This window comes from Phocoena sinus, chromosome 18 (genome assembly GCF_008692025.1).
Source record: "Phocoena sinus isolate mPhoSin1 chromosome 18, mPhoSin1.pri, whole genome shotgun sequence".
Lineage (NCBI taxonomy): Eukaryota > Metazoa > Chordata > Mammalia > Artiodactyla > Phocoenidae > Phocoena > Phocoena sinus.
This window is the reverse complement of record NC_045780.1, coordinates 79,731,215-79,875,393: the sequence shown is the minus strand read 5'-3', so window position 1 is coordinate 79,875,393 and position 144,179 is coordinate 79,731,215. Positions and strand designations below refer to the sequence as shown.

Genomic DNA, 144,179 nt, shown 5'->3' with positions numbered 1-144,179 from the left:
TTCATTTAGGGGTTATGTGCTGGTTCCTTGGGCAAAACACACTGAGCATTTTGTGTGAAGTGGCAAATGTGAGTACTTTTTACCATTATTGCAACTTTTCTGTACATTTAAAATTACTGGAAAGTAAATTACTTTTCTAGACAACCATGTCAGTATCATGCCAGAAAATCAGATAAGACAGACATCAAATTTTGTTATAGAGGCCAAGACTTACCCAGACCACGTTCAACCAAAGTTGTGATACTTATTTCCCTTGTAGGAGTCCACATGGTATTAAGAGGCACCGTGGGAAGAGTATATTAGTAGCTACCACCTCTTGGGTCCTGTGGATTACCTGGGGTGCAGTAGAAACTGTGAGATTTTGGTATTGCAATTTTTCACATTACTTCAAAAATATGTTAAAAAATAAATTCAGTAAAGTTGCAAAATACGGAATCAATATACACAAATCAGTTTTGTTTCCATACACTAATAATGAACCACCAGCAAGAAAAATTCAGAAAACAATCCCATTTACAATTCCATCAAAAAGAACGAACTATTTAGCAATAAATTTAACCAAGGACATGAAAGACCTATACTCAGAAAACTATAAAGCATTGATAAAGAAACTGAAGAAACAATAGAAAACAATATTCCATGCTCACGCATCAGAAAAATTACTATTATTAAAATGTTTGGGAGAGAGGGAAGATGGCGGAAGAGTAAGACGCGGAGATCACCTTCCTCCCCACAGATACACCAGAAATACATCTACACGTGGAACAACTCCTACAGAACACCTACTGAACGCTGGCAGAAGACCTCAGACCTCCCAAAAGGCAAGAAAGTCCCCATGTACCTGGGTAGGGCAAATGCAAAAAGAATAAACAGAGACTAAAGAATAGGGACGGGACCTGCACCAGTGGGAGGGAGCCGTGAAGGAGGAAAGGTTTCCACACACTAGAAGCCCCTTCGCAGGTGGAGACTGCGGGGGGACGGAGGGGGAAAGCTTCGGGGCCGCAGAGGAGAGCACGGCAACAGGGGTGCAGAGGGCAAAGCAGAGAGATTCCCGCACAGAGGATCGGCACCGACTGGCAGTCACCAGCCCGAGAGGCATGTATGCTCCCCCACCGGGTCGGGCAGGGCTGGGAGCCGTGGCTCAGGCTTCAGTCTGAGCGCCGGGAGAGGACTGGGATTGGCGGCGGGAACACAGCCTGCAGGGAGTTAGTGCACCACGGCTAGCCGGGAGGGAGTCCGGGGAAAAGTCTGGACCTGCCGAAGAGGCAAGAGACTTTTTCTTACCTCTTTGTTACCTGGTGCGCGAGGAGAGGGGATTAAGAGTGCTGCTTAAAGGAGCTCCAGAGACAGGCGCGAGCCGCGGCTAACAGCACGGACCCCAGAGACGGGCAGGAGACACTAAGGCTGCTGCTGCCGCCACCAAGAAGCCTGTGTGCGAGCACAGGTCACTATCCACACCCCCCTTACAGTGAGCCTGTGCAGCCCACCACTGCCAGGGTCCCAGGATCCAGGGACAACTTCCCCGGGAGAACACACAGCGTGCCTCAGGCTGGTGCAACGTCACAGCGGCGCAACGTCACAAAGGCCTCTGCTGCCACAGGCCCGCCCTGCACTCAGGGCCCCTCCCACCCCCCCCACCCCCCACCCCCCACCCCGGCCTGAGTGAGCCACAGCCCCCGAATCAGTGGCTCCATTAACCCTGTCCTGTCTGAGCAGGAAAAGACGCCCTCCAGCGACCAACACGCAGAGGCGGGGCCATATCCAAAGCTGAGCCCCAGGAGCTGTGCGAACAAAGAAAGGGAAATCTCTCCCAGCAGCCTCAGAAGCAGCGGATTAAAGCTCCACGATCAACTTGATGTTCCCTGCATCTGTGGAATACATGAATAGACAGCGAATCATCCCAAATTGAGGAGGTGGACATTGAGAGAAAGATTTATGATTTTTTCCCCTCTTCCACTTTTTGTGAGTGTGTATGTGTATGCTTCTGTATGAGATTCTGTCTGTATAGCTTTGCTTCCACCATTTGTCCTATGGTCCTATCCGTCGTTTTTTGTTTGTTTGTATTTTCTACTTTTTAAAACATTTTTTCTTAATAATTATTTTTTATTTTAATAACTTTATTTTATTTTACCTTACTTTATTTTATTTTCTATTGTCCTATTTCTTTCTTTCTTTCTTTCTTTCTTTCTTTCTTTCTTTCTTTCTTTCTACTTTCTCTCCCTTTTATTCTGAGCCATGTGGATGAAAGGCTCTTGATGCTGCAGCTAGGAGTCAGTGCTGTGCCTCTGAGGTGGGAGAGCCAACTTCAGGACACTGGTCCACAAGAGACCTCCCAGCTCCACGTAATATCAAACGGCAAAAACCTCCCAGAGATCTCCATCTCAACACCAACACCCAGCTTCACTCAACAACCAGCAAGCTACAGTGCTGGACACCATATGCCAAACAACTAGCAAGACAGGAACACAACCCCACACATTAGCAGAGAGGCTGCCTAAAATCATAATAAGTCCACAGACACCCCAAAACACACCACCAGACGTGGACCTGCCCACCAGAAAGACAAGATCCAGCCTCATCCACCAGAACACAGGCACTAGTCCCCTCCACCAGGAAGCCTACACAACCCACTGGACCAACTTTAGCCACTGGGGACAGACACCAAAAACAACGGGAACTACGAACCTGCAGGCTGCAAAGAGGAGACCCCAAACACAGTAAGATAAGCAAAATGAGAAGACAGAAAAACACACAGCAGATGAAGGAGCAAGAATAAAAACCCACCAGACCTAAAAAATGAAGAGGAAATAGGCAGTCTACCCGAAAAAGAATTCAGAATAATGATAGTAAAGATGATCCAAAATCTTGGAAATAGAATAGACAAAATGCAAGAAACATTTATCAAGGACCTAGAAGAACTAAAGATGAAACAAACAACAATGAACAACACAATAAATGAAATTAAAAATACTCTAGAAGGGATCAATAGAAGAATAACTGAGGCAGAAGAACGGATAAGTGACCTGGAAGATAAAATAGTGGAAATAACTACTGCAGAGCAGAATAAAGAAAAAAGAATGAAAAGAACTGAGGACAGTCTCAGAGACCGCTGAGACAACATTAAACACACCAACATTCGAATTATAGGGGTCCCAGAAGAAGAAGAAGAGAAAAAGAAAGGGACTGAGAAAATATTTGAAGATATAATATATATATTATATAATATATAATATTATATAATATATATAATATATATAATATATTATATATTATATAATATAATATATATAATATATAATATATATAATATATATATTATAGTTGAAAACTTCCCTAATATAGGAAAGGAAATAGTTAATCAAGTCCAGGAAGCACAGAGAGTCCCATACAGTCCAAATACCATATGCTAACACATATATATGGAATCTAAGAAAAAAGAAAAAAAAGGTCATGAAGAACCTAGGGGTAAGACAGGAATAAAGACACAGACCTACGAGAGAATGGACTTGAGGATATGGGGAGGGGGAAGGGTAAGCTGTGACAAAGTGAGAGAGTGGCATGGATATATATACACGACCAAACGTAAAATAGCCAGCTAGTGGGAAGCAACCGCATAGCACAGGGAGATCAGCTCGGTGCTCTGTGACCACCTAGAGGGGTGGGATAGAGAAGGTGGGAGGGAGGGAGACGCAAGAGGGAAGAGATATGGAAACACATGTATATATATAACTGATTCACTTTGTTATAAAGCAGAAACTAACACACCATTGTAAAGCAATTATACTCCAACAAAGATGTAAAAAAAATGTTTATTCTACCTATAGCCATCAACAAACAGTGCCAGGAAAACTAGACACCAGACTCCAAAGAACGACACCGGTCACCATCTACACTGCACAGAAAACTAACTAGAAGCGCTCAGTATTCCACATTGAACCCTTTCTCTGCTGAGTGCCCTGAAGATGCGCCCCACCCGCCCAGCAGTCAGCTGCACAGGAAGATTCTCCACACTTGCTCATGTTTTCCTCTTCTGCAGTCTCCTCACCAGTGGTTCCTGAGAAAACCCAGCTCCTGTCAGGGTGAACAAGGCCTCATGGTCCAGAAACCTAAGCCCTGACAGGAGACAAAGCTCCTGTCTGCTTGTCACAGAGCAAAGTCTGTGGGCAGGGTGCACCTGTGCCCCCAGGGTCAGACAGGTGGGTTTGGCGCCCCCTGTGGGACGTGAGAAAAGTGCCGGGAGTGCCGCACTCACAAACCCAGAGGCCTCATCCGGAAGGCAGTTCTGATGTATATACTAAGTTTGGAAATCCAAACTGAAATGGAGCCAAGTAGCTCACTGTATCTTCTCAAAAGATGCTTAAGGAGCAATTAATTACAAACCATATGTAATGAAATGAATGTATACACAAACTTTACAACTTAAACCAAAATTCACTCAAAATTGCCCATAGACAAATTTAAATTACCAAACTATAAAAATCCTAGGAAAAAAAAGATAATCTACGTGACTTTGGGTCTGGTGACCTTACTCAGAAAACCGGAAGACAAACCACAAACTGTAAGAAACTATTTCCAAAACACATATCTGATAAAGGATTTGTACTCAAATTATGCCAACAATGCCGTTAAAATTTGGTAAAGATTGAAACACACACCTGGCCCAAGAAGATAAACAGGCAGTAAATAAGCATACAAGAATAAACTCAAGATGCTGGTGGAATGCATGTACAACCAACTTTGGAAGACACTTTGGCAGTTTTCTCCAAATCTAAAAAGTCTCACCTTAGGATCCAAGAAGTGTACCTCTTGTATTTAGACAACTGCTTTGAAAAACTGTGTTCAAACCAAAACTAGCATCAAGTAATGCATAGCAGCTCTATTCATAATGGCTAAAAACTTAAAGATATCAGGATGCCCTTCTGTAGATGAATTCATAAGCAAATTAGGGCACATACATGTCAAAGGGAGCAGAATACACCACCCCAAAATATGCCCATTTGACAGAAGGATTATTTTGGACTGATTAATTTAAGAAACAGCAGACCCAGGAGAATCTTTCAAAACCAAGCAGAAAATGCTCTTTTAGGAGGTAAATTTACATTTATTAAGGATATCTCCATTTGTAAGGGTATGTCCCTCTCTGGACCAGGAACTGAATGATGACTAAATATCAAGAAAAGCTTGTTGGGACTTCCCTGCTGGTCCAGTGGTTAAGACTCCATGCTCCCAATGCAGGGGACCAGGGTTCAATCACTGGTCAGGGAACTAGATCCCGCATGCTGCAATTAAGAGCCCGCATGCTGCAACTAAAGATTCCACAGGCCGCAACCAAGACCCGGCGCAGCCAAATAAATAAATGTTTTTTTAAAAAAAAAAAGCTTGTCAATGAAATAGGCCTTGATGTAAATCTGTGTAACAACCATACCCTTGTTTACTGGGCTTTGACTAATAACATCCCTTAAATGGCTGCCTCCATTCCCTAACATCTTTCTCTTATTCTCAGCAGAAGATAGCACTTAAGGTAACGGCTTGGGCCATTTCAGGGAGTGACTCAGTTTTCCTGGGTATCTTTCAAGTATACAGGAGGTACGCATGGTATATATTAAACTTCTGATTGTTTTCTCCAGTTCACCTCTTTTTCATTACAAGGGAGATCTCAATAAAGAACATAGAAGTGTAGAGGGAAAATTATTTTTCCTCTCATATACATGCAGTGCAATAGTATTCAGAGATATAAAGGAATGGATCATCAACCCATGCAAAAAAAAAATAGATGCATCTAACACTTACATTGCTAAGTGAAAGAATCCAGTCTGAAGTGCTACACAGTGTATGACCTCCTTTATATAACATTCTAGAAAAGGCAAAACTGACAATGGTAAACAGTTTACGGAATATGTGGTTGAAATAGTCCATATAATACTTCAGTGGTGAATACCTGTCACTATGCATTTGGCTACACCCACAGATGTTTATAACCCAACAAGTAATTTACAATCTATTCAAACTTAGCTACCTAGGATATGGGAGTGTCAAAGACTGGAATACAGAAGGTAACAAAGAATCTAACTGATTCAGAAATGTATGAAAAAACTCACTGTTGGTAGTGGGACAAATGGGCTGACCTAAATTAACTTTGGAAATGTACAGAATCTGTAGGCCAAAGACAAAATGTGCCATACATACACAGTGGACTCTATGTTCTTTCCCATGAGGGGTAGCAGCTAACAGTACTGAAACTACGATATCAGTCATCGAATGGAACAAGCACTGAATTTCATAAATGACAAATGGTGGAAGCCAGGTTTCTTACCACTGGAGTTGGATGTTACAGTCAAACAAAGGGAGAAGGTTACAATATCCATGTCATAACAGATCCGGTTGGAGATATCAGTATAAACTCTCTTTAGCCTACACATAGTTCCACAAGGAAATCTTTATAATTATGTGTATATGCACAGGCTGGGATACATGCATGTATTTCTATGTACTGTTAGCGGAGCATATTTAACTCCCACATGTAAGTTTTTAATACCATTCTCTAATAAAAGAAACAAGGGCTCTTTGAAGAAAGGGCTGCTGCTAGGACTGAGACAGTAAATATATGAAGCAGGATAATCTTAAAATATCAGAAGGTAAAGAAGCACCAAAAATTTTAAAAACCCACAAAAGAAAATTATGTAAAATGAAAACAGGAGCAAATGGAAGAAGCTCTCAACAGCCAAAGCAAGAATTAACTAAGCAGTCTAATAATGTAGTGCTGGATTATAACCAAAAGTTTACCCTAATTATTCATGTGTCCAAACTGGTAAAAATAAATTACATAGTTTTTGATGAATGGTGTTAAACAGAAATCTCCTATGCAGAAAGCTTCTAAACAATGTATATAGCCACTCAGCTGTCCACCAAGGATGTGAAGCTCACCCCTCTCTCCTCAAGTGTGGCTTCTGCATTATGACTGCCTCCTATATAAGACACACAGGATGGACATGGGAAAAAATTAACCTCACTGTGGGAAAACTTGACAAACATTATCTCAGCTAGGTGACCAAAATGAAGAATATAAGGGAGGAGTTCCCTTAAGAGCCTGTCCTCTTGATATATAGTGAAGAGGAAGCACTTCACATCTGTGGTCTGTTTTTCAAAGCCAAGTCTAACCACGACAAAACCACCAAGCAAATCCCAGCGCCCGGCAGTCTATACAATACCTGAGCAGCCCTCCTCCACGCTGTCAAGGTCATGGAAACAAGGAGAGTCTGAGCAACTGTCAGAGCCCAGAAGAGACTAAACAGACATGATGACCCCATGTCCTCTGAGACCCTGGAACAAGGAAAGGTATAACAAAGGGAACGTGAATAGGGACTTCAGTTAATAGTAAAGGATCAGTATTTGTTCATTATTTGTCATGATTCTGTAGAAAATTAGACAGGAAAAATTAAACATCAAATAAGAGAAACCTACTGTAACAAACTGGAAATCTAGAGGAAAAGGGGGATTTCTTTGTAAAAACACATTACCCAAATGGACCCTAAATTAAGGAAAACACAAAAAGGCCAATTAACCACTGAGGAACCTCTTCCCCTACTGCCTATCCTATCACTGTTCCAGGCTTTCCCTCTCTCGGGACAGGGAAGGAGCAGGGACAGAGCTGTTTGGCAGCTCCCCTAGTATATGACCCCACCCAGTGTCTTCACCTCCCCCAGCCACGCCTACCCAGTGAGGACACCTGAGGAAGGGTCAGGGATTATTGACTCAGATGTATCAACCAGGACTTTTTCTTTTCCCAGCGACCGGACACACTTACGGAAGTAAAATTAATTAGTATTTATTGTAAGAGTAGAAATACTTTAATACTTGCAAGTGGAAAGTTGAAGAATGGGTTTGGACCTGGCAGGTCCAGGGGCTCACACTGTCTCAGGGCGACCTTGCTTCTCTCCAAACCTTTGTCCCGCTCAGTGCCTTTGGGGGACCCCATTCACAGGCACAGGCTCTCTCACTGCACTTGGGCCAACAGCAGTTCTAGGCTGACAACCACTCACCATCCATTTTCCGAGAAAGAGTTTCTCCTTTTCTTGGACTCCAAGAAAGTCATGGTTTTAAATGCCTTTGGTCTGCCTTGGGTTGCATTCTTATCCTTGACCCATCACCAGAAGATGGAAAATGGGACTGGCTAGATGTGGGTTGTAAACCTATCCTCGGGCTGGGTGGAACATGGGGGTCATCGTTCTGCAACTGTTTGGACTGGAAGCAGGTGAGATGTAATTCCCAAAGGAAAACTGAGGCACTTGGGCCTGAGAACAGATGCTGGCTGGGAGAAAGCAACAGATTCTATGTCAATGACAGCTCACTGCACAGCACAGAATCTGACACAAATGGAAGAAAGGGGTTCACTTAGGGTCAGGGGCTGCAGCTACTCATCCAGGGCTCTTACTGTCCCTCCCAAGACTGCAAGTTCTTTCACTTGCTGAAAAGTCAGGATCATTGGTGGTGGTAAACTCAAGTCTCTTTCCTTGGGCATCAGGTCCTCACATCTCAGAGGCTGGCCCAGAACAGCCCATTTGCCCTCAGAAGACACACAGACCTCATTCCTGCCCCTGAGAGGTGGGAGCCCTTGAGCTATGCCATCTCCCTGGCCATATTAATTGCCCATCCCTGAAAAACAATACTGCTCCTTTTCCAGTTTCTTCTCTCTCCTTTACTGAGAGGAAGAAACCAAATGCTAGGGTGCTAAGGAAACTCTTGTGCAATGAAGTAACGGGAGGCTCAAGAATTATTCCATGCCATGGAACCCATAATCGGCAGGCTTTCCAGAGCCCACATGGATGCATATGGCTCTCCAAGACAATGGCAGTGTCAGTGTAAACCTCACACTGGGAGGTCCAGTTGCTCCCATATCTTTGATTCTTAATGTATATGCATGTCAAAAGTTTCTAACGACTGAAAGGCCAAAGGATTGCAGGGCCATGGTCTGCTGTATGGGTGTTGTGTCAGGGCCACACTCCAATGTCTAGAGGATTATTACCTCTCTTGGCAGCCTATGAGGCCGTGAGCGGGAGGCCTTTTTCTCAGCCACATGCATGTTGGTAGTTGAAACTTCTCAAAGGAATGTCTACACTGCCCAGGTAGCTCTTGAATTGCCCGGCATCATGGTCAGCTCCGTAACTGTACATGAGGGCCTGACAGTGCCCGGGCTGGACTGAGCCAGAGGACCACAGATGCCTGCCTGGATAGTCAGAGGTCGAGGGCTGTCCGGCCTGAGACTTGATCATCTATTCATGCCCACTCAGATGGGACAAAGGATGCCTCCAGTGCCAGGAGGGCTCCACCAGCCCTCAAGAAGGCAGCATCTGGGGGCTGGCAGGTCACTGCACCCAGTCCTGTATAAATCCACACATGTCCACTGAGTGCCCTCCTGTCTGGGATCTGCTGGAACCTGGGGCTGCCCAGGCAGAGTAGGGCCAGCATCACCCTTCCCAGGTAGGAGGGAAGAAGGAAACCATGCATGACTTCTGACACCCTCTCCAATCCTTGACAGAGGTTGAGCTAGATAAGAAACAGTCCGAGACAAGAACAGACATTTCATTCTTCCCTCAGAGCCCAGGACTGGGGGAAGGGAGGCCAGAAGAACAGTTACTGACCTCAGTTCCCTGACTCCTGTTTGACCCTGGGCAAGTCCTATCCATTCTGGAGGCTTCAGAGAGAAGGAGAGGGGAGGGCAATGAGGGCCAATTGTGCTTAAACCTAACTCTAACCTTTACCCTAAGAACCCTAACCTCTCACCGTAACCCCCTAACAACCCTAGCCCCAGACCCCTAGACCCTCGCCACTGACCCCTAAACTCTAATCCCTGACCCTTTAACCACAACCCTCTACCATGACTCTCCAACAATGACCCATAACCCTAAACCGTGACCCCGGAACCCTCACACTCACTCAGCCCCAGGCCTAAAGCCTAGCCTAGTAGGTACCGAGAAAGGACTCTATGAACTCTCAAATAAACCAAGGAATTAAATCTTCCCGACCACGAATTTAGCAATGGTTTCTTAGATTTGACAGTAAAGCATAAGAAAGGAAATTTAAAAATAGATACACTGGATTTCCTCAAAATTACAAACCTTTGTGTATCAAAAGAGGCTATCCAGAAAGTAAAAAGTCCACAGAATGGAAGACAATATTGGCACATTATATATCTGATAAGACTCTTTACCTAGAATATACCCAGGACTTTTACAACTCATCAACAAAAAGACAAACAATACAATTTTTTGAAACAGACAAATGGCTTGCATGGACTGCTCTCCAGGCAAGACATACAAATGGTCAACAAGGACATGAAAAGATGTCAAACGTCAGGAGTCATGATGAAAATGCAAATTAAGGCCACAGTGTGATGCCCCTTCACACACACTAGAATAAAAATAAATTTTTAAATATGTAAATAAAAATAACAAATGTTGGCAACAATGCAGAGAAATTGGAACCCTTAAAAGTTACTTGTGGAGATGTACAATGGTGCAGTCTATGTGTACAAACCTTTAGCATTTACTCAAAAATATAAAATATAATTACCATGTGGTTCAACAACTCCACTCCTAGATATATACCAAAACAATGGAAAACAGGCGTTCAAACAAAAACTTGTACACCAGTTATTCATAGCAGCACTGTTCACAATAGCCCAGGGTAGGAAAGATTTAAATGTCCATCAGCAGGTAAACGGATAAGCAAAGTAAGGTAGATCCATAAGCTGCATTATTCTGTCATATAAAGGAATAAAGTAAAATTATACAGCTGCTGTGGAAAACTGTATGGTGGCTCCTCAAAGACATGGAAAATGTATGATTCCTTGATTCCACTCCAGGGTGTACACCCAGAATATTAGAAAGCAAGGACTGGAACAGATATCTGTACCCCACATTCACAGCAACACTATTCACAATAGCCAAAAGGTGGAAGCAACACAACACATCCTTCAACAGATGAATGGATAAGTACAGCGTAGTATATACGCAATGGAATACGATTCAACCTTTAAAACTAAGGTAATTCTCACACATGCTACAATGTGGATGAACCTTGAAGTCATTATGCTAAGTGAAACCAGCCAGACACAAAAAGGACAAACGTTCTATGATTCCACTAGTATGAGGTATGCAGATAAGTCAAATCCAAAGACAAAGTGGAATAAGGTTGCCAGGGGTTGAGGGGAGTTCGTGTTTAATGGCTATGGTTTCACATGCGGAAAATAAAGTTCTGGAGGTGGACGGTGAGGATATTTTTACAACAATGTGAATGTACTTAAGGCCATAGAACTGGATACTTACGAATGGTTTAAATGGGGCTCTCCCCATTGCACAGTGGTTAAGAATCCGCCTGCCAACTGCAGGGGACACGGGTTCAAGCACTGGTCCTGGAAGATTCTGCATGCCGCAGAGCAACTAAGCTCACGAGCCACAGCTACTGAGCCCTCGTGCCACAACTACTGAAACCCGTGCGCCTAGAGCCCGTGCTCCGTAACGAGAGAAGCCACCGCAATGAGAAGCCTGCACACGGCAATGAAGAGTAGCCCCCGCTGGCCGCAACTAGAGAAAGCCTGCGTGCAGCAGCAAAGACCCGACAGCCAAAAAATAGAAAATAAAATAAGTTTTTAAAAAAGCTTTTAAAAAATGGTTTAAATGGTAAATGTTATGTGTCTTTAACCACAATGGAAAAAATGAATGAAATAATGATCAATGCTACAATGCAGATAAACACTGAAAACATCCCAAGTGAAAGAAGCCACACAGAAAACCACCCAGATCATGCTCATCTTGTACACTTTCAATCCAGCAAGGTTGTTAAAGTGAGGAAAAGCCCCAGTGATGGTTCCAAGAAGAGAAAACTGGATTCGAATAGAAAAATACATTTCCACAAGGCTGGGGCAGCTGGTGAAAGTTGAAGCGGGTCTGTGGATAGGATTATAATGTGGAAACCTTAATTATTCCTCACTTTGGGGTTATGTGCTGGTTCCCTGGGAGAGTGGCCCTCCCACTCTCACAGGGTAAAACAAACTGGAGTATTTTGTGAATGTGGAAAACTTTATACTGCTACTTAAAGTTTTTTATACACTTGAAATTTACTAGAAAATAAAGTACTTATCAAAACAACCATGTCATACCACGCCAGAAATACAGACATCAAACTCTGTTATAGAGGCCAAGCCCTACCCAGATCCAGTTCACCCACAGTGGTGATGCTAATCACCCTTGTAGGAGTCCACATACTACAAGAGGCACCATGGAAAGATTATATTGGGAGCCACTATGTCTTGGGTGCTGTGGATGACCTGGATGTAGATGAAACAGTGAGATTTCTGAATTCTAGTTTTCCACATTCAACCACCAAAAAACTGTTACAACTAAAAAATGAATTCAGTAAAGCTGCAGGATACAAAAAAAAAAAAAGAAAAATCAATGCACAAAAATCATTTGTGATTCTATACACTGATAATGAACCATCAGAAAAATAATTTTTAAAAAAATCCCGGGCTTCCCTGGTGGCGCAGTGGTTGAGAGTCCGCCTGCCGATGCAGGGGACACAGGTTTGTGCCCCGGTCCGGGAAGATCCCGTATGCCGCGGAGCGGCTGAGCCCGTGAGCCATGGTCGCTGAGCCTGCGCGTCTGGAGCCTGTGCTCCGCAGCGGGAGAGGCCACAACAGTGAGAGGCCCGTGTACCGCAAAAAAAAAAAAAAAAAGAAAAGAAAGAGAATAAAAAATAAAGAAAGAAAACTACCCCAATATAACTTATAAATACGAATGTAAAAATCTATCACAAAATAATAGCAACATGAAACCAACAGAACTTTAAATGGATAATGCCATGAGCAAGTATCTCTACACCAGAAGTTTCAGGTTGCTCAACATATTAAAAGTAAGCAATGTATTAAAGCACAATAATGGTGTGAAGTAAAAACACATAATCATATCAATTAATGCAAAAAAACTACAGTGAAAATCCAGTGTTATTTCATGATAAACACTCAAGAAAGCAGGACTAAAAGGTGGTTTGTTCAATATGGAAAAGAGTGGTACAAAAAGCCACAGCAAACATCATGCTCAATGCTGAAGACTGAAAGGTTTACTCCTGAAATCAGGAGCAAGGCCAGGAAGCTGGCCTCCATCACCGTTACTCAGTAGTGTACTGGAAGTTCTACCCAGACTCTTGAGGAAAAAATGAAAGGCATCTGTGGGTGAATGGAAAAATTAAAACTGTGTCTCTTCACAGAACATAGGTCACATCATCTTATATATAAAACTACCTAAAATCAGCAAAGAAATTATTTGAGCTAATCAACTAATTAAGCAAAGTTATAGAACAAAATATCAATTCATGAAAATCTGTCTTATATGTATACGCTAGCAAAAAATAATCTGAAAAAGAATTTATGAACACAATTCCGTTTTAAATAATGTCAACATCAATATTTAGGAGTATATTTAATCAAGGTACAAGACTTGTTTTATGTATGTAAAGTTGTATGTTTGAAATTACTGGAAAGTAAATTACTTTTCAAAACATCATGTATGTCAATAGCACGCCAGAAAAGCAGAGAAAACATCAAGCTTCCATAGAGCAGCCAAGCTTTACCCAGATCCAGTTCACCCAAAGTCCACACGTCATTTAGAGGCACTGGGGGAAGGTTATATTAGGAGCCACTGTCCTCCGTGTTGTGGACGACCTGGATACGGTAGAAACAGTGGGATTTTGGAATTCCAATTTTCCACTGCATTCCACAAAAAAGCTATTAGAACTAATAAATGAATTCAGTAAAGTTGCAAACTCAATACACAGAAATCAGTTGCATTTCTAAACACTAATAATGAACCATCAGAAAGAGAAAGAAGGCAACCCTATTTACAACTGCATCAAAAAGAACAAAATACCTGGGAATAAAGTTAACCAAGGATGTGAAAGACCTGCACACTGAAAACTTTAAGACATTGATGGAGAAATTGAAAAACACACCAATAAATGGAAAGACATCCTGTTCTCAGGGAACGGAACAATTAATATTGTTAAAATACCCATTCTACCCAAAGCAATGGACACAGCGAATGCAATCCCTCCCAAAATTCCACGGTATTTTCCCCCAAAATAGAGCGAATCCTCCTAGTATCTGTGTGGAGCCACAAATAGCCAAAGCGACCCTGAGAAAAGAGAACGGGCTGGAGGCATCTCCCTCCCTGACTTCACACTACATCACGAAACTACAGTCCCCAAAACAGCGCGGAACTGGCGCAAAACAGGCGCAGGGACCAGAGGAACAGGACGGAGAGCCCAGAATTCAGCCCACACGGGCGGGGTCAGTTAATTCATGACAAAGGGACCGAGGACACACCACGGAGCACGACACTCCCCACAATAAATGGAGCTGGGAAAACTGGACACCCCATAACTCATGCTGGCTACCCTGCACACAAACCTGACCAAAAGCCCAGCTTTGCACACCGAGCCCTTCCTCAGTCACATGAAGACGGACCCCCTCGGCCGTCAGTCGCCCCCAGGAAGCTTCTCCCCACTTTTCCTCACTGTCTCCTCACCTTTCCCTCAGGCATCACCTGGGTCCTCAGGAAACCTGTTCCCTAGTCAGCGTGGACGCAGCCCCACTTTGTCCTGAAGCCGAAACCCCAGCGAGTCCTAAGGAGACGGAGACCGAGCTCCTGTCAGCAGAGACGCTGAGCCGGGCGTCCCACCCGAAGCCCCCGCCCTCGCGCCTGAGGAGGAAAAAACTCCTCTCAGCTGCGCTCACAATCAAGTTCGCGGGGAACGAGCATGCGCTGTGGGTCAGAGAGGGGAGCTTGGCGCCACCATGTGGTCAATGCAGGAAGTGCAGGCCGCGCCTCCCTCACAGGTCACTGGAGACAGCGCCCCCTACTGACAGAACTGCTGAATCCATTAAACTGGAAATTCAAACTGAAGTGGAGTCTCTGTCCCAAAAGTTTTCTAAAATCAGTTAAGGAACAATTAATTGGAAACCATTTGGAATGAAATGAATGTAGATGCAAACATTACAACTTATACCAAATTCACTCAAAGTTATTCAGAGGCAAATTTTATTTTATTTTATAATTTATTTTTGCCTGTGTTGGGTCTTCATCACTGCATGTGGGCTTTCTCTACTTGCGTCGAGCGGGGCTACTCTTCGTTGAGGTGTACGGGCTTCTCATTGAGGTGGCTTCTCTTGTTGGGGAGCATGGGCTCTAGGCGCGCAGGCTTCAGTAGTTGTGTCACACAGGCTTAGTTGCTCTGCGGCATGTGATCTTCCCGGACCAGGGCTCGTGCCCAGGTCCCCGGCATTGGCAGGCGGACTCTTAACCACTGCGCCGCTAGGGAAGTCCCCACAGACAAATTTTAAATACAAAACTATTCAAAATTATAGAATAAAATTGACATGAGCTTGGATTTGCCCATGTAAATCATGAGCTTTGGAGTTTTAACACACAACACAAAAAGGCAATCTAAAAATGAAAACAAGGAATAACATGGACTTAATTAAAGATTTGTACTCTGTGAATGACCTTACTCAGAAAATCAAAAGACAAGTCACAAACCAGGAGAAAAATATTTGCAAACACATATCTAATAAAGGTTTTGTCTCAAAACACAAATAACTCTAACACAAACAACCCAATTAAAATAGGGAAAGATCTGAATGGACACCTGGCCAAAGAAGATACACAGACAGTACACAAAACTATGCCCAGGACTAGGGGGCAGAAAAACAATGGTCCAGGTCAACTCCCTGAGCCATTTGTGACTGTGGACTAGTCCTGTCCTTCATGGAGGTCTCAGAGACATGGAGAGAGAGGAAGGGGAAGAGGGTTAGTTATACTTAAACCTAACTCTAACCCTGACCATTCCGGCCACTTTCATTTGACATGGTCTAAGAAGTCATAGTCATAGTAATTATATTTTTTTAAATAAAAATAAAAGGAATCTCATGGCAGAAGAAAAAGTAAAACTGTCACTGTTTGTTGATAACATGGTACTCTATACAGAAAATCTTGAAGATGACACCTAACTCCAAATAGAACTCATCAGAAAACACAGTTAAGTTGCAGCATACAAAATTAATCTACAGAAATCGGTCGCCTTCCTATACACTCACAACAAAATGTCAGAATGAGAAATTAAGAAAACAACCCCATGGGGCTTCCCTGGTGGTGCAGTGGTTGAGAGTCCGCCTGCCGATGCAGGGGACACGGGTTCGTGCCCCGGTCCGGGAAGATCCCACATGCTGCGGAGCGGCTAGGCCCGTGAGCCATGGCCGCTGAGCCTGCGCGTCCGGAGCCTGTGCTCCGCAACGGGAGAGGCCACAACGGTGAGAGGCCCGCGTACTGCAAAAAAAAAGAAAAGAAAACAACCCCATGGACAATGACATTAACAAAGATAAAATACCTAGGAATACATCTAACTGAGGAGGTGAAAGACCTAGACTCAAAAAACTGGAAGACATTGATGAAAGAAATTGAAGATGATACAAACAAATGGAAAGACATACCATGCTCATGGATTAGAAGAATTCGTATTGTTAAAATGATTCCACACCCCAAGGCTATCTAGAGTTTTGATGCCATTTCTAGCAAAATACCAATGGAATTTTTAGGAGAACTAGAACAAAGACATGAAGCCATAAAATTCCTAGAAGAAAACCGAGGCAGTACACTCTTTTGTGTGTGTGTGTGTGTGTGTGCGTGTGTGTGTGGTACGCGGGCCCCTCACCGCTGCGGCCTCCCCCGCCGCGGGGCACAGGCTCTGGACGCGCAGGCCCAGCAGCCATGGCTCACGGGCCCAGCCGCTCCGCAGCACGTGGGATCCTCCCGGACCTGGGCACGAACCCGTGTCCTCTGCATCGGCAGGTGGGCTCCCAACCACTGCACCACCAGGGAAGCCCGGCAGTATACTCTTTGACAACCGTCTTAGCAATATTTTTTGGACATGTCTCCTCAAGCAAGGGAAACAAAGGCAAAATAAAGCAATGCGACTCCATCCAACTGAAAAGTTTTTCAACGGCAAAGGAAACCATCCACAAAACTAAAAGGCAGCCTACTGAATGTGAGAAATATTTACAAACAATATGTCTGGTAAGTGGTTCATACACAAAATAGACCAAGAACTCACTCACACAAGTTAGCCTCCAAAAAACCAAAAACCCAAATAAAAAATTGGCAGAAGACCAAACATGTTTGCAAAGAATATATACAGTTGACCAAAAGACACATGAAAAGATGGTCAACATCACTGCATCATCAGGGGAATGCACATCCATACCACAATGAGATTATCACCTCACACCTGAAAGAATGGCTATCATCTAAAAGACAACAAATAACAAGTATTGCTCAGGATGTGGAGAAAAGGGAACCCTCATGCACTTTTGTTGGGAATGTTCATTGGTACAACCACTATGGAAAACAGTATGGAGTTTCCTCAAGAAATTAAAAATAGACCTACCATATGATGCAGGAATTACACTTGGGGGTATCTTTCTGAAGGAAACCAAAACACAAATTCAAAAAGATATATGCACCCTTATGTTCATGACAGCTTTATTGCCAATAGTCAAGATGTGGAAGCCACCAAAGTGTCCATCAATAGACAATTGGATAAAGAAGTTTTCATATATATGTATGAAACCTGGACACACACACACACACACACACACACACACACACACACACACACACTGGAATATTACTCAGCCATAAAAAAGAATGAAATCACATGTCAATATGAATGGACCTAGAGGGCATTATGCCAAGTGACATGTAGCAGACAGAGAAAGACAATTACCTTACGATATCACTTATATGTAGAATCTACAAAACAAAACAAATGAACAAACACAACAAAACAGAAATGGACTCATAGATGCCAAGAATACACTGGTGGCTGCCAGATGGGAGGGAGTGGAGGGATGAGTGCAATAGTTGAGAAAGATTGAGAAGTTCCAAATTCCAGTTATAAAACAAATGTCCTGGTGTGATTTACAGCATAGGGAATAGTGTCCATAATACTGCAATAACATTGTATGGTGACAAATTGTAACTAGACTTATCTTGGTGATCATTTTGTAGAGTATAAAAATATCAAGTCACTATGTTGTGTTCCAGAAAACTAATATATAATATTGCCTGTCAAGTATACCCCAATTTTAAAAAAGAAGAAAAAATACTATCTTAAAAAGAGGAGGGGGGACTTCCCTGGTGGCGCAGTGGATAAGACTCTGCACTCCCAATGCAGGGGGCCGGGGTTTGATCCCTGGTCAGGGAACTAGAACCCACATACAGGCCACAACTAAGAGTTCGCATGCCACAACTAAGAAGCTCACCTGCTGCAACTAAGGAGTCCACGTGCTGCAACTAAGGAGCCCGCCTGCTGCAACTAAGACCCGATGCAACCAAATATATAAGTAAATATTTTTTTTAAAAAAAAGAGGGACTTCCCTGGTGGTCCAGTGTTTAAGACTCCATGCTCACAATGCAGGGGGTCTGGGTTCGATCCCTGGTCAGGGAACTAGAGCCCACATGCAGTAACTAAAAGATCCACATGCCACAGCTAAGACCTGGTGTGGCCAAATAAATAAATAAATATTTTTTAAAGTGTTGGGGAATTCCCTGGTGGTCCAGTGGTTAGGACTCTGTGCTTTCACTGCTGAGGGCGCAGGTTCAATCCCTGGTCAGGGAACTAAGATCCGGCAAGCTGCACGCTGCAGGCAAAAAAAATTTTTTTAATTAAAAGTGTGTAAAAATGAGTGTAGTGAGATAAAGAGTGGGCGTCAGATGAAACTTTGAAAGGATGCTGATTGAAAGGCCAAGTGCCTCCTGAAGTTTGACTCTCAAGTAGCCCAGGCAAACTGAGGACTTGAAGAGGAGGAGTCATGTGATGCTACTGGAATGTTCATTTGTTTCTTTGTTTAAATGGGGTTTATTATTTTTTTAAAGAAGTTTTGAGTTCGCAGCAAAATTGGGCAGAGTACAGAGAGGTGCCACATGCCCCAGCTCTGCTGTTACTGCTCTCTCCAACCACCCCCTCCCCGCCACCCACACAGGTGCTCAGAGTTTCCCTCTCCCCAACCATCCTATCAACATTCTGTGTGTTGGTCACTATCGCTGAATCTACATGGACACATCATGGTCACCAGAGTTCAGAGTTTACACTAGGGTTCACTCCTGGTGTTGTACATTCTATGGGCTTTGACAAATGTATCTTGCCATGAATGTATCACAATGAATAGTTTCACTGCCTTAAAAGTCCTCTGTGCTTGAGCTATTTATCATACCCCACCCCTTAACCCCGCCACAAACCCCTAGCAACCCACCCTTTCTGTGGTTTGCCTTTTCCCAAATGTCATAGGTAGTTGGTACCCTAAGATATGGCACCTTTCCAGATTGGCTTCTTTCAGTGAGTGACATGCAGTTAAGGTGCCCCACCTGTCACCCCGTGGCTCCCTCTCTCTCTCTCTCATTTTTCTTTTCAGTGCGAAGAACATTCTGCTGCGTGGATGGAGCCCCGTCTATCTGTCCATTCACCTCCCGAAGGACATCTTGGTTGCTTCCAAGTTCTGGCAGTTATGAATAAAGCTGCCGTAAACGTCCAGAAGCAAGTTTCTGCGTAGATGGAAGCATTCGACTCGTTTAGGTCCATCAGTACCAAGGAGTTTGAGGGCTGGATCGTGGAGGAAGAATGCGTTTCATTTTGAAAGACACAGCCCACGTTCACAGAGCTTCTGAAGATGGTCGCTGAGAGCATGTCAGCATGCTGAGGAGTTAAGCCAAGGAAGGAGGTAGAATTCAAAGATGCCGGCAGGGAAGATGTGGCCGAGACCGAACCTGACCTCCACCCTCTTAGAGCTGACGGCTGGTCCTGAGAATTAAATGGGCATGAAACAGACTCACAGGAGGGAACCATACACATTTATTTCCCACAAGTTTTACCTGATCCAGGGCGCCCTCCTAAGGAAATGAAGAAAGACCCAGAGAAGTGGCAAAACCTAAACTCTTTTCTGTTGGGTTTGAACACAGAGAGGCGATTGTGGAAAAGGACCTACACTATGTGGGGAGGCTAAGGAGGTTGAGAATTATGTTGAACAAGGTCTGTTTGCACAGAATTCTCTCACTCTCCACTCTCTGCCCTTGACGATCGCAATGTCACTCTCCTTCCAGCAGAGGGAAGGCGTCTTCCTGGGGGTGGGGCGGGGGGGGGGACATTTTATCTTCTGCTTCCAGGAAGAAAGAGGAGAAGGCTCAGAACGCCCTTCTGCACCTGCTGTATTGGTGGCGGGGGGTTGGGGGGGAGTTGTTTTTGCTTTGTTTTTTGAAGTGTCCGTAGCTCAAGACAATATTCTCGTTTCCTTTACATCTAAGTCCTTTACCTTGGGTTAGGCTTCTGACAAGAGGAGGGACACATGTTTCTGACATGACGGGCTAGGCAGGCAAGGAGGGATAAGATGGGTGCGGGCCTGTGCCTGTTCTCTCCTCATGTGTTGGGAAGATGATTCTGCTCTTGCCAAATGGGATCTAACTTCTCCATGAATGATCTAGCAAGATATCAGCTGAAAAGAGGAAGAGTAAAGGTCAGTAAAATATGGAGAAGATCGCTGATAGATGCTGGGGTCTCCTGAGCAGTGATTTCATCAGAGGCACATGCACATCCCTGGTCTCTGAACCACCATGTTTAAGGCCGATTTGGTGTGTAGGCCATTTTCAATGTACGGTGGTACCATCAGGCCACTTTGGGGTACTGTCTCCGGCTCACCTGAATGGTGCCGTCGTGCCCACATAAGACGGGGCTCACCCGGGGTTGGCATGGTGCCAGAGAAAGGGAGACAGCGGTATGTCATTGAGCTTCAGGTATTTCTAACAGAGTGGCTCTCTGGAGAGGTTGAGGTAGAAGGAGGCCAGCTGGATGTCTGTCTGCTTGTTTGTTGGGTATTAGGGGGGAGGGGCGTGTGCTGTTTATTTTCTGGATGAGGCGAAAGAACTCTTCAAATGCAGGTGTTTGTACAAGGGGTCTGGCAGGATGGGAGGGTGGGGCTCGGTCCATGTGCCAAGATATCTAGAGAATCTATAGTGGCTCAGACTCAGGCCTTTTCTCATAAACAGGCAGGGAGAGGAGTTGGCTTTGTCATCACAAAGCTAATTGGCACCACAGTAGTCACGATAGAAGGTTCCCAGAATGAATTGATTTGCAGGAGCCAACACACACAAACTGGAAAAGCATTCCTCATAACCAAGGCCAGAGAATACCTGTGGTCCAAAAACCTCTTGAAAATCAATGTTCTAAAAAGAGGGCAAACACATGCAATTCCACTGAGAGGCCATGCATATGGCCAGTGTATGTGAGAGGTGCTCAGCCTCTCAGATGAGGACACATGCAAGCATAAGCACTGTGGAGACAGCTTTGGTCACCATCACACTGGCAGGTTTCTAGTCTGGTGACCGCCAGCCCAGGGGACAAAGTGAGGAAGAAGAGGCCCCAGCAGATCCCCTAGAGGGACGAGTGACCAGACACTCCTCTCTGGGAGAACCGTGTGCAGGACCCATCAAAGTCCCACAGGTGCGACCCTTTACTAGCAGTGCTGATTCTTAGAGTCGATCCCACTACAATCCCTGCACCATTTTTCAAAGATGTCATTTCAAGGATACTCGTCACAGCACTGGCTGAAACAGAAGGTGATCGGAAACAACAGTAATGTTCATGGAGAGGGGGTGGGATCCATCAGTCCTGGTCCACACGGATGAATGGATGCTGTGCAGCTGGGAAAGTGGTTGCAGGGTCTCTACCTGATGACAGGGGAGAGTTCAGGGTTTATATGTGGGATGCATGTAAACCAACCATCTGCACCCAGGATCCCATCTGTAAGATTGCATATATGTGAAATCAACATAGATGTAAATGAATCTGCTTGTGTGTGAGAGAGAGAGAGACAGAGATAGAGACAGAAGGAGAGACAGAGCCTGAGAGAGAGGCACCAAGCCATTCATGACAGTCACCTCTGGGGGTGGGATTTGCAAAGCTCTTCTCTTCTCCCTTAGGTGATATTTCAATTTTTATAATGTATTACTTTAATAATTTTACAAAGACTAAAATCGTATGTCGTGTGATACATTTGTATTCATCTATGGAGTAACTAAAGTACATTATTTCTTTTTTATTTTTAAAAGATTTATTACAAGGACAATAAATATTTATGACAATAATGAATTCTAAAGGAATTAAGAATTAAGTAAATAACAAAGGCTTTTGGTGACTCAGTTCCAGGCCAGCTAGGTGGCAGTACACGGCAGGGTTGGGGCAAGTTTCTCCAGGAGGTTGTGTATGTTCTGAATCAGCATTCAGTAGAAGTGAGGAAAAAGGTGGATAAGACTTGTACAGTGATCTGATGACATTGAGAAAATGCAAAAAGACTTGTACACTGAAAACAATAGCTTGTTAAAAAAAAATAAGATAAAATTCTAAATTTCTGGAAAATAATCCCATAGTCAGGGGTCAGAAGGCTTAATTCTGTTAAGGTGGAACTACTCCATGAATAGATCTAAAGAGTCAAAAAATTGCTACCAAAATCCCAGGTTATGTTTTGCAGAAATTGACAACCAATCTAAAATTCATGTGAAAAATGCAAGGGGCTCAAAACAGATCAAGGAATCTTGAAAAAGAAGAAAAAGTTGGAGGTATGGAGAGTCAGGTGGAACCCCACGATTGGTATAAAGACAATTAACCCTGAATATACTTGACATTCAACAGATACAGAAAAAAAGCCTTCTGGGAGTTCCCCTTATCTGAATAAAAGCAGAAACTTTTGAGAAATGACCACGGCCATAAATTCCTTCTTCAGGGTGGCTTCTATTCCCGGGAGAGAGACCAAAATAAATCTACCATAAATCCCTTCTGTGAGGTGTTTTATGACCCTGAAGAAGATACAGAGAACACTCACGCATAGACAGATAAACATGATCACAAACTTTCTTATAACCCGCTGTTTTCCAAAGAACTCGTTAGTCTCTCCTGAAGAAACCCATCTGTTCTTCCCATAGAAGCCAATTCTCCCCTCTCCCTTTCCCCTATAAAGTGAGGTTTACAATCCTTTAACTCTCATCATTAACACGCTAGTTACTTTTTTGATTGGTTCCTGTGTGCCTAGAAATAAACCTTTCCTCTGTTCATCTACTCTTTATTTCTTTGGCTGTCTTTGGGAGAGACTCTGGATCATGGGGGCTGCTCTCTTTTCACCTTCTTTAGTGACACCTTTTTGTCCATGGTTAAGCTATAAAAAGGCTTATTGGTTTTGAGCCACATATGGAATAGGTATACCTTTGGAGACCTCCTGGAAGGAAATAAAAGTTCGATACTGCCAGGAGAATTTACTGGTTTTCCTGGCCAAATACATAATGAGACAATATTTGCAATGATATTTTTTTTGAGTCTCACCCTAAGACAAACATCCTATGGAACACTCTCCATTTTGAAAATTCCTGGCTAGATGATGACTTGTCATTGGAGACCCAGCTCAGAGGTCACCTCCTCTATGAAGCCCTTCATGATCCCCACCCCCCCCTACAGCCCAGTAGTGACCAACTTAATCACTACTTGAGGAGTGGGATCCGTGTGTCATGCCTGAGCTGACACTGGACGAAGTGGAAACGCAGGATGTGGAGGACGAGACGCGGCTCAGGGCTGGGTCTCGGGCACAGGAAGGGGAGATGGAGAGAAAGGGGGAAGCAGAGGTGCCAGGGCCTGGGTCACGGCAGGAGGAGGGGAGCCCAGGGGTTCCCAGGGTCCCTCCTGTCACTTCCTGTATGCAAATCCTTCCACTTTTGCCAAAGATGGGATCATGCCATTCAGTAGCTCTCACCTACCAGTTTCTGCCAGAAAAGCAAGGAAGAGTTGGCCCAAAAAAGGGGCTGATCATTTTACATTCAATTGTATAAATTAGGCTGCTGTAAGTTGTAGCACTTTGGAGCGGAAGCCCATCAAAACCTTCCCAGATCAGTGCCTGCAGCGTTTCTCCCTCCAGCCAAACCTCCTTGTGGATGGAGACCACAAAGCTCCTTCATCCTCTTAAAGAATCCGCATAGAGAGCCTGGGAGGGTGGCAGACACATTAAAGTTTTCTCCACTTTTTTTTTCTCCATTAAAGCTGAGTGTGTTGAGGCAACCAGGTCCCAGCCCTCCTGCCGTCTTGTGCTCACCAGGACAAAATGCCATCTCTCCAACTATGTCAGCGGGTTACTATTGCCAAAGATTGCTTTTCTTTATTTCTCTTGTGCAGTGCTGTCTCTATTTGATCCACCCAAACCTAAAGCACAGATTTTTAAAATCATCCATAGTGAAAGAGGGATTCCACATTTTGCTCTGTACATGTTTGCACCGTTTGAATTTTTATAATGAGAATATATGTGTTGATTGAGGACTTCAAAACAGACAAATAAGTGAAGCAGGGAGAGGCAGGTGGGAATGGGTTGCCCCTGGACAATCTGGTGCTAGGTCTCCTGGGTCTGTCCGCATTCACATCATCTTGATGCTTCAAGGGGGCTGATGCAAGCCGTAATATTTCTGATACTTTTTCAAGAGAAATTATCTCTGACTTGAATTCAAATATTACAGGCATGTTCAGGCCATGTAGAACAGAATGCCCAAGCTGTAATCAAGACCTGATTTTAAGTTGTCTTGTCAGCACTATAAAGAAGATTTCAGGGGACTTCCCTGGTGGTCCAGTGGTTAAGAATCCACCTTCCAATGAAGGGGATGCAGGTTCAATCCCTGGTCAGGGAACTAAGATCCCACATGCCACGGGGCACCTAAGCCCACGTGCTCTAGAGCCCGCACACCACAACTAGAGAGAAGCCCATGAACCACAACAAAGAGGCCATGCGCTGCAACGAAACATCCCATGTGCTGCAACTAAGACCCGACACAGACAAATAAATTCTTTAAATAAATTCAAACTTGTTTAGAGCAGCAAGGTTTATTTCATATTAAAAACTTTCAGCTAAATACATCCTAGGAGTCACTCCAGCTTCAGGTGCCCCCATGAGGTCAGCTGAGGCCTCTGTGGGTCCCATATCACAGCGCAATTTCTCCCTCCGCCCAACCCTGCCTCCTTCTCATCCCTTCCCTTCCACAGGTGTTGATACAAGACCTCTGCCTGTAAATATCCTGCATGTTCACCTTTGAGTTAGTGAGACCATGCCCAGTAGGACTAACAGAAGCTGGCACCGTAACAGAAATCCTTGAGTGTGTCTCACAGAGCAGCAGATAAGGGAACAGCTTGTTAGAAGCTCCTCTGCGTGTAACTTGCCTTTACTGATTAAGGCTGCTGCCCAGTGGCAGCAAGCCAAACCCCGAGACGCTGAGGTTTGCAGCAGAGAAAGGGTTTATTCACGAGGCAGGCAAGTGAGGAGACGGGAAAACATTGGGCCAAATACCAAACTTTCACTCCACCATACAAAACACTGTTCAGTGTTCATTCAGTAAAGGTAACCCTAAAACTTCTTTTAGCTCTCTATAAGATGCTACCTATTCCTTCATCAAACATATGGGCAGGTTCAAATTCCTTAAATTTTTATTGTCCCCTCTATGCAGGACCAACCACTGTGAAAACTATTTTGAGTATTTTTGCATCAATACCCATGAGGGATATTAGTTAGTAGTTTTCTTTTTTTTCATAGTACCTTTTTCTGGCTTTGGTAACAAGGTTATGATGGTCTAAAACCGTGAGTTAGAAGTGTTCCCTCCTCTTCAATTTTTAGGAAAAACATGACAAGAATGAGTATTAGTTTTTCTTTAAATGTTTGGTAGAATTCATCAGTGAAGCCATGGCTTTTTGTGTGTGTGGAGATTTTTTTATTACTTATTCAATCTCCTTACTACTTATGGGTCTATTCAGATTTTCTATTTCTTTGTGATTTAGTCTTGACAGGTTTTGTGTTTCTAGGAACTTGTTCATTTCTTCTAGGTTATCCAATCTATTGGTGTACAATTGTTCATAGCGTTCTCTTACAATCCTTATTTCTGTAGAACCAGTAGTAATGTCTCCACTTTCATTTCTGACTTTAGTAACTTGGTGTTCTCTTTTTTTCTTACTCCCATCCAGCTATAGCTTTGTCAATCTTGTTGATCTTTTTGAAAAACCAACTTATGGTTTCATTGTTTTTTTCCTATTGTTTTTCTGTTCTCTATTTCATTTATCTCTGCTTTAATCTTTATTATTTCCTTCCTTCTGCTGGCTTTGTGTTTAGCTTGTTTTCCTTTTCCAGTTCCATAACTTGTGAAGTTAGGCTGTTGATTTGAGATCTTTTTTTTTTTACCACAAACATTATAACTATAAACTTCATCCCTTTGTGGTCAGAGAAGACACTTTTTAAATCTATTGAAACTTAATTTGTGGGCTCACATATGATCTATCCTGGAAAATGTCCCCTGTGCACTTGAGAAGAGTGTACGTTCTCTTGTTTTGGGCTGGAGGGTTCTGTGTCTGTCTGCTGGCGCTAGTTGGTTTATTAAGTCCTCGATTCCCTTGCTCTTCTTCTGTCTGGTTGTTTGACCGATCATTGTGACTGGGGTACCGAAATTTCCAACTATTACTGTAAAACTATTTCTCCCCTCATTCAGTCAGTTTTCACTTCATATATTTTGACGACCTGTCATTAGGGACATAAACGTGTATAACTGTTATGTTAAACCTTTTATTAAGCCTGTGTTAGAACTTTTATTCACATGTAATGTCCCACACTAAATCTCTCCCAGACTGAACCAAGAGGGGGTTGGACCCTGCTCTGTGCCCAAGTGCAGCCTGAGCCCTGCTTTAACAGCCCCCTCCTGAAGGATCCCCATCGCCAGAATTCACATCCTACTACAGCATCAGTCCCTGGAGGCCAAAGTTGTCTCAGACCAACCTATGGGGTGCAACTCAGATTTGGCCACCACCTCGGGGATGCGAGTCAATGTCCTTCCATTTGCTTCGAGCCACTGCTGGCTTCCACCTGTGGCATTAGCCACGCAGGCCCCAGCCTTCCAAGGCCAAGCTCACTCACACTGGGAGCAAGCGACCTCAGAGTTCCAGGCGCACCCATCAACCAAGAGCACATCAGCAGAGAGCAGATTTTTCACGTGTAAATAGGCTTTCTCCATTTTGTCTGCTGAGTCTAGGAAAGTGGTAAATAGGCAAGAGGTTCCTTTGTCCTCAAAACTAACTTGGAGGGTGCTAATCATATTTTGCTGTGTCAAGCTTCTAATGGGAGCAGTCAAATAACTATACCGAGGAAAAAAGCATGTAAATTTAACCTGTGAATTCCATGAGTACAGGTCACTAGGTGGGATTAGGAAACGAAGATCTTGGGCTCTCCTCATGACTCCAGCAACAAGTATTTGTGTTTCCTTGAACATTTTTCTCCCCTTCAACCCTGAGGTAACATCTGAGGGTTATTTTCATGAAGAGTGTTAATAGCACTGGTTAAAGTCTTGTTACAAACGGGCACACAGGGCTCATGAAAGCCTTCCAAAAACAGGCATCATACATCCTTATTTCCAATCTTTATATTGGGAAAAGCCCAGTAACCACATCAAAACTAGGAATGCACTTGATTCTCATGTTTATATTCTTATTTAATTTGTGCTGTTTAAAAAATTGTCCAAAACTTGGAACTAAGGCAAAAGAGTGATTTCACAGCTTTCTCTGTCATGTCTGACTGGGTAAGGATTATTGAGTGTTTGATCTATTATCTCTTTTTGATTTGGACCCACACACATGAAGTTGTATGCTAACATGTAGATTTTTGTATAGTAGAGCTGTGAATGATTTCTGTCCGACAGGAAAGACAAACTCAAAGGTTACAGGTTTACTGCCCTGTATTTAACCACTTTTGTATCTAACTAGCATTCTTTCTTCTATGGCTATATATTCTCAGTCTTATGAATTCTCTTTGAATGAGCTTTATTCTTCTCTTATTCCCTTGAGTTAATAAATCTCTGATATGTGTTCACTTTATATTTGTGTGAGAGTCATGTTTTTAACCTTTGAAAGTATACTGACATTCACCAAAGTTGTACTCCTCATTAAAATACTAACATCATTTTAGTTAACGTTATTTTGCATTATTATAAATTAAGTAGGGAGAGTTATCTGTCTTGTTTTTATTACTCTTAAAGTGGATAAGTTAATTGTATTCGATCTATATTATAATCTGGGCTGCTTTTATTATTTCTCTTACAGGAAGCATTCCTTAATTTATGTCTCAGTCATTTTTATAATTCGTCACATGTATATTAATGCACTAGTTTGAACTGAACAACTGTCTTTTTTTCTGACAGAAAAGTCAGTCTGATTTTGACCACTTCATTTGACAACGTACACAGGGTTTGGGTTTGCAATCGTGATTCTGTGTAGGTTTTGAGTATGTGCAGAGGCTCAATGTCATTATCCTTTATGCACATATGACAAATGACAAAGCCCAATGCCATTTTGGTTGTGTGTTGGGTCCTCATCCCCAGAACTGTTGTCACTTCTTGCTGCAATTTTAGTTCACCTGCCTCCACCAATTCATTCCCTTCTTCAAGTTTGGCACATGGAATCTAGTGTAAGTTGAGAAAACACCCAGATTAGTTATTAAAAAGTATGTGTTAAGTAGGAGCCTTAAACTAGATTGTGTTTGAAAGCCTGTAAGTCCTCATTTCAGTGGGTTGTGTAAGAGTTATTTCTGCTTTCTTTGCATACTTTCAAGTTTAGGGCACTATTCTGAGAAGCTTTAAAATACCAAAATTTCAATAATTGGGAGCTCCGTTTGTGTTATTCATCTTGAAGTATTTATATATTCTAGAGCTACAATAGCTTTGTTTACATTTCAATTCCAAAAAATGGCAGGTTTTTTGGTGTTTTGTTATTTTTTGTTGTTGTCTATTCATAAAGAAAACATCAATGAAAAAGACGCAGAGTTACTGCCCCAGCACAATCTAGATATTGGCTTCCAGAAGTTGCCCTATGCTAGAGGCTTGTGCAGAGTTCAGCTGGAATAATCAACTCATTCTAACACAGGAGAAGAAAACAAAGTAAAGAACTTGTTCAAACTACAGCCTGCAGCCACAACGAGCCTTGTTTCTAAAGGTGAATTTCGTAACAGAAGGTAAAAAGGCCCCAGAGGCTTCTTAAAGGAAAGGAATCCAGAACTCCGGCACTCCAGCAGTGCCCTCACACGCCACAGTTGCCTCTAGATGGAAGGGACTCCTTTCTGCAGATGGACTAAAGGAACAGGTACACGTCTACACATTGATATTTCACTGACACATCACTCCAACTGATCTTCACCAATGGCAGAAATAATAAACTGATATCTTGCTAACAGTCTCTGGGCTCTAACCAGTTCTTTAACTGGAAATTGTATGATACGGATGACAAATTAAACTACCTTTCAGGAGGTGGCCTCACAAGTAACAATAAAAGACTGCAACAACAATACAGGGTTGCAAGTTATTTTGGTAACGCTGACGTAACAGCAACACTTACAATAAAATTAATAAAGACTTTTAAAATAGATTTAAAATAAGAAAATCAGCACTCCATCTATTCCCAAGCTGAATTTCACAACATAGCTTCATATTCAAGATAACAATCTCAAAAGTTCTTAAAATATAAAACTTGATCTTCAAAGAAAAGATCTCATTTCTACCTTTAAAATTTACAGCTTTAAACGTGTTTTTATTTGCATTTTTATTATTAAAGCTTTAGATTTTTTTGTTTATTGGACATTTATGTTCTTCTTTTCTAAATAATCTGTGTCCTTTGCCTGTATTTCTAGTGGCATTTCAACTTTTATTTTTTGACACAGAACTTTTTCATAAGTTAAGAGACAAGAGTTCGTTTCAGGGTTGGGCCTTGGGGGATGGGAAACGTTTGCCTAGGTGAAGACGAATGGTGTTCATTTATTTGTGGTCCCGTCACCCATTCCCCCTCCCTCTCCCCTCCCAGAAGTGAGTTTACAGTGTACCTGGGCAGGTTCTCTTCAGCCCTGGCGGTGCCTCCATCCAGGAGTCCACGCAGCTCAGGTAAAAGATAACTGAAAATTGTAAAGCCTTTAATTTTGTGGAAGGTCTTCTTTTAAAGTTATTAAATCTAGGGCTTCCCTGGTGGTGCTGTGGTTAAGAATCCGCCTGCCAGTGCAGGGGACACAGGTTCGAGCCCTGGTCCTGGAAGATCCCACATGCCGCGGAGCAACTAAGCCCGTGCGCCACAACGACTGAGCCTGCACCTTAGAGCCCATGCTCCGCAACAAGAGAAGCCAACGCAATGAGAAGCCCGCTCGCCCCAACTAGAGAAAGCCCGCGCGCAGCAACAAAGACCCAACACAGCCAAAATTAAATAACTAAATTAAAACCAGTCAAAAGTATGGATCATTTTGCTGCAAAAACCTGAAAATTTCCTAGAAAGCACCCCAGTTACTATTTAAAGTTAGACTATTTCCAGGAATTAAAAGAATGCAAGGTTTTAAATTTGGCGTGAAAGTGAGCATAAAACAAAAAACATAGGCATAGACCAGAGGTGCCTGCAAGTGAGGTAGTGGATGCCGTTGGCTCCCACAGGGAACCTGGCGGCCAGCCGTTTTCCTCCCTACGCAGCACCGTCTCGGCGGGGCACTTAAGTGCTCCGGAGCTGTTAACTTTAAAGAACCCGGCCAAAGACAGAAACAAATCCCAAACTCAGAGCGGCCGGGTGGTCCCAGGCCGCGGCTCGGACCCGCGACCCGGCGGGAAGTACAGGTACGGCCACCCTGCCTGCCCTCACCGTCCACCGCAGCAGAGACAGTCCCTGAAGCCCGCCTGCTCACTGTAACTTCTGGGGCGGAGCCGGGGCGGGCGCGTCCGGGGGGCGGAGTGGGAGCACGCGTCACTTCCGGGGGCGGGGCGGGCCGCTCAACAGACCAGCGCTCTCTCCACAAAGCGGCGCTCCGCGACCAGCGATCTGATTGGTCTTCGCGGGAGGGCGCGCGGCGCCAAACTCGCTTCCCGTCAGCCCCCTCCGGCCCATTCTGTGGCCGCGCACACGTTCGCGCGCCCGGAGCTCGCGCCTGCGCCTCGTCGCCATTCGGGAGGCCGCCGCGCCGCAGGGCCTCGCGGAGCCACCTCGGACCGCGAGCCCGGCCTCCCGCAGTCCTTCCCCGCCTGGACGCCGCCCGCGGCCCACCGGTGAGAAGCGGGGCGGGCAGGGAGGGGCGTCGTCTAGGCCGCAGTCCCGAGGAAGCCTGGGGCGGCCGCCGAGGAGGGGCCCGGCCGCTGGCGCCGGCGGAAGGACCCCTCCCCCCAGAGCCGCGGGCGGGGTAAGGCTGCCGGCACTAGGGGTGGGAGGCCCTGCGTCATCCCGTGGAGGCACGAAATGTTTTGTTTAAAACCGCGCTGGGAAGGCGGGACCCGGCCCCGCGAGGGTCCGGTCCTGGAGGCAGTTTTCTCTGCCGCCCTCGGCTGCGTGGGCTTTGTCATCAGTGCTGTTCAGAAGTCGACGGGGTAACCCACGGAGGGGGAGAAATGTGGTGTGCATCTGATAACCCAGCAACAAAAAGCTGTGTAAAATTGGGCAGAGGGCTTGAGTGGGGGTCTCTCCCGGGAAGATGTGCAGATCGCCAGGCAGCACATCAAAGGATGCTCTTAGCCGGCAGAGTTACGGAAAGGGAATCCAGAACGAGATGCCGCTTCACACCCAGAGTGTTGGTTTGGACGTGGAGAAATTGGAACACTCCTGCACTGGTGGCTGGGAATTAAAATGGAGCGGCCATCAGCTGTGGAAAAATGGTTCAGTGGTTCCTCAAAAGTGTCAACATGGAGTTGCCCATGGTCCAGCACTTCCCCTCCTAGGTGTGAACTCCAAAGAATTGAAAGCAGGGACCCAGGTACTTGGACACCAGTGTTCAGAGCAGCCTTCTTCGAAGCAGCCAAAAGGCGGTGACTCTAAATGACCATCAGCAGGTGAACGGGAAAAAGTTGGAATGCTGCTTATCCTTAAAAAAGAATAAAATTATGATACATGATTCAGTTTAGACGTGCTAAGTGAAATAAGCCAGACACAAAAGAGCAAGTGTTGTATGATTTGACTCAAAGAGGGTATTGTTGAACGGGTATAGAGTTTCTGCTTTAGTAACAGTAACATGTTATTTGTTTATCGGTTGTAACAAATCTACCGCACTAATATAGGGTGTTAGTAATATGACAGAGGATGTGCAGGGGAGGAAAGGAGGTATATGAGAGCAGAGAACTTTCCGTTCAGTTTTTCTTTAAACCTAAAACGTCTCTAAAGTTTAATAATTTTTAAAAAATCAGCAAGGATGAAGAGCCGTGCTACTGTGTATATATTAATAGAGCAAATTAGCTATAGACGTGCTCTGCATATTGAGGTACATGGGAGAGCTGTGCGTCAAAATGTTTTAAAAGACCAACGGTGCTAGATGTTACGAAAGAAACTGGATGGGAAATGGAAATAGGCGTGATACCATATGGTAGAACTTCTCTGAAAAATACAGGATGGTGGACTGGCAAAACACTCGTGATTAAAACTTATGTTTTTTAGACACAATATGTGGTCTGTAGAGGTGAAATGTAGGATGAGAGATTTTTATTAACCTGCACAATGTAGAGTTACTTTCATAATTAGGCTAAGGAACTCTGAAACTTAGGGGGGAAAAATGCTATAATCTGGAAGCTGGAAGTAATCTCAGTTTCTAGCCTCTACCCAGCAGCTGAATTCTGAACTCAATTCTGCAACATCCCCATGGGGAAGACATCATTATTGTTACAGCAGAGATCCAGAGTGAGGAAATCAGGGTCTTCTGTTGCTTTCTTTGACCTAACTGTTGTGATCTTTAACAAGTCACTTCTCTCCCTCAGCATCACTTTTCTCAATTATAAAATGATGCGGTTGGACTTAAGTCCTCTGAGGACCCTTCTGGTCCTGTACTAATCATTGACTCCCAGTTATGGAGGGCTCCTGCCTGATAGCGCAGCTCACTCTACTCCATGATTGAGTGCTTGGAAAACTTTATGTTGAGCTGAAATCTCTTTTCCTGCTGGCTTCCGCTTGTTTTTGGACAGCTTGTGTATTATCCATAATTCTTCCTCTTTTGAAGTTAAGTGTCGGTGCTCACAAATGACATGTTTTTAAAGACTTCCTACCATTCTGTTTGCTTTCTTTTGCATCTTCCCACTGTTTGGACTCGAGATCTTAAAGTGTCCTTCCTGCCCAGAGCTGGAGACAGTGATCCACTGGGATACTCTGCCCAGTGCAGTTCACTATAGTCCTATGTTTTGTAATTGATATTTGGATTCTAAATGTTTGATAAATTTCATCTGTCTGATTTGGGCCCATTTACTGGCTTTTCAGGATCTTACTAAATTCCAGTGTATTAGGTTGGTCAAGATATTTGAGGAAGAACCTGGATAGATAGCAGAACATGGTCTGCTATGGTCCTTCATCAGACGCAGACTGCCTAACCTTGAGCAAGTTATTAATGTCTGGGTTTGAGTTTCCTCAACTATAAGAAGTTCTAATTGACAGAATAGCCTGTAGTCACGGCAGGAGTCTTCTGAGTGCTTGTCATGTTAGCTGAAGTTAAATGATGGGTTTGAGAAGGGTTTGGTTGGGTGAGGGTCAGGCATTAATTCCATAGAGGATCATTAAAATAAAATTCAACAAGGATGGCGTCGTGGATAGTATCTACTATAGTCTTTGGTGTCGTTTCATTAAAGTTAGTGTCCAGGCCTTGGATTGGACCCCTCTTGCTATTGGAAGGGGCAGGGTAGTGAGGGAAATCGGCAGAATTCTGTTACAGAGGGCACAAATTTTCACAGAGAAGTAATCTGGATTCCCCTTCCCTTGTGTTTCTCAGGTCCAGCTGCTCATCTTGTCCTTCGTGTACTACACACTGTCTTCTGTGGTTTAGTCGAAAAGCCATGTAGACTTGCCTACCCTTTGAAGGCCACTTTTAAGACTTCTAGTAAGACAGTTGGTAAGTCTACTAGGGGAAAAGCATGTTGGTCTGTATTTCTTCCCCATTCTAAAAGTACTTGTCCTGGATTTATATTGTAAATTAAATATACAATATTTAATAACAGTATTGTACCAGCATTGCTTTGCATGTATTGTTGTGTGCTTTTAACATTTCTTTCTAACGTTTAAGAGAATATTTTATGATGAGTATGTTTTTGAAAAGTGCTTGGAGTTCTTGAGGGAAAACTATAAAAGCATACACACCCATATATATAATGATGCATGAACGTGTGCTAAATACGTTAGTTACAGAATCTGTTTTAGCAGTTGTTGGATACCCATGCTAAGAAGAGCATACCAGATGGAGCTGGTGGGGAATAGAATAGAGCCCAGAATAGCATCATACACAAAACTTAGTAATTGCTAAATAGAACATTACATGTCATTGGTTACATGTGTAATCAATGTTGAGATGACTGAACTATCCATTGGGGGTCAAATATAGGCTGGATCACAGAGGATTAAAGATACAAATGTAAGAAAAGAATGAAATTGTCATAGGGAAAATATTGAGTGATTAAAAAATAATGGAATGGAAGGCATAACTTAAAACAGTCATAAGGGAAGCACTTTTAAGTTTTTAATTTTTATGTAAACCAATTGTATGTAGCAAAAAAAAAAAATCGTAAAGTCGAGACAAATAATAAAGTGAGAAGATAGTTTCCATAAAAGGACTGACTTCTTTCACATACAAAGACTATTTACAAATAATTAGGAAAAATGGGCAAAGCACATCCTAGAAAAAGAAATACACATGGCTGGGCTTCCCTGGTGGCACAGTGGTTGAGAGTCCGCCTGCCAACGCAGGGGACATGGGTTCGTGCCCTGGTCTGGGAAGATCCCACATGCCGCAGAGCGGCTGGGCCCGTGAGCCATGGCCGTTGAGCCTGCGTATCCAGAGCCTGTGCTCTGCAACAGGAGAGGCCACAGCAGTGAGAGGCCCGTGTACCGGAAAAAAAAAAAAAAAAAAGAAATACACGTGGCTAATAAACAAGGGGAAATATTCAGTCTTTGTCATTAAACTACATTAAAACACTAGTGAGATATCAGTTTTCACCTAAGAAGTAGAAAGGATTCGAAGTTTAATGATACTCTGATGCTGAGGGAGCTGGGGAATTAGTCTTCACATCAACACTCTTGGTTGGTGTGTAATAGTACAACAACTTTTTGAGAGTTTGGTAAAATGTCAATTTCAATTGCAAATAGCCTTTGAACCAGGTAATCCATTTCTAGGAATTTCCCTTTCAGAAATACTCTCACATTCAAAGGAAATTCAGTGCTTACTCTGTATGTAAAAATATCCTAGAAAATGCCTTCTAATTCAACAGAATTCCTGAAACCTGTATCTGCCCTTATATAGAAACACAGAAACCTGGCCCAGTTGTTTCCAGAATCACCAAAACATGTACCTCTCACTTCCCTGGAGTCTGGTCCTGTTGTTTCTCCTGAGCCACAGACACCTTCTCTTCCTTAAATGAGAGCTCGTTGCATAAAAATATGCTTAATATCTCATTTGTGTAGAATGTGTAAACATAGACATTCTCTTTGGTGACACATAAGTACAGTGGCTACCCCTGGGGAGTGATACTATGTGAGTACCTTGTACTGCGTGAATGAGTATGTTTTTAACTGTGAGCTTCTGTTACTTTTACCACCTTAATAAGGCTAGCTTAAAAGTTTAAAAGTCTTGTTTTCTGGCAAGCAAGTTGCCTCAAGTGTGTCCTCCATCTGAATTGCCGTCTGTGGCACACTTCATCGCATCATTCAGGATCTCTGCTTGAGTGCCCTCCTGTGCTGCCCTCCACATTCTTACCTCCCCAATTGATATAAGCACCATATTGCAAGACACGCCTTTAAACCCAAGCGCCTGGAAAAGCATGGGGCACAAAATAATTAATTTATTAAATGAATGGATAAAGTATATTAGGATGTATAAAACATTACAAGATATGTTGACTTTTTTTTAAAGCTGTCTTTTCATGTTAGATTTAGTTTAACAAGTGCTTTCTGAAATGGACCTAAAGTTTCTTGCTCTGCCTTAATAGCCTAGCTTTAGCTTTGATATTTACTCAGCTTTGCGTACTGACAGCTTATTGATTCGTGGTTTTAGAGTCAAAGTGTAAGGCACATGCAATAGATAATTCTGGAGTGAAGCTTGGGTCCCTGATAGTCCTGTAACCTGGGTAAGTCATTTCTTTGAACATTAATTTCTTCATCTGTAAAGGAAAGTAATATTTGAGTCATATTGTTAGGAGTGTTAAATGAGATGATGTATGTAAAAATAGCAGAGTTCCTGGGACTCAGTTTAAAATTATTATTTTTCCCATCTCTTCAAAATCTTTATAGAGATATTATCTAATAAATACATGTGCCATTCTAGACTTATGCAAGTATAGAATGGACTAGAAACAGCATTTTATTCAAAAATGTTCTCTGAAAATCATTTATTTCTGCTTTATTGCAGCACTGTTTTTAAAGAATATAGTCGTGTATGTTAGAAAAATGGAAGTATTCCAGGAACTTCGTAAGCCATCGGCACGTTTGGAGTGTGACCACTGCAATTTCAGAGGCACGGATTATGAAAATGTACAAATCCACATGGGTACCATCCATCCAGAATTTTGTGATGAAATGGATGCTGGTGGGTTAGGTAAAATGATATTTTACCAGAAAAGTGCAAAGCTATTTCACTGCCATAAATGCTTTTTCACCAGCAAGATGTACTCTAATGTATACTATCACATCACATCCAAACATTCAGCCCCAGAGAAATGGAATGAGAAACCAAAAAATCAGTTAAACAAAGAAGCAGATCCTGTGAAAAGCCCTTCTGTTCCTGAACACCAGAAAATGGCCTCTAATTCAGCAGAACTCCTGAAACCTATACCTGCCCTTTCCATAGAAACACAGAAATTTGGCCCAGTTATGTCTCCAGAATCACCAAAACCTACTCCTCTTACTTCCCTGGACTCTCAGAAACCTGGCCCTGTTGTTTCTCCTGAGCCACAGACACCTTCTCTTCCTTCTCCCGAGCCTCCGAAACCTGCCCCTGTTTCTTCTCCTGAACTTCCAAAACCAGTCCCTCTTGTTTCTGAATCTCAGAAACCAGTCCCTGTTCCTTCTCCAGAACCACAGAAACTTGCTCCCGTATCTCCTGAGCCAGTAAAGGCAACTCTTACTAATCCCAAACCCCAGAAACACTCTCATTTCCCAGAAACATTGGGGCCACCTTCAGCCTCATCTCCAGAGTCACCAGTTCTGGCTGCCTCCCCTGAACCTTGGGGACCATCCCCAACAGCGTCTCCAGAGTCTCGGAAGCCGGTCCGGACTGTCTCCCCTGAGCCAAGGAAGCTGTCCCCATCGGAGTCTCCTGAACCTTGGAAGCCATTCCCTGCTGTGTCCCCAGAGCCTCGGAGACCAGCCCCAGCTGTGTCACCTGGTTCTTGGAAGCCAGGGCCACCTGGGTCCCCCAGGTCTTGGAAGTCCAGTCCGTCAGCATCATCAGGACCTTGGAAGCCAGCTAAACCTGCTCCATCTGTGTCTCCTGGACCTTGGAAACCAATTCCTTCCATATCACCTGGACCTTGGAAACCAACTCCATCCATGTCCCCTGCGTCCTGGAAGTCTTCATCAGTCTCACCTGGTTCCTGGAAATCTCCCCCCGCATCTCCTGAGTCATGGAAGTCTGGCCCACCAGAACTCCGAAAGACAGCGCCCACCTTGTCACCTGAACATTGGAAGACAGTTCCTCCAGTGTCTCCTGAGCTCCGTAAATCAGGACGTCCCTTGTCTCCTGAGCTTCGCAAACCAGGCCCATCACTGTCCCCAGAGATCCGTAGTCCAGCGGGATCTCCAGAGCTCAGAAAACCCTCAGGGTCTCCAGAGCTTTGGAAGCTTTCCCCTGATCAGCGGAAAACTTCTCCTGCTTCACTTGATTTTTCTGAGTCCCAGAAAAGTTCCCGTGGTGGTTCCCCTGATCTCTGGAAGTCTTCCTTTTTTATTGAACCTCAGAAACCTGTCTTCCCTGAGACCCGGAAACCAGGTCCTTCTGGGCCATCTGAGTCCCCTAAAGCTTCCTCTGATATCTGGAAGCCTGTTCTCTCTATTGATACTGAGCCTAGAAAACCTGCCCTGTTTTCCGAGCCTACCAAAACAGCCTCTCGTGCTTCTCCTGAACCACGAAAACGTGCTCTCTTTCCAGAGGCCCGGAAACATGCCCTTTTCCCCGAACTTCCCAAAGCTGCTGTCTTCTCAGAATCTCAGAAGGCAGTTGAGCTTGGTGATGAACTACAGGCAGGTGCCATAGACGATCAAAAGTGTGATGTTTTGGTTCAGGAAGAACTACTAGCTACACCTAAGAAACTCTTAGAAGACACTTTATTTCCTTCCTCAAAGAAGCTCAAGAAAGACAACCAAGAGAACTCGGATGCTGAGCTTAGTAGCAGTGAGTACATAAAAGCAGATCTGGATGCGATAGATAGTAAGGGCCAGGAGTCGAGCAGTGATCAAGAGCAGGTTGACGTGGAATCGATTGATTTCAGTAAAGAGAACAAAATAGACATGACTAGTCCAGAGCAGCCCAAGAATGTACTGCAGTTTACCGAAGAAAAAGAGGCTTTTATCTCTGAAGAAGAGATTGCAAAATACATGAAGCGTGGAAAAGGAAAGTATTACTGCAAAATCTGTTGCTGTCGTGCTATGAAAAAAGGTGCTGTTTTGCATCATTTGGTTAACAAGCATAATGTCCACAGTCCCTACAAATGCACAATTTGTGGAAAGGCTTTCCTTTTGGAATCTCTCCTTAAAAATCATGTAGCAGCTCATGGGCAAAGTTTACTTAAATGTCCACGTTGTAATTTTGAGTCAAATTTTCCGAGAGGCTTTAAGAAACATTTAACTCATTGTCAAAGCCGGCATAATGAAGAGGCAAATAAAAAGCTAATGGAAGCCCTGGAACCTCCACTGGAGGAGCAGCAAATTTGATTTTTAAATACAGTGTGGATATTTGCTCTACAGAGTTGTCTATTGAACCCATTGTTGAAAGTATAGTTAAATAGCCTAGTTGGATCAGTAGATGTTGACATGTATGGTGTACTGTGTCTCAGTAGTGTTACAAAGCATAAGCGTTTGGTTATTTTTTTCTTGATCTTTGTTTATGTGGTTGTCGTGTAAGTCAGTAAATTCATATTGTATATTCCAGATGGGTGAAATTAATTTCAGTATATTTGAATAATATGAAGAGGTAGGCATTCCATTTAACAATCAAGAGCAAGTTGTACTCAATTTAAAACATCTAGTTAAAGTGTATCTTTTTGTGCAACTAATTTCAGACATTGGAAATTATTCGTTAGAATGTTTAAGAATTAGGCATGAAAATTTTGAGAAATTTTGTTCTCAAGTATTTTCACATCATAAAAATTATTTTAAAGTTTCTATTTGGTCATATAAAGTTATTTATAAATCTTGAACCCCTTCTAGGTGTTTATTAACTTTTATATTATGGAAGATTGGAGTCTCAGGGTTGCTGATTTTCTGCTAAAAGAGGGGAAATTGAGTCCGTTTAAAAAATAGTTTGCAGCCTTCTCCTGTAGGAAACTGAGAAACATGAGTGCGATTTTAGGCCTTGTCTTTAGTTGTTTCCTTTGGAGTCTTCCATTCTGGACCTTACCCCAAGATCTGGCCCTTCACTTCCCCGTGAGCTCAAACCAACAGATGATCCTTATTTGCCAAATGTGTCAGGGTTGCACCTCCTACTCCTGGGCCTTCCGCACCATCTGTCGGGGCTTCAGACCAGGGTAAGGAGCAGAAATGAAAGTCTTCCCGATTCACAACAAAAAATTTTATAAATAGACGTTACTGTTTAAGAGTACATCAGTTTTGTGTTTTTCACAGTTGTTACTGTAAATACCTTGTGCCTGTTAATGGATTATTTTATTCTAAAATATTTTGTCAAATGTGTATCAATCAAATTAAAAACAAAGGCTTTCATGTTAGCAACATATTCATGTGTGTTTTCTTTTGTGTAACTTTCATTGTATGATACCAAATTCCATTATTCTTTCCTATTTCCACTTGTTTTTAGCATACTAATTTTCATACCTGGAGCAGCATTTTCTAAGCTCGGTTTTCTCAGAGTTCTGTGGTCAGGTAGGTTAAGGGAAACACTGTACAGTCATCCCTTGGTGTCCACAGGGAGTCAGTTCCAGGACCCCCTGCAGATTGCATATAACCTACGCATGTCCTCCCATATGCTTTAAATCATCTCCAGATTACTCATAGCGCCTGATACAATGTAAATGCTATATAAATAGTCGCCAGCAAGTTCAAGTTTTGCTTTTTGGAACTTTCTGGAAATCGTTTTCTGATATTTCTGATCTGTGATTGGTTGAATCCACGAATGTGGAAACCAAGGATACAGAGGCCTGGCTACATTAGGCTCTCTATGAAAATTCTCATTAATCCACATTAGCCCATTAAAGGTCATTTAATCTCAGTGGTGGTCAGTCCTGAGTGCTTCATTTAAACAATGGGAAGCATTTAGTGCCATAAGGACTCTGATACATAGCCGGGGTTGAGATACTGGCTTTTATCAAGGTGTTCCCAGACACTTGAACAAGGAGCGCTTTATTCATGGCATCCAAATGCATATGCCAATTGGGAAGACAATGTTTAGATAATACTGGGAAGATCTTACAAGCTTCAGACCTGTCACTTGTTTGGAGAGCACAGTCTGGCAGGCAAGGTACTGGTTGATGGGATTGTTGGTTTATACTGGGCACCTTGACAACAAGCTTCCAGTTCTGGAGTTTGCTTCTAGGCATGATGCCAGCAAGTAGGAGAGGTAAGATATCCTGGCTATATCCGTCTTGTATACTGACTTGATTAAAATTATGGGTAGAACAACGGGCCTCCAGTGCCCAGACCCCTTTTGAAGCCTGCAGTCAAATCAACCATGCTTGAGCATATGTAACAACATGCAACAGATTCTTAGGACTTCACACTTTTTGGTGCAGACTTCTCACAGAGTCCTTCCTATATCTTTGCTCAAGGGGGAGCTAACTAGATCGTACGACTTGCCATCTCACGGTGGTTTTTTTTTTTTTTTTTTTTTTTTGCCGTACGTGGGCCTCTCACTGCTGTGGCCTCTCCCACTGCGGAGCACGGGCTCCGGGCACGCAGGCTCAGCGGCCATGGCTCGCTCCGTGGCATGTGAGATCTTCCCGGACCGGGGAACGAACCCGTGTCCCCTGCATCGGCAGGCGGACTCTCAACCACTGTGCCACCAGGGAAGCCCTGATGGTGGTTTTTTAATAATATTTTTATAAGATAGAGGGTATTAACGCTAGGGTAAGCAGCAGTGATGCATGTGTAGTCTGGGCATTAAGGCCTTAATTTTAGACCAAAGCACGATGTTCTCGGCTCACCTCAGTTGTGGCTTCCCACTTTTTTCTCCTTTTACCTCTAAGGTCAAGGGTTAGTTAGCTGTGCCCTTACTTTAGAACCTGTTTACGTTCTTTTTAATCGTTGGTAACTTTGCCTTCTATACAATAGCATCCCTCACTAATCAATATGACCCACTCTGTATCTTTTCATTTTCTTATTTACCTATGAAATTACAACTTTCTAATGACTCCCCAGTGATTTTACATAACATGAAAGGGAATAAAAATTACCGTACCATTTTTACACAACGTTCATGGCCTTGATGCCATTATGTTCTAGGGAGCCAATGTCGTTTTCATTAATTTGACTCTGAGTACGTGAATTGTAATGTGTCTGTGTAGCAGGTGCTGCTTTTGTTTTTAATATTGGTGTAGATTCCATAGCTTTGTCTTGGATGAAGACAGACTGATGCTTAATCAAATCTGATCTGCAAGCATCACAAAATGAAGGGTGCCTCTTTAAGATGAATTACACCCTTAGACTAAAAAAAAAAAAACCGGAAATTGTCTCCTTTCTCAATCTAGCTCTTTCTGTTCACATGTAATTTTGATCAGTCACTTCCTGTTGCTGCTATACATTGCAGGAAATTTTGTGGCTGGAAACAATGCAGATCTGTTAAAGTTACGAAGTTCACTGGGCTGAAGTCAAGGTGAGAGCAGGGCCGCATTCTTTCCTGGAGGCTCTAAAAGGAAACTCATCCCCTTCACTTTTCCAGCTTCTAGAGGCCACCTGCACTGTCCGCATGATCCCCTTCCTGCATCTGTGAGCACTTAGCATCTCTGAGCCTGCTTCTGTTATCACATGTTCCTCTGACTCTTTCCCTCGTACACTTAAGGACCATGTTATTACATTGGGCCCCTAGATAATCTAGGATGATCTGTATCTTATTAAAGTCAGCTAATTAGCAACCTTAAATCTCTGACATAAAGACTACCACACTCACAGATTCTGGCAATCTTGTACTTTGGGGGTCATTCTGCCTTCCACACCTGGGCTTGAAAATTGGGGTTTTGATTCCTCTGCTTAGCCTATAGCAAGCCAGGTTGGGTTTCTTTGGCAACATGTCTGTTGCTACCGCCTCACTGGTCTAGGCCCTCATCGTTGGTGCAGTAGACTGCTCCATAGTCTGGGGCCTCCAGTATCAACCCCAGCCCACCCTTTACACACCAAAATAAGGTCTCAATACTGATTGTGTGTTGCATTCTTTATACGAAATTACCCCTTAAGGTACAGTTACTTAAGGCCTTCCATTGGCAAACCACACCTTACTCAATAACCTTCTCAGCCCACCGCATAATACTTGGTCAGTTCTTCCTATTAAAGTCCTACCCCTAGTAAGCCTGGCACGGTTCTCTCCACCTTCATTGCAAGTCTACTATTGCAAGACTACTTTTTTCATTTTATGAATTGAGAAAAAAAAACCTATAGGACTGATTTGGACCTAATTTAGCGTTAATGCAACACGGGAATGCTATTTGTTGTTACAAATACCCCACACCGGATGCTACATTCAACCCTAAAACTGAAAATGCTGTTGGAATAAAATATGACATTTCAACCCCTTTGATCCTGATCAACTACCAGCTTAGCTGGATTGAGCATACTTTGAATTAACTTTGCTTCTAACACCCACTGATCTCTTGTAAATGTTTGCCATGGGCCACACGGAGGATTAGATGAAGTGGATGGGAAGCCTACTAAATTCTTACTAGATTTGTATAAACGGAAGAGTTCTAGGTCAAGTGAACAAAATTCCAACTTGAATCATAAAAACAGTCATGGCCCCTCAGTCATTTCCCGGACTTGAGCCAGTTTACAGACCTTGAATGAAGGGGAGGCTGGGTCCCCTTGAGCAAGGATCCCAGTACACTGCCAAAAATGTATACCGTTAACCTTTTTCCCAGCCTTGCCCAAAGGTACAGATGGCCATTTACCAGGGTGGCTGCACTGGGCAAAAGGAACTAATCAGACCCTTCAGGAATGCCTGGACACTGGTTCTGAACTGACACTGATTCCAGGAGACACCAAGCATAACTGTGGCCCTCCAGTCAGAGTAGGGGCTTATGGAGGTCAGATAATCAATGGAGTTTCAGCTCAGGTTCATCTCACAGTGGGTCCAGTATCCTCAAACCATCCTGTGGTCATTTCTCCAGTCCTAGGATGCATAATTAACAGTAGACATACTCAGGAACTGGCGGTATCCCCACGTTGGTTCCCTGACCTGTGAGGTGAGGGCTATTATTGTTGGAAAGGCCAGTAGGAAGCCTCTAAAATTGCCTCAACCTAGGAAGCATGTAAATCCAAAGCAATCGGGCAGAAAGGATTCTGGGAAGATGGTGGAGTAGGAAGCCCAAGGAATCTGTCTCCCCACCTAGACAGCAACTGTACTGGCGGAATTCATCTGATATAACTATTTTGGAACTCTGGAGTCTGTTGAAGGCTTGCAACTTCCAGGGGAAGAACTGGACAGTAAATTGTGGTTAATTTTGGTCAATTTTGGCTTTTCACAGAGTAGCAGCTACTTGTTCCCTACCCACAGCCATGCAAGCATCTTGCACACAACTTGCAGGAGCTAGTGTGGGTGAGAAGGTCCCCGTCTTGCAAATACCGAGCATCTGTGCTTTGATTTCTAGTTGCTGCTTTTGCTCACAGAGGTGCAGACAAAGAGGCAGGCAGCCATTCCTTCTGTAAATACTTCCACCTCTAGCTGAAGTGACTTTCAGGTGATTTAAAGGGCCAGCACCCACCCCCACCCGCTGCCCCTGACACACTTCATTTTTTGCTTTTCTCCTTTTGGGAGCCAGACGTTAAATACTACTGCATATACAGGGAAAATTAGAAAGTGACTGCACCTGCCCAAGGGAAGGCTCAGAAGAGACATAAAAAAAGACATTATTTGCACTTCAGGCTGATCCTTGGCACAGAGACAGCCTACAACAGTAAAACAAATAAGTACATAAATAATAAACATGGCAAACCCTGGGGAAGGGGAAGAATCTGATTTCCAGAGTTACACATTATTATATTCAAACGTCCAGTGTTCAAGAACAACAACAAAATCACAAGGCATACAAAGAAAAAGGAAAGTATGGCCTGTTCAAAGGGAAAAAACTCAACAGACTCTGTACCTAAAAAAGATGTAATGGCAGACATACTAGACAAAGACTTTAAAACCACAGTCTTAAAGATGCTCAAAGAACTAAGGAAGATGGGGAGAAAGTCAAGAAACTGGTGTGTGAACAAAATGTGAATATCCATAAAGAGATAGAAAACCTAAAAAGGTACCAAAAAGAAATTATGGAGCTGAAAAGTACAACTGAAATAAAATTTCACTAGAGGGATTCAAGGCAGACTAGAGCAGGAGGAAGAAGGAATCAGTGAATTGAAGACAGATCAATGGAAGTCATTGAGGCTGAGGAACAGAATGAAAAATGATCAGAGAGAAGTGAGCAGAGCCTAAGGGACTTGTGGGACATGATCAAGTTGACCAACACAAGCATTGAGGGGGAAGAGAGAAAGGGCAGCAAGAATATCTGAAGAGATAATCGCTGAAAACTCCCCAAATCTGATGAAATACATGACCATAAACCTCCAAGAAGCTCAACAAACTCCAAGTGAGATGAACTCAAAGAGAACCACACTGAGACATTATAATCAAACTTTGAAAAGATAAAGAGCAAATCTTGGAAGCAGTAAAAGAGGAGAGATTCATCACCTGCAAGGGATCCTCCATAAGATTATCTGAAGATTTATTATCAGAAGTTTTGAAGGCCAGAAGACACTGGGTTGATATATTCTCTGTGCTAAAAGAAAACTACTGTCAACCAAGAATCCTGTATTCAGCAGAACTGTCCTTCAATCGTGAAGGAGAAATGAAGACATTCCCAGTTAAGCAAAAGCTGAGGGAGTTTGTGGCCACTACACCTGCCCTGCAAGAAATGCGCAGGGAGTGTTGCGGGTGAAATGAAAGGACACTAGACAGCACCTTGAAGCCGTGTAGAGAAATAAAAATCTTAGTAAAGGTCAAATAGGGCAATTATGAAGCTAGTATTTTTATGACATTGGTTTGTAACTGTACTTTTTGTTTTCTGCATAATTTAAGAGACTAATACACTTAAGGAAAAAAGTATTAGTGTAAAACTAGTATTAATGTATATTACTGTAACTTTGTAACTCCAAATTTTGTTTCCTGCATAATTTAGGAGACTAGTGCATTTAAAAGAATTATTAGTTTATGTTTGGGGCACACGATGTATAAAGATGTAATCTTGTGACATCAATAGCCTAAAGGGCTGGGGATAGAGCTGTAAAGGAGCAGAGTTTTTGTGTTATTGAAGTTAAGCTGCTGTAAATTCAAATTAGAGGAATAATTTCAGGATGTAAATCCTCATGGTACCACAAAGAAAATTGCTATAGAATATAAACAAAAGCAAATTAAGAAGGAATTTAAACATTTCATTACAGAAAAAGTCAACTAAATTCAAAAGAAGACAGAAATGCAGGAAATGAGGGACAAAAATATAAACAAACATTGTATATGCTCTACGTGCTATAGGGCATAGAGAAAACAAATAGCGCAATGTCTCACCTAGTGAATGCGGCAGATGCTTTCCACGTCAGCAAGAAAGAACTGGATGGCCAATCACGAGTCCCCTCATAGGAGGGACCAGCAGGGCGAACCTGGCCCCCAGAATCCTTTGCTCTTTCTCTGCTGCCAGGCAGAACTGGCTCTGCTGAATGGCCACCTAAGGGTCACACAGCCAACCAGGGCGAGGCAGGTGCAACTGACAGGATCAACTGATTCCCCGGCGCCTGGCACATGGTAGGCGCTTAACAAATACTAATTGAATAAATGAACGAATAGGTTTTTCACACACCTGCAGATGAAAGGTTACCAGGAGCCTGACACTGGTCTGCTGAGTTCTTTTATGCATGGCCAACGAATCGTCACAGTGCAAAGCCAACCTCTTCCAAACGGTCTTCTTTGCACCAATGAAGGGAGTGGCAGAGGGTACTTTTTGATTCAAGCAGGCTACCCCAAGTGGGAAGGTCACCTCCTCTTGCTGGTGAAAAAAAATAAATAAGGAGCAGCATAGAAACCGACCTGGCCTCGGACACTGTGCTTGTGGAGCTGCAGAAGGAGCCCATGACTTCTCTCCTGCCCAGCGTTCTGTATGAGGCTGGAAGCCGAGCTCCCACTCCAAGCAAGGACTTCCACCACCCGGCCACCACCAAAACTGAGGTAAGGCACCAGTAAAGCTAAGGAGCTGCCTTCCTGGATGTTACAGCTTCAATGCTTGCCAAGCACACGCTTCCTCTCATGCTGGGAATAAAGGGCACACTCTCTGAGACCTTGAGCTATGAAGTCAGACAAACCTATGTTTGAACCTGCCTCCACCACTCTGTGTGTGTGTGTGTGTGTGTGTGTGTGTGTGTGTGTGTGTGTGTGTGAACTTGGGCGACCTAGCATCTTCACACGCACAATGGGGCAGTCTTGTAAGACCTACCTCAAGGTGGTTTTGGCACAAGACAGAATGAAATGCGCAGGGCACTTGATAAATGTTAGATGCCATTGTTACTTAATGCTCTGACTGAATTATACTAACAAGAACTTGACCACTGGTAGGGAAACTGAGTTAGTATTGAAAGTTTAGGATTTTATGGCTCGCCTCTTCCTGGCACTGAGTTAGGTCCTTTGGGGATTTCATTCTATCGAACATCTGAGTTATGCGTAGCCAACTTGTCACCACCCTGAAAATGTCTACAGTGGACCCCCATCTGGTCTGGGGCTCCAGTGATCAAGAAGTTGTTTCTGACTCCCTGTGCACCCTTCCTGCTGTCACCAGAGAAGTGAGGCCTCAGGTCCTGATGAAAACAGCCCAGGCACCGCTTCCTCAGCTAAGAAGGCTTTCCTGCCACCCGGGCTGGGCAAGTCACGCCTTCTCTGACTCACAGACGCCTAGTCCTCTATTGTCACTGGCTTTTATTGGACTTTCTCCCCCACCCCGAGGGCCTTATTCCTGGAATATAGTACTTTCTCAAATAATTGTTGAAAGAGCAGAGGAGGGAGCATTCTTTGCTACCCAGCGTTTTCCCATAGATACAATATTACCTTCCCATAGATACAACATTACCTTCCCATAGATACAATATTACCTACCAGCTGTTTTCAAATCTGGCTGCACATTTGAATCACCTGCAGAGCTTTAAGAACGACTGGTTCCTGAGTCACACCCAGACTAGTGACGTCTTTTGGGTGTGGAGCACAGGACTGGGTGTTTTGTAGAGTCTCACATGCTTCTAAATGCAGCCAAGGTTGAGAACCACGGTTATGAGCCATGACTGTTAGGCCCACAGTCTTGCCCACACTCTGAGAAACTACTTGTGTGGGAAGAAGAAGACCAGCCTCCAAGTAAGGGGGCAACTTACATCTTTCCGCCTCGGGTTCTTTTGTCTTTAAAATGGTGATATGACATCTACCGCATGGAGCAGTTAGGAAGACAGTGATTGAGAGGAAGTGTCTGCTCGCATTGCGAGGCACGTTTGTGATGAAGCAGGAACGTCCTAGCTCACACTGTGGTTTTAGTTATAAAATACAGTATCTAAACAAGCAGAGAAGATGCCAGAGGAGTTCAGCTCTTTAACTGTGGCCTGTCTACCTTCAGGGACGGAAGGGGGTTGAAACAAAGCCAGATTGAGCCACGTGGGTGCGCAATGTGGTTAATAGGTTGGTTCCCCTTCGAGCTGATTGTTTTAAAATATCTGCTCAACATTCGTTCAGAGGAGGCTGCGGGCCAGGTGGGGAGAACACAGGTGCTCCCTGCAGCCCTGAGCAATTCAGCTCTAGCCTCAGAAGAGACCCTCAGAAGGCAGTTGAGGGCCCAATCACTGCTCCTTCAGGAAACCCATCCACAACGATCATTTCTCCTAAGTATTTCTTTCTGCCATATGGAGTTCTCTCCCTGAGAGGAGTTCTGGGGAACAGAATTTTCACCATCTGGGTGCATCTCAAGTCCAGACTGTCCTTGTCTTCATCCAGCTCTGAAAAGGGGAGGCCTGGTCTCCCTGGGGGTTACGTGGAGATTGCACGTTAAAAGATCACATGACTGTTCCCAGCAGGGAAACTCGACTGCCCACATTTCACCTGTGGAGCTTCCTGTCCTCTGTGAATCCATGTTCCTTCACCGGAAGAGAAGCACCAAGGTGGGAGCAGGCCTGCCCAGGGCTCCCGGCTCCGTGGGAAGACAGCAGCGTCGCTCTCCTTCACCAGCTTCTTCCACTCCAGTGGTGGGATTCGCTCTGGACAGAGTTAAGGCAAGCAAAAAGGATCGGGAGACTATATATCTGTCCAAATGATTAATCGGAGCTTTCCTGTTATGAAGTCTAAATTTTCCTGTATTATTCCTTTAAGTAGTAGGCTGGAGGAGGGATGGCATTTAAGGCTCTGGGGTAAGTGAACAAATGGCAAAAAGAATCAGTGATTTGGTACAACAAGACCTGGGCTAAGACCTCGTTCACCCACAGGTCTGCCGATCTTTGGCACATTAAATGGTTTGTCTTTTAACACACCTGAGATGATAACGCCTGCTTCGCAAGATGAGTTCCGGGACATGATGGGATAAAAGAGTTGAAAATTTAGAAAAACAGTTAAGGGTGTGTGGGCTCGAGGTCCAAGTATGATTTCCAGAAAGTGACACCAGAATGAATACATTTCAGGGTTTAATCAGCTTGTGAGCTTGTGAGTGTGGAATGAGCGAATGAGCTAGTTCAGAGGAGAATTTAGGGAACAGCAGTTTAAATAGTAAAGGCAGGCTAAAATAAGCTTGCTAAGTTAGAGAAAACTGGTTAACGGGACTATGTCCAAAATACATTCCATAAAGTCTATGGGTAAAATTTTATGTGATTTCTTCCTGATAAGATGTGTAGTAATCATTAAGATAGTTTAAAAAAACTCTTTTGATCAAGTATATTTACCAATTACGTTCTTCATCCAATTAAATATTTCATTATTCATGCCTCCCATTGATTAAAAAGTGAATTTATATGCTAGTTGCCAGGCAGGGTAGCTTCTAGCAGTATATTTTACTGTTTTTTAAAATGGTAAATATAAGAGGTTTGGTAGTGGTATAAAACAAAATCAAAGGATTTATTTGTGAGTTTTTAAATAAATCTTATTTAAGTTTTCCCAAAAGCCCAATGCTAGAGTTTGATATATTCATGTACACATATTTACTGAAGAAATATAACTTCCATTATCACATTCTTTGCTTCATCAATAACCCATTGGTTTAGCTACACATTATTTTAAGTTAGCTAATAAGAAAGACTATTAACTCCATTTAATTTTAATCTTGACATTACTGCGTTTACTTACAAGATGTTTCTAATTTTTGTATAAATAGGTCCTCATTTTGAGACATCAATTTCATGTTTATTTGAATTGAAAAATGAAGTTTTTCTGAATAAATAAGGCTGATTTGGCTGATTGGCTTGATAGTAAGAACTAATTGGCAAAGGTTATTACATGGTGACTATTTTCCGTAAATTGGATTCATTAAATTTGCAACCCAAGGCTCTAGAAAACTCTCTATGAAAATATACTGGCAAAGATGTTCTGAAATGACTGCCTTGATTATTTTTCCCCAAGCCTTTTTGAGTAGATCAGATTAAACTGTTCACTTCCAAGAATGAAAGACTAGGGACTTCCCCGGTGGTCCAGTGGTTAGGACTCCACACTTCCACTGCAGGGAGTGTGTGTTCGATCCCTGGTCGGAGAACTAAGATCCCACATGCCGTGTGGTGCAGCCAAAAAATAAATAAATAAACCAAGAATGAAAGACTAGCAGGTACAATTAATAATTTTTTGAGATGTTGGAAAAGACTTTTGTATACTTCCCAGGAACCGAGAAACTGAACGACTCCCATCATTGAATTGCAAAGCCTTTAAAAAGTCAGATGATTTCTAATTCTTTGCTTTCAATTAAATTAGAAGAATTATCAAATGGTAGACATTAGAAGTAATTTTTGATTATAGATAACTATGAACAGTTGGTATATAACTTGAAAGAATTTTAAAGGATTAAGTGGTATTCTATAACAAAACTCCTCTGCTCCATTCAGTGTCACCAAGTCTTCTCAGCAGTTAGATCAATAAAAATGGAAACCTGGAATAGAATTGTCCAACATTGTCTTATTCTACTAGCAAAAGGTATTCATTAAATTCATCTGTCAATATATGAACCCATTGGGGAAAATATCCCCATCTTTCTTTTTAACACTTCATTGTTGACTATTTTAAACACCCACATAAGTAGAGAGAGTAGAGAGAGAAACCGGGCCCTCACCAGTTTCGAGAATTATAAACATCCTGCTGTTTTTAATTCAAGGAAGGGTATTTCTAACCGTCAGACTTTTATGTTTATGTCTTAGTTGGTTTGGACTGCTATAGGAAACCGCCTTCGACTGGGTGGCTTATAAGCAGCAGAAGTTTATTCCTCACGGTACTTGACACGGGAAGTCCAAGATCAAGGGGCTGGCAGACTCAGTGTTCGGGGAGAGCCTGCTTCCTTGTCCAGATGTGGCCATCTTCCCACTGTGTCCTCACATGGCAGAATGCGTGGGGGATGCTCTGGGGTCTCTTCTGTAAGACCCTAATCCCATTCCTGAGGGCTCCACCCTCACGATTTAATGACCTCCCAAAGGTCCCACATTCAGATGCCGTCACCCTGGGGATTAGATTTCAACACGTGAGTTTGGGGGGAGGGGCGCAAACATTCAGGCTATAGCAGTTTATACCTCTACTTTAATATTTGTTTTGATTAGCTATGTACTACTGTAATAGAGATATTTCTTAGTACTTAAGACCTTGCGATAGGAAGTCCAGAATTGTAATTAACACGCACATTTTTATTGCAGGGAATTTTGTCCTCATTAAGATAAAAGTATGTGAAATTAAATTATGAAAATTCTTTTGGGAGGTACAGGAGCGAAAGTTTTGCGGACCACTTGTTAAGGAAATAATAGTGGGCTAAGTGTAAAGCTTTACTAGTTTCAAACTGGGCCACGTCTTCCCCAGTTCCTCCGCACGTTTTGTGATTTTCTGGTGCACGCAAACCCTACACATTGTTTATCAGCCAGTCCCGTAGAGACTGGAGAAGGTGAAAAAGTCTGACATAGCTTATAAGTACCGCTTGGGTGTTTAATAAATGCAGACTGTGATCCAGTGGGCCTGGAGAAGGGCCCGGCAGCTTTCCTTCATGGTAAATCTCAATGAAAAGGTTTCAGTGTAGATGACACATCCACATGCATGAGCCCTTCCCACACTGGAGCTTCAGGAGCATGTCACGTCAACACTCACAGACCAGCCAAAGGAGTTGGCTAGGGGCTTCCCTGGTGGCGCAGTGGTTGACAGTCCACCTGCTGATGCAGGGGACACGGGTTCGTGCCCCGGTCCAGGAGGATCCCACAGGCCGCGGAGTGGCTGGGCCCGTGAGCCATGGTCGCTGAGCCTGCTCGTCAAAAAAAACAAAACAAAAAAAAACAAAGGAGTTGGCTAGATCCTGTCTTTATTAAAAACGTTTAGGGGGATTGGTGGTGGTGGGATGAATTGGGAGATTGGGATTGACATATATACAGTAATATGCATAAAATAGATAACTAATAAGAACCTGCTGTATAAATAAATAAAAATAAATAAATAAATAAAATTTAGGAAGTAAAAAAAGAAATTACCCAGCCCATAAAAACTAACCACCCTGTACCCTGGGGCCTCTTGACCTCTGAGATGGCCCATACTCTGTCTGTGGAGTGTGTTTCTCTGTAAATAAATCCACTTCTTACTTTAAAAAAAAAAAAAAAGTTTATATTTTGTTATTCATAGATTCCTTAGCATTAATTTAGATTTTTAAAAATATCGCGTGGAAATAGTATTTACATCAACGACTGAGTTTTTGTGCCAGTGCCTCACTCACCTTGCCCATATCCAGAATGTTTTGGGAGCTCTGCTCTCTGGCCTCCGTCGTGGGCAGGGCAACTTCTGGGCCAGACTGTGTGTGTTTGCTTTTGGGGGCAGGTTATCTGGAAGTCGTGGATGGTTTCTCTCCACCTAGAAGAAGAAACAACCCTCCCTAGAGCAGCGAGGGCGCCCCCTGCAGGCTTCCTGCTGAACAAGCAGCAGCACCGCAAGTACTGGGCTTTGGCGGGTGTGGCAGTTTCAAAGTGTCCCAGGCACCCGTGGCTGTCCCTTCCTCCCTCTTTAAAGAAAGCCTTTTGTTGCTGGCCCTAGAAGCCTGTCTGGGAGCCGTGAGGGAGCCCAGGGGCAGCCCCGCTCGGCTGAACTCCCACAGGGCATCCACGGTGTGCAGCAGCCCAGGGCAGAGCTGCAGTGCCGCCCGTGTCTAGTGGCTGCCAGGAGTCCTGCACGGGCCACATGGTCAGCTGCTCTTCTTATATTCCATCCGAGGAGTGGGGACATGCGTTAGACCAGCGAAGGGTGCATTGATTTATTCACTTGGTGGGCGTTTTTAGGTGCCTACTATGTCAGATGCGAAAAGGCTGAAGCAGCCTGCTCCGAGACGGAGGGGAGGGGCCGCAGGTAACCAGCGCTGTGAGGGGCAAGCGGACACTGTAGAGTCTAGAGTGGAGAGTGAGCTTCCCGGCAAGGCCCAGGCATGCGGGAGCCGTGATTGGTCAGGAGGTCTGGGTGGGGCCTGAGATTCTGCACCTCAAGCAAGTTCCTGTGTGAGGAGGTGAGAGAGAGGCCTCCCAGCAGCTGTGGGGACGGCCAGATGAGGACGACACAAAGCCACAAAGTCGTGGAGGTCGAGGCAGCATGGTATGTTGGACACAGAGGGATGCGCGGGGGCACAAAGGAAGTGCCAGCCGTCCCTGAGGCTCACCACGTCAGGGCACCCAGGTTTGCAGCGGTGCTGTCCCCAGGCTGGCCCCATCGGGTGCACCCATGCTTGTCCCCTGCGTCCCCTACTTGAGACAGTCGACTCCACAGTTGCTCACAAGATGCCAGGAGCTGAGGTCCTGCTGGCATCCTTGCCCTGCATCTTTCCGGCAGAGGCCCTGCGAACAGAATACAGTGTGAAGCTTGTGGATTTTGGTCAATCTAAGGTAAATGCCTATAGGAAGAAGAGTCACGTAAGTTCTTGCAAGGCTCTTCAAACGTAGCCGTCTTCCCGAATAGTCGAAGGTCTCTGGGTCTGTGAACTGACTCTTATCTAGAAATTGGTTGAAGGGCCATGTCTCACTTTCATGGTGAATCAAGTCACACCTGCGCTCACAAGACCCAAAATGGGCTTTAGCTCTGCAGACCAAGCAGGAATCTAGTGGGGGGTTCGTCCATTTCAGCCCCAGAGCGACTGGGGGCGGGGCTATTCTGATTACCGTACAGGCCCTTCTGACTGTTAGGGTCACCTTCCTGACCTTGACTCTAAAACGCCTGTACTTTCCCTTTAAGTCAGGGAGCCTGTGAGTTTCCTACTGCTGCTGTAACAATTACCATGAGTTTCGTGGCTTCAAAGGACAGAATGTATCCTCTTACAGTTCCGGAGATCAGAGGTCTGAAATCAGTGTCAGCGGCGCCCCTCCCTCTGGAGGCTCCGGGGGAGAGTCTGTTCCCTGCCTCCTCCGGCTCCTGCCGGCATCCCTAGGCTTGCGACAGCAGCTCCCCGGTCCCCAAGGCCACATCTTCCCGTGTCTCTCCTGCTCAGCCTTCATGCCACCTTCTCTTCTGCATGTCTGCGAGGAAAATCTTTTCCTGATTCTCTCTTAAAAGGACACGATTGAATTAGGGCTCACACGGACGATCCAGGAGAATCTCCCCATCTCAAGACCCTTAACTTAGTTGCATCTGCAAAGATCCCCCCCCTTTCTCCCACATACGGCAATAGTCACAGGTTCCAGAGATGAGAATGTAGCTATCAGTCTACTACAGGGCCCACTTTAACTGCAGTCACTAAAGCCTTTTCAAAGATTCTGGTGTTTCCTCATCAGTGCATTCTCAAAGTTTTGTAGAAAAGAGTATTACTGGACCCTTGGGGGCCATAGTTCAGAGGAGAGGGTGGGTTGCCCATAAGCAGTTCATTCCAGCCTTACTCTCCTGGGAAATCTCTGAATTCTGACGGGAGTTTTTGGCATCTCGACTTTACTCGGCTGCCACTGAGTTTAGGCTGCTTTAATCAGCCGAGTAAACAGCTAGAGCTGGTGCGTGAACCACCACGCCATCCATAAATTCAGTCCAACCTAGTATTCTTCTCTTTCTTGTTTAGAACGCTACACTCGGAATCCGTTCCTGCATCTGTTCCCCTCACGTTTGCTGACGTGAATTAATAAAGTGTTGTTCTTTTGGTCGGAAGCTGCCTCCTCCAGACATTGACTTTGTTATTGGCTACTTCAGATCCGGAAGAGGCTGTGGCGTGGGGGGAGCTTAAGGAAGTCAGCTTCCTTGGTGGGGGGATGGCGTGGCGAATCAGCTGGGTATTTGCGGGTCTGACGTATTCTGCATCTGCTGAGGCCTGCTGCATACCTTCATTCTGAGACGTAGAGTCTCATTCTTTCCAGACTGTTGAACCAACTTTCACACAGACACTTCGTGGCTATTTCAACCCTCTGACTGTAAGGCTTCAATTATTCTAGCATGTGCACAGCGAGTCCCAATTCTTACGTTTGACGACTTCAGACATTTTGTTTGCCATTTGACAACGTTCAGTGCTGTTAGGAATTGCTTCTCTTCCCTACAATCTTGAATCCCTCTTACCTTTCACACTGTTCTGTGGCAGCACCAATGCAGTTTCCCCAAACCTGACCCATAATGAACAGTTTATTTCAGGGGACCACAGGTAACTGGCCATCTTCCACCACAGGACATAGGCTGCCAGATTCTCATTCCTCAATATTAGTGGGATTTTTTACTCAGGGCAGTGTAACTTATTTCCCCAAATTTCCTTTCTCCAAATGTCTTTACTGTTGCCTCTAACCATCTCCCTGTTTATCAGTTTTCCTTTGAAATTCTTGGTTTTAAGCAACAGAAACCAATCCTAGCTGACTTAAGCAGAAAGAGAACTTATTGGAAGCGTCTCAAACAGCTCAGAGAATCAGCTGGAAGACTGGAGAACGGGATGGGGCTCAGAAGCCAGAGGCAGGGCAGCATACGCACGAGCACACGCCAGGCCCCTGTGGAGTCACTGCTGTCACCTGTTGGGCACCGCTAGCAACACCCCACACGCTGCTGTGAATGGCCCCAAGCCATCACCTCACCTCTGCATCACTCGTGAGGCAGGGTCATAGGCAGGAGCTCCTCACTGGTTGAGCTCTGGCGTCCTGTTGCCAGGGCAAGGGACCCCAAATTTTATTCCTCCCCAATAGATCAGTGTACCCGGGGAGAAGACGACTGATAAAATAAGAAGTATCCATATTTCCTGTCCACACCTTACTTCAGCGCATATCCCAGTGAATTATAATCATCCACTCACTTGTGTGGGTTTCCCTGCCAGCTGGAAAGACTGTTGTCAGCAAAGTCTTGTGCTTTGTGTCTTGAGGGTGTAGCAACAGTCCCTAGCACAAAGTTCACACTCAGACGAGCGTAGCTGAACTGAACGAATGATGAGTAGACCTTGGTGTAGGGCTGTCCTTGGCAAGTGGGAGCTTGTGTCTGTGGTGTGCAGAGGTGAAGAAGCAGCTGTGCCCCTTATTTCTTAGAGGGTAGAACCTGTAATTTACCTCTTAGAAGCAGCACAAGAGGTTTATTGAAATGTGTATTAAGTGGAAACGCTAGGCTCCAGGACACCTGGAAGACTTAGAATTTCTCTGAATGTTTCTTGTTTAATTAGCCAAAGTTGCAAGATGAACCACAGCTTTATTGCGATCTATCAGTCAGTTCTAGATTAGAACCTTGAGCCTTTGGGGTGTTTCTCTGTGGTTATTTTGTAAGTGGAGGTTATGGCTGAAAGCTGGTGTGGCCTCCTGGTCTTACAAGGCAGCATGGTGGAGGGAAGGGGGTCCCTAGACTATCAGTAGTTCTGAGGCAGGGCCTGAGAAGAGCTGAGCTCTGAGCACCACGGCAGCAGGGTTTTCCGCCAAGTCAAAGCTTTCTCCTACTTTCGACCCAAAGCAAAGCTGTCAGTTAAGATCAGATTTCACTGAAGTAATAGACACAGTCACTCACACTGCTTTAGTAACAAGACACGCCCCCGTCCCCCAACAAGCCCACAGGAAGGTGGGCTCCAGGGTGAGCTGGTCCAGCAGCTCCAGCACTGCGGACAGGAGCCCACCATCTTCTCACCTCTGCTCTGAGTGCACATTTCAGCTCCATGGGAAGGCTGACTCCCCTTGGGCCTCCTTGGTCACATACAGAACGACAGGGTGAGTTTGCCCTGCCATCCCGTTGGACTCGCACGTCACTTGGCCAGCGCAGCCCCCAGGCACACGCTAGGAGAAGACCGGTGCATGTCTGGGGGCTGCCCTGATCAGACTGGCCTGAGCCACGTGGGCCTGGGGAGGGGCCGGAGGGGTGGAGAGCTGCAGTGGGGGGAGGGGCAGGTTCTGTTCAGTATAAAGAAGGTGACAGTGATGACCCCCCAACTCTTCGGTGGAGAGAACACACTTATTAAGTGTCTGTTACTTTAGATGACAGTTTCTGCCTATAATATCAAATTGCTCCATTTATGTTTGTGGCAAGAAGATTGTGAAAACAATTCAATGCTGGATTACTGACAGCCTACTGTATAAAAATTTTTACCTTTGAGGATCTGATGAAAGCTTATATAGAGCATTCTATAGAAAAATGTATGATATGCTTATTCATAATATGATACTAATTTAGGGAACCTATGGATGGCCACAAGAGTGACAATGTTACAAGAGCACCAACACGGATTTCCAGTTAAGAATTCCAGGGGCTTCCCTGGTGGCGCAGTGGTTGAGAATCTGCCTGCTAATGCAGGGGACACGGGTTCGAGCCCTGGTCTGGGAGGATCCTACACGCCGCGGAGCAACTAGGCCCGTGAGCCACAGCTACTAAGCCTGCGCGTCTGGAGCCTGTGCTCCGCAGCAAGAGAGGCCGCGACAGTGAGAGGCCCGCGCACCGCGATGAAGAGCGGCCCCCGCTCTCCGCAACTGGAGAAAGCCCTCGCACAGAAACGAAGACCCAACACAACAAAAATAAATTAATCAATAAACTCCTACCCCCAACATCTTCTTTAAAAAAAAAAAAAGAATTCCTGATTCAGGGGAACTGGTGAGCTTTTAGGGGTTTCCACTCCTTTTAAGTGAAAGGAAGGGTTTTGAGGCCTGTGAAGTCAGGAACTGGTCTGCTTTGCTCACCACTGAATGCCCGATGCCTAGAAAAGTGCCTGCCACACAGAGGCACGCAGTCACCATTTGATGAATGAATGTGACAATAACTGTGTCTCCAAAGAGCTGTTGTCTGGATGTAAAGAACTTCATAAATGGGAGTATCTACTCCACTTAAGCTAGGACTGCGCAACGGTGACTGTCTCTTCAGCGGGACAGAACTTTATTCTAAAGACAGGTTCATCTGTGTTAAGAAGCACAGGTGCTTTTAAATTCAAGTGACTTTTTTGTGAGTGGGTGGGATTCAGCTGGCCTGTCAGAATTTAGTCTGTCTCTCAGTTTCTCTTTATCACTGATGTTTAGGGCAGATGGAGAAAGTGCCTGAGAAAGAAGTACTGGATTATCCTTTGAATGTGTGTCAGGGGCAGTTTGACTTGCTAGTTTGCAGGCCTGACAACATAATCCTTCAGATCTTCTCCTTTCCTGATTTGGATGACATTGGGCAGCTGTCAAAAACCTGCAAACAATTCCAAAAGGTAAGACCTTAAGATAATTTTTACTGTAAATATTACACAGAATTTCAAAGAGAAAGGGAATGATTTAGAAAATTTTAACTTCATATAATGACAAACATTGGGTTTGTGCAATAATAAAACTTTTTTTTTAAACCTATAACCTAAAAAACTGGCTAAGCGACTCCGCTCAAGAGGAAACAGTAGCACAGGAAGAGAGAATGATAAAGTGGTCACGTCTGTAAAATGTAAGACAGTGAGGGTCACAAACAAAGCAATTCTAGCAAGAAGAAATATATCATGCTGCATTCCAAGGTAAGTGACATTTTTAAAAAGACACACATTAGAGAGAATGTTGAAAATAGTGCTAATATAGTTCCTACTCATGCATAAACTTAAGCAAATACCAAAAACAGGAAAAGAAATTGCATAGGAATTCCGAAGTGCAGACTTTGCCATTGTTCTTCCCGGGGAAACTCAGTAGCAGATTGGTAGAGATCCTTGGGGAAAGAATTAGTTTTCAAATTCCTCATTTCAAATTCAAATGCCTCATTTCAGGCATTTATATACGTTTGGTTAAGTATAAGCTTTGAATCCATTTGGAAAGAGAAGTAAAGAAAATCTATTTTTTGTACATAATCATTGTTCAAAAATTAGAAAGAAAAGAACTAAAAATCATCTTAATCCTCCTTTCAGTTGCTATTAAATTTTGGCAGATTTCTTATCAGTATTTGTCCTAACAGCTTGAGTACTTTTAAAGCTATTTCACTGTGAGGTTAGGTGGCTTCTAGACCAAAATACATACATAAAAATATTCAGGTAGTCAGAAATTCTAGTCATAAAACAACTTGTTATTTGTAAGATAAATATTGGCTTGAAGATAAATTTTCTCATTTAAGAACGAGCAAGGTGCAGTATAAGGTATTTTGTCTTTTTACTCATTTGAGCATTTATTCAATAAATACTGAGTTCCACCAATTTGGCATAAACAGTAGTAAACATCTCAGTCTCTGCCTTCATGGGCTTGTCATCCAGTGGGTGGGCCGTGGAGGAGTGACAGGGCCATGGGGTGGGGGGTGACGGAGTCTGCGGAGGTTTTACAAAGCAGGATTTAAAATGTGTATCAAAACATAAAAGCTCTACTTCCACAATGTAGTCTCAATTATTAGCCACTGTAAAAATGTTAGTAATTGGCACACATCTTTCCAAACATTTTCTATGCAAATGCAAACATCCCGTGAGTCTATAAAGGGTTTGAAGCACATTCTGCACTCTGGACTTTACCCCACCCTGTGGAGAAGTTGGTGTAGTGCTGCGCATTGTGGAGCTGTCACTTAGCCACATCCCAGGAGGAACACCTGGCTGTTCCAAAACGAAGGGCATCTAACGGCTGGTGTGTCTATGCTCTGTAGCAGCAGTTCAATCTGTAGGGTGCAGTGTTAGGAGTTCCAATGCTGGGTGTAAGGATACTTCTATTTTATGTTTTGATAGATAAGGCAATTTAGCTTGAGGAATTTTTTAATAACATGAGAACTAACAAATCTCATTTGAAAGCTGACAGAAATGATCCAAAAGAGGAAGACTTGGGGGTCCAGGAGAGAGGAGCCATTGCTGCAGGCCACCACCACTGGGTTCCTTCCCTTGCAGTCCTTGGGTCTCCTGGGACAGGCCTGTCTCAGCCTGCTCAGGCTGCCGTAACAAAATACCACAGGCTGGGCAGCATAAACTAAGACATTTATTTCTCACAGTTCTGGAGGCTGGAAGTCTAAGATCGAGGTGCTAGCTTACTGGTGCTGGTGGGGGCCTTCCCAGATGGCAGACAGCGGCCTTCTGGCTGTGTGCCCATGTGGCAGAGAGAGCTAGTGAGCTCTGGTGTCTTCTTTTATAAGGATACTACTCCTATCGGATCAGGGCCCCATCCTCATGACCTCATTTAGTTGCTTCTTTACTTCAATACGGCCACACTGGGGGCTAAGGGTTCAACGAGTGAATACTGGGGTGGAGGGGGACACAATTCAGCCCATAGCAAGGCCTGAATCCAAACGTCACGGGTTCTACCACCTATTAAGATATCCTAGAAATACCAGCAGTTTGGTGTCCAAATCGCATGTCCTACATTGGCCCTCACACCCCAAACTGGCATAAGAATCCTCTGTCCAATCAACTGCTCCATTTTTTGATTCAGAAAAGTAAGATCCTAGTGACGTAGGAAATGGCTACTCCGTGAGCATGGGACGGAGTAATTGTACGTAACCCGTAGGCACACTGCTTGCAACTTGGCACACTGATTTTTCTACCATAATAATTTAAATTATTTTACTGAAGAATACCATTCTTTCTATGGGATAGGCTGCTTATGTTTAAATTGACTAAGACTTTTTTTAAAAATCTCTTTTGTGATATAAGGCTACTTCTGTATTTATTTTTCTTTTAGATGTGTAGCAATGAAGAATTCTGGGAGAGATTTAGAACTTCACAGGATAAACATGCTTTCGATACAAAGAAGACAGGGATAACCATTTACAAGAAACCGCTAGCTTTCCACCAAAATGCAGCCTGGCAGAAATTCACACAAAGAAGACAGACAGCATTTTTCTAAACCTAGCTGAAGTGACAAAATTAAAAAATAATGATTAAAACTGAATTTTCATGTAAAAATAACTATGAGTAGACCTTGCCTATAGCTAAGATTGGGTTGATGCAATTATCTGGTAGATTTAAGTGGGAAAGTCTGTTTTTTAAAAAACCTCTTGACTCTGAATAGTGTTCTGAAAATAAACTTCTCATTTTTCTTTTTCTTTACTGCTATTAACCTATGAACAGATCAAGAGGATCAAATACCTACTTAATTCTCCACTTTAACCTAATACATGTCCTTAATTTTAAAGATAGGAAGAACAGAACAGAGAGCAAATCTGCTTATAGATGATTATATGTCCTTCCATCAGAGTTAAGACAGACACCAAAATGAGAATTCAGTGAAAGAGATGAAAGTAAATGATCCTTTCTCACAGTGTGATGTGAAAAAATCCACGCCCTTGTCCGCGTGGATCTTCCACGTGTGCAGAATTCACTCACCCCACGAGGAATGCGGTTAGGGAAGAAACAGTGGGCTGCTGGGAAGTGGCTGGAGCAGCCACTCTCCTTCCTTGGATTTGCTGGATTTGCTGCAGAAACATTCCAGGTGTTTCACTGCCTTGGGATTTATGAAATGGGAGACGATTACTCAGTAAGTACTACTATTATTTAGCAAGTAAAAACTTGTTTCCAAAGATGGTAAATGAGATCCTTCAAAGGGCCTATATTTCATGTCAGAGTTGAGGAATTACTTCAGTTGGTGTCTATGATTTCCTAGCAAGGCTGAGAGCAATGAAAATCCCAATCGGCAGCTCCTCTCCTTTGTTATGTTCATGTTTAGAATATAATTATTAAAATCACTAAGTAGTTGAATAAAACCAAGGACTGAAATCTAAAATGAGAAACAACAGAAAACATTAAAAGAAAGTTTTGCAGAGGAATTACGAAGAAGTGAAACAGGAGGCCAACCCTCACTCGGGCCCTCAGTCACACGGAGAACTCGGTCCCTCCCCACGACTGTCAGCTGTAATTCCACGCGATGTGTCCACATGAACGGTAATTCTTTCCTTAACATTTTTGCCATTTCTTGGACATATGATAAACTCAAAGTTTTTCTGTAATTGGTAATAAAATCTTCACACATATGTGAACAGCTTTTGATCTTACCAGCCACAGGTTGCTAGACATCCCCAAACCTCAGACACTGTGCGTGCCCTGCCCAGCCAATCTGAAAGCCTACGTTGGGAAGTGTGTACCAATATAAAGAGGTATTACTGTTTTAAAACAGTGGTCTCAAAATGAGTTCTGATAATCCCTGAAGAGGTATCTTAGGCACCTTTCAGAGGGTGTAACTATTCAATACTTTTGTATTTATATATTTTTCAGCTTTATTGATATATGATTGACAGATAAAAAATTGTGATATATTTAAAGTGTACAATGAGATGATTTGATATATGTACAGTATGAAAGGATTCCCACTAAGTTAATCAATATATGCTCATTGCCTCACATATTTACTTTTTTTTTTTGATTAGAATACAAGTTCTACTCAGCAAATTTCAATTATAGAATACAGTATTATCAACTACAGTCACCATATTATACATTAGATCCTCAGACCTTATTCATCTGATAACTCAACGTTTGTACCCTTTTACCAACCTCTCCTTACTTTCCCCATGCCCCAGTCCCTGGTAGCCACCATTCTACTCTGTTTCTATGAGTTCAACTTTTTTTTTAGGTTCCAAATATAAGTGATACCCTGTAGTCTTTGTCTTTCTCTGTCTGGCTTATTTCACTTAGCATAATGCCCTCCAGGTTCATCCATATGGTTGAAAATGGCAGGATTTTCTTCTTCTTTAAGGCTGGATAATATTTGTTGCATATAGATAGATAGAGATATATCTATAGATATCTATATCTACGTAGATATCTCACATTTTCTTTATTCAGTCATCCATCGATGGACACTTAGGTTGTTTCCATACCTTGGCTATTGTGAATGATACTGCAGCGAACATGGGGATACAGATGTCTCTTCAATATCGGGATTGTTTCCTTTGGATACACACCCAGAAGTGGGGCTGCAGGATCATACGGCAGTTCTATTTTTAATTTCTTGAGGAACCTCTGTACTGTTTTCCATAGTATGTATCCATTTACATTCCTCCAACAGTGCACCAGGGTTCCCTTTTCTCCATACCCTCGCCAACACTTATCTCTTGTCTTTTTGACAAGAGCCATTCTGGCAGGCATGAGGTGATATCTCATGGTGGTTTTGATTTGTATTTCCCTGGTAACTAGTGATATTGAGCACCTTTTCACGTACCTGTTGGCCATCTGTATTTCTTCTTTGGCAGTATGTCTGTTCAGGTCCTTTGCCCATTTTTAAACTGGGTATAGCTCTTCCTTGACTTATGGTGGGGTTATATCCCAATTAAGCCATCATAAGTTGAAAATATCATTAAGTCAAAAATGCATTTAATACACCTAATCTACCAAACATCGCAGTTAGCCTAGCCTATCTTAAACATGCTCAGAACACTTACATTAACCTACGGTTGGGCAAAATCATCTAATAAAAAGCTATTTTTAATATGGTATTGAGTATCTCGTGTAATTTACTGAATACTGTACTAAAAGTCAAAGCCAGAATGGTCGTATGGGTACAGAATGGTTGTAAGTGTATAAATGGGCTGTTCAGCCTTATGACTGCCTGGCTGACTGGGAGCTGCAGCTCACTGCCACTGCCCAGCGTCATGAGAGAGTATTGTACTGCGTATTGATAGCTGGGAAAAGATCAAAATTCAAAGTTCCTACTGAATGTATATTGCTTTCACACCACTGTAAACTTAAAAAATCGCAAGTCAAACCATTTTAAGCTGGGGACAGTCTGTAAGTGGTTTGGTTTTTCTTTGCTGTTGTGTTGTATGGGTTACTTGTATATTTAGGGCACTAACCCCTTACCAGACATGTGGTTTGCAAACATTTTCTCCCATTCCATAGGTTGCTTTTTTTTAACCTCTTCTATTGTAATTTATTTTTTATTATTTACTTATTTTTCTTAATTTTTTTTGCTGCGTCGGGTCTTATTTGCGGCACACGGGGTCCTCGTTGTCGTGTGCAGGCTTCTCTCTAGTTGTGGTGCGTGGGGTCCAGAGCGCGTGGGCTCTGTAGTTTGCCATATGCAGACTCTCTCATTGAGGCACGCGGGCTCAGTAGTTGTGGCACGCAGGCTTAGTTGCCCCACGGTATGTGGGATCTCACTTCCCCAACCAGGGATCGACCCCACGTCCCCTGCATTGGAAGGCAGATTCTTTAACACTGGACAACAAGGGAAGTCCCTGTAATTTATTTTTAAACATCACTTCCTTCACAATTATTTGAAAAGGTGTTTAGTTCAGATATTTTTTTTCAAATTAATTTTTATTGGAGTATAGTTGCTTTACATTGTTGTGTTAGTTTCTGCAGTACAGCAAAGTGAATCAGCTATATGTATACATGTATCCCCTCTTTTTTGGATTTCCTTCCCATTTAGGTCACCACAGAGCATTTAGTAGAGTTCCCTGTTCTATACAGCAGGTTCTCATTAGTTATCTATTTTATACATATTAGTGTATGTATGTCAATCCCAATCTCCCAATTCCTATTTTGTTGATGGTTTCCTTTGCTGTGAAGAAGCTTTTTAGTTCCTTGTAGTAGCATTTGTTTATTTTTGCTTTTGTTGTCAAATGCAAAAAATCTTGCCAAGACCAATGTCAAGGAGCTTGCCCCCATGTTTTTTTCTAGGAGTTTTGTGGTTTCAGGTCTCATAGTCAAGTCTTTAACACACTTTCAGTTGCTTTTGTGTATGGTGTAAAAAATTGCTCCGTTTTCATTTGCATGTGGCTGTGCAGTTTTCCCAACACCACTTATTGAAGAGACTATCCTTTCCCAATTGTATTCTTGGCTCCTTTCTTGAACATTAATTGATCATATATGTATGGGTATATTTCAGAGCTCTCTATGCTGTTCCATTGCTCCATGTGTCTGTTTTTCTGCCAATACCATACTGTTTTGATTACTATAGCTTTGTAATATAATTTGAAATCAGGGAACATGATGCCTCCAGCTTTGTTCTACTTTCTCAAGATGGCTTTGGTTATTTGAAGTCCTTTTTGGTCTTCTTTTGGACTTTTTTTGCTTTTTTTTTGGATACACGGGCCTCTCACTGTTGTGGCCTCTCCCGTTGTGGAGCACAGGCTCTGGACGCACAGGCTCAGTGGCCATGGCTCACGGGCCCAGCCGCTCCGCGGCATGTGGGATCTTCCTGGACCGGGGCACGAACCTGTGTCCCCTGCATCGGCAGGCAGACTCTCAACCACTGTGCCACCAGGGAAGCCCTTCTGGACATTTTAACAATATTAATTCTTCCAACCTATGAACATGGAATGACTTTCCACTTATTTGTGTTTAATTCTTTTATGAATTTTATAGTTTTCAGTGTATAATCTTTTACCTTCTTGGTTAAATTTATTCCTAAGTATTTAATTCTCTTTGATGCTACTTAAATGGGATTGTTTTCTTAATTTCTCTTTCTGATAGGTGCATTTCTATACACTAACAACAAACTGATTTCTGTATACAGATTTTGTATCCTGCAATTCTACTGTTTCCATTTATTATTTCTAACAGATTTTTTGTGGCATGTTTAGTGTTTTCTGTACATAGTATGTCATCTGCAAACAGAATATTTGACTTATTTTTAATTTGGATGCCTTTTATTTCTTTTTCTTGCCTATTTGCTCTGGCTAGGACTTCCAGTACTGTGTTGAAAAAAAGTTATGACAGTGGGCATCCTTGCCTTGTTCCTGATCTTGTGGAAAAAACTTGCAGCTTTTCACTGTTGAGTATGATGTTAGCTGTGTGTTTGCATATATGACCTTTAATATGTTTAGGGACCTTCCCTCTACACCCAGTTTCTCAAGAGTTTTTACCATGAAAGGATATTGAATTTTGTCAAATGCTTTTTCTGTATCTATTGAGATGATCATATGAGTTTTATTCCTCATTATGTTAATGTGGTGTATCACACATTTACTGATTTGTGTATATTGAGCCATCCTGATATCCCTGGATAAACCACACTTGACATAGTGTATGATCCTCTTAATGTACTGGTCAAATCAGCTTGCTAATATTTTGTTGAGGATTTTTGCATCAATGTGCATCAGGGATATTGGCTTGTGATTTTCTTTTCTTGTAGTGTCTTTGCCTGGCTTTGGTAGCAGAGTAATGCTGGTCTCATAAAATGAGTTTGGAAGCATCCTGATCTGTTCTACTTTTTAGAAGAATTTGAGAAGGACTGGTATTAATTCTTCATTAAATGTTTAGTAGATTTCACCAGTGAAGCCATCTGGTCCTGGACTTTTGTTTGTTGGGAAGTTTTTGACTACTGATTCAATCTCCTCACTAGTAATTGTTTAGATTTTCTACTTCTTCATGATTCAATCTTGGCAGGTTATAGTTTCTAGGAATTTATCCATTTCTTCTAGATTATATAATTTGTCGGTGTATAATTGTCCATAGTTGTTTCTCATGAGCCTCAGTATCTATGTTATCAGTTGTAATGTTTCCTATTTTCATTTCTAATTTTATTTGTCCTGTTTTTCCCCCCTTAGTCTAGCTAAAGGTTTATCAATTTTCTTTATTAAAAAAAACCACAAAAACCCAGTTCTCAGTTTTATTTATCTTTAAAAAAATGATTTTTCTTTTTTAGTCTCTACTTCCTTTTTTTCTGGTCTGATCTTTGTGATTTCCTTCTTTCTACTAACTCTGGGCTTAGTTTGTTGTTCTTTCTCTGGTTCCTTGAAGTGTAAAGTTAGGTTGTTTATTTGAGGTCTTTCTTTTTTCTTGATGTAGGCATTTATCACTATAAACTTCCTTCGTAGAACTGCTTTTGCTGCATCTCATAAGTTTTGATGTGTCATGTTCCCACTTTCAATTGTCTCAGATATTTTTTGATTTATCTGACCCACTGGTTTTTCAGAAGCATGTTGTTTAATCTCCACACATTTTTGAATTTTCCAATCTTCTTCTTCTAATTGTTTCTAGTTTCATACCATTGTGGTTGGAAGAGATGCTTGATATGATTTCAATCTTCTTAAATTTATTAAGACTTGTCTTGTGATCTAATATTTGATCTGTTTTGGAGAATGTTCCATGTGCACTTGAGAATGTGAATTCTGCTGTTGGTTGACATGTTCTGTTAGATCCATATGGTCTAATGTGTAGTTTAAGTCCAATGTTTCCTTATTGATTTTCTGTCTGGATGATTATCCATTGTTGAAAGTGGATCTTGAAGTCCCCACTATTATCTCATTGCTGTCTATTTCTCCCATCATATCTGTTAATATTTGCTTTATATATCTTGGGTGCTCCAATGTTGGGTACATATTTATAATTGTTAAATCCTCTTGATGAATTAGCCCCTTTATCATTGTATAATGACCTTCTTTGTCTCATTACAATTTTTGACTTAAAGTCTATTTTGTCTGATATAAGCATAGCTAAACCTACTTTCTTTTGGTTTGCATTTGCATGGAATATCTTATTCCATCCCTTCACTTTCAGTCTGTGTGTGCTCTTAAAGCTGAAATGAGTCTCTCTGAAGCAGCATAGAGTTGGATGTTTTTTTTTCCATCCATTCAGCCACTCCTTTTTTCTTTTTCTTTTTTTTAAAATTGATGTATAGTTGATGTACAATATTACATAAGTTACAGGTGTGCAACATAGTGATTCACAATTTTTAAAGGTTAATATATTCCATTTATAGTTACTATAAAATACTGGTTATATTCCCTGTGTTGTACAATAATACATCCTTGTACGTAAATATTTTGTACATAATAGCTTGTACCTCTTAATCCCCTATCCCTATCTCGCCCTTCCTTCCTGCTCCTCCCCACTGGTAACCACTAACTTGTTCTCTATATCTGTCAGTCTTTCTTTTTTGTTTTATTCACTAGTTTTCTTTTTTAGATTCTACACATAAGTGATATCATACAGTATATGTCTTTCTCTGTCTGACTTATTCCACTTAGCCTAATGCCCTCGAAGTCCATCTGCGTTGCTGCAAACGGCAAAATTTCATTCTTTTTTTATGGCTCAGCAGTATTCCACTGTGTGTATATATGTGTGTGTGTGTATGTATATCCCTTCTTCTTTATCCATTCTTCTGTTGATGGACACAGGTTGCTTCTGTACATTGGCAATTGTAAATAGTGCTGCTATGAACACTGCGGTGCACGCATCTTTTTGAACTAGTGTTTTCTTTTTTTTCAGATATATACCCAGGAGTAGAATTGCTGGGTCAAACAGTAGTTCTATTTTTAGTTTTTTGAGGACCTCCATACTGTTTTTCACAGTGCCTGCACCAATTTACATTCCCACCAACAATGTATGAATAGGGTTCCCTTTTCTCCACATCCTCACCAACATTTGTTATTTGTGTTCTTTTTGGTGATAGTCATTCTGACAGGTGTGAGGTGGTATCTCATTGTGGTTTTGATTTGCATTTCCCTGATGATTAGCGATGTTGAGCATCTTTTCATGTTCCTGTTGGCCATCTGCCTTTCCTCTTTGGAAAGATGTCTATTCAGTTCTTCTGCCCATTTTTTAATTGGGTTGTTTGTTTTCTTGATGTTGAGTTGTATGAGATGTTTATATATGTTAGATATTAACCCCTCATTGGTCATATCATTTGCAAATATTCTCTCCCATTCAGTAGATTGTCTTTTCATTTTGTTGATGGTTTCCTTTGCTGTGCAAAAGCTTTTAAGTGTAATTAGGTCCTATTTGTTTATATTTGCTTTTATTGCTCCTTGCTTTAGGAGACAGAGCCACAAAAAGATTGCTACAATTTATGTCAAAGAGTGTTCTGCCTATGTTTTCTTCTAGGAGTTTTATGGTTTCTGGGCTTACATTTAAGTCTTTAATCCATTTTGAGTTTATTTTTATATATGGTGTTAGAGAATGTTCTAATTTTACTGCTTTACATGTATCTTTCTGGTTTTGCCAGCACCACTTATTGAAGAGACTGTCTTTATGCCATTGTATAATCTTGCCTCCTTTTTCGTAGATTAATTGACCATAAGTGCATGGGTTTATTTCTGGGCTCTCTATTCTGTTCCACGGATCTGTGTGTCTGGTTGTTGTGCTGGTACCATACTGTTTTAATTACTGTAGCTTTGTAGTATAGTCTGAAGTCAGGGAGCATGATACATCCAGCTCTGTTCTTAAGATTCTTTTGGTTATTTGGGGTCTTTGGTGTTTCCACACAAATTTTGAAATTGTTTTAGTTCTGTGAAAAATGCTGTTGGTATTTTGATAGGGATTGTACTGAACCTGTAGATTGCCTTGGGTTGTATAATCATTTTAACAATATTAATTCTTCCAATCCATGAACACAGTATATCTTTCCATCTGTTTGTGTCATCTTCAATTTCTTTTATGTGTCTTATAGTTTTCCAAGTACAAGTCTTTTACCTCCTTATACAGGTTTATTCCTAGGTGTTTTATTCTTTTTGATGTCATGGTAAGTGGGATTGTTTCCTTAATTTCTCTTTCTGATAACTTGTTGTTAGTGTTTAGAAATGCACAGATTTCTGTGTATTAACTTGTGTCCTGCAACTTTACTGAATTCATTCATGAACTCTAGTAGTTTTCTGGTGTCATCTTTAGGGTTTTCTATATATAGTATCATGTCATCTGCAAAAGGTGACAGTTTTACTTCTTCCTTTCCAATTTGGGTTCCTTTTATTTCTTTTTCTTGTCTGATTGCTGTGGCTAGGACCTCCAATACTACATTGACTAAAAGAACCACTCTGTCTTTAGATTGGAGAATTTAGTTCATTTACATTTAAAATAATTATTGATATGAACTTACAATTGCCATTTTGTTAATTGTTTTCTGGCTGTTTTGAAGTTCCTCTTTTGCTCTCATGCTTTCTGACTTGATGATTTTCTTTAAAGGTGTGTTTTGATTCCTTTCTCTTTATGCCTTGTGTATCTACATCAGGTTTTTGCTTAGTGGTTACCATGAGGCTTACATAAAACATATTAAAACAGTTCACTTTTAGCTGATAACTTAACTTCGAAGGCATACAAAAGCTCTATATTTTTACTTCCCCATCCCACATTTTTTTCTTGGTGTCACAATTTGCATCTATTTTTATTGTGTAGCCATTACCAAATTATTGTAGTTATAGTTATTTTAAAACTTTTGCCTTTTAACCTTTATACTAGTTATAAGTGATTTACCCACTACCATGACAATATTAGAACATTTTGAATTTAACTATGTATTTACCTTTGCACCACTGAGTTGTATACTCTCATATGTTTTCCTGTTGGTAATCAGTGGCCTTTTGTTTCAGCTTGAAGAACTCCTATTAACATTTCTTGTAAGGCTAGTCTAGTGGTGATGAATTCCTTCAGCCTTGTCTGGAAAACTCCTTATTCTCCTTCAATTCTGAAGGACAACTTTGCCGGGTATTCTTGGTTGGTGTTTTCCCACCCTCCCCTCCAGTATGTTGAATATAACATCCCACACCCTTCTGACTTGCAAAGTTCCTGCTGAAAACTCCACTGACAGTCTTGTGACGGTTCCCTTGTGCATAACAAGTTGCTTTTCTCTTGCTGCTTTTAAGATTCTGTCTTCTTTAACTTTTGACAATATAATAATATGTCTCAGTGTGGGTCACTTTGAATCCATCTTATTTGGTATTCTTTAGGCTTCCTGTATCTGGGTGTTTCTTTCCACAGGTTATGGAAGTTTTCAGCCATTATTATTATTTTTTAAATAACGTTTCTACCCCTTTCGCTCCCTATTCTCCTTCTGGGACCCCCTATAATGCACATATTGGTCTTCTTGTGGTATCCTATAAGTCCCTTAAGCTATCTTTACTCTTTTTTTTTTTTCTTTTTGCCCCTCTGACTGGATGAATTCTACTGCCCTACCTTTGAGTTTACTGATCCTTCCCTCCACACGATTTAGTCTGCTGTTGAACTCCTCTATTGAAATGTTCAGTTTAGTTATTGTAAGATTCAGCTCTATGATTTCTGTTTGGTACTTTTTAATATTTTCTATATCTTTGTTGAAATTCATACAGTGTTCCTGCATTGCTCTCCTGACCTCAGTGAGTACCTTTGTGACCATTATTTTGAACTCTACTGGGTAAATCACATATCTCCATTAAGATCAGTTTCGAGATATTTACCTTGTTCTTTTGTTTCAAACATATTCCCCTATTTCTTATTTGCCTTGAGTCTCTGTGTTGGTTTCTGTGCATTAGATAAAACAGCCACCTCTCCCAGTCTTGACAGACTAGTCTCATGTAGGAGATAAACCTTGTCAATCCGCTTGGCCTGAGTATGTGGTTGCCTCTCAAACCTTTACGATTGTCCATGCTACTGTCTCTGTTCTTAGTGGCTTCCAGTAGTGGAAGGTGTGCCAAGGCCCATCAATGTCTCAGTCCACTTCCACGCACGTGCAGGCTGATTAGAATCTGGGCTCTCAACTAGCAACCAGAAGAGTACGCAGTCAAACCCTTCCAGGGAGAATCTGGTAGATGAGTGTTTTTGCCTGCTCCTGTGCGGAGACCTGGGGGGATAGCTGCAGAGAGGGCTCTCATGCACACCTGTCTTGTGGGTCTCATGGACAGAAGCCCCATTGGCTTTCAGAACCAGGTGATTTAAAGGTCCATCCCTCAGATGGGGAGCCTTAAAAGTTGGGGTGCTAGATGTGGCAGCCCTAGCTTTTCTTCAGGAAAAAGCTGGGAACTGGGGGTTCCCTTGCGATTGTATGGTGCTGTGCTGGGGTTTGGGCTTATGGTGAGAGGTTGTCTCCGACTTTCCCACCTGTTTCGATGTGGGTATTGAGTCATTTGTCTGGTGTGTAGGAGTCACTTGGCTAGTTTCTGGATGTTTCTCTGAGGGAACTTCTGTGTGTGTAGCTGTACATTTGGTGTGTCTATGGGAGGAGGGACGTTCAGGAGCCTCCGATGTCACCATCTTGGTCCCTCCCTTGGGTATAATTACTCATTAAGAGACTAAAAGACATTACTCGCCTTTTTACTGTGATCTTCTCACGGGTGTATAGTGGAGTTTTCCAGAGGCTAGAATGATGTGTGTTGATGTTATTACTCTGACAGCTATAAAAAGAACATGTGTTTATGTATTCTTGTGCTTAAACATTTTTGCTTTAATTTTGAATACATTAAACATCAATAGATATAAGCTAGCTAATAAACAAAAGTCCTTTGGGGTTGTTAATAATTCTTAAGAACGTAAAGTGTTCCTGAGACCAAAAAGTATAACAACCATTGTTTTGAACCATGAATCTTGAACACTAACCAACTATGGCCCACAGGCCAAATATGGTGTGCTGCCTGTTTTTATATATTAAGTTTTATAGGAACACAGCCCTGCCCATTCATTTTCTATTGTAAATGTATTTTAAGGCTCACTATGATGGCAGAGTTTAATCGTTGTGACAGAGACCGTATAGCCTATAAAGTCTAAAGTGTTTGCTATCTAGCCCTTTTCAGCCAGAGTTGATGCTGCTGGATCACCTGGAACTCACTGAATCCACAGCAAGTTTTTCTCTCCCCTCCCCCACCTTCTGGAGCTCATAAGTCAAGAACACGAGCACAGCAATGCTTGAAACTGACTGTATGTCCAACAGTCACAGAGGTTTGTTTAATAATAAATCTCAGTTTTTTATAAACATTTTATATTTTACAAGGAATAGATATAATAAGCAAAATATTCAGATGATTAAAGCTATGTTTTAAAAAGCAGTATTTTGTTATATATAATTCTATATAGGAAAAGTACCATAACTGGAGTTCAAATTCATAGCAACTAAAATTTTTATTTAATAAATGGTTCAAAGCACAGTGCCAAAGGCATTAACATTTAAAAATTTCACTAAAAGGAAAAAAATACTGTAGAATGCACAGCTGCAGAAAACTATACTAAGTTATCAAAAAACTGCCTCAGATGGCAAAAAGAAAGACTCCAGATGCCACACCTAATTATTCCTCTCTAAAATAATGCCATTTATGTTATAAAACATGAGCACTCAAAAGACTGGAACTCTTTTTTTTAATTCAGTGGCCGTATTGTTAAAAGGGCAACAATTAAAGCTGTTGGGCTTTATACGGTGTTAAAGTTCCTATCAGAGGGAATACAGCACAACAGACTTCAGCTAATCCTTATGACTGAAGGTGCATGAATGACTGAATTACAGTGGTTATAAGAAATGAGAGCTGCTCACTTTCCAGAAACTACAGCTCACAGAAAACCAACAAAAAGCACAATGAGATACAGATCATTGACTTACAAATGTGTAAAACTGAAAGTCCAAGTTATTCCTACATCATGTTTAAAATGCTTCAGAATTCACACTGATACAATACTAGCTTTCTTCTGGTTTTGGTCATACTTTTCTGCTTTCTGAAGGAGATTATTTTTCTTCTGCTTTGGCTAAATTACACATACTAGTTTATATCAGAAATGGCCAGATCTATAACTCTGTTCAAAGTTTTAAAAGATCGCTTGAGAATGGTTTCTAGGTATTTCTATGCCACCTTTATAGTTCTAGTTTCTCTATAAGGAGTAGTTTCACCTTGTCGGTTTTATTCCAGGCTAATTTACGTGCTTCCGGAAGGAACGACCTCTCTAATCCAGAGTGTGGGTGGGAGACCACCCACGTCACCAACATGCACATTGACTCACTCTGCCTCTTCGCTCTTCTCAGCTCCAACCCCTGGTGAATCTTCCACCTCACCCCTCCTCCTGTCACGGCCCTCCTCAGGGGGTCTTCCATCACATTCACGGGCTCGGTTGCCACCTCTGGGCTGGTACAGCTGCAAGCCTGGTCGGTCCTGCCAGGACAGAGGGCGTGTTACTCTTCCAAGGGCCAGCAATACAGGAGGGGGCAACAGCTCTATTTCTAGGGCCTGATAATCCTAATTATCCAAAGAAAATCAGTCTTGAAGCTAAAATTCAGACTTTTTCACAGCACTATCTCAGAAATCAGGCATTGAGATTAAAAAAAAAAAGAGCCACGAAAAAGAAAGACAGTTAATAATAACTTGGAAGTAAAGTTAGTGTCTGGGAAACTATTACTGCTCAAAGCCAGAACACTCTGTGGAATTAATACAATCATGGCATTCCCTCCTATTTTGAGAGGTGAAAACTCAAACACACTCATCTCAGCCCCTCAAACTCGCCACGCAGGGTGGATGCAAAGTCTGGAACATAATGAGGCATGGTCTCTAGAGATACGGCTTTTTAGAGCTATGAACTGAACAGTCACACACATTTGTAATTAGCAATTTCTGTGTAGCTTATTCCTCAACTGTCCCCTTTATGGAAAATGCTAACCAGCCATCATACTAATCTCTTAGAGGTGGTGGGATAAAAACATTCCTGGATAAAGTACATAAAATGAAATGAAACTGCTTCAGGGAATGAGGAAAGCAAAGCCAGGGAAGGACAAAGCGATTCTGCAGGCCAGGACCAGCCTTGGGGAGGCCAGCCAGCTCTGCCGTGGACCCACCCCTGAGGGAGCCGTCTGCTCATGTGGGTGGAGCAGCAGCCTTAGCCTTCCACGGCCACCTAGGGGCCAGGGCAGTGTGACTCGGGTGGGCACGTCCTATGCTGTTTCTCCAGGGCTCACCACTCACATTTGCCCACTCCTGGGCTGTGTGTGGAGGCCCCACAGTTACCACCATGGGGTTTACCAGAATGTTCTTTTCCTTAATATCAGCCTGGCCAATGAGAAGGGTGGGAAAGGGCTTGGCAGGCCATACAGACCCGAATCCCGTGTAGACAGAGGCAGGCTTCACACACCACCTCTGCCCGGGGCCAAAAGCATGGCTCTGCTTTCGCAGGGTAATGTCTGTGTGTACAGACGGATTCTAGAAGGACATCACAACCCACCTCGTGAGAAAGGAGCTATGACACATAGTACCTTATTACCACTACAGCACCACAGCTTTAACTGAGCGGAAGAGTCACCTCGGGTTCCCACTCCCAAAGCTGTGCCCATACCCGTCACTCACTGCTGCTAAATGAAGAGGCAGGTGAAAAACCAGTGCTCGTGTGAACGAACCCAGCAGAAAGCCCTGAGGTTACAGTAACTGCAGAAACCTCTGAGTATATGGACGGGGCTGGTCAAGGGTGAAGATGAGTAGACTCCCTCTGGCTGGGGCTGGCCTTGCCTTCACTGCAGACACTTTAAAAATCAACATAGCGGGACTTCCCTGGTGGCGCAGTGGTCAAGAATCCGCCTGCCAATGCAGGGGACACTGGTTCGAGCCCTGGTCTGGGAAGATCCCACATGCCGTGGAGCAACTAAGCCCGTGAGCCACAACCACTGAGCCTGCGCTCTAGAGCCCGCGAGCCACTCCTGAGCCCGCGCGCCTAGAGCCCACATTCCGCAACAGGAGAAGCCACAGCAAGGAGAAGCCCGCGCACCGCAACAGAGTAGCCCCCGCTCACCGCAACTACAGAAAGCCCGCGCGCAGCGACAAAGACCCAACGCAACCAAAAATAAATAAATAGATTTATAAAAAATATAAATAAATAAATAAAAATCAACATCGCTGATACCCACCACCCCCTGGATGGATCTGCGGGGATTATGCTGAGTGAAAAAGCCAGCCTCAAAAGGTTCCATGCCGTGCTCCCATTTCTACAGCTTCCTGAAATGACAGAATCAGACACAGGACAGAGGGAGGCTGCCAGGGTCGGGGGCGGCGGGGCACGTGGATACGGCCTGCAGCCCAGGCCTCCGTGCCCTCGGCTCACCTGGACGCCAGGCTGTGAGGGCTGGCCAGCACCACGGGGCCGGGCCTGGCAGGGAGATGACCCGTTACAGTGCTCCTCTGTGACGATGCGACCCCAATGCCATGCCGGTTGTGCAGAGCTGGCCCGGGTGTTTACGGCCACCTCATTATCCACTAATAATCAGAATGCTCTTGGAGGGGGATCACCTCCCCCCACAAACACATCAGAAACACATCTACCTGTGGAATGGTTCTCACAGAAACTGGCAGAAGACCCTCTACACAGCCAAAGCTGCAAGAGCTCCATGTAACTGGTCTGGACAGAAGGAAAGGCACCGGGTCAGGACCTGTGCCCCGGGGAGATCTGTAAGGAGGAGAAAGTCCTCGTGGGTGGACCCTCGCCCCGGGGAGCAGGCAGGCTGAGCAACACCCTGGGCATCCCAGTCCTAGGGTCCCGCACGGAGGAGACGGCCCTGCTGCCTGCTGGGAAATCCGCTGAGACAGACAGAGGTGCTGGAGAAGCTGGGACTCTACTCACAAGGAGTGCCTGTGTGCAGCGTGCTGACAATCAGGGCGGAGAGAGCTTTGCAGTCGCAGCTGCCACCTCTCTGCACTCCAGATCTGAAGGGGTGAACACCCTGGCATGGCTTCCTGCACACCACAGCCTGGCGTGAGATCTGGGCAGAGACTTGGCCTAGCAGTGAAGAGACAGACCTGTGTCTCGGGTGGGGTCCAGGTGGGGCGGCAACAGCCATTGTCAGTGTGAGCCCCTGGCTCCGCCCAGTCCACAAGGCAGCTTAGTGCTGGATCTGGGGCAGACAGGCCTCACACAGCAGTGCAGCCACCTCAATTCCTGTACCCACAACGTCCCAACCCCCAGCCCCAGCCTACTCCACACCACAGCCTTGCGTGAGATCTGGGATGAACACAACAGAGAAAGGGATGCGACCCCGGGCTGCTTCTGAGCAGAACTGTGGACACCTACACAGGTGACGCCTAGGTCCTCTGTGGCCTCAGCTGCTTCAGCACTCACCTCCTTTGGGGCAGACACTCAAGAGCAACGGAGCCTGACTGAACTCGACCCTCAGGGCTTCTACTCCAACAACTGGGGAGCAGAGCCCCCACCCCTGACAGGGCAGTGACAGCCACGGAGCAGAGAGGAGGCCCCACCTCACAGCCAGCCCAGGCTCTGGATAGTACAACACTGACCACACCCCCATCAAGGGGCTTACGGACAGCACACCCTGAGGAATGACGTGGCTGGTGGGCATACCAAAACCAGCCCTGGCACCAAAAACACTGAATACACACCGTCTGCACAGGGACAGTCCCACATAAAAACACACTTTCAAGACCTCAGTAGATAACTCTTTCTCCTAAATTCTTAGAGACAGAGAAAATTAAGTAGAGTGGAAAGGCAGAGGAACTCCCAATTAAAAGAACAAGAGAAATCCCCTGAAAGAACAAATAATGAAACAGAGCTCATCAGTCTACTGGACCCCAAGTTCAAAAAGGAGGTAATAAAAGTGCTACCTGAATTAAGAAAGATTCTTGATAGAAATGTAGATCACTGTAACAAGGAACTAGAAACTATAAAGATGAACCAACCAAAAACAGACAATTTCTGAGAGAAAAAACAATCAAGCAGTGAACAGCAGACTAAGTGACACAGAAGAATGTGTAAGTGATCTGGAAGATGGAATAATGGAAATCACCCAATCAGAGAAGAAGACAGAAAGACAAATTTTTAAAAAATGAAAACAAAATATGAGATGTATGGGATAATATAAAATGTGCCAACCTACACATAATAGGGATTCCAGAAGGAGAAGAGAGAAAGAAGGGGATTGAAAATGTATTTGAAGAAATTATGGCTGAAAACTTCCCAAACCTAAAGAAGGACACACATATCCAGGTATAGGAAGCACAGAGGGTCCCAAACAAGATGAAACCAAACAGACCCACACCAAGACACAGAATTAAGATGACAAAAGTGAAAGATAAAGAGAGAATTCTAAAGGTAGCAAGAGAAAAACAAAGAGTTAGTTACAAGGGAACCCCCAGAAGGCTATTAGCTGATTTCTCTGCAGAAACTTTCAGGCCAGAAGGGAGTGGCATGATATACTCAAAGTCCTGAAAGGGAAAAACCTGCAACTAGGATACTCTACACAGCAAGATTATCATTTAGAATAGAAGAAGAGATAAAGAATTTCTCAGACAAGCAAAAACTAAAAGAATTCAGCAATACTAAACCTACCCTTAAAGAAATATTGAAGGGTCTTCTCTAAATAGAAAGGAAGCAAGGATCTATAGGAAAGGCAAGTATATAAAATGATTGGAGATCACTTAAATAAGCCAGTACCTAGGTTAAAAAAAATTTTTAAAAATTGTAAAAGCAATTATAACTACAATTAACAGTAAAAGGATAAGCATGAACATGTAAAACAGGACATTACAAGTCACAAAATGTGGGGGAGGGGAGTTTTAAAATGTAAGTATTTTGGAATGTTTTTGAACTTGAATTACTATCAGTGTAAAGAAAATAGATATAGTGATGGGTTAACATACTCAAACTCCATGGTAACCACAAATAAAAAATATACAATAGATTCACAAAAACCAAAAAGAAAGAAACTCAAGCATACCACAAAAGAAAATCATCAAGCCACAAAAAGAAAAACAAAAAGAAGAAATGAACAAAGAACTACAAAAAACAACTGGAAAACAAGGATTAAAATGTCAGTAAGTACATATTTATTGATAATTACTTTAAATGTCAATGGTCTAAATGCTCCAATCAAGAGTGGTAGATTGGATAAAGAAACAAGAACCTACAATATACTGCCTACAAGAGACTCACTTCAGGGTGAAAGACACACACAGACAAAGTGAGGGGATGGGAAAAGATATTTCATGCAAATGGAAATGACAAGAAAGCGGGAGTAGCAATACTCATATCAGACAAATTAGACTTTAAAACAAAGGCCATAAAGAAAGACAACGAAGGGTATTATATAATGATAAAGGGATCAATACAAGAAGAGGATATTATACTTGTTATCATACATGTACCCAATAGAGGAGCACCTAAATATGTAAAACAAATACTAACAGACATAAAGTGTGAAATTGACAATAATATAATAATAGCAGGAGACTTTAACACCCCACTGACATCAGATCCCTGAACCAATCATCCAGACAGAAAATCAAGCAACAGAAATCCTAAATGACACAATAGACCGGTTGGACTTAACTGATATCTACAGGACACTGCATCCAAAAAAACCCAGAATACACATCTTTTCAAGTGCGCATGTTATGTTCTCTAGGACAAACCATGTATTAGGTGACAAAACAAGCCTACCAAATTTAAGAGGACAGAAATTACTTCAAGCATCTTTTGTGACCACAATGGTATGAAACTAGAAGTCAACCACAGAAAGGACAATGGGAAAAGAATGAACCCATGGAGACTAAACAACATGCTACTAAAAAACCAATGGGTCAACGATAAAATCAAAGAAGATATCAGAAAATATCTTGAGTCAAAAAAAGTGAAGACACAACCTTACAAAAATCTATGGGATGCAGCAAAAGCAGTTCTAAGAGGCAAGTCCATAGCGATACAGGCCTTCTTCAAGAAACACGAAAAATTTCAAATAAACAACCTAACCTACAACCTAAAAGAATTAGAAAACCAAGAACAAACAAAACCCAAAGCTAGCAGAAGGAAGGAAATACTAAAGATCAGAGAGGAAATAAATGAAATAGAGATTAAAAAAACAACAGAAAAGATCAATAAAACCAAGAGCTGTTTTGTTTTTTTTTTTTTTTCAGTACACGGGCCTCTCACTGTTGTGGCCTCTCCCGTTGCAGAGCACAGGCTCCAGACGCACAGGCTCAGCAGCCATGGCTCACGGGCCTAGCCACTCCGCGGCATGTGGGATCTTCTCGGACCAGGGCATGAACCCGTGTCCCCTGCATCAGCAGGCGGACTCTCAACCACTTGCGCCACCAGGGAAGCCCAAGAGCTGTTTTTTTTAAAAGATCAATAAAATTGACAAGCCTCTAGCCAGGCTCACCAAGAAAAGAGCGAGGACCCAGATAAATAAAATAAGAAATGAAAGACATGAAAATAAAAACTAATACCACAGAAATACAAGTCATAAAAGAACACTATGAACAATTATATGCCAACAAATTGGACAACCTAGAAGAAATGGACAAATTTCCAGAAATATACAGCCTAACAAAACTGAGTCAAGAAGAAACATATAATTTTAACAGACGAATCACTGGATGTGAAATAGAATCTGTAATAAAAAATAACTCCCTACAAACAGAAGTCCAGGGCCAGACAGCTTCAGTGGGGAATTCTACCACACATACAAGAAGAACTTATACCTATCCTTTTAAAACTATTCCAAAAAATTGAAGAGGAGGGAACACTCCCAAATTCATTCTATGCAGCCACCCTCACCTTGATACCAAAACCATACAAAGACACTACAAAAAAAGAAAATTACATGCCAATATCTTTGATGAATAGAGATGTTAAAATCATCAACAAAATATTAGCAAATCAAATCCAATAACACATAAAAAGAATCATTACACCATGATCAAGCTGGATTCATTCCAGCCTTGCAGGGATGGTTCAACATATACATATCCATCAATGTGATATACCACATTAACAAAAACAAAGAGAAAAACCACATGATTATCTCAGTAGATGCACAAAAAGCATCTGACAAAATTCAACATCCATTCATGATAAAAACTCTCACCAAAGTGGGTATAGAGGGAACATATCTCAACATAATAAAAGCAATTTATGGCAAACCCACAGCCAACATAATACTCAATGGTGAAAACCTAAAAGCCTTCTTGCTAAATTCAGGAACAAGACAAGGATGCCCACTCTCACCACTTCTATTCAACATAGTATTGGAAGTCCTAGCCACAGCAATCAGACAAGAAAAAGAAATAAAATGTATCCAAATTGGAAGGGAAGAAGTATACTGTCATTATTTGCAGATGGCATGGTACTTTCTATAGAGAAACCTAAAGTCTCCACACATAACTATTAGAACTAATAAATGAATTCAGCAAGGTAGCAGGATACAAAATTAATACACAGAAATCTGTTGTTTCTTTACACCAGCAATGAAATATCAGAAAGAGAAAGTAAAGAAACAATCCCATTTAAAATCATGTCAAAAAATAAAATACCCAGGAATAAATTTAACCAAGGAGGTGAAAGATCTATATGCTGAAAACGATAAGATGCTGATAAAAGAAATTGAAGATGATACAAAGATATAGAGGGCTTCCCTGGTGGCACAGTGGTTGAGAGTCCACCTGCTGATGCAGGGGACACGGGTTCGTGCCCTGGTCCGGGAAGCCCCCACACGCCGCGGAGCGGCTAGGCCCGTGAGCCATGGCCGCTGAGCCGGCGCGTCTGGAGCCTGTGCTCTGCAACGGGAGAGGCCACAACAGTGAGAGGCCCGCGTACCTCAAAAAAAAAAAAAAAAGAAAAAGAAATAGAAAGATTTCCCATGCTCTTGGATCAGAATAACTCATACTGTTAAAATGGCCATACTACCCAAAGCAATCTACAGATTTTATGCAATCCCTATCAAAATACCCATGACATTTGTCACAGAACTATAACAAATAATCCTAAAATATATATAGAACCACAAAAGGCCCAGAAGTGCCAAAGCAATCCTGAGGTAAAAGAACAAAGCTGAAGGCACAACACTTTCAGATGTCAGATTATACTACAAAGCCACAGTAATCAAAGCATCATGGTACAAAAAACTGACATACATATCAATGGAACAGAACAGAGAGCCCAGAAATAAACCCACACACCTATGGTTAATTAATCTATGACAAAGGAAGCAAGGATATACAATGGAGAAAAGACAGTCTCTGTAGCAAGGGGTGTTGGGAGAGCTGGACAGCTACATGTAATCAATGAAATTAGAACACTCCCTCACACCATATACAAAAATAAACTCAAAATTGTTTAAAGACCTAAATATAAGACATGACACCATAAAATTCCTAGAAGAGTACATAGGCAAAACATTCTCCAACAGAAATCGTAGCAACATTTTCTTAGGTCAGTCTCCCAAGGCAAAAGAAATAAAAGCAAAAATAAACAAATGAGACCTAATTAAACTTAAAAGCTTTTGCACAGCAAAGGAAACCATCAACAAAATGAAAAGACAACCTACAGAAGGGGAGACAATATTTGTAAATGATGTGACAAACAAGGGGTTAATATCCAAAATACATAAACAACTCATAAAACTCAGTATCAAAAAAACAAACAACCCAATCCAAAAAAATTGGCAGAAGACCTAAATAGACACTTTTCCAAAGAAGACATACAGATGGCCAACAGGCACATGAAAAGATGCTCAACCTCACTAATTATTAGAGAAATGCAAATCAAAACCACAATGAGGTATCGCCTCACACTGGGCAAAATGGCCATCATTATAAAGTATACAAACAGTAAATGCTGGAGAGGGTGTGGAGAAAAGGGAACCTTCGTTCACTGTTGGTGGGAATGTAAATTGGTGCAGCCACTATGGAAAACAGTATGGAAGTTCCTTAAACAAACTAAAAATAGAGATACCATATTATTCAGCAATACCACTCCTGGGTATATATCTGGAAAACACAAAAACTCTAATTCGAAAAGACACATGCACCCAATGTACACAGCAGCACGATTTACAATACATAAGTCCCCTACATGTGAACCTTCAAGTTGCGAACTTTCAAAGATGCAAACGTGTGTTCCATCAACGTCAGGTGTGAGTGAAACTGCAGCTTGCCCTCCATCTCCTATTGCTGACGACCCTTCAGCTCTACCATCTCCCACCTCCTCTCCCTCCTCCAGTCAGTAACTCTTCTTGCCTGTTCACTTGATGCCAACCCCTGTATGCCAGCTGTTGTACTGGACTACTGTACTTTTCAAGGTACTGTATTGTAAGATTAAAAATGTTTTGTGGGACTTCCCCGGTGGTGCAGTGGTTGAGAATCCGCCTGCCAATGCAGGGGACACGGGTTCGAGCCCTGGTCCAGGAAGATCCCACATGCCGTGGAGCAACTAAGCCCGTGTGCCACATCTACTGAGCCTGCGCTTTGGAGCCCGCGAGCCACAACTACTGAGCACTTGTTCCATAACTACTGAATCCCGTGCGCCTAGAGCCCGTGCTCCACAACGAGAGAGGCCACTGCAATGAGAAGCACGCACACCACAACGAACAGTAGCCCCCGCTCGCCACAACTAGAGAGAGCCTGCGGGCAGCAACGAAGACCCAATGCAGCCAAAAATAAATAACAAATAAATAAATTTATAAAAAAAAAAAAAAAAATGTTTTGTTTTTTGTGTTTATATATTATTTGTGTGAAAAGTATTATACACCTATTACAGTACAGTACTATATAGCCGATTGTGTTAGTTGGGTACCTAGGCTAACTCTGTTGGACTTACAAACAAATTGGACTTATGAACATGCTCTAAGAATGGAACTCATTCATATGTAGGGGACTTGCTGTAGTCAAGATATGGAAGCAACCTAAATGCTCATCAACAGATGAATGGATAAAGAAGATGTGGTATATATACAATGGAATATTACTCAGTCATAAAAAAGAATGAAATTCTGCCATTTGCAGCAACATGGATCGACCTACAGATTGTCATACTAGGTGAAGTTAAGTCAGACAGAGAAAGACAAATGCTATATGATATCACATATATGGAATCTAAAAATAATACAAATGAATATATATACAAAACAGAAACAGGCTCACAGACACATAAAACAAACTTATAATTACCAAAGGAGAGAGGGAAGGAGGGAGGGACAAATTAGGAGTATGGAATTAACAGATACAAACTACTATACATAAAAATAGATAAGCAACAAGGATTTACTGTATAGCACAGGGAATTATATTCAATATCTTGTAATAACCTATATTGGAATATAATCTGGAAAAAATGTCTGAATCAGTTTGCTGTACACCTGAAACTAACACAATATTGTAAATCAACTAAACTTCAATTTAAAAAAATCGTAACTCTGTTAATGATGTAAAAGAAAGCACCATGACATGTCATTAATATTTTCCTTACTGTCTTAGGGGTAAAATGTATAATCTTTCCATTACTTATTCTCAAGCAAATAGTGTGAATGTGCCAGTTTTATACTAAATAAAAGGTTCTTTTTCTTTCCTGGTTAAGAAAAAAAAATTGATTCTCTGAGAAAAGATGCTGCTGGTTTCATTTCAGGACTTGGTGCCCTCTCACTGGACAAGAATAACTGCTCTGCAAATACAGACTCTCAGGGCAGTGAGCTCCCCTAGGATGCTGTCAGAAGCTACGATCCTGCGCCTCAAGACACCTCAAGACTCTCGGTTAGAAAAAACATTTCTGTTTGGAAAAGCAGTTGTAAGCCTGCAGGATTACAGTTGATACTCTGAGCAGACGAAAATGAAGTGAAAGGTTATCCCCAGTGAATAAAAGAACCTTGCTTCCCGTGTCCTCCTTCTTGGGTGCCAGCTCATCTTCGCTCTTCTCCCTTCCTGGTGTCTCTGCTGCCCCCACAGGGCCGCCCCCATCCTGGCTCCCCTTCTTCCCTCGGTCTGGGGTGAATCCTTTCCCCCTTTTCAGCTCTTCTTTGCTTCTTCTTGAAAACTTATCCAACTCATAGTGAGCTCTATGTTTTCTGCTGTCACCCAAGTGGTATCTTTGTGCTTCAAGCTCTTTTTCTCGGAATCTTCTCTCCACGTCCCTTTGCTCTTTATCACTGTCATTTTGTGACCTGTGATTCAACACAAATTATCAATAACCTTACATAAACTGCTTGTCAATTACCCGTCTTCCCTTCCAGACTTCAAGTTCAAAAGCAGGCAGGGGATATATCAGTCTGCTCATCACCGCAGTGCCAAGTTTGCACGTGATGGGCACACGACAGGCATTCAATAAGAAACTTTTGAAAACATGAATAAACAATAGTAATAACAATATTTACTGTTACACTTGAGTCACACATATGTAATAGGCACTCTGCTAAGGTACCATATACACATATTTTTATAATTCTTAGTAAATATAATCCTCCCTTTTTTTACAGATAAAGTAAATGAAACTAAAAGTACTCAAGGGACTTTCCTAGCAGCCCAGGTGCACATCCGTCGTGACACAGAGCTGGTATTTACAGCTGAGTTTCTGTTCCAAGCAGAGCTAAAATTAACTAAAAAAATTAATGCATGCATATATCAAACTGAATTAAATGAATAGTAAGTAAATAAATTGCTGCTTAGCTCATCTGGTTCTTAAAGTCCTTCTCTCCACGAGCCTCATATACGTACGTCTGTGGCTCCCCGCACGCAATGGCAGCAGGGCTGATGGGAACAAAAAGAGCTACAAGCACAAATCTGTACCAGAAACATGACAAAGGCACTGCTGTATCACAAGCAATAACAAGAGATACACCCGTAACATAAACCAGAAACATGACAAAGGCACTGCTGTGTCATAAGCAATGACAAGAGATACGCCCGTAACATAAACCAGAAACATGACAAAGGCACTGCTGTGTCATAAGCAATGACAAGAGATACGCCCGAAACATAAACCAGAGTGATCATGGATTTGATAGTCATGTACAAATTAATCTTATCAACAAACCAATTAACCAGAATCCCTATAAAGAAGAAAGAAAACCTTTATCACAAATGTGCAAGAAAGGTAGTAAGAAGTCATTCCAAGTACTGTGATTCTGGGCAAAAAGCAGCCTCATCCCATGACCTTGCCATTTCCCCTCCAAATTCACCCCTAGCCACCCCCGTGAGCAGAGTGGTCCTGGGCTCCAGGAAGCTCTGCAGGCACCCACGTGCAGGACATGGGGAGGAGCCCTGGGTCAGGGGAACAAGAATCCCAGCTGCACACGGCCCCCTGACTGTGGACCCAGGAGGGAGGGGCTCCCTGCTCAGAGGTTGCCGTGCATCCCGTCCCCAGAGCACTGCTCAAACTCCTCTCATGAGCCGCTGTGCGTGAGCAGGCGGGGGACACCCCCGCCGCGTAGAGGCGGGGCCAGTGGACACCAGCATCCACGGCTGCTGGGCAGATCCTGGCGGGACCAGAGGACTGACCACTCCAACAGAGAAAGGGCAGCACTTGGGACTCTATTTCTGTATCACAGAAGATCTCCAGCGCCTAAAAGGCTGGGCTCTCCAACTTACAATTCTGCAGCTACACTGAAGGAGGTCTGGAAGATCAAAAGGGCAAGATATCTCAAAAGACAGAGGAAAATTACAAACTGATAAAAATCACCAAGTAAAGAGAGTGGGAAGATCTTGAAGATGGAAGCGCAGAGGCAGGAATCCAAGAGAATAACCGGGAGAGGAGATATGGAGGAAACAATACCAGGACAATTCCCTGTTTGAAGACAGCCTCGAGGATGCAGACTGAGCAGTCCACCATCAGCGTGACTGCTGGTCAAGGAGAGACAGAGCTGTGGGTAAGAGCAGCCCAGCAAACGCCTGAGTTCCAGGTAGATCATGAAATACAAGCACTCACACTGACAAAGGATATACAACCACAACTCGATGACAACCTCGGGGGCTTAACACGGTCAGAGAAACGAAAGCACGGCTCACTTTCCCCTGAGCTCCTGCAACGAGCTCTCCAAGGGCTTGGGCTTCATGACTGCACAGCTGGGACCGAGTTCCTGTTTCCCATCTCTGGTGTCAATTTCCTCTCCTCTTTCTTTTGGCTTCTCAGTGCTTGACTCCTCTCCCTTTTCTGATTTCTTGAGAAGCTGAGAAATTATAATGATAGTAAAGTATCCCTTTAGGAGTATATTATAAAAGAAGGTATTTAATAAATCATTTAAAATATACACCAATATTGAGCCCAAAGGTTTGAATAGCAAAAAAACATAAGCTAAAGGTCCAACGAACAGGTTTTTGGTTAAATACACAGGGGAACATTCTTTCAATGAAATACTTTCTAGTTATGAAAAACAATTTAGGATAATGTGATAAAAAAGATATTATATTAACGAAGAAAAGAATGTTACAAAGTGGAATGATCCAACTTCTATCTGCATGTTCATTCACACACATAGAAAAACCTCTAAAAGGCTTGCAACACTGTGTTAAGAGTTATTATTTTTAGTTGGCAGAAATGAAATTATTTTCTTTCCTTTCATCTACAGGTTCCAGTTTTTCTAAAATGAACAAGTATTACTTCGGTAATAAGGAAAAAAAATTTTTTAAAGGATGGCTTTATATTAATGACTGAGAATAGTTTTAAAAACACCTATTACTCTCTTTCTTGAAACAGATTTAGAAGGTTCCTATGATACGTTCGTTTAGGTATGAAATTAGGCCTCTTCCTCCCTGTTCCTGCTCTTTGAACTTTAAGCACCACAGGTACAGTCAGTTTGTAGAACATGAACCGAAGTCTACTTGTGAGAATTTTGTTCTCACTTATAAAAGTGAACTTATGTAAGTTGCAGCAGACAAAAACTACACACAGATACACCTAGACTAAATGAGCCCATTTAAGGATGAAACACAGACCGTCAGGCAAACGCTGCAAGCTGCTTCTCATCAGTGGACTATGTTCCCTGCCTATGGGGGATCCTTTCAGACAACAGTGTATCTTTTTTTAATTAAAAAATTAATATATGCAAACCACAGGGCAGTGCAACAGTATAAGTCTCCATCCATCCAACAAATAATTTTGTGCACCTATGAACTGTTTTTACAATATTTCTGAAACCAAAGCTTTTTCCAACACCACCTCCCCAGCTGTCCAGCACAGGCTGGGTGTCCCATGACTCAACCCAGTTCTGACACTATCCACCTGGAATTAATGTCAGATCCCACAGGACTGTCCCCACTTCAGAGGCCAGTTGCAAGTCCCTGGTCGTCACCAGTACTTCTGACTGGCCGGCTATAAATTCAGGGGGTTCTTGAATGATACTGACTCATGGAACTTAGGGAAGTGCTTTACTTACTATTGCTGGTTTATTATAAAGGATACAAATCAGGCACAGCCCGATGGGAGAGATGCACAGGGCTCTCTCGGCTCCACCCCCTTGGCAGCGGGATACGTGTGTTCACCAGCTGGGATGCTCTTCAAACCCCACGCTTCAGGGACTTTTATGGAGATGCCGTTACACAGGCATCATTGATTAAACCTCTGGCCATGGATGACTGAACTCAATCTCCAACCCTTTCCCTCTTTAGGGGTGGGGATGGGGCTGGAGGTTCCAATGCTATAATCACGCCTGGTCTTTCTGATGAGCAGCTCCCATCCTGAAGCTATCCAGGGTCCCAGCCACCTGTCAGCTCATTAGCATACAGAGGACACTCCTGTCACTCCAGAGATTACAAGGGTTTTAGCAGCTGTGTGCCATGAACTGGGGCAAAGTCCCTGGGCTCAGGACTAGGAACGCAGTTGTGGGTAAGAGACAAGTGCCCACAATTAAGGACTCACACTTGATAGTCTTGCCAAGGCGGTGGTGGCCATGGGGGTGGGAGGACGGTATACACAGTGACAAAAATAGAAAACCGTGAACCAGATAATCTCAGGTGGTATGAAACGCTACAAACACATGATAAACAGACTAAAAGGACAATGAGGTGTGGGGCAGGGGAGGAGGGGGAATGGTTTCTCAAGGGGGTCAGGGAAGGCAGGGACCAGACAGTGGGGGGGGGGGGGGCGCCACTCGTGAGAGGGCGTGAGTCTGGTGGGGGGGAAGCTCCCTGCGAGGGGAGCCGGTGGTGGGGGGCGGTCAGGCCAAGTGTCCCCGTGCAGCCCACATCTATGCTTGTTCTACATGCGTGTAACCTATCTCACACACACATCTGTTTCTAAAGAGCTTCGTGGAAAAGATCGCACAACTCTTTCAGATAACAACAGTATTTATAGCGTACAATTTACATACAGTATTCGGGAATTTTACTTGTGACTCTGGTAACCTGACTTCCTACTTCAACTTGAGCTCACTGCTTGGTTTTCAAGTCTCAGAGGAAAACAAACCACTGGGTGGCTCCCCCTGAATCGTATTCTCCTCTGTTAAAAACAGAACAGCCACGAGGACCTCTCTCTGCCTCTTTACTTTTAGGGTATTAATACAAATTCTTTTGGGCTTTTTTTTACAGGTTTTATTTTTTAGGTTTTCCTTTTTTTTTTTTTAATTTGAATTCTCTAGATGAATCTTAGGTCAGAGATCCCCAAATTGGGCACAGACGCTCACTAAAGGCCACCCTGGGAGTCAAATATGTACTGTCAGGTCAGAACACCAGACACTCGAAGGACAGAGCTGTGGGCGGCCCACGTCACTGGGGTCTAACCTGCCACCAGGATTCTGTTTTACCAGATTCAGTAAGACTAAGCCTTTCTCTTGCTGTGCCTGTGTTGGTTTCTTTGTTTCTGTATGAAGAGCCCCACAGTTTGTGTTGGTTTCTTTGTTTCTGTACCAAGAGGCCCACAGTTACTTTTTGACATCATTTGCTTTTATGTCTTTGGTTTATTCTGGATTCTAATTCCATATTCAAACATGTAATAATAAAATGCTATATTCCAAATACTGTAAGTCTTACTTAGAATTATAGGCAAAATTGTAGGCTACACGTTTTAATGATTCTTCTTGAAAAACTCTCAAAGCTGTTGACAAAAATGCTTTTCAGAATATAAAGCATTAGGTGCTATTATTCTTTGCTGAGAAAGGTAAAGGAAAAGGTTAGACAATATTTGCATACCTGTAGATGGATACCTACTTGCCCCCTGGTCATGACAGAGCTGTCTTTCCAAGATGACAAAGGCCTTCCCGTAATATTAAGGTTTCATTTTATTATCTTTCAAGGGCTGTTAGTTTATACTGTTGAGACTACATATGATTGCTATAGGAAGTATATCTGCTACACTTTTGTTATGAAGAGCTGTGCTCATACTTAAACCACATGGACAAACAGAGGACACTCTCAGAGTTATTTCCAGAGGGACACCCTGGCTACACCCATTATTAGGTCCATGTCCTGGCAGAGGTGGGATGGACGACCTTCATTTAATAATCTTGACTGGGCTCCTCAATTTCATCAGTGTTATTAACAGATTATGAGATTTTAAAACGACATAGATCTGTAACAATTGTCATCAAAGCCAAAATGAAGGAAACCACTCTGGCCGATTTCTTGCGGGTCAAACGGCTACCTACTCATCCTGCCCACTGAGGTTTTATCTTTGCAGTAAATGTGCTGCAGCTTCCATCAGGTTGAGTTTTTCAGCAAATCCTTGAACTTAAAAAGAGCCATTTCAGGCAACAGTCTTCAGAGGTTATGTTATTCATTAGTGCTGTTCATCAGATATCCCAGGTTTTCCTCCTAGCACTTGCAATGTCCTTCAGCTTGAGAGTAGGTGGGGACGTGCACCGCGTTTTGGCCAGTGGAATGTGGGCACGTGGGACCTGCCACTTCTGTGTGGAAGGTTTAAGAACCAGTGTGCAACCTGCTGTGTTACACACCTCCTTCCACTTCGTAACGACTGTGGAAGCAAATGCAAGGTGGAGCCTCGTCCACTTGGCTCACTGAATGGCTATGACGAGCAATGCACAATGGACACGTAATGTGAACAAGAAGAGAACCTTAGCTGCACGAAACCAATGAGATCTTGAGACTATTGTTACTGCAGCACAGCCCAGTCAGTTCTGATCGATACAGATGGCTGTGTGTGTCACAGGAATATGGTTAAGAAACCCCCTCCATTGCTAGTGAACCCCATAGGACCACCTACGGGAGACATTGTTTTAGAAGCAAAGGCCTAGAAAAAGCTTTGCTTTCCTTGAAGAAATGGCATGTTGTCTCCTCATGGATAGTGAAAACTACATTTCTGATCAACTTTTCTGTTTTTGACTGCCGAGCACATCAGAAACGAATCTACGGCTCAACTACGGCAACTGTGGTCTCTTCCCTCTCCTTTCCTTTCTGCCTCTGTTCCCTCAAGTCCTGACCTTCCATTTCTTTCCTTTATATTATACAATGTTAATGAATCCCTAAAAGGCACCTTAAACCCTTTGTGGAAGAGGTAAGATTCACATGAGGTTGAAATCTAGGCTTAAAGTTATCTGAGCAGAATACTAAGAAGGCAGGGGCTGACCCCAATTTAGGCAATAAATTTTACATAGAGGATAATTCCCTCTGTGGGAATTAAACCACCCTCATAAATGAATGCATCAGTCAAAGGAAGAATTGGGCAAGAGACGTAAAAACCATTGCTGCTACCACAAAAGCAATGCTACAACCCAGTTCTATGAGTCAGTCAGCATAAAGAAAGGCCAGTAGACACAAAGCCAGCGGGTTTCAAATGTGTAGTGTTTTAGTGAGGAAATCTTTCTTGAAAGGCAAATATAAGCAGAAGCCCAGCCTACGACATTTAAATGTGGGCTCCTCTGGGTGAAGTGCTTCTGTCACACCCAGGAACCTGGTCCTCGCCCACTCTTCCACCTATGTGGTCCCCCAAACACAGCAAGCTCAAGAAAGCCCTGGGGCTCAGGGAACACCATCTGAGAACCACTGTCATAGAACAGAGAAAAAGAACTATAATAGCGAAAGACTACACTAATGAAAATGTTCTGCAAGTTCTGAAGAGCTAAAATACCTAAAAGGTTGAACTATTTTTGGAAAAAAGAAATGAAATGTCTCCTCAAAATTACCTTCCTCCTTACTTCTTTCTCAGCAGTTTTCTGCTGTTTTTCTGCTGCTCTCCTCTTACATCTCTCCTCTTCCCTTCTCCTTCTTATCTCTTCTTCCCGTAAGCACTTCCTTTCCAACTCCTTCCTCCTCCGTTCTTCTCGCTTTTCTTCTCGAAATCTCTAAAGATGTGGAAAGTAGTGTATAAACTGTCTGCATAGACATGATGGGAACAAGAAGGCTATTCACTGGGTAAAAGGCCAGACCTACCTGCTTTTCTAATTTTCTACTTTTAATATACTCCAAAAGAGGTGTGGTTCTTCTAGCTAAAATACAAAAATTGCAATGTAGTGTTTAACTCTAAACTAAGATTTCTTTATTTTAAATACTTGCTTTCAATTTAATCTTTAAAATAATTAAGGGAAGGCTATATCATTTTAAAACTTTCCTACTCTATCACTATAAAGTCAAGTAATTTGGAGGCACTGACAGACTTATACACACTAGGCATTTAATTCCTGAGTCTTAAGGGAGTCCCATACATTACTCACAAAAACGTATAAAGCAAAAAAGCAAAATGAAAACAATACATTAAACTTCCCAAACGTTATAACGTATTTATATACAGACGGCCCTCCGTATCCACTGGCTCCACATCCGCAGATTCAACCAATTGTGGATCAAAAATATATGGGAAAAAAAATTCCAGAAAGTTCTAAAAAGCAAAACTTTGACTTTGCAACTCAGTGGCAACTATTTCCATAGCATTCACAGTGTATCAGGTATTACAAGTAATCTGGACGTGACTTACCGTATACAGTAGGATGTGGGTAAGCTGCATGCAAATATAATGCCATTTTACAGAGGGGACTTAAGCACCCACAGATGTTGGTACCCATGGGGTCAGGGCGGGGCTGGAGAGGAGTGAGGACTCTGCCCTGTACAGCGGTGGTTCTGGGCTTGTCAACTCGGGCAGAGCTGAGACCTACCCGGGTGGGGCTGGGGAGCCGATGCTGAGGCTCCACCCGCCTTCCCTCCTTCCTTACAAACACCCGCCTTGCTCCCCCAAAGGACTGATGTGGTGGGTAAATAGGACCCTGTATAAGAAAGTGCTTTACAAGCCATAAAAGTGTATCATTTACTAAATACAAGATGCACAACCACGCAGTACAACACTGATTTAACCAACGGTAGAACCGTTCTCGCTTACTAGGCTTGGCGACAACCACGTATGAGGAAGCCGGTCCCACGGCTGCTAAGTCTCAGAGCTGGGACCTGAGCCCAGGTCTGTCCGCGATCTGAAGACCCTGATGTGCCTGCACTAATCTGCAACTTCAGAGTGAACTAACATTTGCATTTAACCCACACTGCTCAGCCTTGGCCATAAGAATCCACTAAAGGTCAAAATCTAAGAAAAGAAAAAGGCATTTGCCGTGAATTGCCTGATTAAGACTAAATTTAAATAGGCAGAAAGAGGAATCACAAAGTTCTACAGGCTCGTCCTGCGCTAGTGGATTCTAAGTCACATGTATTCATTCAGTAAATAACTACGGTGCACCTATTGTGCACCAAGCCCTGGGCGAGATGCCGGGAACGGGAGAGGACAGGCTCGCCCTCCTCTGCAGGAGGGTGGCTGGACCCTGGTGGGGGATGTGTGTGTGGTCAGCAAGTGGGTATCTAACAACTGCCCAGAAGTGAAAGATCTTGCTACTTCCCTGCAGCGGCCCTGTACAAGGGCATTTAAGAAGCAGTGGTAAAGAAACAGGACGAGGAGGGTGAGTTCTGTAATTAATTTCTAATTTGCTGCTTCGTTTAACTCTTCTGAAATTTATCACGTTCTACAGTGAAATCATGATTTGCCCTCAATACTGTTTCCTCCCCACGTCAGTCCTGGTGCCGTAACCCACTGATCTGCTCAAGTCAGGCTCCTGGAGGCTTTGATCCTTTCTGCTTTCTTACCCTCACACCCAATCCTCAGCCGGTCTGGTCAGTTCAACCTCCAGAACACATGCTGACTCTGCCGCCCTCGTTCAAGCAGCCTTCCCTGACGACAGCGAGGGCCTCCTAACCAGAGCCCAGCTTCTCCATCTTATGGAGCAACCAGAGTGACGGGGAAAAAAATCAATCAGACCACACCACTCCCTCGGTCCCCAGCTGTCCCTCAAATAAAATCCAGCCCATCATGCTGTGGTCCCACCTCTCCAGCCACTCTGCTCCTTGCCCACCATGTGCCAAGCACACAGGCGTGCGCCCCGCTCCTGCAGGCCCAGAGCTCCGGCCTCCAGCCCTTGTGTTTGGAGTTCCCCCTTCTTCCATCTCTTGGCCCAGCTGGTCTCGGCTCAAATACCGTCTCAGAGGGGCCTCTCTCTCTATCCCATTATTCTATTCCATTACGTCTGTGGCACTTATCACAAGTGGAAATACTCTGGCTCGAGCATTTCTGCATGTGTTTGCTACAGTCACCCCAGTAGGAGGGCAGCTGCATGAGGGCAGAAGCCTGTGTGTCCTGTTCCAGTGCTGTCCCCGTGCCCAGGCTCAGAGTCGGTACCCAGTCAACATGTGCTAAGCACATCTCCATAAATACTTTAGTGATTAAAGATCCTTTGAGCCACACATTAAATCACCTCTTATAAGATATAAAACTTCATTATTAGACTAACGAAGAATGCTTCAATAATGTTAACCTTTTTTTATTAATTTACTCAACACATATTTACCAAATACCTAAACTTGCTCAAGCAATTACACGCTAAGACTACAAAGACAAAAATACAGTTCTCTTGGGGGGTGGAGAGACAAAGTGAGAGGAGAGTTAATGCAGAGAGAGACAGACAAATAAGAAGATAAATTATCAACAGTGTAACCATTCTGTCCTGTAAGTCTTGGTGGGTGAGCAGGAGGTAGGCGTGGGGAAGGGAGGGCAGAACAGGTGGGAGGGGCACCGGGCTGCACGGTGAGGCCCCAGCCCCGGCAGAGGCAGGAAGGGAGACACTTACAAGCATGTTTGGGAGAGACAAGCAGGTTGCCTGATAGAGAAAGGAGTTTCACGTCTACTCTTGAGTTCTGGGGGAATGCTGCTAGGAGAGAGCCGTTTCCAAAATATTCCACTTGGGGGTAGAGGGTTGAAGGCCTGATTCAAACCAGATTCTGTGCTCTGGCTGGGCTTATCCACTCATCTGCCTCACTCGCTCAGGGGCCTTGATAGTTTTTTGAACAACAGCAAGATGACCTCATACTTAAGCAAAGCATCTCCTTTCTATGACTGCTCTTTGCAAAGATGACTGACTTCAACTTTGAGACATAAGTTTACCTGATGCAGCCCGGCACACAGCACTCCAATGTCTTCTCTACTGCTCATTCAGAAGCGTCATAACTTTGAAACAAAGTGACTGTAGCTGAAAACTCAGGTGTTCTCCCTCCATCAACAGATGCTCAGAAATACTTTCCCAAGTTACCATCCTGCTACCCTTTTCCTTTTGTCAAAACTGGGAAATACTCTGTATTTCTGCCAAGCCTGTCACATGTGTCAATTTTCTATAATAATCATGAAAAAGGAAAAACAAATATATACTCTATAAATACATATCTCAATAAAGAGGAAAAAAATGAGCAAAACAGACCAATAAGTTCTCTTGTCTTTGCCTCTATGTCTCCCAGAAGAGTTTCAGGATTGGCACTAGTTTTCTCCTCCTCCACACAGTAAGTTTCTAAAAACTTCTTATATTCTGGATCTGTAAATTAAGATAGAAAGAAAATAAATATATTCTTCCCCATATAGGGAGAGAAATTATATTTGACCAATGTGTTTAATTTGACCAATGTGTTTAATGCAGTTTCACAATCCAGCATTTGAAAAAGGACTCACCATCTTCAATGCTTCCAGCTTGGGTGTCTTTTTTCTTTAGCTTCCTTTTGGCTGTCTTCTGGAATGGAGCAAATTCTACCACTGCAGGATATTCTAGGCCTTTAACAGGAAACAAATTACAAAAGTCATTCTGAAATTCTGTATTCATTTTAAAACAATAGTCTAGCTTACTTAAGCACTGAGCATGGCATTGAAAATATTACTGTTTAAAATATAATTATACTTGCAAGTAACAGTAATCTTAGCACATCAAACTCCAGATTTAAACAAAGGATGAGCACTTATTTACTAAATAACACAATTCCTCATATTGTAGTTGTGGTTACATGACTGAATACATTCAAAATTCATTAAACTGTATACCTTAAAGTGGTTTTTTTTTTACCATATGTAATTTCTACCTCAATAAACCTTATCACTCTCCCACCAAAGAGTTCATTTTGGAATACCTTTCAATAGGTGTCCTAGTAACATCTTACATTTTTTAATTTTAAAAGGTTAATTCAATTATCAATCTGGTATATGAGTTCAAGGAAATGACTCTGTTTACAAGAGACACTCAGCTAAAAGAGAGGGTTTCAAAGGGTGTTCATGATATCCAGGTAAGATTTGCTTCATCTAGAATGAAAGTCACTTGAAGCTGACTCTGCTGTTATGTAGGGGTGGCGGGGAACAGACACACAGAAACGCTCGCGGACAGCATCTGCCTCACGGAGAGAGGGAACACTTCCACCCTGCTGCCAAACCCGCTGAGTGATCGCTTTCACATTTGCCAGAGGGCTATGATACTTTAACTCTCATGTATCTGGAAGACACTTTTGAGTATTTATTTTATCCTCAACTACTCAGAATAAAGTCAAGAACCAGGAGGAGAGCAGGGCTTCAGACAGACAGGGACAATGTCTGCTTCATTTTCAGTGCTGCATCCATGATGCCTAGTACATAGTACCAGGATAAAATAATTTACTTTGGGAACATAAAAGAGTAAAAAGTTCACTTATCCAGAAAACTCATTTATGTGAAAAACTTCACTCTCTGATGATGATACCTAACTAGGTTGTCACTACTACACAAAATTGCTATTAATTCTTTGGTTTATATGTAATTTTAATTTTTAACATAAACCCATAATCACAATAACATACTCAAAATTTATTAAGTTATTTTAGATTAGCATCTAAGGACTCAATTAAAATTCACAAACATCCAGCAAAACATAATTAATGTACTTAGAAATTACAATAAAGAGTTTAAAAAGCCAATGACCCAACCTTTACTGTCAATGAAGATATATCCATCAAAACGATCTCTAAAAAGCAGGATGTCATCAGGATTTCTAAAATTAATGTATGCTCTTGAATAGAGATGAGGATAAAGACTGAAAGAAGAGATAACAATGAAAACAGTAAAAAACTTAAGACTTCTTTTAATTTTGTCTCTTTTTTTTTCTTCTTTTCTGGATACAACAAACTACTTCAGATAAAACCTTTATGCCAAAGAACCATTTGCCAGTTAATTACAGCAATCTGGATATTCTTTAGCAAATAAACCAAAAACGAACAAAATATTAACCGAGATCTTTTTAATGATTTGGGAGAGACACTTTAGGTTGGTTTCTCTACTGCACAGAGCCAGGGTTAAAATACTGGTGCTCAGAGGTAGAAAATCAAAGGCAAGGTTATTCAAAGATCATCCCTAATCACGTATCATGACTGCAATACAACCTAGTCACGATTCATTCAGAGAAGGAAATGTTGTATTGTAAATGAGCTCCTTTACTGATTTAGAGAACACATTTACCTAAATACCTTAAAAGGGTATTTATTGTAGCACATGGCATAGGATCTACAGAAGAACTAAGCCTTTCCCCTCTAGCTCACAGCTACCAATGTCCTTCATAGGTGGGAACTTTCAACCCCATTTCACAGATGAGAAAACTGAGGCTCAGAGAAATTAGGTGCTCACAGAGGGAGCAGTTAGTAAAATGGTGGGATTGGGATTGCAATCTGAGTCCCTCTGAGTCCAGTGCCTGACCTCCTGTAACTGTACTAGTTTTCCTAAACTTTAGTCGTTTCAAAAAATCATGTTTATGTTGTGTTTTTTTTTAACCAAATCTACATTTACCTGTGATATTTTTCTTTGACCGAACTGACATTTTTTTACTTAAATGTATTTATTCAAAAGGAAAGTTTATAATGGCTACCATAAATGAGAACTCATTATATTGAAGAGAAAAAGAATAATAAAGATAATAAGAAATCACATAGTGAAAATCACCAAATTCTAGCTGAACTGTCATCTGTTGGGCTAACTTGAGGTCTGCTCTCTTTTTTAATAAAAAGGAGATTTTGAAGTGTTAAATTATTGTCAGAAACATCTTCCTACCAAGCTGTAAAAGGTAACTGAAAAAGATATAACTTAGCGGGTGTGGGTTGAGGGTGGGGATGTCAGTGATAGAAGGGAACACTAGGGGCTGCTGGGGTCTGGAATATTCTGCCTCTTTATCTGGTCTTAGTTACATGGATGTGTTCACTTGTAAAAATTCATTAGGTTATACATCTATTATCTATTCACTTTTCTTTCTTATATCTTAATACAATTTACTTTAAAAGGTTATATGAAATAAGGTTTAGTGACACCCAAAATAAAAAAATTAATACGTTGTTAGACTGCTTTCCTTTTAGGCTATGGTGGTGGGGATCTTCAAATCTATTTTAGGGAAATTTAATTATCTGCCTACTTAGAAATAACTTGCAGAAATAAAGGCCTGCACTGATTTCCGCATATATGTGGGAACGAAGATGGAAACAGAGATGGCTTCTATTATCTATATTCCTTTACCATCAACTGACAAAACCCCTCAGCCTTCTTTATTTTTTGGCCATGCCGCACAGCTGGTGGGACCTTAGTTCCCCGACCAGGGGTTGAACCCGGGCTCCGAGTCCTAACCATTAGGCCACCAGGGAACTCCCTCTCAGCCTCTTAACGTTGGTAAAATCTTCTCACCTGAGATCAGCAGTAAAGAGCCCGAGGTAATCATGTGCAGGAAGGGGGTGAAGCTGCTGTTCCAGCTGCTCCTTGGTGAGGCTGGGAGGAAGCCGCCGGATGACCACCTGGGGAGAAACGCTGGCTGGGTTTCCTTTCACTAGTACTGTATTAAGCTTACCTGAAAGCTTGGTCACCTGCGTTTATGCACAGAGTAAAATCTAACCCAGGAGTCCAGCAGAAACACGCATTTTAGTAAAGATTAAGGAACATATGCATGGAGAACATGGCTGTCAAAAGAATAACAAGGGCCGAATAATGTAAAAGGGATCAGTGAGGTCAGAAAAGGCTGGGCATAGCAGCCGTTTTTCATAAAATCTTTTCATTAAAACCAGATAACTGTTGGTATGTGCCCGCCTCCACGCTCCCTACCAGGAGGTAAGGTACATGCAGGGCAACATCCACAGTAGCACCTTCCGCCTCCCGCCCGCAGGGTCCACCCGCGTCCACTCCAGCGCCACGGGCTCTGTTCTCCCGGCTGCGCCGTCTCCCCTGGACCGGACCTGACCCTCGGCAACATGGAAGACTACTGCCCGGCACTGGTAAGCCCAGCGTCCCAGCCTCGACGGGAAACACCTACAGGCTGAAGAGACTTTTCTTCCTCCAAAGCCAGAAAAGATCGCGTCAAGGGCGCCCTAGCAGCCCAGACGCCGCGGGGTCAGCGCGGCCCGGCCGCTGTCCGCGGTGCTGAAGCGCCCGCGGCTCCGCCCCGGAGCGCAGGGATACCGCACCTTCGGCCCCGCCCCTCACACCGCCCCGCCCCCACCTTGCTGAGGACCGTCCTCTTTTCCTCGCGAGGTTCGACTGCACCGCCCCCACAGCCGGGGGACCAGGCTACTGGCGCTTCAGGCTCCCGCCGCTGGGACTCCCGGCGGAAGTGGCTTTCTGTGGGCGACGGCTTCTCCTTCCCGCTCGGACCCCGCGTAGTAACGGGCAACCCTGGGCCCCCCTCTCCCTCCTTCTCCGAGCGCATCCCAGACCCGCCGCCGAGCCGCTGCAGCCTCTCGTCAGGGCCGAAATCTCGCGAGGACTGGGCCGCCCCACCCAGTCCCCACTGTTCAGAGGCCGCACGCCCCCTCCCCCGTCCCTGGCTGCAGTTCCGCATCCCTCTCCCGTACTCCGACTTCCGTTGCCGCGCCAGTCCGGGGCCCGGGGACGCGCGTGGGGAGCGACGTTCGGCTCCTGGACGTGGGGGCGGGGGTGGGGGGCGTATGCGGGGCCAGGACCTGCAGCTGGAGCTGGGCTGCCGAGGGCGGGCCCTGGCCCTGCGGGGGCGGCCCCGAGAGCAGCGGTCAGTTCGGGGCCGATGCCCTGGTCTCCGTGCAGCCCGACTTAGAAGGGTCTGGGGGTGGACGGGGGCTTGGCGGCCTCGCCCAGGAGCGGGTCAGCGGGAAATTCGGGACCTGAGGACTTGGCTCAAGCGGGAGTCTTGAACTGGGCTGTGCAGGGCTGGATCTCTTTCCCACCGAGAAGAGCTGGCCCTCTGGCTAAACATCCCAGAGAATGACATACACATGCTTAATAAAGTGTTTACAGCTATTTATTCTTTTCCAAGGAAATCTGAACGTTTCATCAGAGAGTAGCAATTACATTCAGGAAAAAGCAAGCGATTGACAAACAGCACAAATCAGTACATGGCTTTCCTCTACGGAGTAGAATAAATGCCCCAGAGTTGAGAGAAGAAATTGGCCGCAGAGAAAGAAGGCTCACTTCGACGGTCCTTAGGACTCAGGTGGCAAGGACTGGAGTAGCTCAGACTCACGGCACTCAAAATAGGGCCTTATCTCCACACCCTCTCCAGCATTTATGGCATGGACATATATACACTACCAAACGTAAAACAGATAGCTAGTGGGAAGCAGCCGCATAGCGCAGGGAGATCAGCTCGGTGCTTTGTGACCACCTAGAGGGGTGGGATAGGGAGGGTGGGAGGGAGACGCAAGAGGGAAGAGATATGGGAACATATGTATATGTATAACTGATTCACTTTGTTATAAGCAGAAACTAACACATCATTGTAAATCAGTTATACTCCAATAAAGATGTAAAAAAAAAACAGGGCCTTAATGTTTTCCAATATAATTTTCGCTCAACTTTTTGAGGCGCTCAATGGGACAGCAGCCATGTTATTCTTTTACAAACATTCAGGCAGAAACACTTTTGGTTAGAATAATTCATATAGAGGTTAATTTTTAAATGCCACGTTTTTTCATATTTTCAACTTATTCCTGTTGGCTATGTTTTTCATTTGCAGCACCTTTCTTCCCAGAACTTTAAGTACCAACAAACAAAGAAACTGGAGAATAGAGTAACTGAGGCATTAATTAAGAGATTAAGGGAATCGGGCAGCTGCTGGGAGTAAATCCAGGTTTAACTCAATCCAGTCCTTTATCCCTGAACCACTCACTACCTATGAACACAATTGAAATGTGTCATTTTAAATGGGCTGAAAGACTCAAAAGAGCAGTTCCAAAACTGAGTTCTCTAAAACCCCAGAAAGGAGGCCAGGAGCAGTTTTCATTATTTCAAATAAAGTCTAAAGGAATCCTATAGGAACAAACTATGCTGAAGTTGCACACACACTAGATCCAGTTTCCTTTCCTGTCTCCAATCAACTCGGTATTGAAAGCCTAGTTCTGCAGATCAAAAGCTCTTATTGTGACAAAGAAAAGGAAAATGTGGTTGTCGGAGAAGACGGTTTATTATATCCCGAGGGTGGGAGGGAGGGGCACAAGGGGCTGATGGTGAGAAATGGCAGAACTTCAGAATTCGCGGTGGATGGAATTATTCTTTAAATACAATTTTATAACACCAATTTCAAGACAGTGAATGACATACACTTGTTAAATCGCTCATGATTTTTTTTTTTTTTTTTTTTTTCTTTTTCAGTACATGGGCCTCTCACTGTTGCGGCCTCTGCCGTTGTGGAGCACAGGCTCCGGACGCGCAGGCTCAGCGGCCATGGCTCACGGGCCCAGCCACTCCGTGGCATGTGGGATCTTCCCGGACCAGGGCACGAACCCACGTCCCCTGCATTGGCAGGCGGGCTCTCAACCACTGCGCCACCAGGGAAGCCCCGCTCATGATTTTATATGAAAGAAAAGTACAGCGTAAAGAATATCTATCTTCCTACACATTACTCAGCATGTTTTGTTTAAAATACACATAGAATTACATCCAAAACAAAGCAGTATTAACTAATCTCCAAATGTCAGTGAACCTAACCCTAACTGAACACTCCACCCATAAGCGTGGTCCTGGTCATAGGAAGGGTTACATTTTGCTCCAGAGCACGGGTCTAATTGACGGATGACCATGACCTAAAGCAACTGGTGACCGTTACACTCTGTTTTTCTTCAAAGATGACAGCACAGTCACTTTAAAGGTGGCAAGAAGGCTGACTTTTTAGGAAACTAGGCATTATTATGAGATACTAGAGTCATATCAGAAAAATACTTGGCAGTACAATTACACACTACCCCCCCTTTTTTTTTGACACTTTCTGAAGACTAAACATCGATATTAAACTTGTTAACGTGAAAAACAGCTTAGTCAAATGTCTTGAAGTTCTTGTTCTTTTATGTCTTAAAGCACTGTCAACAAGGTCATGGGTTAATTATCAGGCGTTCACTTTTCCAGAACATTAAAAAAAAAATCACACCACGTGATCGATGAAAAAACTAAATGAAGCAATGTTATTGTCTGGTGGGTAAAATAAGTGTGGAAGAATATTAATACCTTCATTTTTATTTATTTTAAAAGTGATTATTTTCAGTTCCATAATTTGATTTTCTAGCCCAGCTAAAGAGAGGAGAGGCATAAAAATAGGCACATGTGATGCTTGACAGAGAAGAGATAGAAAAGCCATTTGCCTGACAGAGAAGAGATAGAGAAGCCATTTTAAAAGAAAAATGAAAACTCAGGAACACACTATTTGAGTCTAAATAGCAGTAGGCAACTCAGGGACTCTAAGCGCCTCACTGCACACAGCCGATGTGTAGTGTGAGGGGCTGAGACAGGAAATGGGGCCTGTACGCTGCCTTGGATGCATCGCTAGCTGGGCTCAGATTCCTCACCTGTACAGGTCTTACTCCAAAGACTGACGGGAGTTATTAGCACATGGGGACCTCAAGAAATGACAGCTATTATTCTTCTACCTTATAAATCATATTTTTCTGCCTTAGCTATTATATTTCTAACCTTTAAAAAGGTACAAATATATAAGATACATTTTAGGCTAAGATAAAAAGTTTTAGTGTTTAAGAGAGAATATTAGGTGCTTGGAAAATTCATTTCTATACAATACCTTATTTGTTAATGATGCTGTAAATAAATGCCTTGGAATAAAACATTTTTCTACGAAAAAATAGGATAATGTGTCAAATATGAGGATAAGAGCTTGAAAGAAAAGATTTGAACAGATGAAGGACCTAATCCCATCTCTTTATTAGAATGACTAAGAGTTGTTCTTTTTTTTTTTTTTTTTTTTCGGTACGCGGGCCTCTCACTGTTGTGGCCTCTCCCGTTGCGGAGCACAGGCTCCGGACGCGCAGGCTCAGCGGCCATGGCTCACGGGCCCAGCCACTCTGCGGCATGTGGGATCTTCCCGGATCGGGGCATGAACCCGTGTCCCCGGCATTGTCAGGTGGACTCTCAACCACTGCGCCACCAGGGAAGCCCCGAGTTGTTCTTTTTTTATTATAATTTATTTATTTTTGGCTGCATTGGGTGTTTGTTGCTGCACTAGCTTTCTCTAGTTGCCGTGAGTGGGGGCTACTCTTTGTTGTGGTGTACGGGCTTCTCATCGCGATGGCTTCTCTTGTTGCGGAGTAAGGGCTCTAGAGCGCAGGCTCAGTAGTTGTGGTGCACGGGCTTAGTTGCTCCGTGGCACATGGGATCTTCCCGGACCAGGAATCAAACCCGTGTTCCCTGTGTTGGCAGGCAGATTCTTAACTGCTGCACCACCAGGGAAGCCCTGTATAAACTTTTTAAAGACAATTTAAACATGTCTTTCATGGAATAAGTCACCTGCCAATGGGTGAAACTATAAGAAATTTTCTTTCTTGCCCCCCAAAAATGTGCTACATCATTTCAGTAAGTTCTGCCACAACTGATCCAGATGCTTGGACAAGACAATTATCTAAGCTATGACATATTAAAAATGACATATTACAGGAGAAAAGCAGCTCCAAAACTAAGACTCCCTAATTAGCTCAGGCTCCGGCCCAGAGGACTGGGCGTGGCTGTATTTAACTGCCTGGGAAATGGCTCTGGAAGGATGCTGGCTCAGCATTACAAAATTCCTGGATTGGCCAAGATGGTGGAGTAGAAAGCGACTGAGCTCACCTCCTCTTACGAGCACACCAAAATCACAACTATTGGCAGAACAACCATCCGTGAAAAAGACTGGAACCTTCCAGAAAAGATCTTCCACAATTGAAGACAAAGAAGGAACCACGAGATAGGTAGGAGGGACGGACTTGCGATATAGTCAAGTCCCATACCTCCAGGGCCCCCTAACTTGAGAATAATTACATTGCAGAGGTTCTCTCAAAGGAAGGAGGGGTTTGAGCCCCACGTCAGGCTCCCCAGCCCAGGGGTCCTGAACTGGGAAGACAAGCCCCCAGAGCACTTGGCTTGGAAGGCCACAAGGACTTACTTTTGGGGGGGGCCAGAGGGCTGAGGGAAATAGACTTCATGCTTAAAGGGCACACACAGAATCTTACACGTTCCAGGACCCAGGGCAGGGGCAGTAATTTGACAGGAGCCTGGGTCAGACTGGCCTGCTGATCTTGGAGAGGTAAGAAGCCACTGCAGCTCACCCTGGGGACACAGGCGCTGGCGGCAGCCATTCTTGGAAGCTCGCTCCTTCTACCACGTGGACACTGGTGCTGGGAAGGGCCACTGTGGAACCCTTCCTCTAGCTTATTAGCCCCAGGACACAGCCCTGCCCTGGCCCAATAGCTTGTAGGCACCACTGCTGAGACACCTCAAGCAACTAACTGAGTGGGGACACAGGCCCCACCCATCAGCAGAGAGGCTGCCTTGAGACCTCCCGAGCCCACAGCCGCCCCTGGACAAGGCCCTCCCACCAGAGTGCCCAGGAACCAGCTCAGCCACCAGTCGGCAGGCACCAGCCCCAGAATCCCCTGGGCCTCAACCCTGCCCTTCAGGAAGCCGGCTCTAGCATCCAGACCAGCCTCATCCACCAGGGGGCAAACGCCAGACGCAAGAAAACCACAGCTCCACAGCCTGTAAACCCAGCCTGCCCGCAGCCAGCCAGACCCTACCCTGGGACCAGCTGGGCCCCAGCCCTGGCCAATAGAAGGCCAACACAAGCTTCAGGACACCCTGGACCCTGGACCCAACAGTGTCAGAACAATTCCCCCCAACCAGAGATCCAACACCAGCTCTGGGACCCCTGGGCCCTGCAACCAGACCCCAGGACCTGGCTCTGCCCACCAGTAGGCTGGCACTAACCCCAACACCTGGGTTCACCCACCAGTGGGCAGGCAACAGCCCCAAACTCTTCTGGACCGTGACTCCGCCCACCAGTGAGCCAGCACTAGCCCTGGAGCCCGTGGGGATTCTGCAGCCAGCTGCCTCCTGACCAGGCCCCACCAAGCAGCAGCTAGCAGCCTCCACACAAGGCAGAGCTTGGCAACCAACCAAACCAGGTGCCAACCAAGCCCACCAGACTGCCCACATAGTCAGCCTGCCACAACAGAAGGACCCACACAGTCCTCACAGGGGGAACACCTAGAGCATACAGCTTGGGAGACAAGAGGGGAGTGCACTGCTGCAGAGGACGTCTCCTACAGAGGGCCACTTTTCTAAGGTTGTGAAACATAACCAACCTACCAGATACGTAAAATTACAAACAGCAGCTTAAGTGAAATGAGGCAACAGAGGAACGTGTTCCAGACGAAGGTACAAAATAAAACGCCAGAAGAGCTAAGTGAAGTGGAGATAGGCTACCTACCCAAGAAAGAGTTCAGGGTAGTGATTGTAAAGATGACCCAGGAACTCAGGAGAAGAATGGATGCACAGAGCAGGAAATTAGAAATATTTAACAAAGAACTAGAAAATATAAAGAACAACAAAACAGAGATGAAGAATACAATAACTGAAATGAAAAACACACTAGAAGGAATCAACCATGGACTAAATGATATAGAGGAACAGATCAGTGAACTGGAAAACAGAGTAGTGGAAATCACTGATGCTGAAAAAAAGAAAAAAGAATGAAAAGAAATGACCGTTTAAGAGACCACTGAGACCACATCACGTGCACTAATATTCACATTATAAGGGTCCCAGAAAGAGAAGAGAAAGAGAAAGGGGCTGAGAACATATCTGAAGACATAATAGCTAAAAACTTCCCTAACGTGGGAAAGTAAACAGTCACCCAAGTCCAGGAAGCACAGAGTCCCATACGGACGAACCCAAAGAGATACACACCAAGACACACAGTAATTAAAATGGCAAAAGTTGAAGATAAAGAGAGAACATTAAAAGCCGCAAATAACATACAAGATAACTCCCATAAGGCTATCAGCTGACATTTCGGCAGAAACCCTACAAGCCAGAAGGAAGTGACACGATATATTTAAAGTGATGAAAGGGAAAACCTACAACCAAGAATATTCTCCCTGGCAGGGCTCTTATTTAGATTTGATGGAGGTCAAAGCTTTATAGACAATAAAAACCTAAAAGAGTACAGCAACACCAAACCAGCTTTACAAGAAATGTAAAGCTTCTCTAAGTGAAAAAGAAAAGGCCACACCTAGAAACATGAAAATTACGAAAGGAAAAAGCTAATCAGTAAAGGCAAACATAAAGGAGAGGTAGGAAATCATCTAAAGCACAAAGCTAGTAGGAAGGTTAAATGATAAGAGAAGTAAAAATTATCTATATCCACAATAAGCAGTTAAGGGATATGGAAGACAATCAGATGCAAAATATGATATCAAACATAGTAATCGTGAGAGGAGGAGCGTCCAAAGCAGGGATGTTAAAATGCATTTGAAATTAAAAGATCAGCAACTTAATTCAATCATGTATACATACAGATTGCTATATAAAAACCTGATGGTAACCACAAACCAAAAATTTGTAATAGATACACACAAAAAAGAAAAAGGAATCCAAATGTAACACTACAGGTAGTCATCAAATCAAAGCAGAAGAGAACAAAAGAAGAAAGGAATGTAACAGACCTACAAACAAACACAAAACAATTAACAAGATGGTAATAAGAACATAATATCAATAAATACTTTAAATGTAAATGGCCTAAATGCTACAATCAAAAGACACAGAGCGGCTGAAATCAACACGAAAACAAGACCCATATATATGCTGCCTACAAAAGACTCACTTCAGATCTAAAGACACACACAGACTGAAAGTGAGGGGATAGGTTCGTGCCCCGGTCCGGGATCCCATATGCCGCGGAGCAGCTGGGCCCGTGAGCCATGGCCGCTGAGCCTGCGCGTCCGGAGCCTGTGCTCCGCAGCGGGATAGGCCACAGCAGTGAGAGGCCCGCGTACCGCAAAAACAACAACAACAACAACAAAACAACAAAGAAAATTTAAAAAAAAAGATATTCCATGCAAATGGAAATCAAGGGACAGCTGGGGTAGCGATACTTATATCAGAAAAAATAGACTTTAAAATAAAGACTGTTACAAGAGACAAAGAAGGACACTACATAATGATAAGGGATCAATCCAAGAATATATAACAATTGTAGATACACGCACCCATCATAGGAGCACCTAAATACATAGAGCAAATATTAGCAGACATAAAGGGAGAAAAAGACAGTAACGCAATAACAGCAGGGGACTTTAACACTCCACCTACATCAATGGACAGATCACCCAAGCAGAAAATCAATAAGGAAACACTGGCCTTAAATGACACATCAGACCAAATGGATTTAATAGATATATAAAGAACATTCCATCAAAAAGCAGCAGAATGACACATTCTTTTCAAGTACACATGAAACATTCTCCAGGATAAGTCATATGCTAGGTCACAGAACAAGCCTTGGTAAATTTAAGAAAATTGAAATCATACTGAGTATCTGTTCTGACCACAATGCTTTGAGACTAGAAATCAATTACAAGAAAAAAGCTGCAATAAATACAAACACTTGGAGGCTAAACAACATGCTACTAAACAACCAATGGGTCACTGAAGAAATCAAAGAGGAAATAAAAAAATACTTCAAGACTAATGAAAATGAAAACACAACCACCCAAAATCTAGGGGACACAGCAAACCCAGGCCTAAAAGGGAAGTTTCTAGAGGTACAAACTTATCTCAGGAAACAATAAAAATCTCAAGTGAGTAACCTAATCTTACACCTAAAGGAAATGAAAAAAGAACAAACAATATCCAAAATTAGTAGAAGGAAAGAAATCATAAAGATCAGAGCAGAAATAAATGAAAGAGAATTTAAAAAAATAGAAAAGATAAATAAAAGCAAGAGCTAGTTCTTTGAAAAGATAAACAAAATTGATAAACCTTTAGCCAGACTCATTAAGAAAAAAAGAGGGCCCAAATGAATAAAATCAGAAATGAAAAAGGAGAATTTACAACCAACACCACAGAGATACAAAAGATCATAAGAGACTACTAAAAACAACTAAATGCCCATAAATGGATAACCTAGAAGAAATGGACAAATTCTTAGAAATGTACAATCTCCAAAGGTTGAACCAGGAGGAACAGAAAATATGAACAGACCAATTACCAGCAATGAAACTGAATCAGTAATTTTAACGCTCAAGAAACAAAAGTCCAGAACCAGATGGCTTCACAGGTGAATTCTACCAAACATTTAGAGATGAGTTAACGCCTATTCTTCTCAAACTATTCCAAAAAACTGCAGAGGAAGGAACGCTTCTGAACTCATTCTATGAGGCCAGTAACACCCTGATACCCAAACCAGACAAAGACATCCCCCAAAAAAGAAAATAGGCTCAATGATGAGCATAGATGCAAAAATCCTCAACAAAATATTAGCAAATTGAATCCAACAATACATTAAAAGGATCATATACCATGATCAAGTGGGATTTATCCCAGGGATGCAAGGATTTTTCAATATCCCCAAACTGATCGATGTGATATATACCACATTAACAAGGTGAAGAACTGAAATCATATGATCATCTCAAAAGATGCAGAAAAGGCTTTTCACAAAATTCAACATCCATTTATGATAAGTTTTCCAGAAAGTGGCATAGAGGGAACATAACTCAACATAATAAAGGCCATATATGACAAACCCATAGCTAACATCATACAAAATGGTGAAAAGCTAAAAGCACTTCTTCTAAGATCAGTAACAAGACAAGGATGCCCGCTCTCAACACTTTTATTCAACACAATATTGGAAGTCGTAGCCACAGCAATCAGACAAGAAAATAAATAAGTACATGGAATCCAAATTGGAAAGGAAGAAGTAAAACTGTCACTGCTTGCAGATGACATGACACTACACATAGAAAATCCTAAAGATGCCACCAAAAAACTACTAGAGCGCATCAATGAATTCAATAAAGTTTCAGGATACAAAATTAATATACAGAAATCTGTGCGTTTCTATACACTAACTTCAAGTTATCAGAAAGGGCAATTAAGGAATTAATCCCATCTACCATCACATTAAAAAAAGTACCCAGGAAGAAACCTACCTAAAGAGGCAAAACACCTGTACTTGGAAAATTAAAAGATACTGATGAAAGAAACTGAAGGTGAAACAGATGGAAAGATACACTATGTTCATGGATGGAAGAATTGATATTGATAAAGTGACCATACTACCCAAAGCAATCTACAAATTCAATGCAATCCCATCAACATACCAAGGGCATTTTTCACAGAACTAAAATAAATAATCCTAAAATTTGTATGGAAACACAGAAGACCCGAAATAGCCAAAGCAATCTTAAGAACAGATCTGGAGGAATCATGCTCCCTAACTTCAGACTATACTACAAAGCTATGGTAATCAAAAAACATCATACTGGCAAAAAAACAAGACACACAGATCAATGGAACAGAATAGAAAGCCCAGAAATAAACCCACACACTTATGGTCAATTAATCTGTGACAAAGGAGGCAAGAATATACAATGGCAAAAAGACAATCTCTTCAATAAGTGGTGCTTGGCAAACTGGACAGACACATATAAAACAATAAAATTAGAACATTCTCTAATACTATATAAAAAAATAAACTCAAAATGGATTAAAGACCTAAATGTTAAGACCAGAAACCCCAAAATTCCTAGATAAAAACATAATTAGAACGCCCTTTGACATAAATCGTAGCAATATTTTTGGATGTCTCCTAAAGCAAAGGAAATAAAAACAAAAATAAACAAATGGGACCTAATTAAACTTAAAAGCTTTTGCACAGCAGAGGAAACCATCGTCAAAATAGAAAGACAACCTGCTGAATGGGAGAAAATACTTGCAAATGATGACTGATAAGGGGTTAATATCAAAATATATACACAGCTCACATAACTTAATATCTAATAAACAAACCCAAGTAAAAAATGGATAGAAGACCTGAACAGACATTTTTCCAAAGAAGACTGCAGACAGTCAACAGGCACAAGAAAAGATGCTCAACATTATTAATCATCAGAGAAATGCAAATTAAAACCACAATGAGATATCACCTCCCACTGGTCAGAATGGCTATCATCAAAAAGAACACAAATAACAAACATTGGTGAGGATATGGAGAAAAGGGAACCCTTGTACACTGTTGATGGGAATGTAAATTGATGCAGCCACTATTGAAAACAGTATGGAAGTTCCTCAAAAAACTAAAAATAGAACTACCATATGACCCAGCAATCCCACTCCTGAGTATATATCCAAAGAAAACCCAACATTAATTCAGAAAGATACGCACACCCCAACATTCATAGCATCATTATTTACAATTGTCAAGATATGGAAGCAACCTGTCAACAGAAGAATGGATAAAGAAGTGGTATATATATAGACAGATAGATAGATATACACACACAATGGAGTAGTACTCAGCCATAAAAAAGAATGAAATTTTGCCATGTACAACAACATGGACAAACTTCAAGCATATTATGGCTAAGTGAAATAAATTAGAGGAAGACAAATACTGTATGATACCATTTATATGTGGAATCTAAAAAATACAACCAAATAGTGAATGCAACAAAAAAGAAACAGACTCACAGATATAGAGAACAAACCAGTGGCTACCAGTGGGGAGAGGGAAGGGGGAGGTGCAAGATAGGAGTAAGGGAGTATAAGGTAAAAACTATTATGTACAAAATAAATAAGCTACAAGGATGTATTGTGCACACAGGGAATATAGCCAGAATTTTAACTATAAATGGAATGTAACCTTTAAAAATTTTGACTATGTTGTACACCTGGAACGTATGTAATATTGTACATAAGCTATACTTTTAAAAAAAATTTTTAAAAAGACATATTAATGATCACCTGCTTATTTCATATGAATTCAGAAGCTGTAACAGGTATAAATATATATGCATCTGATAGGAGTCCTAAATATATGAAGCAAAAATGAACAGAATTGACGGGAGAAATAGACAGTTCTACAGTAATATTTAGAGACTTCTAAAACCCACTTTTAATAAAAGAACAACAAGGCAGAAGATCAACAAGGAAACAGAAGACTTGAACAACACCATAAACCAATTAGACCTAACACACATATACAGAACATGCCACCCAACAAAAGCAGAACATACAATCTTCTCAAGTGAACAGGATACATTCTCCAGAGGGACCATAAATTAGGCCACAAGAAGAGTCTTAATACACTTAGACTAATATCACACACACACACAAAAAAAAAATCACACAAAATATCCTTCTAAGCACAATGGAATGAAACTAGAAATCAATAACAGAAGGGAAACTGGAAAACTCACACACATGTGGAAATTAAACACATTCTTAAACAACCAATGGTCAAAAAAGAAATCACATGGAAAACTAGAAAGTACCTTAAGACAGAAACAAAAACAGGAAAAGTTATGGTGCTCAGAGGGAAATCGCAAAAATGGTGCACAGAGGGAAATTTATAGCTATAAATGCCTACATTCAAAAAAAAAAGTGCCAATTCAATGGTCTGTACACTTTAAGGAACCAGAAAAAGAAGAGCAACCTAAAACCACAGCTGGCAGAAATAAGGAAACAATACATTAGAGTGGAAATAAGATATACTTGAGAAAAACAACAGAGAATGTAACAGCTAGCAGAAATAAGGAAACAATACATCAGAGTGGAAATAAGACATACTTGAGAAAAACAACAGAGAATGTAACAGCTAGCAGAAATAAGGAAACAATACATTAGAGTGGAAATAAGATACACTTGAGAAAAATAACAGAGAATGGAAACAAAATTCAAAGTTAGCTTTTTGAAAAGCCATAAAAAATTGACAAATCTTTACCAGATTTACAAAGAAAAAAAAGAGAAGACTCAAATTTCTAAATCATAAAATGGAAGAGAGGAAATTATTACTCACTTTACAAAAATAAAAAGGATTACAACAGGATACTATGAACAACTGTACACCAACAAACTGAATAGCCCAGATAAAACAAACTCCCAGAAACATACAAAGTATGAAAACTGACTCAAGAAACAGCTATAACAAGTAAGGAGACTGAATCAGTAATCAAAAACCCTCCAATGTAGAAAGGCCCAGGACCAGAGGGCTTCACTAAAGAATTCTACCAAACATTTAAAGAATTAACATCTATTCTCAAACATTTTTATTTTGCTTTGTTTTTTGTGGTACTGTTTTGTTTTTTGTGGTACGCGGGCCTCTCACTGTTGTGGCCTCTCCCGTTGCGGAGCACAGGCTCCGGACGCGCAGGCTCAGCGGCCATGGCTCACGGGCCCAGCCGCTCCACAGCATGTGGGATCTTCCCGGACCGGGGCACGAACCCGTGTCCCCTGCATCGGCAGGCGGACTCTCAACCACTGTGCCACCAGGGAAGCCCTATTCTCAAACATTTTAAAGAAATTGAAGACTTATCTCAGGACTGCAAGGGTGGTACAGTATATGAACATCAATAGAATGAAGGGAAAGAAACCTGAAAGATGTTACACAAATGAGTCAAATAGGCCCCCGCATATTGATCCTCATGTTGTTTACTTCTTCACAGCAGGCTAGGATGGTTAGCTTAAGTCCACCAGAGCCAAATCAAAAATTTCACATGCACCTGTTTATATGTAGCCCAGACAAGCATATCTTCAGCCATTCAGCGCCTGCCTATTTTGCATACTCATCAAAACTACACCCAGTGTCTGGTAGCTGTAAATAAGACAAAAAAGACCCCAAGGTGCCACTTTGTAACCCAGAGACCCCCTGCATGCTGCTACTCCATCATGGAGACATGTGAGCCCCTCTGGAACTTCCCTCTGCCCCAGGAGTTCCATTGCCCTCTTCCCCTTCTGGGTGGTGACCTCATGCTGCTGTCTCTGGAAGGGGCTATCCCCTCTTGCAACCTGTCAAAACAGGGCTCAAATAAAGCTACCCCAAATAAAGCGTGCGACTGCCATTTATGGTTGTGTCTTTTCCTTGAACAGTTCCAAAATCCTAGAGCTCGTTAAACCTGAACATCTCAACTGATCCAAAAAAAGCATTTGACAAAATCAGCACCCATTCCTGATTAAACGAAACATTCAATAAACCAGGAATAGAAGAGAACCTCTCCAACACTAAAAAGGACATCTATGAAAGACTAAAAGCTTTTCTTTTAAGATCAGGAATGCCTACTTTTGCCACTTCTTTTCAATAAAATACTGCAATTCTAACCAAAGCAGTTATGTAAGGAAAAGAAATAAAAGGAATCTAAATTGGAAAAGAAAAAGTAAAACTATCTCAACTTGCAGATGACATGATCCTATTGCACAGAAAATTCTGAAGAACGAACACACACACACAAATTGTTACAGCTAATGAACACGTTCAGGATACAAAGTCAACAAACAAAAATCAGTGGTATTTCTATACACTAGGAACGAGACAATCCAAAAAGGAAACTAAGAAAACAATCCCATTCACAACAGTATCATAAAGGATAAAACACTTAGGAATGAATTTAATCAAGGAGGTGAAAGACTTGTACAACGAAAACTGGAAAACATTGCTGAAACACATTAAGGACATATAAATGAAAAGACACCGCATATTTATGGATTAGACATATACTAAGAAGACACACATATTCAATTAAATCCCTATCAAAATCCCAGTGGCTTTATTTTCAGAAATGGAAAAAAAATCTAAAATTCATATGGAAATTCAAGGGACTACAGTAGGCAAAACAATCCTGAAAAAGAACAAAGTTGGAGGACTCACACATCCCAATTTCAAAACTTACTACAAAGCTACAGTTGACAAAACAGTGTGGTACTAGCATAAGCATATACATATGGACCAATGGAACAGAACTCAGAGCCCATAAATAAACCCTCATATTTATCATCAATTCAACATGGATGCCAAGACTATTCAATGGGAAAAGAACAGTTTCTTCAAGAAATGGTGCTAGGAAAACTGAATATCCACGTGCAAAACAATGAAGTTGGACCCTTAACTTACAACATTTAAAAAAATTAAAATGGATCAAAGACCTAAATTTAAGAGCTAAGACAATAAAAATCTCAGAATATCAGAAGTGAAACTCTGCATAACCTTGGATTTAGCAATAGTTTCTTAAATGACACCAAAAATACAGTCTACAAAAGTCAAAAACAAAAGAAAAATAGATAAATTGGATTTCATTAAATTAGAACTTTTGCATATTGAAGGACACTATCAAGGGAGTGAAAGGACAACCCAAAGAATGGGAGAAAGTGTGTGCAAATCATGTATCTGATAAGGGTTTAATATCAAAAATCTATAAAGAAATCCAACAACTCAACAACAATAAGATAAACAACTCAATTTTAAAGTAAGCAAACGATTTGAATAGACATTTCTCCAAAGAAGATATACAGATGGCCAATAAGCACAGGATAAGATGCTCAACATCACTAGTGATTAGGGAAAGGCAAATCAACCAAATGAGACACCACTTCCACCTACTATAATGGTTACAGTAAAAAACAAAACAAAAAACAGAAAAACAGTAAAAAGCATTGGTGAGGATGCAGAGAAATTGGAACCCTCGTGCACTGGTGATGGGAATGTAAAATGGTACAGGCACTGTGAGAAAGGTTTGCTGGCTCCTCAAAAAGTTAACCACAGTATCATCATATGAGCCAGCAATTCCACTCCTAGGTATATACCCAAAGGACTGAAAACAGGGACCCAGATAACCATGCAGCCATGTTCATAGCAACATTATTCACAACAGCCAAAAGGTGAAAACAACCCAAGTGTCTGTCAACAGATGAATGAATGTGGTAAATATACACATTTTGGAATAGTATTCAGCCATTAAAAGGAACGAAGTTCTGATAAAAGCTACAACGTGGATAAACCTTGAAAATATTATTCTAAGTAAAATAAACCAGACACAAAAGGACAAATATTGTGTGATACCACTTACACGAAATTATCTAGAATAGGCAAATTCAGAGACAGAAATTAGATTAGAGGCTACCAGAGCTGAGGGACTTTCTGCTTAGTGGGTACAAAGTTTCTGTCTGGAGTGAAAAAAAAAAGTTGGAAATAAATGCCACTGAATTATACACTTGAAAATGATTAAAATGGCTCCCTATCCACACATGCACACACTTTATTTCTTCACTTACAGAAAAACGGGACAGAAGAGTGCCCATATACTAACCGTCTCCCCATATCCCTATCTTGCATTGATGCGGTACAGTTGTTACCAAGAGTGATGCATTATTATTAACTAAAGTCCACAGTTTATGTTGTATACATACATTTTACCAAAATAAAGGAAAAATGAGAAGAAAAAATGGAGGCATGTCACAAGGACGTAAGATGGAGGCATGTCACAAGGACATAAGAGCCAAGCTGAAAGACTTCCAATGGCCAAAGCTGAAACAACTGAAGCCACAAAATAAATAACGTTAGTATAAAATTATCACCTAAAATAGAAAATATGTATACATGAGTTTATGCTGATAAATAAATGGGATAAATAAATAAAATGAACAAATGGGAGAGAACAGATGAAACTGTCAGGGGATGGAGCTTAACTTAAACCCCTCAACAAACGGAGGGTAGGCTGGACTTAGTGATTTGCTTCTCAAGTGTGGGAAGAGGGAAGTAGTGACTTTGCAGTGGGGAAACCTGGCAGACACCATTGCCACCAAGTGATCAGGTCCACACCTCCTGTGTAAGTCATGCTGATAACATGTAACCCTGACACAATGTGGTGAGAAAGGTACTTCACACCCCAAACCCCAGTCCCATCATGAGAAACACTTGAAACAACTCAAACTGAGGAACATTCTACAAAATATCTGACAAGTCCTCTCAAAACTGTCCAGGTCTGAGTCAAGAGGAGCCCAGGCAACCTGACGGCTAGTTGCAGCGCGGCCCCCGGATGCAGGGGCAGAAAGAGGACATTCACGGGAAAACTGGTGGAATCCAAAGAAGTCTGCAGTTCGGTTACCAGAGACCAACGTGGATTTCTCAGTTATGATAAAAGTCCCACAGTCACATAAGATGTTCACAATGGGGGAAACTGGGTGAGGGCGCACGGAAGCTCTCAGTACTACCTTTGCAGATTTTCTGTAAGTTCAAAATTAGCCCCAAATAAAAGTCTATTGAAAAAGAAAAAACGACCTAAGACATGGTTTACTTTCTTTATTTCACTTTGTATAACTGTTCTGTAGGATCAGAAAACAGCTGTTGCAAAGGTGTGCGATCCAGGCTCTTAAGGCAGGTCTCCATTCCTAGATGCAGAGGTGGGGTCTGGATGCATGTTGAGAAATGGCACATTTTAAAGACAAGGATGAGAGGAAACACTGACCTACTCTAGGACACGGGGGAACTGGGACCCGTCTGGAATCACGTACTGTGGTCTGACATAGGTGTCTCTAACATCATGTCACTTTCATTCATTTCAATTTCAAAGGTTTCTTCCAAGGAAGGTCTGGAATCTGGAGTTTTCCTTGAGGTTTCTAATGGTGCAAGCCCTGCTTCTTCCACTGTCTGTTTTTCTACTTCAAATTCCCTGAAATCCCACGGAGGTGAAATAATGTTCTTTAACGTCTTCATTGTATGCACATCAAAGTCGTAACATTTTAATTTGTCTTTGATGTCTGCTCCTAAAAAGAGAGAAATGCCACAGTAAGAACAAAATAAGAAATTCCATTTACCTGTCATTTCCACCAATACATGACACTGCTCTATCGTTTAGGTCAGATGTCCTTGTAAGAGCACACGCATAGCTAAGGAGGAGAAGCGTTCCCATCATGCCCCTGCTCCTTTGATCTTGGGGACGAAGGGAGATTGTGGGGAGACTCCCAGAAGCACGTGCAGGCTCAGCTCCACTGGGCCCAGCAGCCGCCCCATCCCCAAAGCGAGTCTGGCACCGACAGAAGCCTGTGCGCGGTGCTTCCTCAGCTGCTGCACACGGAGAACTGCCGGCGGGCGCTTGGCCCTGGTGCAGTCACAAGCCTCAGGTATACAGAAACACAGTGAAGGGAAATACATTGTCTACAAATCAAAATCGTGAGAATAATGGATGTACCAGGTCCAATCATTCCCGACATAAACAAAATGACAATTTTACGAAGTTCAAACTAATAGCTTTCAGTAATAGATGTTTTAACAGATAATAACATCCAAGTCTTCTTAAGATAAGAATAGTACAGCATGGCGATCACAGTTAATAATACTGTATTACATATCCAGAAGTTGCTAAGAGAATAGACCTTAAAAGTTCTCATTGCAAGAAAAAATTTTTTCTAACTATGTTTTGTGACAGATGTTAATTAGACTTACTGTGGTGGTCATTTCACAATGCTTACGAGTATTAAATTATGTTGTACACCTGAATTTAATACAACATTATATGTCAATTTTACCTCAATAAAATAAACTAGTATGTAATGAACAATACACTTGGAAATCTCCTTTCTAAGACCATTACCTTTGTGAGGACAGGCAAAACGTCCGTCTTATTCAGTACTGTATCTCCACACCTTTCTTAGCCTTGTAAGACTTTTGCGTTTAAGCTTCACAACTCCTCCCTGGACAAATGTGGAAACTGAGGCTCACACTTGCCCCAAAGCCACAGGGCTACTGGGTGGCAGACCTGAGATTTCAACCCAAGGTCTTTTCAAGTTTTAAAAATTGAGGCGTAACATACAAACTGTGAAGTGTGCACAGCTGGATGAATTTTCACATATGTACACATCCACATCACCACCACCAGACCAGAAGCGAACATTTCCAGCTCCTAGAAAACCACCTGAGGGCCCTCTAGTGAACCTTCCCTTTTAGTCGCTGCTCTCGCTCTTCTATCACCACTGATTAGTTCTGGTAATTACCAATCTTTGTATAAATGGAATCAATCAGCATATATTCTTTTCTGGTCAAAACTGGTGAGACTCATGTGTGTTACACGATTCAGTCGTTAGCTCTTCTAACTGTGCAGTGTTCTCCGCTCTCCTACTGCTGGACCTCGGCTATCTCCAGTGAGCTGCTGTGGGAAAGAAGCCGCTGTGGACAATCCCGCGTGTGACTTCTGGCTTACCGAGGCACCTGCTTCTCTCGGGCATAAGCCTGGGAGCAGAGCTGCCTCCACTGTAAGGCCAGCACGGAAGGCCACTGCCTCGATCGCCCCCAGTGAGTCTCACCTCCCCGCCCCCACGCCCTTGAATAAGCCCTCCCGTGTTGACGGTGCACTTAATCACGACTCATTCTGATGAAGAGAACGTGATGGAAGTGATCTGTGCAACTTCCAGCTTCCAGAGGGTCCCGATGCTTTAGTTCTTGTCCCTCAGGACCCTGAGACGACCATGCTATGAAGAAGCCTGGGTTAAAGACCCATGGAGAAGCCCAGCTGTGTCACTGAGGTCCCCCTGTGTATGAGGCCATCTTGGACCATCAGCCCCTCCAAGTGAAGACCAGCGAAAGAGCCATGAACCGACCCACAGGACTGTGGGAAACTGGCCGGAGTGGTGTGTTAGGCAGGAAAGGCCTGTTTAACTTTAGCAGATGTGCTGTTAAACAGTTTCCCAAAGAGCTCTGACCCGTTTATAACCCCGCCAATAATCAATAATGTACGAGGATTCCAGCTGCTCCGTGCCACTGCCAACACTAGGTACTACCAGTCAGTATTTTTCACTTTTAGCCATTCTGGCAGGTTTATAGTGGTGCCTCATTACGGTGTGTTTTATTGTGTTTTTTTGTTTTAATTTAATTTTATTTATTTATTTATTTTTGGCTGCGTTGGGTCTCTGTTGCTGCGCACAGGCTCTCTCTAGTTGCGGCGCGCGGGGGCTACTCTTCGTTGCGGTGCGCGGGCTTCTCACTGCAGTGGCTCCTCTTGTTGTGCAGCACGGGCTCTAGGCGCGCGGGCTTCAGTAGTTGTGGCACGTGAGCTCAGCAGTTGTGGCTCGCGGGCTCTAGAGCGCAGGCTCAGTAGTTGTGGTGCGTGGGCTTAGCTGCTCCGCGGCATGTGGGATCTTCCCGGACCAGGGCTCGAACCCGTGTCCCCTGCATTGGCAGGCGGACTCTCAACCACTGCGCCACCAGGGAAGCCCTTGTTATGGTTTTTATTTCACTTTACTGGCAAGTAATGATACTGAGCACCTTCATTTATTTTGTAATTACCTGAATAACCTCTTTGGTGAAATTCCTGTTCAAGTATTTTGTCCATTTTTGATGGAATTTCTACTCATTGTAGGATTATGCATAGGACTTTTTGTATTCTAGACGCAAGTTCTTTGATGAGTTTATGTGTTGTGAGGGACTTCTCTCGGTCTCTAATGTGCCAGTTTGCTCTCAAGTTTTTACTTTTATTGAAGCCTAATTTAACACTTTTTCCTCTTCTGCTTTCACACCCTGTTAAAGAAGTCTTTGCCTACCCCAAAGTCCGGCTCTCAAGATGGAACCTCACTGCAATGCTCTTTCCCTTACAATGTTCGTAACTAAGTGGGCACCCAAGTACAGCAACTCCATACCAACTTACCTTATGACTTGCTAATCATTAAAAAAAATTTAAAGAACTACACAGCATTGTAATGTGAACGTAAGCCAACTTAACAGTCCACTGAAGTGCAAAGATTTACACGCTATGCTCTGCATTGTAAAATATTAAGGCAAGAGCCCTTTCATTTACTTATTAGAAAAATCTGTCTTAAGATTTTTTTCAATTATGCAATTAGATCGATTGTTGTACATCACAGTGCTTTACACATATTCTATAACTGTATTTTGCATACAGCAAGTACTCAACTTTAAACCGAATGGATACTTAATGAATCATTAATTCCCACACGTTGTTCCACTGAAATAAATGGAGTTTCTTAATATTAATGTAGCTAGAATCATTAGAAAGATGAACTTAGAACTTTACATGAGAATTTGAGAAACCTAAAAAGAGATATACAACAATCTAAAAAATGGAATACAACGTCAATAAGAATAATTATAATCTTACCAATATAAGCTTCAGAATCACCAATGTACATTTCAATGCAATGACCAAGCATTGTAACAGAAAATGTATCATCTCGCCTAAGACCAAGGGCCTGCCAGAAAAGATTCAGCACGGTTATTACAAGAAAATTTGTCTCCTTCTCTTTGGTGTAAAACATTCTCACAGGACTCGTTTCTAAATACTCCAGGGAACCCAGGGTAGAGGTAGAGGGAGGCTGTTAGTGAGGATACAGTTAACATGAGTAGCCAATAGTTGAGACTGTTGAAATTGGGTGATGGGTACGCGGAGGGTCATTACACTATGTTATTGTTTACGTTCGAAATCCCCTCCTCAAAAAAGATTTTAAAACCTGTATCTCCACAAAAAGCCTTCAAAGACTTCTGTATTAATTAAATCATAGAAGAGAGGTAAATTACACAATGTTCAAATACAGACATTTGAAAGATCACAAAAACTACTAACACTTCTAAACACTTCTGCCTGCTCAGAAAGTATTCTGGTTATCTCAGTGGCACTTCAGGACTTCACTTTACCTGAAAATCTCTAACCGACCTTTGAAAACCAGTTATGAATCTATCACTCACAAATTTATCTTTGAAATATTGCATTTTCTCAAATTTTATCTCTTTCTCCAAAAACGGTTATTTCATCGATTCTAAGACGCACATTTTTTCAAATTCTAGCATTTCTGAACTTGGGAAGTCTTTCAACAGGTGGATTCTTACTACTGCTGTCCGCCGGGCACAGCCATGATACGGGAGTCTGTGACAGCAATGTGGGCTTGGCGGCCACACCAAGAGCACAGACTAGACCACAAACCCCCTGAAGAACACCTACAGAAGATACTGGACTTGTGGTTGTTGTCTGACAACCTTTTGGTGACACCTTCTGACAGAGCCAATGTCTCTGGCTGGGAGGAACCTGAGTGAAACGGGGCATGTGCACTGGCACGCGGACACAGTTTTGGGAAAACAGGAATGACCGCCTGGTACAGAAGTGATTTAGGAGCAAACTCTGAATGGGAAGAATGAATATCTTAACTATTTATTTCACTTATACCTTCTTTTTTATGTAGGTAGTAAAGTGATCCCTGATAAAAATTTATGTCCTAATATGTCCAAAAGAGCACTTTTTCTAAGTACAGAAAAACTAAGCGATAGGAAGGAATTATGATAAAGTGTAAACGGCAGCGAATTTTTGTGTGTGGTCACCTCGCTTATTAATGGTGGCGTAGAGCTGATGAAATACTGCATATGGATTAAGGGGAGAGTCTTTCCCAGTGATGAATGCACAAGCTTTGCTCATCTACAAACATGATCTAAGGGAATTACTTTTAAGTCATAAATAGAAAGAATGGAGTTCCCAAAGGGCTCCTCAGATGTACACCCAGCTCAGCTGCGCTGACAAACGCTCCTGGACACTTGTGTTTCTCACTGACACTCAGGACAAGGTTCACATCTGCTCTAATGTGAGGAGTTACTACACGACATTCACGGACTTTTCTCTGCAAAGACAAGAATAAAATACAAGGTGGCCTGAGGAGTTTTAAAATGTAAAATTTAAACTGCACTTCTGTAAGGTAACAAAACGTTGCCTAGAAAACGTCTTTTAAAAAAAGTGGTAACTGTTAACCGGATTTAAAGTTAGGTACAAACAAAAGACGAAAGACGTACTGTGTGGAAATAGTCCACGGCATTTTCAAAGTTGCCCATCAGACTATGGATATACCCTATGGCAGAATAGGTGGATGCATTCTGAGGAATCAACACCAGTGCCTGCCGGTGGTAGTCCAAGGCTTCAGCATACTTCCTGGGAGAGAAGACGAGGGAGGAGAGGAGAACAGGAAGAAAGAGAGAAAGCAGTCAGTGGGCGCAGTGGGTACTCCTTGATGTAGGCACGTAAGAACCACTTTCCTATATCAGAGAAACAGTCTAGACGGCAACGGTCCTTCGCATCCACTGCGTATCTTCAGTGGGTCTTCCTGCCTTCCAGCTGAGGGTGGGCACTCCTGCAGGGCTACCAGCTGAATGCCATTCTTGACCCTTGGGCCTATGCCCCATCGCACAGCAAGACCTCTTTTATGTGAAATCAAGCCTCCTACACCAGGGATGGTTAAAAGCAACCAAACTGTTTTGCTTTAAGGTCTACAGGAGTTACTTGGAGCAGCATTTCCCCAAATTCTCTGCAATACTTGCTCTGTAAAAACTCTTGTGAAAAAAGGTTTTGTGCTTAATAATGCTTGGGAAATGCTGCAGTTCATAACGCATAGTAAAGACTGCAAGAAATCCTGAAAAACCTGCTAAATTTTGAATAACCCCGAGGTTCCCAAACTTATTTAACCAAAGAATCTCTTTTTCAATTGTCATCTATTATCACATCAATCATCACACCATAAAACTGGTATCTGGAGGAGAAGAGTGAGTTAGGATATGGATATGGCTTTAATTAGCTCCTACTGTCCTAATTCTTCTAAATTAATTTTGAACACTAAAATTTTTTAATCCTAGAAAATAGAAGTCATTATAATTCTCAATATATTTCTAAAATAGAATTATACCAACAGAGGTAATAAAAACATTTGTTTTGTGCTTGTTACATCTGAGTAGCCAAGTACAAGAAAGCTAAACAAAAATGTGGAAAAGAGCTACACAAAATTAAGTAAACTTTTACTCACAAAGAATATTTCTGAAAATGCTTTACTTCACTTACTTAAGTTTTCTGCAGACATGGCCCAAGTTGTTCAACAAAGGTTCCCATTTGTCAACTGTTACCTAAAACAAAGCACATCAGACCCATGATTACAAGCTACTTTTCATCCTGACCCGTTTGCACTGCATGACTGCACTCCTCTGTGCGAGAGGGGCTCTCTCCCGGTGCTCGCACAGCACTAGGCAAGACTGTTGAGTTGCTTTTCCAGCTTTCCTACTAGAAGACACTTCCTGAGCGTTATTTTATTAGCACTATTTTGTCAAAGAGCCCATCTATGCCAAAGAACTTCAGATTTTGTACCTCCAGCCCAGAGCTTTCCGTCTGCCTAGTAATGTTGCTACCTGGCAACCTCACAAGCACTTCAAGTCCAGCACACCACATGCTGACGTCTTGTCCGCTCTCCCGCCAGCCCAGCTCCCCGACCTCACCCCTCTGGTGCTCTGCCACTCAGCACACAGCACCACGTCACCCCTGACCCCTCCGGGGATGGCTTATCAGCCCCCTCATCAGAACGCCACCCCCATCACTAACACGTCTTGTCTGGGCCCCATCATATGAGTCTGACCACGCCACCTGTCTTAAAGCTCCTACTGTCCCGCCACCTCTCGACAAGGTGCAAACTCTAACGTCATCTTCAAGGCCCTTGAAGACCCACACTTACCCCTCCTGCCCCACTTCTTGACGTTCTCTGTGAACTGAAAATCCAAGCCATACTGAGTTGGCTCCAGTTTTGCACATACCATTCTCTACACCTGAAATACCCTCTTCCTTACTTTTGCCCGGCTAGCATCCATCCTTTAGGACCGAGGTGTATTTCCTTGAACCCAGAGGCCTCCTTGACCGACCATCGAGTCTGTGTGGAGTCCTTTACTTCCTCAATCACAGCCCTTTCTGTGCACTGCGTTATTACTGGCGATTTATTTATCTGCACTGATCTGAGGGCATCAACAGCAAACCAGTTTTCTGTTGCCTCCCAACCCCTAGCTCAGCGCTTAGGACACAGTCGACACGCAGCAGTAAGTCAGAACTAAGGGAATAAACAGACCTGGTCACACCCTCTAACTGCCCTGAGCCCAGCTCTGGAAGGCACTGCCCACGTGAATGGAACAAACCCTCTGCGATTCTTCGACACACCTGCTTTCCTGGGCTACTCTGCCATTTGCTGCAGTTTACAACTAAATCGCACAATATCTTCCCCTCCTCGTATAACTGTTTAATGAGCATTTTGAAAGCTTAATAGGATTGTGCTTTTGTATTTAGACCATTACTTTAAATGTCTGCAGGAACCCTAAGTGTCTCCTATCATCAAAGGCGTATAATCGCAACTTCAGGTGCGGCTCATGACAGTGCATCTCAAACTTTCCTGTGCGTGAGAAGCACCCGGGGGTCTTGCTAAAACTGCAGATTTTGGTTCAGCAGATATGAAGTTCTGCACTTCTAACGAGCTCCCAGGTGACGCTGATGCGGCTGCTGCAGTCCAGGGAGCAAGGTCCTAAGGGATTCAATTCTCTGAAAATGGGCAAGGTGATAAGTGGCCACCCTATATCAACAGAAACACATGCATTATCCCGACCACCCAAGACTGAGCTGTGGCAGACCTGCTTTATATACATACGTGCGCAAACACACAGGTATATAGTGTTTTTAGGTTCACATGACAATTAAGAAGAGACCAAAATAAACAAAGCCGTGTCTACAGGGACAAGTAAACCGCCACCTGGCAGGGAGCCCAGGGGAGCTGCGTCTGTCTCAGTAAAGAGGAACTTATAGCCAAGGAAGATGTATGCTGTGGGCAAGTGTTCCTGGGGGCAGGAACAGAAGGACACTGGGAAGTGATAATCAGAACAGAGTAAGACAACACAGGCGTGAATAAAAGAATCAGGAACCAAAGAGCAACAACGTGCAAATCTCTGACCTACAGAAGTTTACAGCGTCTCAAACTGTCAGCATTTAATATAATACCAGTGTTTACACATCCACGATAGCTGGAAGGTTAATTCATGAGCACAAATCCATGCGCCTCTCATACGACAGAACCTGGTTAAAGATCTAAATATATACTAAGTATCAGGTGAGGAAGAGCAGTGATAGGTCTAATTTTAATGACATTTGGCCCCATTCCTGCAGAAGTGGGATCTGCTGCTACATGTACCCATTGGTCAAAGAGGTTCTGGACAAGGACAAGTCAGATGCTACAGTGCCTACCAGCTTCCATGTATCATCACATATTCCCCGTATCAAATAATCATGGAATATACTCTGATTACGCCCACAGATCAAAACTAGAGCCTCTTAAGAAGCAAAGAGCCAACACCTACCCTCTCAATGAGAAAGACTCATTTTGTACCATGTAACAGAACACTTCATACCATGACAAGACAAACATTAACAAACATCTGCTATGATAAATATTAGGTTATTGTATTCTAGGTAAGACAGACGGTCTAATATGATCTTCCTCATTCAATACTAAACACACTTATGAGTGTGTGTGTGTATTACAGATATTATATAGAATACCTCATTCCCAATTGCTTTAATTTTTTCCAAAGCATCGAGAAACCATTTTTCCGCTGTTTTCCACCTAAAATAGAGGGGGGAAAAGTTACAGTTTATTCAAAATTAGCATGTATAAACATTTTAAGAAAAATCTGAATATCTCTTTCCAGTAATATTAAAATGAAATGAGGTAAACTTCTGTAAGCAGTTTTTTAAAAGTCAAATTTAAGTGAGATAAATGATTACTTTTATGGCATTAACATCACAAGAGTTCAAGATTTTAGGAGATACAGCATATTCTCAGTAATTAGGTTCTATAAAGGCACTGTTAACACTACTTTAGCCAACACCAAACCACTGCTCCCAGTGGAAAAACTACAATCCCCTGCTCACACGCTCACCAACTGTTCAATGGACCTGGTTTCACGTGTGCTTCTGTTCGGCAACACCTCACTTGACGTATATTGTTGATCTGTTAACACTGAACTCAAGCCAAAAGCACTGTAACTGACGCCTGAACAAAGCTTATCTAACACCTGTATTCCGACCAAAGCATATCGCAGCCTTCCTGAGCTTAGGACACTAGACAGCACTTCGGCATTCCGCTTGGGGATCATTTTAAACTGTAAAATAACCAACATAAAGCACAAAAAAGGGAAAAGGGCATAAAACAGACTATAAATAAATTGACTGTATATGAAATTGTTACTAAAGATTATTTGAAAAGGCTCCAAACTCTTTTATAAATATTAGATAACCGAATTTTTAGAATACACACAAATGCCACAAAAACACTACAGTAGCACTAATTTACTGTTTTAAAATTTAAGTACAGTTCAGTGCAAAGGACTACAGATAGTCCCCTCTTTGAGTAAGACGCCGAATTGCTTATTCTATAAATATCCAAGACTACGGTGAGCCTCAACTACTGACCAGGAAACTCAGAGACTGGGCCATTCTAATTGGCTTAATTTTTGGATTATCTGCAAAGGAAACATTTTTGTTCCAAAATTGTAAGAAATCTTTCTCAGATGTATGAATCCAATTCCTAGTCAACAAAGAGACGACTAGGGATTCTGCAGTGTCTCCAGGCCACCCTGAGGGGTCCAGTGACTTAACAGAGTTGGCAACAACTGTCCAGTCCAGGACCTAAGAGCTTGTGACAGCCCACAGCACAGGGGACCAAAACCCAGGTTTAGTATTTTTAAAGAATTCCAAGATAACACTCGCTATTTTCGTTTTTTACCTGTTCGCCTCCTTCTCCTAAAATGAAACGTCTATGAAGAGCCACTCTGATGGGCTAAACTCTGGTGACTGAGGTTTTGCTCTCTGTACAAAAGGGAAGCAGAGGGGCCTCTGGCCTTTCAGTACTTACTCTCCATTTTGAAACGCGACCACGCCAACCTCATGCATAACAAAAGGGTCTTCTGGTGCGATGCTTAGAGCTTGGCCAAAGAATCTTTCGGCCAATTTTGAGTTATTGGTCAATCCATATTCTAATCCAATATAAAGCATTGGCAAATGACACCTAAAAATATTGGAAAATTTCACATATTCAACACTCAAAACTTTACAGTTCAGCAGATTTCAAATCCTGTCTGCAAAATAATTTTAACATAGCCAAAAATAGAGCGCTTACTTGTTTTCTGACACTTCATTTACTAATATTTAATGAATATCTAATAGGCTCTTAGACTAATCAGCTGCCACTTCTAAAATCTACCAGCAACCTATTCACCCTTACTTTTCATTATTCTACAGTAAAGAGATGAAACAAAACCCCTGCAAAGCAGAAGGGCAGGCCCCACTGTGCCAGCACCCAGGCCCAGCCAAGACCGCCTTCCTCCCTCACTGACTCAGCAACACAGACCCTCATGGCTGTGCTCAATTCCACTTGCCTCTACGCAGCTGCTTCGGACTTCCAGCTAGACCACCCCCCACCCCTCGTGTGAGTCTCCACTATCGGTTATTATCAGTTCTATGCTGCAGAGCTCTGAATTATGTCATGTGTATTCTACTCTCATACCCTCTGAAAACAGTTGTAGGCAGAGTAGTTTTAATTGAATTTCCATCTCTTCACCCTGGCAGACCAGTGATCACAGTAAGATAACCTTTCCCCAAAGATGGATCTGACAATGTCAGTGAATACTGACTGCCTGGCTGGGAGGTGCCCGGGCTCTAATCTAGAATCATGACTCAAGTTACAACTGTAGCATCTACAGAAGGGTCATGAAGAACCTTTACGGATGTACCTGGAGGAAATGTGAAATGCACAGGAAGGAGCTCCAAAAATCTATTCCTCGGGCTTCCCTGGTGGCGCAGTGGTTGAGAGTCCGCCTGCCGATGCAGGGGACGCGGATTTGTGCCCCGGTCCGGGAAGATCCCACATGCCATGGAGCGGCTGGGCCCGTGAGCCATGGCCGCTGAGCCTGCGCGTCCGGAGCCTGTGCTCCGCAACGGGAGGGGCCGCAACAGTGAGAGGCCCGCGTACCGCAAAAAAAAAAAAAAAAAAAAAATCTATTCCTCCATAGGAGCAGCGAGAACACTGCCAACAATTGTCAAAATAAACATTTCTAGAACTTTGCAAGCTAACCAAAGGCTTACAGCAATCTGAGGGGTATTTATTCTAGAAAAACAGCTGAATCTCAGTAAGAGCAGCAAACTCTATGACATTTAACTTGTCTGATTCCCATCTCCCTTTCCCCAGCACCACATTAGCCTAGAAAATCAGCAGTCTGACAGCCACTTGAGGGGACAAAAATTAGTTTGGAGCTTCTGAAATACCCCACAGAGACCTGTCACTATTTTTTTTTTTTTTTTTTTTTTTTTTTTTTGCGGTACGCGGGCCTCTCACTGTTGTGGCCTCTCCCGCTGCGGAGCAACAGGCTCCGGACGCGCAGGCTCAGTGGCCACGGCTCACGGGCCCAGCCGCTCCGCGGCATGTGGGATCCTCCCACACCGGGGCACGAACCCGTGTCCCCTGCATCGGCAGGCGGACTCTCAACCACTGCGCCACCAGGGAAGCCCTACCTGTCACTATTTGACATATCTAGCAGCTCCCTGGAAAAGTCCCATTCACAGCTGTCTTATTTGACCTGACTCAGAGCTCGTGCAGAGAAATGTCTACCCGCAAGGCATTTGTTGAAAACAATGTTTAACATTAACCTGAGGCAGCTACACCAGAAGGCCACACACAGGACCATATGCACGCACAGGAAAGGCTGGAGAAGGCCCTAATCTCTCATCTCTGGATGCCCCTGAGGCTCAGTGCAAGCAGGAATTGGAGAGGGCTAAGGCAGAATTACCAACCATGGGAACACTGAAGACATGCCCCTATACACGTACAGGGTCCTTCAGAAAAGGGGGGGAAACTCGGCTCAAGATATGAAAAGAAGCCCTGAGCTAACTGAGCAGAGGCTTCACTGGCCTCAGGTGACAAAGGACACAGACTTTACAAAATTTTTAAAAGCCCAGCAAAGTCACCAAACAGCCACAACAAATAGCAACAACAAACCCTGGGGTGGTGCAGGGTAAATGTGATTTCCAGAACTGCCACATTATATTACTTTAAACGTCCAGTTTCAACAAAAAATAAAGAGACATGGAAAGAAACAAGAAAGTATGGCAATACATAAGGGGATAAAAGCAGGCAATAGAAACTACCCTGGAGGAAGACCATACACTGGGCTTACTAGAAAAACACTTTAAATAAGCTATTTTAAATATCCAAAGAACTAAAGGAAATTACGTCTAGAAAACTAAACTATGAGAACAATGCCTCACCAAACAGAACAACAAAAGGTAAAAATTATAACAAACGATCAGAAAACCTGGAGTTGAAAAACAAAATAAATAAATTCACTAGAAGGGTTCATCAGCAGTTTGAACAGGCAGAGGAAATCATCAAACATGAATAAGGTCAAATGAGATTACCCAGTCTGAGGAACAGAAAGATAAAAGAATGGCGGAAAACAACAGTCGCATCGAGTTGGGAGACACCACCAAGCATCCCAACATGTGTGTAAAGAGAGCCCTGGAGGCGAGGGGAGAAAGTAAGGGTAAAGAAAATATCTGACACCAAAGAACATGTAGGCCAAACACACCCCAAAGCTCAGAAAACTCCCAAGTAATCCTCACCTAGACAAACCATAGTCAAACCACTGGAAAACACTAAATAAATATGTAGATAAACATCTTTAAAGCAGTAACAAAATATAACACATGAGCTCCCTGATCACCTGACTTCTAACCAAATACCCGGAGGCCAAGAAGGCAATGGATGACACTCAAAATACTGAAAGAAAAAGGACAACCAAGAATTTTATATCCAGCAAAACTATCCCTTGAAAATGAAGGTGAAATTAAGACATTTTCAGGGACACAAAAACTGAGAAATTTTGTTGCAGACTCACCTTACAAGAAATACTGAAGGAAGTTCTTAAGGGTGAAAGAAGTGACCCCAGACAGTAATTCAAATCCACAAATGAAAAAATCAAATGAAAAACACAGTACCAGTAGAAGTGATTACATTTCATCTTTCTTCTCTTGACTGACTTAGAAAGCAATTGTGTGAAACAGTGTGATTAGGCCTAATGTATGTAGAGATGTAATGTTTACCACTAACGGCACAAAGGAAGTGGCAGGAGCAAAGCTGTACTGGGGTAAGGAAGCGACACCAGACAGTATCTCAAATCCACAAGGACAAATGAAGAGAACTTGAAATGGTAAAAAAGGTCAACATAACAAACGACATAAATAGTGAGGGCATGAAGGTGAGGCCCTAATATGGCGGGGCTGGTGCCCTTGTACGAGACACTAGACCTAGCTCTCTGCCCTGTGAGGACACAGTGAGAAGGCAGCCGGGAAGAGCACCCCCCACCCCACCCCAGAACCCAATCAGCCAGCCGGCCAGCCAGCCTTAGAACCGGGAGAAAATAAACTGCTTCTGTTTAAACCCCCCAGTGTATGGCGTTTTGTTATGGCAGCCTGAGCTGGCTAACGCAGTCAGGGAGCTACGTCTTTTACGATATTTTCATGGACAGCTAGTTAGATATCAAAGTCATACATATCAAATTTAACATAACTAAAAAAGCTGGGGCCATAAATAATATAGATGCAGGACTGGGTGCCAAAATGAGTCTGACAGTCTGGAAAGGTAAAGCAAACCTAACCAGATGAAATTCGAACAGACAAGTTAAGGCAGCCAACTTTCACTGAGTGCTTTCTATGTGTCGGAAACTGGAATTACCTCAACTATCCCTCACAGCAAGCCTAGGTGTTAAGTGTTGCCATGATTCCTATTCTTCAAGAGGTACACAGCTGGCCAAGATCACCAGGCAGTCTGGCTCCAGACCAGCCCTCTGCACCCCGGCACTCCCACTACCTCTCCACGCAGAGGTGGGGCGGCAGGCAGCAGAAGCAGCCCGCACAAGAGAACGAGGCACAGTAAAACCGATGGCAAATCCAAAGAGTCAACAGGAACAACAGCAATTCTCTGCTCCCCAAAGTACCGTATGCTCTCAGGGCACACCGGCTACTGCCAACACATCTAACACTGACATAAATCTACAACACCGGCAAACTCAGTCCTGAACTGAGTAGTGAGCTGGGCCACGTAAATACCTTCTGGACATGAGTAGGATGTAAATAATAACTCTGCTCACGAATACTTTCATTCTTATATGAGCATGTGAAAAGCAGCTTCCACCCTATCCTGTTCCCTTAGCCTAACTTGTTAGCCCCCTTTTGTATTGGTTAAGGTAAACTGCTAGGCAAAACCACTACACCAGCTTCTTTCCCTCTCACTTCCACAGTTATTTCACAATCATAGGCTACTAACATGATACAGTATTCTTTTGTTTAGTTTAACAGCCAAATGGCAGAGACAGTAGTAACGAAATGTCGCTTTGCTTAAGCGACCTGCTCTGCGCACCCTTTCATCAGCTGCGCTGCCGTGAAGTAAGCAGCCATCGCTTGGTCATGCTCACTCTCGACTGCGAACGAATGCCCATAAGCGATCCATGCTGGCCCGTAGGTCTTCTCCAGCGTCGTAGCTTTGCTAAAACGAGAGATTTCATTCGAGTGCGTAATATTTATTCTTCAATTGTTAGGTTAATATTATGTAAGTTCACGGTTTCAAGGACATCAGAATTAATGAATGAGTTGTCAACATATTAAACGCTAATGTAACATTTATGTTAATTCACTTGAAATAAAATGTTTAATAGTACAAGCAACTTTTTAAGTAATTATAGGAGAGGTCCACAACTTCTTAGGTACTATAGTGGAGCCCGTTAGCTTTCTGTATAGAATTTACAAATATTACTTAATCCAGGAGCTTCATTTCAAAACCTAGTAGATAAACGGTGGTAGCAGCAACCACTTAAGGAAGTGTGCCTTATATGCATCACCTAATCCTCATAACCTTCAAGATAAATTACTATTTATATTTATATAAATTTATATAAATAAATAAATTTATATATAAATTATAAATAAATTACTATTTATATTTATATAAATAAATTACTATTTATATTTTAACGGTAAGTATACGGAGGCTGGGAAGGTTAAGTGACGTCCTACAGATGATTAAGAGATTCATGCTGGTTCTGTGGACTGGACTGTTTACACAGTCTTAAATAGTCTTCAACTAGGTGACCCACAAAACAAACATAGAAAATACAAAAGGTGAGATTCCCACGTCTTAGCATTTTACTTTCTAAGTTTTCTTTTACCCAACTGTTCCCTGTTTCACGTAGAATTCATCACTGAATAAGCACACTAAGTGAGAGAAGCACAGTCAAAGGAACCATTACAGCACGAGGCGCGCCGCTCCCGAAAAGAACACAAGCGCCCTTCTTCTAAAACGCTTAGCAGCCCACCAACCAGAGAGCTCGCCCTAATGCTTTCCTAGTGCAGGATCCTCTCCTGTCATCTCAGCAATTCCCATTTTCACAGAAGAAAGGGAAGGTAGGAGAAATGAACTCTCCCAAGGAATTATAGCTAGTTAAGTGGCAGAATCTGGATTAGAATTCAAGTCTGTGTCCAAAGTTTATGAACTTCACCACAGATCCATTTTCTATTTCGTTCACATGGAGGAAGTCACAGGTATTATTAGACATATTTCTGTACTCGTGTAATTGAATAGCACTGGTTAAGTAGTTTGATTGGGCTGCATGGAGCTCCTCAAGCTAAAACCACAGCAGATCCTTACATAAACCAGTTCACTATGCCAAGAGTTCTGTTTTATAGTCACATTTAGTGACCCTAACCTCACATAAAGTGTCATGTAATTTCACAACTATTAACAAAAGAAGTCCTAAGAGTAAGAGGTTAATAGTATCTCTATAAATAAAAAAACTTTCGAAATACTTTGTATTATTCCCTATTTTTTCATATTTATTCTCATTTATAAATAAAAGTTTAAATACATCATAAGCTCCTTGAGGACAAGGTCTATACCACTGACTACTTTTATCTCCCCTCATGGCATCTTATAAAGAGCAGGGTAAATAATGGACACAACTGAATGGAATCTGAAGAAAACCTTTATTCTTTCATACTGCTTTTAAAAGTACTACTAATTACTGCATTAAAGCAGATGACCAAGAAATTACTTCCTGTAGGTTCACTACAGAGGGAGGAAGACAGTAAGTTCATACCTGAGATATCTTCTGGCATGTTCATTTTTATGACCGACCATGAGATAATAGCACCCCACTGCAAACCAAGACACCTAAAAAGTTTAAAACGTACCATGACCAAAGACGCTTAACCTTGAACCGGGAATCTGTAACAAGTCAGAGGTCCCAGCATATACTCTAGTTCAAGTCAGAAACGTCGCTGAGACAGGCTGTCTACTAAGGGTCCTGGGTGACACGAGGCCAGACTCTCTACAGCTCTTGCTCCAGGTGCTTCCCATTGCACCCCTGCAGCATCTGAATCTCTTCCTATGGCAAAGTCAGCCTGAGTCCCAGCCTCCCACCTGCACTGTGTCTTCCCCACCCCACCTTGGTTCTACAGATTCCACCTCTTCAGCTGACTTCTCTTGCACTGGTTTCGCCTCTTTATAAATTGTTTTCACACTGGTCTGGGGTGCAGATTCTTGTCTGAGACTTAAACCCTGACCCCTGACTTTTGTCTTTAAGGACATGGTTCCTGATTCCATTTTCAATTTCTACGTCTTCATTCTGATCCACGGCAGTTTGGGAGACACAATGATTCAATTCAGTGCGTAATTCAGTAAGTTATCATACATGTAATGTGAGAAAGCTACCAAGCAGTTATTAGCGTTGCTTATGAGAGGTATGAGTATGACTTTCACTTTCAATATTTAATTTTTCTGTATGTTAGCTATTTCAAAATAATATGCATATACAATATCTGTAATCATAAAAATAAAGATTTTTAAGTTATATACTAAAAAAATATACTTCCATGAATTGAAAAAGTGAATGCTGCTTCTAATTATCATAAGCACTAGGAGATTCTGCTCCAACACCTTAAAATAAAACATTATCTGCTTGAATTTAAATTTAGCCTCTGTCTAAACACCTGTTAAGTATTTTCGTAAAGTTCAGGTAAGAAAAAAGACACTATAAGGGAAAAAGTTTATATTTACTTACAGGATTACTAGGATATAAATCCACCAATTTATGAGAAAGATAGAAAAGTTCTACATTAGAGAAAAAGAAAAAAAAGAATAAAATTATTCACAGCAAATGAACTTTAAGATATGAGTTTCCCCCAGTTACAGCTCTTCACAATCATATAAATCTTGTTCTCGCAGCAATGATTTCATACTTTTCTTTCTTCCTGGATACAAAATCCATTTACCTAATGCCATATAGAAACTCCACGGAGCAGATACTACGGCTGTTTCACGTACCCCCACCTCCAATCCCTCAGCCCACTCCAGGCCCTAAGTGGGCGCTGAGCGCTTATCGAGTGACTAGCAGCCTGGGTGAGAGGCACACGACAAAGCACTCCACGTGCTTAAGAGGCTATTTCAAGGGGCCTCGCCTGTCTTGAAGCCCAGGTTTCTTACTCCACAGGCCAATACAGACCGTCTTGACCACCCACAGCCAATCTGGTTGACCAAAGCCTCCCGTTTATGGAACCAGCAAGATGATGTGCCCCTGGGTAACACAAAGTCCCGGCATGTCACGACGACTCTCTTAGGGCTCAACAGCCCAGGGCGGCTAGAGAGCCTGCACTTCCAGCAAACTCCCCGGAGGCGCGATGCTGCTGGCCCACAGGCCATGCCTGGAGCAGCAGGGGCCCAGAGCTGGGGTGCCTGGCTAGTTTTCCTCCTGACCGAGCTGACGAGTCAGTTTAGAAGATTTAAGGGCAAATACAGTCCAAACCCTGTAAATGTTTCCAGAATATGGAAAATGTGAGCAAAAAGTCTGCCCCCTTCCCGTTTCTAAACAGCTACTGACTCCTGCCATACCAGCTTTCTTTTGGATTTTACAAGAAAAAGGGAAAAGGCACACCTGGCACCCAATGCTCTAAAGCTAACACACCTTGAAGCACAAATTACATTTGAGAAAAGGAAGCAGGAATTAGGGATATAGAAACAGTGTGCTCTGCTGGGATAACAGAAGAGACTGCTGGTTACTTGGATAAGCATTTCCTCCCCCAGTTGTTAACCTGCAATCTGAATTGTCCAGGATTTGTGAGACAGAATTTCCAGAGGTACAGAATATTTTTTGTCTTAAAAATTATTATTTTAATTTAAAGAAATTCTTACCATTTGCTTTATTCAGCTCCACAAGTGTCCCTATATGTACAGGTAAACAATTTGCATGGAAAGGATCTTTTTCCATTACTCTGAAAGTTAAAGAAACACACTATGTACATACGTACAAACAGTATGTAACGGCGCTCGCTGCAATTAGCTATGCCTATCCAAACAGTCATTACCACATGACATACAATACTGTGGGCTAGAATACATTTTTACTTTCTTAACTCCATTATCTTCAGACTTGTTCAGTTAAGGCAATGATTAAGTTTTAAATGAAAGGGAAAATCTTGATTTATTCAGGATCAATAAAAATAAACATCACCACATACATTTACTTTAAGCTAACAGAACTGTACCACATAAAATAAGCGGTCTAATTATTTAGAAGGATCAAAAATAATACGAAATATTAAATGAATCCTAACTATCTGTCAGTTAAAATTTTAGTGAATTCAAGGATTTTAAGCAACCCGAAAGATCCATTAAGAACAGTACATGTAAAGGACAAGTGTGAACTATGCACATGGAAAGACTGGTGCTGGGGGAGGAGGCCTGGCCAGTTAGTGAGCCTGACACCCAGTACCTATAGGATTTTATCAGCCTCTGCTTCAAGACAGAACGGACTTTATGAAACTACGTGCCAGACGGTATTCTCAAACTTGCAAATTATCTCCCGGGAGGGACAGGATACTCCCGAGTTAATAGAATAAAGCAACAAATGTGCATACACCTGTGTCAGTGTATTGCTCTTTTGAGATGACACGCCCCCCCACTCCCACCCCCCTGTACTCTGCAAATGGAAAAGGCAGCTTAAATGATCATCCATCCGTTTGGCATCATTCAGAAAGCAGGTCCCACATATTTCTCATGTAAAATGGACTAAACTCTTACGTTCCTGCACAAAAATAAGTGGACGTACTTACACAGAAGTCAGCTTGTAGCACATTTTAAAATCACAGTTATAATAACGTCTTTCAGCTAAAGACACGACCACATCCAGATTCTCCTGCAAACCATCTACAGACTCGGGGATGACAGTTTCTCTAGGTTTATTATACTGAAACAGAGAAATGCGAACATGACTCAGCGTGCAGCGCCGAATCCAAAGGCAGACCCAACGTGGCCCGAGTGTTTCAAGGTTTAACACCATGACACCTGTGAGATGCTCGAAACTTTTCTAACTTCAAGTATCACCAGTACTCCTCTCAGCAAGTCTAATTCTCCTCTCAATTTTATCACAGAATTCCATGGCAGGAAGCATTTTACAAAATAGTAGTTTAGGAAGCATGAGGAAAAACTCCTCATCTTCACACATCGTTGATTATCTGATAGTTCCATCTTTTAAAAGTATGAGCTGTTCCCGGGAGGAAGACAGATATTTTGGGAAGCATTTTCGGGAATCATATCATATATTTTAAATCATCTAAATCTGTCCTTGCAAATGTGCTAAAGTGATAAAAATTAATTTCTAAATTCTTAACCTGTGAAAGAACAGAGGACAAATTGAATGAAATAAGATGCGTATACAAAGCAAATACTAACTTGGTGTTTTTACTTACCTTTTTCAATTTGTTCTCAAATAGAAAACGTAGCAATTCCTGTTCTTCAGTACAGAGCTGGCTAAGAGGTAGTGATTCAAGAAGCTCTTTTTCTAAAAAATATTGAGAAAAAAGGAACGTCCTCACAGTATTTATGGGGAGGAAAAATCAGCAATGAAAAATATTCTTCTATAGTTCTTGGCTTAAGTAAATTGAGCTCAAAAGAGAAAATAACGAGATAGAATGAACTGGAGAAAACTAAGACAGTGGTTCCAGACCCAGGTAATAGGAATCACCTTGAGGGCTCTGCATGCACCTGCCAGGCAATTCTAGTCATCACCAGACTTAAGAACCACCAAGCCACTTACCCACCCTCAGCACTACGGACACCGTGGGGACAATTCTCTGCTGTGCTGCCTGTCCTACGCACTGTAGGATGTGTGCAGGACCTCTGGCCTCTACCCACTAGATGCCAGCGGCAACCGCCCACGCCCCACCCACCTGCAAGCTGTGACAATGAAACTCTGCCCAGACACTGCCAAATGTCCTCTAGGGGGCAAAATCACCCTGGCTGAAAACCACGCATTAGGCTAAAATGTCTGAATGCCATTAATACAACACCTCCACTTTCTGTTTCTCTTGTTTATCCACCTCACACCACTGGCAACATACTAGGTCAATGGTTCTCAGCCCTCGATGGATCTCAGGATCGTCTGGGAGCTGTAAACCATCTGATGCCAGGGCCCCGCCACCAGATTCTGATTCCACTGGTCTGGAGTTAGGACCTGCACAATGATGTTTTTAAAACTCCTGGGGGTTTAAAGAGCAGCCATGTTGGAAATTACTGAATCAGATCCTGAGTTCTTTACAACTTTAAATCACTCATCACATCTCAATCCCTGAAGATTCTGACTGCAAGGAGCACGGCACAATATTGTATTTTAGGACGTGCTTCATGTTTGAAGATGCGAAGGAAGTTTAAACCTGTACGTAATAGCCTGCTCTTGATTCTACAGATTTCAGAAAAAAAAAAAATCGAAACAGTATTAATTGTGCTAAACATAAAAACACCTGGGTCTCCAAACCTTCTTGGGCTGTCAACATGTGGTGTGACGTTAAAAGATCAAATGCTTCAAAGCAGTAGACGTCAAGCTTCAAAGCTTCTTTATAGCTGTAAGTAGCGAGGGTTCGGTTATCTAGAGCATCATAGATTTTTCCTCGTAAAAGACAAATAGAACTCTTTATCTGTTGGAAAAATGATGAGTGACATACTAAGTCAGCACTACTGAAATGAATTTTTTATCAAAAATCATATATTGTCTGAAGGCTAAGACTTTTTTTTTTTTACATCTAAAAGGATGTGCTCCATCCAATGTCACACAATATAAATTAATAGAAACATAAAAGCAAAGTAAAACTTCTCTCATCTATCTTCCTTAGGCTCTCCTCACTTCAACAAACCTTTATAACTAGCTTACACGTTACTGCTACTTTGTTCATTACTTGTTCTGTCTCAAATAGGGTAATGATTTAGAGACAGCATACAGAGCATACGTATATTAAATCAAACACGAAGACCGTTTGATAGGTAGATCTCAATGAACGAACCTTAGTAAATATTAGAAAACCGGCAGCAATGCAGCACAGGGGTTAGGAGCGTGGCCTTTGGGAACTGGACAGACCTGAGCTCAAATCCCAGCTGTGACACTTACGAGTGACCCTGGACAATGCTCTAACCTCTCATGACTCAGTTTCCTCCCCTCATCTAACGCACAGGCTCTGTAAGGATCAGAGGTGGTACCATCGGTAGCCAGCACACAGTAAGCTGCTCACACAGCAGCCACCTCACTACTACCATTAACAGGAGGCTGCAGAAATCTGATTTATGTTCCAGATTCTGAACCTCAAAAAACAAACAAGTGAGCTTAAAGATGGTCCAGAGATGCAGCTAAAATTGGTAATGGGGACTTCCCTGGTGGCACAGTGGTTAAGAATCCGCCTGCCAATGCAGGGGACACGGGTTTGAGCCCTGGTCCGGGAAGATCCCACATGCCACGGAGCAAACTAAGCCCGTGCGCCACAACTACTGAGCCTGTGCTCAAGAGCCCGAGAGCCACAATTACTGAAGCCCTCGCGCCTAGAGCCTATGCTCCGCAACAAGAGAAGCCACCGCAATGAGAGGCCCGTGCACCGCAACCAAGTGCAGCCCCCGCTCGCCACAACTAGAGAAAGCATGCACGCAGCAACGAAGACCCAACGCAGCCAAAAATAAACAAACAAATAAATAAATAAAAATTGCCGTCTCTCAAACCACTAAAAAAATAAATAAATAAAATTGATAATGGGATTCATCATAAAATCACAATTCAAAAATAGTAGAGGACATTATGAGAGAATCTTAGACCTATGCAGTATCCTATGAGTTATTAAAAAAAGTAAACTCAAAATAAATAATGCATTACAAATAAATCATGCATTTCTTAGCAGTTAATGGATAAGTGGTCCAAGAATAATGATAATCCTCAACTCCCTCATAAATGTATTACTTCACACAAAAATGTGCTTCTTAAAAAGAAAAAAAAACCTAATAATGTATAGTATTCCCACCTTCTTGAGACGAACAGTAGAGTAACCAAGTTCCTTCATAGACATGTTATAAAGAACAACTGGGAAATGGGGGATTGGTGGGTAACAGCTAAAGGGTACAGGGTTTCTCGCTGAAGTAAAAAAAAAAAATGTTCTCAAACGGACTGTGGTAAGGGTTGTACAGCTCAGCGTATATATTAAAAACCGAGGTACTATGCACTTCAAATGCATGAATTGCATGCTATGTGAATTACATCTCAAGAAAGCTGTTAAAAAAAAGAAAAGAAAAAAAAAAAAAAAAGTTAAGAGTCCGGATTAGCAATCTGACCGTGGATGGTATTTACCATGTTACATTGTATCAGTATAATCTCTGCCAGCAAGGAATTTGCAATTCTATGCAGGCATGAAGTATACAAACTGAAATACACAAAATAACATGAACAGTAACACCACACCACTCCCTGGAAAGAAACCGTCTAAGGTAATCAAGGTTTCTTGGGGGTAAGTACAAAACACTGTTGAAATACAGTAAGAAGGGAAAATATTATTCCACCTGTGGGGAGGAGTTTAAGGTATCAAATGTAAGAAGAAAGAGCTTAAGTCTGCCTATTTCAGATTCCAGCATCTGAGGACACAATTACAACTTGTAACTGATGGCTCAGAAATGTCTCAGAATCTTCTTGGGCTGGGAAAATTAAGTAAGTTGGCAATCAAACTATTTTAACATGATTGTACTCAAGTAAAAGAAGGTGATTTACATTTGCCCTACCATGTGGGCAATTCTTACCGATGTTACGGAAGCACGGTTACCACAGCGTTACTTACTGAGGACTGTGACATTTCCCAGTCACTGGAGGGGTCTTTCAAGCTACTTTCATCCTTCAAGCATTTCCCAAACAGTCTTTTGCTGATCGGCTCCTCCAGATCAAGAATGTCAAGAGCCTGCTGGTGTTCTTTTGCAGCAAACTGCAGAAAACAGAAATAGCGTTTGTCAGCCATGACTTCTGACGCTAGATACACACACAATCACAGTAGATTTTAAAAGGGTAATAAATATTACACCCACTCATTACTTAAATTTAAAATGTCTAAAGTTGAATTTTCTTCATGCATATGAGCTTTTAGTAAATGGAGAGTCAGTATTTTGAATTCTCACACTCATGGGAGGGATGTGTAACATTCACATCATTAAACCTTTATCGAATAAAACAAACTGAGAGCACACTTACATGGCATCTAGCTGCAAGGTAGCGACATGCTTCATACAACTAGGAAAGAAATTAATCTATTAAAAAAGTGATCAAGATAATATGCATCTTCAATCAAAAAGGAAACTATAACCACGAAGTGAAGAAAGCCATTTTCATAATTCCTCTTTTACTCTCGCAGGGAAAAAAAAACAGTCTTTTTAACCCATATTCATCATGAACCTACTGTTTACCAGTCACCAAGGATTCAAAAAGGAATAGGGACCTGCCCTCAAGGAGGTTGTGGCAGGGGAGACATAAACACAGCACATAGTTTCTTTCATAAACTATGAAAGAATCGCATAAAAAATACTAACCAGTTGAATAAGAAAACATCTCCAGGGGAGAGGGTAACTTAGGAGTTGGTCAGCATTCCAGCACTGAGTCTGAATAACTGTCACACATCTAAGGAACTGCAAGCAGTCAGCATGACTGGATACACATTCCATGCACTGATGGTGGTGCTGGGTCAGACACAGACTGGAGAGAAATCAAGAAGCACCTGGGGTGCCTATGAATGCATCTGACTTTATCCTGTAGGCAATAGGAAATCACTGAGTTACACTGTGAGTGATGTGATCAGATCTGTTTTAGGAAGACCACCCTCTGACAGTTTAAAAGATGAACTGGAGACAAGGAAGGTGGGGTGTGGGAAAGATGTTACTGGAGAAAAGAGAAAGGAGGGAGGCTAAAACAACAAAACAGACAAATTACAGGCCTGACATGTATGAATGGTAATGAGATAGAAAGGACTATCCATACTCTCAGAGCTATTTAGGAAACAGAATTTTCAAAACTTAGTGACTAGATGGGGGGTGGGGGGAGGGAAAAACAAAGTGACCGAGATTAGGAATATGAAATTTTCTCTTGGACTTCCCTAGTGGTCCAGTGGTTAAGACTCTGCCCTTCTAATGCAGGGGGGCGCGGGTTCAATCCCTGGTCAGGGAACTAAGATCCCTTACGCCGTGCGTCACGGCCAAAGAAAAAATAAACGTACACAAGAAATTTTCTCTTTACATTTAATATGAAAAATTGAATCCTTAAAAAATTTTGACATAAGAACATATACCTAAAATACTAATCTAATAACATTTTTAAAAAGCTTTAAGGTTCATACAATCACTTACTTTGTCCAGTTTTCGTGACCGAAGTGCATGAGCTGCTCTATGATACTGGGCTGTCAGGTAAAGACACTGAGCCAACCAGTAAATGTCCTGGGGTTCCTCTGGAGGGAAAATTACATAAATGGTCAGAGGTGCAAGGTAAAGTAGAAAGTTTTTTAAGGATAGAGAAATCAGAAAAAAAAAATCAGAATCTGTCACTTACCATGAGAGAGTGAGGCTACTTTATCTGCCCAAAATAGAGCACTCTGATACTGCTGCTGTATCCAAAAACAAACAAAAAAGCGGTAATTGCCCTGTTACTTCAATAGCTTTACACACAGGTATTATTAGAATGCTATATAATAAATCAACATCTCAGTACAATAATTTTTACGTGTAGTAAAGGGTCTATCAGTCATATCTCTATCTTATACCTCAAGTAGGTGACTTTTAGTTCAATGGTGCAATAAAAATATTATTGGAAGACCTTTGATATATACAGTTGAAGAAGGTAGTTTTTTTTAACTTATACATTGCAAAATTGTATCAGCAGGTGTCTAAAGAAGTAGATAACTTAAGTGATCATTTTGCAACATCTAGCCGTTAGTAAGGTTCTCAGTCTTTGCCTCAGTCCTCCCGGATGCAAACCAGCAACTCTGCTGCCAGTCAATTTGGGAGGAGGAATGCTTCTGGGACGGTTACAAATCTGCTCAATGTTAGTGCCTGGAGGGTGGAACCAGGCCTGTCTCCTTCCTCACTGCATCCCCAGAGCCAGAGAAAAAATGCGCAGGAAGCATTTATTCAATTCAGCTGACTTACGGCAAAGCAAAATGCAGCCCTTCAGCGTGCTGCCAAACATTCAGCTGATACATTTCACATCGAACAGTTCACCGTGAACACGCTTTTCTCTCCCCTTCTTGGTTTCCAATTTATTGGGAGAGCGTACATTTTACAAAAACTAAGTGCCATCGCAGATTAAACTTATGCTGCTGATTCTGGAAACATTTCTTTCCCTTAAACACTGTTTGCTGTTCATTCAAGAGGAGTACAGGGAATGAAAGTGTAGTTAACAGGAACTTTTTAAAGTACTGATTTTGAGACTACAGATTTGTTTTTATCTTTATTCAGTTAAATTCGGCCAAATAAAAATGACAACTAAACTTTTCAAAAATTTTCTATTAGCTAACTAAACTCACAGGCCACCCCGCAACTTTTATCCTAAAATAATCCTTCACCTTCCACCTAGCACGAAGTATGTACTGAGCACCTCTGTGTCCGGGGTGGGCCGGCTGCGGAGCGGGGCTTGAACACGTGTAAGGCTCGCCGCGCGCATTAGTGGCTTCACGCTCAGCGTTCCTCAGCCTCCCGGCTGCACAAGGCGGGGGGCTCGACCCCTCCGTTCGGGGGCTCTACCACCAAAGCCCAGGCCCTTAGGACCGCGCGCCGCCAACACCCCGACAGCAGCCGCCCCTGCTGCCTCCCGAGCCCCGGCCCGCGCTCCCCGGATCGGGCCGCCCACCTGGTCCAGGTACTGCCGGACGCGCTTCCGCAGCCGCTCCAGGTTCATGGCTGCGTGGCCGGGGTCCGGCGCGCACCCTCCCTCCTGCTGCCCAGCGGGCAGACCCGGCCCCCGCGCCGCCACAGCCCCAAGCCCCAAGCCCGGGACCGACCCCACCCGGCCGCGCGCGCCGCCCGGAAACTTCCGTTCCCGGCCCGGCCCCGCCCCGGAAGTCCTCCGCAACCGCGTCCCTCCTGGCGACGGAAACGGGCTGCGCGCCGTTAGTGCCGAGGCTCTCTCTTGGCCCTCGGGTGGCCGGGGTTCTCGTGCGGCCGTGGACGCCTTTCCTCTGCAACTCAAGCCGCCGCGGACGCGCAGCCAATGACGTGTCCGTGCGCGATTCGCTGATTAGCTCGTTCGGAGGCGGGAGCTTGGCAGCTACGCCCCGCGGGTTCCGTGGTTCCGAGTGTGACTCGCATTTCCCGTGTAAAAACGGCGGTAACCACCTCAGAGGCTGGTTGTGCGGACCGGTGGGTGCACACGCTGTCCCGGCACGTGATGTAGAAGTTCTGCCTGTGGTCGCCATGGCCAAGTGTCCCTTTCAGACTGTCTTTTGGCAAAACCCAAAGGCTCATTCCTTAACCTCAGAGGAACCTGTGATCAAAAACGAGTAAGAACTGGAAAAGCGGGTCTAGTAAAACCTTGGATCCATACAGTGGAACATTATTCAGCAGCAACAGTGAATGAGCTGTTGACATATGTATGAACCTTGAGCTGTTGACACATGTATGAACCTTATGCTGAGTGAGAGAGACCAACCGCAAAGGACCTCATGTTGTATGATTCCGTTGACAGATTCTCTCATTGACCAAAGTCTGCCCGGGCTCCCCGAACTTTTTTCAGCTAGGCCTGGCTTTTGGACTTCCATGTTCCTTTCTGCCTTGTCCAATTTTTGCAAGAATTCTGATGTCGGTTTAGCCAGAATCCCCCACCCTGTACCTTCCTTATCCACTACAGTCTCCCAGGTGATATCTGATCACCCTGGCCCACCTTCAGGGAGAATCCTCCGAACCCTGATGCTTCCTCTTAGCCACTTCCTACTGGTGGGCCCCCACCCGGCTCCTTGGCTATACATTCCCACTTGCCTATGCTGCGTTCTGAGCTGACCGCGATCTCTCCCTCACTGCGGATTTCCATCTCAATGG

At 42.7% G+C, this 144,179-nt stretch overlaps 3 protein-coding genes and 1 long non-coding RNA gene across 19 annotated transcripts in view; 1 reads left to right on the top strand and 3 right to left on the bottom strand.

Moving 5' to 3' along the window:
• The window catches only part of LOC116743156, a 10,596-nt gene extending 10,271 nt beyond the window's left edge, over nucleotides 1–325 (bottom strand). The window contains exon 1 of the long non-coding RNA XR_004346694.1: nucleotides 215–325. This is a non-coding gene — a long non-coding RNA (uncharacterized LOC116743156). The remainder of the gene's footprint in view (nucleotides 1–214) is intronic.
• Nucleotides 326–31,074: 30,749 nt separating this feature from the next.
• Nucleotides 31,075–40,055, top strand: CHAMP1 (chromosome alignment maintaining phosphoprotein 1). Of its 2 annotated transcripts, XM_032611627.1 has the most exons (3): nucleotides 31,075–31,214; nucleotides 33,902–34,021; nucleotides 36,527–40,055. In XM_032611627.1, the coding sequence occupies exon 3, from the start codon at nucleotides 36,565–36,567 to the stop codon at nucleotides 39,043–39,045; it is 2,481 nt and encodes an 826-aa protein (XP_032467518.1). In that variant the 5' UTR covers nucleotides 31,075–31,214; nucleotides 33,902–34,021; nucleotides 36,527–36,564; the 3' UTR covers nucleotides 39,046–40,055. The 2 variants fall into 2 exon arrangements, with proteins under 2 accessions (XP_032467518.1, XP_032467519.1); XM_032611628.1 differs by lacking the exon at nucleotides 33,902–34,021.
• A 32,729-nt stretch (nucleotides 40,056–72,784) lies between these two features.
• UPF3A (UPF3A regulator of nonsense mediated mRNA decay) lies at nucleotides 72,785–99,410 on the bottom strand. 12 transcript variants are annotated; one of them, XM_032611657.1, is made up of 11 exons: nucleotides 99,151–99,385; nucleotides 98,346–98,452; nucleotides 96,611–96,717; nucleotides 95,340–95,438; nucleotides 95,095–95,205; nucleotides 91,745–91,800; nucleotides 91,498–91,656; nucleotides 86,432–86,592; nucleotides 84,297–84,591; nucleotides 76,272–76,427; nucleotides 76,070–76,080 (listed from the first exon to the last, which is right to left on the bottom strand). In XM_032611657.1, the coding sequence occupies exons 1-10, from the start codon at nucleotides 99,355–99,357 to the stop codon at nucleotides 76,302–76,304; spliced, it is 1,428 nt and encodes a 475-aa protein (XP_032467548.1). In that variant the 5' UTR covers nucleotides 99,358–99,385; the 3' UTR covers nucleotides 76,070–76,080; nucleotides 76,272–76,301. The 12 variants fall into 12 exon arrangements, 7 of the variants coding, with proteins under 7 accessions (XP_032467550.1, XP_032467553.1, XP_032467546.1 ...); XM_032611655.1 differs by lacking the exons at nucleotides 76,070–76,080; nucleotides 76,272–76,427 and adding an exon at nucleotides 73,530–73,825; XM_032611656.1 differs by lacking the exons at nucleotides 76,070–76,080; nucleotides 76,272–76,427 and adding an exon at nucleotides 73,530–73,825 and having other exon boundaries at nucleotides 91,510–91,656.
• A 16,810-nt stretch (nucleotides 99,411–116,220) lies between these two features.
• Nucleotides 116,221–143,668, bottom strand: CDC16 (cell division cycle 16). 4 transcript variants are annotated; one of them, XM_032611247.1, is made up of 18 exons: nucleotides 143,147–143,668; nucleotides 141,700–141,754; nucleotides 141,501–141,598; nucleotides 140,356–140,394; nucleotides 139,952–140,092; nucleotides 137,626–137,785; nucleotides 136,562–136,653; nucleotides 135,926–136,059; nucleotides 135,006–135,085; nucleotides 133,879–133,928; nucleotides 132,916–132,989; nucleotides 131,184–131,309; nucleotides 126,627–126,779; nucleotides 125,273–125,336; nucleotides 122,753–122,814; nucleotides 121,717–121,852; nucleotides 120,044–120,134; nucleotides 116,221–116,699 (listed from the first exon to the last, which is right to left on the bottom strand). In XM_032611247.1, the coding sequence occupies exons 1-18, from the start codon at nucleotides 143,558–143,560 to the stop codon at nucleotides 116,440–116,442; spliced, it is 2,229 nt and encodes a 742-aa protein (XP_032467138.1). In that variant the 5' UTR covers nucleotides 143,561–143,668; the 3' UTR covers nucleotides 116,221–116,439. The 4 variants fall into 4 exon arrangements, 3 of the variants coding, with proteins under 3 accessions (XP_032467138.1, XP_032467139.1, XP_032467140.1); XM_032611248.1 differs by having other exon boundaries at nucleotides 142,996–143,210; XM_032611249.1 differs by lacking the exon at nucleotides 143,147–143,668 and adding an exon at nucleotides 140,691–140,907 and having other exon boundaries at nucleotides 141,700–141,723.
• Between the last annotated feature and the right edge of the window lie 511 nt (nucleotides 143,669–144,179).

Bases quoted from the DNA above. Each gene is read 5' to 3' on its own strand.
- CHAMP1 (XM_032611628.1), top strand. From the start codon at position 36,565: ATGGAAGTATTCCAGGAACTTCGTAAGCCATCGGCACGTTTGGAGTGT.
- UPF3A (XM_032611655.1), bottom strand. From the start codon at position 99,357: ATGCGCTCGGAGAAGGAGGGAGAGGGGGGCCCAGGGTTGCCCGTTACT. The intron at 98,453-99,150 runs GTGGGGGCGGGG...GTTTCTCCCCAG, and splicing joins AGAGGACGGTCCTCAGCAAG to GTGGTCATCCGGCGGCTTCC. The intron at 95,439-96,610 runs GTTGGGTCATTG...TTCCTGTTAAAG, and splicing joins TATCTTCATTGACAGTAAAG to GCCTAGAATATCCTGCAGTG.
- CDC16 (XM_032611247.1), bottom strand. From the start codon at position 143,560: ATGGCGACCACAGGCAGAACTTCTACATCACGTGCCGGGACAGCGTGT. The intron at 141,599-141,699 runs GTAAGTGACAGA...TTTTCCCTCCAG, and splicing joins AGTAGCCTCACTCTCTCATG to AGGAACCCCAGGACATTTAC. The intron at 137,786-139,951 runs GTAAGTAACGCT...TTTTTCCAACAG, and splicing joins GGGAAATGTCACAGTCCTCA to ATAAAGAGTTCTATTTGTCT.